The sequence below is a fragment of the Convolutriloba macropyga genome, chromosome 6 (genome assembly GCF_964194025.1).
Source record: "Convolutriloba macropyga chromosome 6, txConMacr16.3, whole genome shotgun sequence".
NCBI lineage: Eukaryota > Metazoa > Xenacoelomorpha > Acoela > Convolutidae > Convolutriloba > Convolutriloba macropyga.
In genome coordinates, this window is record NC_134473.1 from 38,840,451 (window position 1) to 38,984,629 (window position 144,179).

General features: G+C 34.8%; 3 protein-coding genes across 11 annotated transcripts in view; all 3 read right to left on the reverse strand.

Annotated features, from left to right (window-relative positions):
• LOC142341668 (uncharacterized) overlaps positions 1-1,342 on the reverse strand; it is a 19,502-nt gene extending 18,160 nt beyond the window's left edge. The window contains exon 1 of the mRNA XM_075392797.1: positions 605-1,342. Within this exon, the coding sequence (XP_075248912.1) occupies positions 605-1,340 (736 nt within the window). The 5' untranslated portion in view covers positions 1,341-1,342. The remainder of the gene's footprint in view (positions 1-604) is intronic.
• Positions 1,343-28,906: 27,564 nt separating this feature from the next.
• On the reverse strand, positions 28,907-92,529 carry LOC142341669 (cytosolic carboxypeptidase 1-like). 7 transcript variants are annotated; one of them, XR_012759119.1, is made up of 20 exons: positions 91,634-92,529; positions 91,111-91,241; positions 81,992-82,059; positions 81,395-81,599; positions 80,866-80,997; positions 80,528-80,548; positions 77,170-77,184; positions 76,401-76,754; positions 65,157-65,321; positions 63,236-64,840; positions 62,741-62,976; positions 60,994-61,243; positions 54,845-55,025; positions 54,514-54,637; positions 40,771-40,893; positions 40,166-40,342; positions 39,668-40,029; positions 39,205-39,241; positions 30,434-30,454; positions 30,071-30,169 (listed from the first exon to the last, which is right to left on the reverse strand). XR_012759119.1 is itself a non-coding variant. In XM_075392798.1 (19 exons), the coding sequence occupies exons 1-19, from the start codon at positions 91,669-91,671 to the stop codon at positions 29,335-29,337; spliced, it is 5,043 nt and encodes a 1,680-aa protein (XP_075248913.1). In that variant the 5' UTR covers positions 91,672-92,529; the 3' UTR covers positions 28,907-29,334. The 7 variants fall into 7 exon arrangements, 6 of the variants coding, with proteins under 6 accessions (XP_075248913.1, XP_075248917.1, XP_075248915.1 ...); XM_075392798.1 differs by lacking the exon at positions 39,205-39,241 and having other exon boundaries at positions 28,907-30,169; XM_075392804.1 differs by lacking the exon at positions 30,434-30,454 and having other exon boundaries at positions 30,030-30,169.
• Positions 92,530-106,016: 13,487 nt separating this feature from the next.
• On the reverse strand, positions 106,017-115,955 carry LOC142341670 (endoplasmic reticulum junction formation protein lunapark-B-like). 3 transcript variants are annotated; one of them, XM_075392805.1, is made up of 12 exons: positions 115,889-115,955; positions 115,601-115,827; positions 115,304-115,403; positions 115,151-115,237; positions 115,044-115,086; positions 114,434-114,448; positions 114,114-114,308; positions 111,927-111,953; positions 108,787-108,963; positions 107,286-107,567; positions 106,800-107,051; positions 106,017-106,368 (listed from the first exon to the last, which is right to left on the reverse strand). In XM_075392805.1, the coding sequence occupies exons 1-12, from the start codon at positions 115,913-115,915 to the stop codon at positions 106,118-106,120; spliced, it is 1,683 nt and encodes a 560-aa protein (XP_075248920.1). In that variant the 5' UTR covers positions 115,916-115,955; the 3' UTR covers positions 106,017-106,117. The 3 variants fall into 3 exon arrangements, with proteins under 3 accessions (XP_075248920.1, XP_075248921.1, XP_075248922.1); XM_075392806.1 differs by lacking the exon at positions 114,434-114,448; XM_075392807.1 differs by lacking the exon at positions 111,927-111,953.
• Between the last annotated feature and the right edge of the window lie 28,224 nt (positions 115,956-144,179).

Here is a 144,179-nt window from a genome sequence, read left to right on the forward strand (position 1 = left end):
TTTTGCTATCACTGTTTCAAAAATCAAAAAGCAGATCTCCTCAGGTGTGATATAATAGGAATACATTAGTACGTAGAGAAAAGTTTTTGAGAAAATTGAGAGGCAGGTTGGAACATTCTGTGCTACTCAGAGTCTCGAGTAAACGGTGGAATCAGGTGGTGGAGTTACAGTGTTACCGAGTTACAGGTTGAATGAAGTGAAGGCGGCGGTATGAGTATGTGTTTGGGGGGGGGGGTGTGGGGGTGGGGGGGGGGTCAAACTCAAAGAATCACACTTTACACAAGGAATTCAAGTCTCCTGAACAGTTTCCTTGAGAGACACTTAGAGACTAGTAAGATTTAAGGCTCTAAAAGCAACATAAACATATAAATTTGTTTGATATATTTTTAATATATGTATATTGTCTGAGAACTTGGAAAATTAACAGCCGAGGTTTTCAGCCTTTTCCGAAATCTCATCATAACCTGAAATTCGCGTTGAAAAGTTTGAAAAATTGACACCAGGCGTGCATAACAGAATTTCCTCGTCAATTTTGGTATTGAAAGGAGTTTGTTGGTATGACTTAGTAAATAGATGCTAGAACGATAATTTAGTTTATACAAACCATTTTGATCGACATGGCTTGAAAGCAAGTTCTGATTGTTGCAAAGGCAGTCCAAGAAGGATCCAGGCACCTTTGATAAAGTCAACCGGGTAGTTTTGAAGATACGCCCACCCACATTCAAATCTACCCAGTCACAGCTACATTGGCTTGGCTTCCTACTGCTATGACTGCTACCAGGATGATTGTTGGCTGTTTTTCTTAGCTCTCCATTCTCTGATACTCCATTAGACAAAATGGAACCATCTCCGTTAGCTTGCGAAGTACTCAAAGCTTGATGATTGCTGATTGGCCGATAGCTTTGAACAGTTAAACCCTCCGTAACTCTTCCATTGAGGTGATTGGGTGATGCTCTTGAGCAATGAGCACAAAAATTTAGCGAACATGGTGTTGTCGTGATCGCACTGTCTGCTATCGGACACGTGCCGTTTGAATTGGCACTCTGTGAAAGCATGAACGAGTTGATTAAATTTTGGGATCTCGCATTAACCCCATCGTATTCGGAATTGTTTGTTGTTCCATTTTGGCAATAGTTGCTTGGCGGGGTTTGAAGAAAGTATCCGTTGGTGCTTCTTGAATCTTGTGCGTGCCCGTTTTGAGTTGGAATTTCATGTTCGGTTTGATGACCATTTGTAGAAATATGACTGGAACTGGATGAAAGAGAACTGATATCAATGGGGACAGGACTGGAGGAGGAATCACATCCAGGTACCAGATCAGGCACAGAAGTCCCTGACATGAAACCCTGAAATTTCCACCAAAATTTTAAATCAAAATAATCGGATGTGATCCAGATGAATATGGAAATCTCTGCTAATAATAGTGTAATTACACAAAACAGCCACCACAGTTTATAGAAATTTCCACCGTCATGAAACGCTTGTTTGCCTGATTAAGCTTTAGAGTGACAGAACGATTTCTTGAAAAAACAAAACTGACATAATGTCGGACGAATTGCACTCCTACGACAGACAGGAGTTCAATTTTTTGTATCCGGGGAGGGGTGACAGCATCGGGGTAATAGGTTTACTAAGAGGTTGCTTCAAATAATGTTAGTAGAGTTTACATAACCCAACAGTTCGATTGAAAGTGAAAAAACCAATTCGTTCAATTTTAGCCATAAACGGCAGCCAATTGGGTTCAGCATTTCAAAATTGTGAAAGAGATAACAATTTAGATTGCACAAAAACCAAGATCGCAAAGTCAGAACGTTGACGCAAAAATTTTGCATAAAAAAGCACATAGCTACAATAATTGCTCACAACTTTGTTCGAGATAAAATGAAGTAAAGCAACAAAATGATATCTTAACAATCAACATTCGTCAAAAGACGAACTAATAGCTTCAAAGAAATTCGCGCACTAACGACCTACAACTAGAGTTTACTTGTCCCGAACTGTCACCTACGCTTCATTTCCAATGTGTTACATGAGCAACCATAAAAATCAGGCTAAATAATTCTCTACGCTTTTTTAGCAATGCGGTAAAAACAATAAGAAAACTGTCTAAAAATTTAGCAAAAATTGGACCAAATATTTAAAAGCACAGGCCCTGAAGTGAAATTCAACTTTTTGCAATCCAAAATTCAATCCGAAGAGGAAAGAAGAATCAAAAATCCAAACAAAAAATTTAAGCTGAAAAAGAGAAAAATGCCCTCAGATTATGTGGTCACTGATCATAGAAACCATTAGTAAGATTTACAGTGGAGTAAGAACAAAATTTTGTCGCCCGTTTTATTTGACATTAAGGAATTAACTGCGCTAAAGTTCAGCTGCTACTCAACAATTAAAAAATGGTCAAATGAAACTTTACATAAAAATTGTCTAAATGAGATGCTGCATACTTCTTTAGGGAGCAATTAAAAACGCAAAAACTTGGTGGTCCCTTAAGACCAGAGCCAAAACACTATAAAAAAGCAATACCCTTTTAATTCCATCAAAATTCTTTAAAATGGATTTTTAGCCAGCTAGCAGATACTTCATTTGAACTTTCAAACATAAACCGACTAACGTCGGACGAATTGCTCTCGAACGGCTGGCGGGGCAATTAATTTAGAAGAGGCCATAGACTGGAGAAACTCTCACGATGCAAAAACATCTAACTAGGGAGGGGTTCGGATGAGAGTCTTGGACAGTATCCACTATGCTGCACGGGCTATGAACTATCCTCTATCACGATCAGTTTTATACTGAACGGCAAAAGTAAGTTAGCACTCCCTATATTTTCACGAAGTAAAATTTCAATTTTTAGGCAATATTATTCCAACTTAAAATCAAATTTCGAAAACAATTTTTACACCATTGATCCCCTACACTAGTCTTCTCATCTGCCTTTGAAGTTCAGATAAAACGCAACGTTCGCATAAAAGAAATCCCAATGTAAAGTTGATGAACTGCATTTAAAGTTCACAATAAAAAGGAACTTGTTACAAAATCACAATTTATTCACATCATTTCTCTTTCTAATGTTTAATACAAGTGCAAACTTAGCATTACTTGAACAGACCCCAAAAATATCACATCTTGTTAAAACCACCTGATATCAAATTTGAGCAAAATCAGCGCATTCGAAGATATTTCATACTTATTAAAGAGACCCGTAGGAGCAGGGAGCCAAAAAAAGTTATCACGAAGGCGATCGCCATTTCATTCACTTTCTTAATCATGCTGCAATCTTTTTCTCGTGCGGCGAAGATAGTAAGATCAACATTGCAATTTTATTTGAGCTTCAACATCTTTTCAGGACATTTTAATCTAAACATCGTCGCATTTTGGAATATAAAACTCAACTGCTCATTCACTGTAGCTACACTGAAGGACGACAGTAGAGCCCAACTGGAGTAGAGCAGGAAAACGCCTACAGTACAGCGCAACGAAGGTCTCGCGAGAGGACGTAACCGGACATCACACCATAGATGATAACGACATGAGGACTGATTTGTTCGCCTTTTCTTACATTTGTTGTTCAACTTAAACCAATCCGATTGTTTGGTCAATCAAATTTACGCATCTCTCCGATTCTCATTTTTTTTTATTTGGCACTGCGCGCTTTCGGCTCTAATTCCTAGCTCCAACTACACCAAGTGCTGAAGGACACTCTGGTGACCTTGAGATGTGCAATGCGTGCATAACAAATCAATAAATTCCCTTGAGATATCATAAAAACCTCACAAGTGGTTTATCTATCACGCGTCAGTTGTGGAGTAAAAAGCAGCACACAAGATAACACTTGAAAGAACGAACAAATCCCTAACAATTTTCATCTATGTGTGGGTGAATTTTCACGCCAGATGCGAATTTAGAGCAGAAAAATTAGAAGAATGCAAACACAAATGAAGTCTTTTGATTTCCTTGCTTTTATAGCTCAGACGCCATTGCGGGCAACATTCCGGTTATGACAAAAATTGGCTGCTCCTCATTTTATCCCGTTTCTTTTTAACATCTATTTCCTTTTAAAACGTAACACGGGCGCCCTTATTTGCTTTCCGCCAACACTGGCGTTCCTTTTCAATCCACTTTCAACATACTTCCCCAGATCGCTTGAAAATAAAATGCTGTTACGTTGCGCGGGGGGGGGGGGGGGTAACAGTCGTCGTCTTGCTGAACTGTTAAACCAGCACTGGCTTAGTTTATTTAGCATTATGTATTACACAGTTTGCTTTGAAATAATAATTCCAGCATAATGGAATAAGAAAAGTCCACGCGTTTTATTCCAAATACAAACAGAGAATCTAACTCTTCAGTTCTAGCTGTTTCACTTGAGTGAGTTGTGTGCATAAAACAATTCCTGCGTTCAGTTTACGGTACTTTTCGATCAGCCTAGCTATCGTTCTATCTAGCCGCTAGTTCAGTTCAAATTCAGTACAGCAAAGAGAACACACGGCATACGTGGTAGTCTAAGAGCGGTCATTTGTTGGCACTATCGCTCGCTGTTGATGGACAAACATTTGAGAGAGAAACGTTCTTAGTAAAAGTCCTTTCACAATTCATTTGCAAACATCTGTTCTCAACTTTTATCGAAATTACAGCTAGTTGTTAGTCACCCATTTGATTGTAGAACGCAAACTACTACTACTAATCACTTTGACTTTGACCAATATCGGATTTAAACCTCTTTTATTCCTAACTATATTGAGGTGCTGCATTTACGACACTTCAAAATTCCAACTTGACAAATCTTAAACCCTCTTATATATCTTTTAAACTTTACATCATTAACAAATCAAACGACAAATTTATTGCATTATTTATATTCCCAATCAAATAGACAATTTCACAAGCAATCTTTTATAATGGGATGCGTTAGCAGCAAAGAAAAGGAGGGAGAAAAGTACGAAAAGAAAACCGAAGACGATGAACCCGCCGAGGACGAAACTTCCACCAAAGAAGAGGAAAAAGCAAAACCCGAAGATGACGAAGCTGCAAATTCCGACTCAAAAGCTACAACTCCCAAAAAAGCGAAGGACGACAAACCAACACATTATATCAAACAGTTTTACGACAATATCGATCCTCATTTTGACGATACCGACGGCGATTTTATTATCAATAGACCCAAAATCGACGACACGGCTGATGACGATAGTGTCCGGGCACTGATTCGTGTGAAACACGATGATAAAGACACGCCGTCCTACTTGAGCAAAACCGATCAGGCGGAGTTCACGCCGTTCACGGCTGAACAGAAGAAAGAGGTGACCGATTTCTTGAACGCTATAGAGAATCTTGCTGATGAACAAGGCATTTTCGGGGCATTGGGAAGGAAATAAATCTAACGGAATGTACATCAGATAAGGCTTTTTTCAAAACTCTCCGCGAAATCATTAAATGGGAAATCCCAAAAACTTTCAACAAATTTTTCATTGAGATAGGTTAAAATTCATATAATCAGGAGCGCGTTTTGACATCACTAGTGAAAACATCCTGTATAGGGATGACAGTCCATCAGCAGCGCAGGAATAAGTGAAGATCTTTGATAACTCATATTACATAGCTAATTTAGAAAAGGTTCTAAAGGTCTGTAAGCTGCTGATTACGCGCAATTACATGAGTCAAAACGCTAGTAAACAAAAAATCGCAGATCTTGCTCCTGCGATAGGTCAAACTTCCAATATGTTATTGATGCTTTCATTTATATTTTGCAATAAATTAAAAGTCTCATATTACAATTGTCTAGCATATGACACACTACTTTGAATCAATGTGATTGAAAGAAGAATTATTCTGAAACGATATCTATGCGGTTGTATAGTAAAAGTAAATTGTAAAAATAAAGCTGGAAAATTGCCAGAAAATAGCCGCCGTTCACGCGCTTGATGCACATCGGGATTGAAACAGAAAAAAAAGAGAAAACGGTATCAAGCACGGTCAGGTCATTAAGTTATAGTGCATTATGTTATCAAAGTTTATTGGAGCGATTGATAGCTGACATTAGTATTAGGCTTAATAGCTTTTAGTTAGTTTCGAAGCTGAATTAAATATAGTTTTGAAATCTAACTGAAACTGCACACTGGATTTAGAACACTTTTTCAAACTGTCAAATTGTTCAAATTATGCCAATTTCTAGTTCAGTGTGTAGTTTCAGTTAGATTCTAAAACTACACTTAATTCAGCTTCGAAACTGAAAGCTAACACGTTTAAAACTAATGTCCGCTATCAATCGCTCCAATGAACTTTGATAACCTAATGCACAACGAACGACTTGATGACCGGGCTTTATTCGGTTTCTTTCGATTTTGTTCTTTTGACGTTGACCGTATTCACTACATTATTTAATTCAATGCGTGAAAGAACTTAAAAGCCATTCAGTTGAAACAGTGAGCGAGCTAAGTCAGGTGTCAAAAATGAAAGCCGCGACTTATGTAAAACGAAAACCTGTAAAACAAAAATTTAAAATCTCTTCCAATCGCACCAAATTTTGAAGAATATATCCAGATCTCAAAAAAGCAGAAATGAAACGCAGCTAACTCACGGTAGAGAGAACCAAAATCAGAATCTTAAGCTCTAAGTTATCTTTCAAGTTTTAGATGCAATGCGACTATCCCACGAAAATCCTATAATTTACTATGAAACTGTTCCCTTAAAAAGACTGCCTAAAACAATGCAATCGCTTTCGATAAGTAGAAGCTAGTAAAACAAGTCTATAGTTGCTCCATGAAATATATGCTAGCTATTACTAACCGTGTACAACAATCATGGATGAAAGCATCACGTTAAATAAAATATAAATGTTTTATCATAAAAATGTGACGTTAATGCCTGCGAAATCAACCGCTAGTCAGAAAAACACAAATTAGATTTTCCAAAAGGATTTAACAGAATTTCGTTCAAGATTTTTTTAGTTATTGGATTTTCCTTAAAAGATGAACGCGGAATCATCTCTAACGATTAAAAATTACCGAACTGTTTACCATTTACTGTTTCTTTACAAAGTTTTCAATCAATCACCATTCGCGGGAAACACCAAAGCTGTTTTCGTTATTTCGTTTCAGTCAGTTGATCTTCTTTCATACAGAACAAAACAGAGCTACAGCTGAAGTCTTAGAAACTTCAGTTAAATCTTGATTTGTGCAACTGAACAAAACAAAAGGGTGATCAAAACAGTTTCCTAGCAGAGCCGTTGCTCACCAACAAGTTTGATTGTTAAATCTTGCTTTAGCTTGTTCAACATTGCTATGCGATGCGATCTCCAAACCCGCGAGTTGCTTTATAAAATTTGTTGCATCAATGAGTACTAAAAACAACAAGGAGTCTCGGTAATGTGCATTTGCACATAAAGTTCCGACCCCGCTCATCTACATTTTTCACTTAATTGTCTACCAAATGAGGAAGAGAAAAAAAATTAACATATCAACATATCGTTCAATAAACTACTAAAAGAACAAAACAATCTACTCTAGAGGGCCTGTGAGACCTGTGGCTACCATAATATGACAACCAGAAAGGACGGCAATAAAAATCAAATAGCTACAAATATTAATTACGATCAAAACTCCTTGTCCATTTTTTGAAAACCACTAACAACCAAATCAAAATGGCATCAGATAAAATTTATACTCAGAAGATTAACCGGCAATTTTTCGGAACACAATATGGGACTTTTCTGCAATGCGACTTGGCAACGTCGACTAGAAATAAGCAAAAGGTGCAAAGTTTAGTAAAACATTGCTTTTTTTAAAAAAAAAATAAAATTCGAACTGATTAGAAACATTACGCATCAAACGAAATCATTGAGAGAGTATTTTATACCTCAATAGAGAGCGACTGAGGCCATTCATTATCCAGGATACGTCATACGATTACATAAAAAAACGACAAGTACAGGCAAAAACTAAAAATTTGCACAAAAAATTATGCACGAAAACGATGTCCCCCAATCAATTAAATATTAAGCTGATCACTAAAAACAATAAAAATCTTCTTTTGCATTTTTTGAAGGTAACAAAATTTGTAAATCAAATGACGCCCAATACAAAAAAGTGGCAAATATGCAAAAATCACGAATATTGGTTTTATGAAAACTGGTTGTTCAAAGAAGAAAGACCATTTGAGGAAAAAAAACGTTATGAAGAGCAAAGTTTAATTCAATAGATAAATGATGTGAATTGATTATAGAGATGCTTAGCTACAATTTAACAGAAATAAAATTGGCAGATCTCAAAATCTAATAAAAAAAACTAAAAACAAATATTTTAAAAATTCATAGCCAACAAAAGCTTTCGACTAAAAGAGTAGACAGTTTGTCTTGCAACTACTCGGAAAATTAATTGGGACTGTTATTAATGAGACTAAATCATAAGACTATAAGATAACATTAAATACAAGCTGAACTAATAAGTTTAACAAACAACTTTACGAAACCACACTTTTGAAGCCTTAGATTTATAAGATATTAATCGCGAGAATTTAACATCTTCATTTCCCCATCATAACGTCTTTTTGTACAAAGAACTATTACAAAATGACAGCAAAAAGAACCACAAAAACTGAAAAGTATCTAAACTTCACAAAATTCTTCTGAAACAAATTGTATAAGCCCTGAAGACATCATTTAAAACGTTTAAACAATAGAAAAATTATTGTTTGATTCAACAAAACATTAAAAAGAGCTCTAAATCATGAGGCTGATTTACGAAAAAGATGCAACACTGCAAAATACGAAAGAAAACGCAAACCAGAACAAAAAAGGATAAGTTGAAGAATACTATTACCCTTTTTTTAGAAAAGGCAAAACAACCATTAGCGATTTACCGATATCAGTTATTAAGTTCATCTGTTTACCTACAGTTGGCCACTGAGACCTTTAATTACACAATAATTGGCATATGACAAGAATTAACAATAAATAAAGGCAAAAAAAAGCTCCATCAATTTCTCCAAGAGAACGGTGTCACAGCCCTTCAAACCATATGTTAAGAAAACAAAAAACATGTTTAGTTCCAAATGCTGTAAAGCTTTTTTCAGTTAGATTATTAGATAATGTTAAAATTTACAAAAGAAACAAAAACAACAAAAATGGGAAATTATGCACAAAAATCAGAAAATTTTGTATGAAAACTCGTAGTACCAAAAACAAGAAAACCTTCCGTTAAAACAATCGGCCACAAAAATAGTTTGTATTCTACACGGAGGAAAAATTGTACTGACTGACTAAAATAATAAAATAAATTGACAAGTTCAAAAAATCAATTCAGAAATTTCCTTAAAACAAATACATTCAATAACATAAGAGACATTAGGTAAAAACCGAATGAAACTAAAAGGTTCCCTTGCACCACTTGAGGAAGAAATTTAGATTTTTGAGTGATTAAAATTTAAAAATCAGACTGCCAAAAAAATAACAAGTGAAGGCAAAAGACAAGAATTCAGTTAAATTTTACTAAAACTCTTCCTCAAAGTCATAAAAACCCTTTGGTTCTCTGAAAACGAACTGTATCTACATTCGGCATCAAATTTACGTAAAATGGAGCTGTCATTAACGGAGCGTGAATAAAAAAAATTGTCAGTAATTAACATTAAATAAAACAAAAGCGAAATATTTTGAAAAAAGGCAGCAGCAAAAAAAACCAAAAAGTCTGATTCTAAGAGTCCATGATATTGTCAAAACTCTCCCTGATTTTGGTCTCGCGCCAGCAAACCGACCAAGTGTTCCAAGTGTTTGCGAAACAGACCAATTGTTGCGTGGAATTCTTCAAATATTAAAAAAAAGAACGATGCATTTTGTATAATTATCCAGTTAAATCTGCAAAAAACGGCAAAGTTTTAATTCCAGAAGACTTTCATACGGCACCTAATTGCAACTAGCATTATTTTTGAGATTAGGGAGTCTGTTTTAAGGTTCTTAGGTCACTAAGTCTGGCAAATTTTAACAAAGTGGACCAAAAAAGCATATTTTGTGCCATTTTTGTAAAAGTTTGAATTTTGAAAATTGTATCAAAAATTTTAGCCAAAAAAAACTTCAATCGAACAATTCAGCAACGCTCTTCTATATCTAACGGTAACAATAACACTCTGCCGTTAACAATTTTAACTTAATTTTAACTATATTAGCGAAATTGTGCCAAATTTTTAGCAAAAATTACTGAAAATGTGAACAAAAACAATCGAATGTTCACAAAACTTTAAACCTCGATAACTCCCTGTAAAAAACAAAAATCGAAAAAATCTTTTTAACTCCGTATTCTACGCTGGACGGGCTTTTCAATGATTACCACTCACCATTCTCCAATTCTCTACGATGAACATATCAATCGGCCAAAATTGACTGAACAAAAAAAACCCAGTTAAGTATATAGTTCCTCATCCCCACTAAAGTGGGAGTCGGAACAAATAGTTTAGACCAAAAGTACAACATTCAAGTTTCGACCAGAACTGGTGGTTTAAATAGAAGAATTTAAAAAAAACTACTAAAAAATATACAATTGAGAAGAACGGTTGATTAAAACGGAGAAAGAAACCGGGCCATGTCAACAGTTAGGTACCTAAAAACACTTGGAATTCATTTTGTTCACCTCTTACTGCAGATATGTTGGAGTTGGAATTGAGTCCATGTACCGTTTTTCTTAGCTTTTCTAGGTTTTATTTGGGCACATAAGAAAGAGAGCAATCAACTCTTAATCATTAATGAATTAAAGAATTATCTTAAGCAAAAAATTGTTAAACAAAAAACTTAAACGCTTTGCATTTATTTGTCTGCATTGAACAAATATTAAAACCAAACACTCTAAAAACACTAGCATTGAAATTAATGCCCTGCATACGAACTGAAAAGGTATTGCCATGTCTGTTTAAGTCTTCAAATCGTCTTCTTTAGTTTTGAAGACTTCAACTATTAAACTGTAAGAGAAATGTTTGTTTTCCAGAAATCTTACGTACATGATTTCTACCAAACAATGTCATTTACCAATGTAATTCAAATTTCCCATTAAAAAACAAATTAAGTAAGTACAGCATTCCGGTTCTGAACTGAAGTAGTGGTTTAAACAGAAGACTCTCAGAAAGTTTCTCTTGAGTAAAATCCAGGGTCACCGATCAAAAAACTTTCTTTGATTTATTACTAGGTGAAAAAATTTGAATGCCAAAAAACAAGAATTTTCAATTTCGAAAAAATTATTGGAAATCACACACGTTCAATTATGGTAGACAAAATATTCACTGATGCAGAAAATTCCCGTAGAACATAGAAAGAAGGCAAATAAATTTGATATGTCGCATCTCAAGTCCACAATGGACTATTTGGGAGCATTAAAACAAAAAAATCTGGTTCCATACGTATTTCAAAAAATGATTTTCAACTTAGATGCAAAAAGTTTTCTGCGCATTTTTTACATGAATGAGCATTTATAGGTATGAACTGGCTTCAGAGAATATGGAAACTTTAGCCATATAGATAGACTTGATCTTTCGTATACCACCCAGGGTTGCATTACTCATTGGACTGCAGGGGTTTTGGCGGATCAAAAAAAGATGCGCAGAATCACATAAGTGATGCCTCAACGATAAACAATAAAATAAAATCAAGAAAAACAGATGTACGATTCTTGTTATTCATATAAAGAGCATATGATTTCTTCAGCTTTGCACTAGGATCGTACCTAGAAGTCAAGTATGAAGTCAAGCATGACAGTAGAAATTCAAAAAAAGATCTTTGTTTGAAGTCGAAGGAACTTCAAACCTGGATACAGCAGTATCTGCAATTCTCACTGGATTTGAGACGAACGGTTGATTAGTTGAGAGTAAGCCAGAAAAGGAAACTGGACAATACCAACAGTAAGGTAAAAATACTTGGGAATGATTTTGTTCACCTCTTACTTCAGACATTTTGGAAGTGACTCCATGTACCGTTTTTCTTAGCTTTTCTAGATTTTATGTAGTCATATAAGAAAGACATCCAACAAGTGTTAATCACAAATGGATTAAAGATTGATAAGAAAAAAATATAAAATAAAAAATTTAAAGCTCTCATTGATTATCCTGCTTTGAACAAATAATATACCCAACCACTCTTCAAATACTAGCAAAAAAAGTAAAGCCCTAAATACAACTTGGATAAGTCTAGTAGGGTCAATTAAAGTCTTCAAATTGCTTTCTTCAGTTTTGAAGACTTCAATTATTAAATAGCATGAGATATTTGTTTTCCATAATATGTACGTACAAGTTTTCAACCAAAAAAATAAATGGAATTTACCAACGCAAATTAAACTTCCTATTAAAAAACAAATTAAGTAAGTACAGCATTCCGGTTATGACCAGACTTAGTGGCTTAAATAAGACTTTCAGAAAATCTCTGAGTAACATCCCGGGTCACCGATCATAAGACTTTCTTTCATTTAATACTCGGTGAAAAAAAAATGATGGCAGAAAACTAGAATATTCATTTTCCTTAAAAATTGAAAATAAATATTGGAAAACATAAAAGTTCCAATATGGTAAGTAAAACAAAGACTGATGCAAAAAATTCCCGTATAATATAGTCAGAGGGCGATTAAAATTAATATGTCCCAACTCCAGTCCACAATCGACTATATGGAAGCCCTAAACAAATAACGTTGGATTCAATACCTATTTTAAAAATGATTTAAAACTTGGATGCAAAAATTTTTTGCATTTTCTCATAAATGAGCATTTTTAGATATGGAATGGCTTCAGCGAAAATGAAAACTTTGGCCATAAAGATAGACTTGATCTTTCGCATACCACCCCAATTTTGCATTACGTGTTGCACTGCAGGATCTTTTGGCGGATCACAGAGTGATGCCGGGGTTTCACATAAGTGATGCCTCATCAGTAAACAAGAAAATATTAAATCAAGAATAAAAGATTTATTATTCTTGGTAATCATACAAGGATCATATATGATTTCTTGGGTTTCATGCCAGGATCGAAAGTAAGAACTCAAATGTGGACAGCATAAAATCAAAAAAGATTCTTGTATGAAGTCAAAGAAACTTCATCCCGGGATACAGCAGTATCTGTAATTCCAATTGCATTTGAAAAGAACGGGTGATTAGTTGAGAGTAAGACAGAAAAAGAAACCGGGTAATGTCAACAGTTATGTACTTGAAATTCATTAAAAATAACTTCGCTCACCTCTTAATGCAGACATTTTGGAACTGCTTCAAGGTATCGTTTTTCATAGCTTTTCTGGGTTTTACATGGGCATATAACAAAGACAGCAAACAACTGGTATTCACATATGGATTAAAGATTTATACTAAGCAAAATTGGTGAGAAAAAACTTTGTAGAAGCTTTGTATTGATTTGTCTGCATTGGACAAATAATACACCCAACCACTCCAAAACAATAATATTAAAGTAATGCCCTGCATACAATAAATTATTGTACCGTCAGTTTAAGACTTCAAATCGTCTTCATCAGTTTTGAAGACTTCAACTATTGAATTGAATGAGAAAATTATTTGTTTTCCAGAAAATGTACGTACATGTTTTCAACCAGAACAAATAAAGGGCATTTACCAACGCAAAAAAATTCCCATTAAGAAACAATTTAAGTTATTATAGCATTCCGGTTCTGACCATAAGGAATGGTTTAAATAACAGATTTTCAGAAAATCTCTTTAGTAAAACTTCAGGTCACCGATCAGACAACTTAATTTGATTTATCACCAGGTGAAAAAATTGAAGGCCAAAAAACTAGAATTTTCTTTGGGTAAATTTCGAGAAAAAAACGATTGGAAATCATACAAGTCCAAATATAGTAGATAAAATAATCATTGTTGCAGAAAGTTCGCGTATAATATAGTCCGAGGCCAATTAAATTTAATATTTCCCATCTACAGTCTACAACTGACAATTTGAAAGCGTTAACGCAATAACTTTGGACTCGTTTTTGAAAAGTGATTTAAAACGTAGATGCAAAAAGTTTTTTGCAATTTTCTAATGAAAGAGCACTTATCGGTATGAACTGGCTTCAGATAATGAAAATTTTAGCCAAAAAGAGAGATTTGATGTTTCGTATACCACCCAATTTTGGCGGAGCACAGAGTGATTACGGAGATTCAAATCAGTGATGCCTCATCAGTAAACATGAAAATATAAAATCAAGAAAAAAAAGTTTTATTAGTGTTGTTAATCATACAAAGGATCATATATGATTTCTTTGGCTTCATACTAGGATCATACTAAGAAATCAAGTATGGACAGTATAAAACCAAATGATCCTTGTAAGAAGTCAAAGAGACTTCATCCCGGGATACAGCAGTATCTGTAATTCCACTTGCATTTGAGAAGAACGGTTGATTAGTTGAGAGTAAGTAAGACGGGAAAAGAGATCGGGTCATACCAACAGTTTTGTACTTGAAATTACTTGGAAATCACTTTGTTGACTTTTTAATGCAGAAATTTTGGAACTGCTTCAATGTACCGTTTTTCATAGCTTTTCTGGGTTTTACATGGGCATATAACAAAGACAGCAAACAACTGGTATTCACATATGGATTAAAGATTTATACTAAGCAAAATTGGTGAGAAAAAACTTTGTAGAAGCTTTGTATTGATTTGTCTGCATTGGACAAATAATACACCCAACCACTCCAAAACAATAATATTAAAGTAATGCCCTGCATACAATAAATTATTGTACCGTCAGTTTAAGACTTCAAATCGTCTTCATCAGTTTTGAAGACTTCAACTATTGAATTGAATGAGAAAATTATTTGTTTTCCAGAAAATGTACGTACATGTTTTCAACCAGAACAAATAAAGGGCATTTACCAACGCAAAAAAATTCCCATTAAAAAACAATTTAAGTTATTATAGCATTCCGGTTCTGACCATAAGGAAAGGTTTAAATAACAGATTTTCAGAAAATCTCTTAAGTAAAACTTCAGGTCACCGATCAGACAACTTAATTTGATTTATCACCAGGTGAAAAAATTGAAGGCCAAAAAACTAGAATTTTCTTTGGGTAAATTTCGAGAAAAAAACGATTGGAAATCATACAAGTCCAAATATAGTAGATAAAATAATCATTGTTGCAGAAGGTTCGCGTATAATATAGTCAGAGGCCAATTAAATTTAATATGTCCCATCTACAGTCTACAACTGACAATTTGAAAGCGTTAACGCAATAACTTTGGACTCGTTTTTGAAAAGTGATTTAAAACGTAGATGCAAAAAGTTTTTCATATACCACCCAATTTTGGCGGAGCACAGTGATTACGGAGATTCAAATCAGTGATGCCTCATCAGTAAACATGAAAAAATCAAGAAAAAAAAAGTTTTATTAGTATTGTTAATCATACAAAGGATCATGTATGATTTCTTTGGCTTCATACTAGGATCATACTAAGAAATCAAGTATGGACAGTATAAAACCAAATGATCCTTGTAAGAAGTCAAAGAGACTTCATCCCGGGATACAGCAGTATCTGTAATTCCACTTGCATTTGAGAAGAACGGTTGATTAGTTGAGAGTAAGTAAGACGGGAAAAGAGATCGGGTCATACCAACAGTTTTGTACTTGAAATTACTTGGAAATCACTTTGTTGACTTTTTAATGCAGAAATTTTGGAACTGCTTCAATGTACCGTTTTTCAAAGCTTTTCTGGGTTTTACATGAGCATATAACAAAGACAGCAAACAACTAGTATTCACATATGGATTAAAGATTTATATTAAGCGAAAACGGTGGAAAAAGCTTTGTTTTGATTTGTCTGCAATGACCAAATAATACACCCAACCACTCAAAAAAACAACTCGCATTAAAACCAATGCCCTGCAGTTAAATTGAAAAAGTATTGCCGTCTTCGCTGAAGTCTTCAAACAGTTTTCTTAAGTTTTGAAGACTTCAACTATTAAATTGTAAGAGACAAATGTTTGTTTCAACCAAAAAATGTCATTTACCAATGTAATTCAAATTTTCCGTTGAAAAAACAAATTAAGTAAGTACAGCATTCCGGTTCTGAACTGAAGTAGTGGTTTAAATAGAAGGCCGATCATAGAACTTTCTTTGATTCAATACTAAATGAAAAATGAAGGCAGAAAACTAGAATTTTACTTTTCGGTACAATTTGAAAAACTATTGGAAATCATACAAGTTCAAATAAGGTTGATAAAACATTGACATATGCAATTCCCGTATAATAGAGTCAGACGGCGATTAAACATAATGTCCCAAATCCAGTCCACAATTGACTATATGGGAGCACTAAAACAATAACTTTGGACCCAATGCAGTTGAAAAATGATTCAAAGTTTAGATGCATTTTTGCATTTTCCTCATAAATGAGCATTTATAGGTATGAAATGGCTTCAGAGAATATGAAAACTTTAGCCTTATAGATAGACCTGATCTTTCGCATAGCATCCAATTTTGCATTACTCGCTGAACTGCAGGGGTTTTGGCGGATCAAAAAAGTGATGCCGCAGAATCACATAAGTGATGCCTCACCGGTAAACATACAATAAAATCAAGAAAAAAAGATTTACGATTCTTGTTAATCATACAACGAGCATATATGATTTCTTTGGGTTTCGCGCTAGAACCTTAACTAAAAATCAAGTATGAACAGTATGAAATGATGAAGGATCTTTGTATGAAGTCAGAGGAACTTCAAACCGGGATACAGCAGTATCAGCAGATCCCATTGCATTTTAGACAAAAAGTTGATTAATTAAGAGTAAGACGGAATAAGAAACCGAACAATAACAAGAGCTAGGTACTTAAAAATACTTGGGAAGAGATTTTTTTCACCTCTTACTTCAGACATTTTGGAAGTGAGTCCATGCACCCTTTTTCTTAGCTTTTCCAGGTTTTATGTGGTTATATAATCACAAATGGATTAAATATTGATATTCAGCAGAAAAAAACAGTAAAATAAAAAACTTGAAGCTTGCATTGATTTTTCTGCTTTGAACAAAGAATGAAAGTAATGTCCTAATAACAATTTGGATAAGTATTGCAGCGTAAATTTAAAGTCCTCAAATCGTATTCTTCAGTTTTGAATACTTCAACTATTAAATTGTATGATAAAATTATTTGTTTTCCAGAAAATGTACGTACATGTTTTCAATCAAAAAATAAAAGGCAATTACCAATTTAAATTAAATTTCCCATTAAAAAACAAATTCAGTAAGTATAGCATTCCGGTTCTGACCATAAGGAGTGGTTTAAATAACAGATTTTGAGAAAATCTCTTTAAAATTTTAGGTCACCGATCAGACAACTTAATTTGATTTATCATCAGTTGAAAAAATTCAAGGCCAAAAAACTAGAATTTTCTTTGGGTAAATTTCGAGAAAAAAATGATTGGAAATCATACAAGTCCAAATATAGTAGATATAAAAATCACTGGTTCAGAAAGTTCGCGTATAATATAGTCAGAGGCCAATTAAATTTAATATGTCCCATCTACAGTCTACAACTGACAATTTGAAAGCGTTAACGCAATAACTTTGGACTCATTACCTTTTTGAAGTGATTTAAAACGTAGATGCAAAGTTTTTTTTGCAATTTTCTAATGAAATAGCACTTATCGGTATGAACTGGCTTCAGATAATATGAAAATTTTAGCCATATAGATAGATTTGATGTTTCGTATACCACCCAATTTTGCATTACGTATTGCACTGCAGGTTTTTCTGGCGGACCACAGTGATTACGGAGATTCAAATAAGTGATGCCTCATCAGTAAACATGAAAATATAAAATCAAGAAAAAAAAATTCAATAGTCTTGGTAATCATACAAAGGATCATATATGATTTCTTTGGCTTCATACTAGGATCGTACTAAGAAATCAAATATGGACAGTATAAAACCAAAAATGATCCTTGTATGAAGTCAAAGAGACTTCATCCCGGGATACAGCAGTATCTGTAATTCCACTTGCATTTGAGAAGAACGGCTGATTAGTTGAGAGTAAGTAAGACGGGAAAAGAGATCGGGTCATGCCAACAGTTTTGTACTTGAAATTACTTGGAAATCACTTTGTTGACTTCTTAATGCAGAAATTTTGGAACTGCTTCAAGGTACCATTTTTCAAAGCTTTTCTGGGTTTTACATGAGCAGATAACAAAGACAGCAAACAACTAGTATTCACATATGGATTAAAGATTTATATTAAGCGAAAACGGTGGAAAAAGCTTTGTTTTGATTTGTCTGCAATGGACAAATAATACATCCAACCACTCCAAAAAACAACTCGCATTAAAACCAATGCCCTGCATTGAAATTGAAAAAGTATTGCCGTCTTCGCTGAAGTCTTCAAACAGTCTTCTTAAGTTTTGAAGACTTCAACTATTAAATTGTAAGAGACAAATGTTTGTTTCAACCAAAAAATGTCATTTACCAATGTAATTCAAATTTTCCGTTGAAAAAACAAATTAAGTAAGTACAGCATTCCGGTTCTGAACTGAAGTAGTGGTTTAAATAGAAGGCCGATCATAGAACTTTCTTTGATTCAATACTACATGAAAAAAATGAAGGCAGAAAACTAGAATTTTACTTTTCGGTACAATTTGAAAAACTATTGGAAATCATACAAGTTCAAATAAGGTTGATAAAACATTGACATATGCAATTCGCGTATAATAGAGTCAGACGGCGATTAAACATAATGTCCCAAATCCAGTCCACAATTGACTATATGGGAGCACTAAAACAATAACTTTGGACCCAATACAGTTGAAAAATGATTTAAAGTTTAGATGCATTTTTGCATTTTCCTCATAAATGAGCATTTATAGGTATGAAATGGCTTCAGAGAATATGAAAACTTTAGCCTTATAGATAGACCTGATCTTTCGCATAGCATCCAATTTTGCATTACTCGCTGAACTGCAGGGGTTTTGGCGGATCAAAAAAGTGATGCCGCAGAATCACATAAGTGATGCCTCACCGGTAAACATACAATAAAATCAAGAAAAAAAGATTTACGATTCTTGTTAATCATACAACGAGCATATATGATTTCTTTGGGTTTCGCGCTAGAACCTTAACTAAAAATCAAGTATGAACAGTATGAAATCATGAAGGATCTTTGTATGAAGTCAGAGGAACTTCAAACCGGGATACAGCAGTATCTGCAGATCCCATTGCATTTTAGACAAAAAGTTGATTAATTAAGAGTAAGACGTAATAAGAAACCGAACAATAACAAGAGCTAGGTACTTAAAAATACTTGGGAAAGATTTTTTTCACCTCTTACTTCAGACATTTTGGAAGTGACTCCATCTACCGTTTTTCTTAGCTTTTCTAGGTTTTATGTGGTCAGATAATCACAAATGGATTAAAAATTGATATTCAGCAGAAAAAAAACAGTAAAATAAAAAACTTAAAGCCTGCATTGATTTTTCTGCTTTGAACAAATAATATACCCAATCATTCTAACAATACTAGCAAGAAAGTAATGTCCTAATAACAATTTGGAAAAGTATTGTAGCGTCAATTTAAAGTCTTCAAATCGTATTCTTCAGTTTTGAATACTTCAACTATTAAATTGGATGATAAAATTATTTGTTTTCCAGAAAATGTATGTACATGTTTTCAAACAAAAAATAAAAGGCAATTACCAATTTAAATTAAATTTCACATTAAAAAACAAATGCAGTAAGTATAGCATTCCGGTTCTGACCATAAGGAGTGGTTTAAATAACAGATTTTGAGAAAACCTCTTTAAAATTTCAGGTCACCGATCAGACAACTTAATTTGATCTATCATCAGTTGAAAAAATTCAAGGCCAAAAAACTAGAATTTTCTTTGGGTAAATTTCGAGAAAAAAATGATTGGAAATCATACAAGTCCAAATATAGTAGATACAAAAATCACTGGTGCAGAAAGTTCGCGTATAATATAGTCAGAGGCCAATTAAATTTAATATGTCCCATCTACAGTCTACAACTGACAATTTGAAAGCGTTAACGCAATAACTTTGGACTCATTACCTTTTTGAAAAGTGATTTAAAACGTAGATACAACGTTTTTTTTTGCAATTTGCTAATGAAATAGCACTTATCGGTATGAACTGGCTTCAGATAATATGAAAAATTTAGCCATATAGATAGATTTGATCATTCGCATATCACCCATTTTTGTAAAATCCCGGGTCACCAATCATAACACTTTTTTTGATTTACTACTAGGTGAAAAAATTTGAAGGCCAAAAATCTAGAATTTCCATTTTCGGTAAATTTCGAAATGATTGGAAATCAAACAAGTTCAAATATGATAGATAAATGATTCACTGATACAGAAATTTTACCTATAATATAGTCAGAGGCCAATTAATTTTAATATGTCCCATCTCCAGTCCACAACTGACTATTTGAGAGCGCTAACACAATAACACATTACGTATTTGATAAGTGAGTTAAAACTTAGATGAAATTTTTTTTTGCAATTTTCTAAAGAAAGAGCACTTATCGGTATGAACTCTCTTCAGAGAATATGAAAACCTTAGCCATATAGATAGACTTGATCATCCGCATATCACCCATTTTTGTACTACCTATTGCACTTCAGGGTCTTTTGGCGGATCACAAAGTTTTACCGGGGAATCACGAGTGAAACCTCATCGATGAACATGCAAATATAAAATCAAAAAATGTATGTTTATTAGTTATAATACATGGACCAGATTTGATCTCCTGGTTTCGTACTAGGATCATACTAAGAAATCAAGTATGGACAGAGTTAAATCATAGTTAATCCGTGTATAAAGTCAAAGAACCTTCAACCCGAGATACAGCTGTATCTGTAATTCCAATATCATTTAGAGGAACGGTTGATTAGTTGAGACTAAGACGGATAAAGAAAACGGGTCATGTCAACATATAGGTACTTCAAAATGAAAAAAAAATAAAAAGCTTTGCATTGATTTTTTTGCTTTGAACAAATAATATACCCAACAACGCTATAAACACCAGCATTGAAAGTAATGGCCTGCAAACGAAGTAGGAAAATATTGTGTCAGTTAAAGTCTTCAAATCGTCGTCTTCAGTTCTGATGACTAATCAATAATTAAGTATCAATAATTAAGTTATAAGAGATAAATGTCTTTTCCAGAAAATGTACGTACCTTTATTCAACAAAAAATGGCATTTACTAACTTAAAATATATGTCCAATTGAAGCAGAATCTGGTTGCCTGCCTGCATGATTTAATTGAATAATTAACATATTTACGACCAGAAGACTTAAACTACTTTGCAGCAGTTACAACCCCCTTTTTACATTAAATATATTGTTAAATATCAAGTTGAGGTTATATACCTAATCGCATTACTTGCCGGTTTTTGATCAAGCTCAGCTCATTTAAGAAAAAAACTGAATTATTAATGTTTTATTTATCGACCCTGTCAATCTTGTCATATACTTCTAACGGTATGAGCAAACTGTTTGAATAACAGCTTTAACGCTTGGTTATAAAAAAAAACATAGCCGGCAGATTGCCGGACAAAAGTCGCAATAGACGCTTGTGGTCCATGGAGTTGACATACGCTCTATAAGGAAAAAGCCCTTAGAGCTTTTTCTAACCTAATATTCGAAATCAAAAGACGAGACTCTAATACTCAAGACCTAGGGCATATACATTCGGCACTATTTAGATGCACACCTTTCATCTTTAACTAGAAAATGTTTTAAAAAATTAAAGTTCATTAAGTGAGTTCAGAAGTCATTTTTTTGAGTAAGGTAAGTCACGCAAATGACCTAAAAGCAGAAAAAATGACGTCACGCACATAAATTTTACCTGCAAAGTAGCAGAAATTGAAAAAGTCATTGGTCGCAAAAACCATCGATGTAGAAGAGGAATTAAAAAAAAACACGATATCCAATTAAGGCAAACTTTCTCTTCGTCGCTATTAATAACATAACTTAATGCGCAAACGAAAATTACCGATCATCTTTGTTAATATTATGCGACCATTGAACGTATGTTAGCAACGATAAATAAAGCAGACAGACTTTCCAAAAAAAAAACAGAATTATTTCTTCTCTAGAGCCATAGAATCGGGGTCAAATCTTCATCATACCAAACTCAATTATTAAAATTCTCAAAACTGTGAAAATAAAATGAGTACTCACTTCTATGGGAAATTTCAAACTTTACAATACTTATATTATGGAAGCCTCTCATGGAGAGAGTTCAAATTCAGTTTACGTTAACATTTAATACAAAAAACATAACCGACTAAACGTCGGAAGAATTGCTCTCGAACAACTAGTGGGAGCTCTAATCAATAGCAGCCTGCTTCAGTCGCGGGGTAACGACTCCCATTCTTCATTCTTCGCCTAAATTGGACAAAGAAGCTCATTAGTGGCCTTCAAATAACCACAGAGGTTAACATATACCACTATTAAAATTTAAAGTGAAAAATGGCACCAGTTTCGGCGCAATTTTCATTTGAATTTTAGTATAAAATTGCCCCCATTTGAGTTCAGCTGCTTGAAATTGTGATTGAGAGAGAATTTTAGATCACGTGCAACCCAAAAAGTCAAGGGCGTGGAAGTCACTGGAAAAGTCAAAACCGTCAACCGAAAATTTCGCATAAAAAAAGACACACACGTTTACAATAATTGCCATAACTTCGTTCAAGAGCAATTATTTACCTCAATTGATACTATTTCCCCAACTCAGCGTACCTTTACCCTACATTTCTATTGGCATGATAACTATATCTGTGTTTGGAATTCAAGTGTTTTTTTTTAAATAAAGGATCCAAACAGAGGATCGCTAGTAAGCGTTTGCATATAATGTGCCGATTTCTGTCCTCAACCAAAATCTAATACGATGAAAGTCTTCAATTAACGTTTGAACATCGAAGATTGATAGGATAGAGATTTCAAACGGAAAATTTTTGAGGGAACTTCAAATCAACATAAAAGGATCAATGGAGAGTTCTTCCCAAATTGTTCAAAACATTTCAATATACGTTGAACGAAAATTTATAATGCGAATTAAAAGTTTTACATCATGATCGAACGTTTAAACAGCGAGAAATTGTTAGCACCTGAGAAAAATTACATCAATCCCTGGATTTTTAGTTGGATAATCCCTTTAATTGTCAGATATATTAGTCTTGATTATTAGCAAAAATAATAAAAAGAGCATGACAGCTCAAAATATATGATTTAAAAGTTGTGATCCGACGTCACGTCTCCATAAATTTAATGCTGATCTCGAAACCTCCAGATATAAAAATCCCAAACATTCGCTTCGCAAGTTAAATTTCAAATCAACAGTAAAGAAAAACAGAAAAATCAGACATTGAGAAAAAGTCGTAGACGCAACTCAAAACAAGACAAAAATGAATTACTAAAATAATCGAAAGAACCTAATTAATCACCGCACAATCGATTGCAAAAGTTTCAGAGATATATCCGTAAAAGCAATAATTTCAAAAGCAGTTAAGAACTGATGGCGTGTGAAAATTATTTCAGAAAATGCTAATGCACTGAAACACAGCAGCATTCATTAAAAGCCGCGTGCTCAAATCAGAAAAGCGTGCATTAGATAATTGCAGATTTATCAACAGCTGAAAATGGAGTTCCTCGCAAAAACCAGGACAGTAACAAGAACGAACAAATTCACAGCTATGCATTTGCAAGAAAATTATCCCATCGCTTTCCCAACTTCAATCTTTTATTTTCAATCGATCGTCTCATCTGTTATTTTAAGAACTCCCCTGGAATATCTTTAAAGCATCACATATAAATTAACCAAATACAGCATTATGATAATCTTCAATAAAATTTTAAATAACCAAATTTTAAAACCCATGACTAAACGAAAAACAAAAAATTCGGGTTTCGTTCAATTGAACCGCAGGCAGAGTCAAATCAATTCGTCTCCTCAGTACCCCATTGTACCAGAATAAGCCAATTATGATAACAAAGATAAACCAAAGCTCAGATTTTGGCAATTAAAATAACCAGTGGATTGCCGCAAAATAGCCGCCATTGATTCCCATAACACCGATTGGGACTGTAACAACAGAAAAAATGATTGATGAAAGAAAACTGCTAAGTGCGAACTATTTTGATTTCATTTTGTTGTTAGACGTACTCATATTACTTTATGAGGATACAGAAGCTATTATCAATACCAATAAGCATTAGAGTTAGTAACTGCAACTCAAAGAACAAACTTCAAGTAGCGGACATCTAAAATTGGGCTTTGTGGGTTTATCCTGCTTCTATTTTTGTCTTCGTTTTTTATGACTCCGTTCATTTTAGATTGCTTTGTTGAGCAACTGCTGCTTAAACGCACTTCGATTAAAATGAGTGCAGCTTCAAACTAGAAGAAAACAAAAAGAATCCACGCAAAATGTCAAAAAAAGCGACAAAATGAGGTAAAGCGAAAAAGACAAACACTTGAAAAAGTTTAAAAAATAGTAAAAAGTGGATATAATTCGTGATATTTATAACTTCGAAACGATTTCTTTTTCAATAGAAACTATCGAGTAACTCTTCTGTTAAATAGGTTCCAATCGCCTATATAAATCAGAAACTCCAAAAATTCTAATAGATTAAAAAACCAAAACAAAAATTTAAAAGACCGCATAAAAATTTGCAACAATTTCAAAAACAGCAAATATTTAAAACCGCAAAAATGAAAAAACCGCAAAAAAAAAACCGCAAAATTTAGTAAACCGCAAACAAAAGACCGAAAAAAAAACAAAAAACCACTACAACTTCGAAAATTTTTAAAAACCCGCAAACCGCAAAGTTTCGCTGGGGTTTAAAGATTTAAAAACTCAAAAAAATTTTTTTTCGAACTGAAAACCAAAATTCTTTCAAAAAAGTTCCGGTTTTCAGGTCTGAAGTCTCTAAAGATTATCGAGTTGACCATATTAAAGCCTAAAAAAGTCTAATTGACCCCTTTATATCAAAAATTACAAGAACCTTTACAAATTTGAAATTGGCGAGTTAATATGAAGTCGCTAAAAATACTGATATTGATATCCTCAAAACCATTTCGATGTCTTTAAAAACTATTCAGGAACTCATCGTCAATTCATGTAAAGTTTTCTTGACCCCCAAAAGATGGACAAAATAAAAAAAATGACAAAAAAGTTGCAAAAATCACCATCGTTTAGGGTGTTTAAGTTTCAATTACAAAAACATAGCACAAAAACCAACGAAGACCAATAAAATTAGAAAACTGCAAACAAAAACCCGAAAAAAACAATACCGCAAAAACTTCTAAAAAAAATAAAAACGAGAAAAGGATCGCTGGGGTTTAAAGATTAATATACTCAAAAAAAAAAGAGAATTTTTTTAAAAATTGACAACCGAAATATTTTTAAAAAAAGTTTCGTTCTAATATCTAAGGTCTCTCCAAATTATCGAATTACCCATAAAAAAGCCAAAAAGTCTAATTGACTCCTTTATATCGAAAAACTCAAACAATTACAAGAACCTGTACAAACTTGAAAAAATTTAACAAGTTATAATGAAAAGTCGCTAAAAACACTAATATTAATATCCTCAAAACCATTTCGATGTCTTTAAAAACTATTCAGTAACCCATCGTCATATTCATGTAAAGTTTTCGTTGACCCCCTAAAGATGGACAAACTAAAAAATGAGAAAAACTTCCCCATGTCAAAAATCAAAATCGTTTTGGGTGTTTAAGTTTCTATAATAAATACATATAGCACAAAAACCAACATAATAAGAGCTTATGGCTGGTAAAAGAACTTTATGAACTTTGAAACGCGTTATTACTATTGTCCTGCTAACCAAACAATTCAAAAATGACAAAAACCACTTTGTGAGTAAAAATTACAAAAAATGAATTTTTCTTCACCTTGAATTTCGCCCTTCAGAGCTGCTTCAACACTCCACCTGTTCAGCAAACTTTGTAAAAACATCTTACAAAAAAAGACAACAACCAATACAATACAAATTCTTTGGATAGTAAAAAAAGGATAGGAGCACAGTAATAGCCTGCTGAGAAGCTGAGAGCGGCTATTAGTAACAAAAGTGTTTTTGCAGCTGTTGTCTCAACTGCGCAGCGATTGCACATATCGAGATTATATGTGATAACAAATACGCGCAAACAACTCATGCAATACGGGGATCCAAACAACGGTTGACCCGTGGTAGGGGAGGAGGCATGTAGGAATGGGGGTGGTTCTGCAGTTTGAATAGAGAGGTGGGACTGAAGAAAAGAAAAAAGATCGAAATTGACAAGGTTTTCTAAAGTTTCGAACATTGTTCTAATTCAGTGTGCAGTTTCGGTGAGATTCTAAACCTACACTTACTTCAGCTTCTAAACTGAAGGGCATTAAGCTTAATACTTATATCAGCTAGCAATCGCTTTAATGAACTTTGATAACCTAATGCACAATGACTAAATGACCGGGCTTTATCGGTTTATTCCGGTTCTTTTGACTTTGCTCTTTTGACATTCACCGTGTTCACTACATTGCGTAATTTAATGCGTGAAAAAAATTAAAATCCATTCAGTTGAAACAGTGAGTGAGGTAAGTCAGAAGTCAAACGTAAAAATCTTTATTTAAGTAAAACGAAAAATGTGATCAAAAGGTGAAGCGAATTAAAAAAAAACATAGGACATGCCCTCACGTACAATACAACGAATTGTCATTAACTTAACAAAAATAAAAACAAGATCAATGTCAAAATGCCGCATGTGAAAACCAATAGCGAGAAAGAGAAATTTGTTTCAAACAGAGAAACTAGGCCTAGAATGAACTATGAATGGATTGAGAAAACTCTAAAAAAATCGGATCACAAAAATCGACAACAGAACCGACTAACTTAGGGTAAATTGCTCTCAAACGATGGGCGAGCGGTGGGCTTCGTCAGTAGCTAGACACAGTTTAGTGCTGCTAGCCTCAGCTTGATTCGCCTCTGCAACTTTTAGTTTTCTAGCCTTGTTATAAATAAATAAAATAAAGACCTGATATTTTAAAAAATTGCAGCATTTATAAAAGCTTCTAGATTTCGAAGAAAAATGTTCAAAACTATTTTTTTTGTCTCTGGAATTATGTCAAGTAACCATCTGCAAGACCTGACAAGCCTAGTTGGCCAGTAATGATCGTTAAACTCAGAAAAGGACAAAAATTTTGAAAACAATCGCAAATTTCATAAAAATCCTACTAAAACTCAGGATATAAAAACCTTCAAACCATTTTATTGTCTCAAGAAGATATCCAGTTTCCCTTTTTCTAGCTCCAAATACCTTCACTGGCTCATAAAGATCCGTAAACTTGGTACATGATAATAATTTTATAAAAATTTAAAAATTAAATTTTTTCAAAAAATTGCTTCAGCTGGAGTCATTAAGACAATGATAGCCATTCCAATAACTCTAGAAATTATAGGACAAATTATCATCAAGCCTTGGAGGAGGTCCCTAGGACCCTGGTGCGGGAAAAAATGTTGAAAAGTGAAAAAGATTCAAAAAACTTTAAAAAATTGAATTTTTAAAAAAAATTGCTGATATTAAATACTTGAAAAACACTCCATTACATCTAGAAGCTATTTAGTAACCTATAATCAAACCCTAGAGGAGGTTATGTAGCTCTTGAGGCTTGATAAACCTAAAAACAGACAAAAATTTTCAAAAAGTTGAAAAAATGCATTAAAAAAATTGCTAAAATTTGTCATATTAAAAATTGAAAGCAACTCCATGGCAAAAAAAGCATTTTTCAGTAACTTATTATCCAACCTTTAAGGACGCTTTCTGGCCCCTACTTCTGGAAAGACAGGAATAATGAAAACTAAAGGTCATAAAAACTGAGAAAATTGCACGTTTTGTCAAAAAGATGCTAAATTCGTGATGTTAAAATGTTGAAACCGTTCTACTACCACTAGAAACTATGCAGTGACTTATTATAAAACCCAAGGGGAGGTTCTTTGACACCTATGGTGCACCAGGTAGGGGGGTTGGCAACAGTGGGGGTGACGAACAACCGATCTTCAACCTCTAAGAACCGCCCTTCACACCAAAAGTATAAGTCACCAAAACAGTTCGAGCTGAAACAGAGCTGAAAGGCTCTAAGAGCACCCAGTGCCTGCTGGGCGCTACCTGTTTATCCCGTTTTTGAGGACGAAAAGTCAAAAAACCGTCTGACGAAAAATCGCATAACAAAAAGACCGACAGAGGACTAATATAATTGCTACAAACTTCGTTTGAGAGCAATTAAAAAGTAAAAAGCAAAGTGAAATTGCCGCATGTGAACAAAAAACCACTAGCGAATTTTTGTTACACCGTTTTCTCACTACTTCAAAATTAGAGCGAAAATATTTAACGCCGCAAAACCACTCGCTTTTTCGCTCCACTTTCTGTTTTGGCGTGACCAAAATCACTACTCCAATTTTACTTCAAAAATCATGAAAATGTGTGAACAGATCTTTAAAAAAAGACAGCGCCCCAGTACAATTCTAATTCTTCGAATTGTAAAAAAAAGGAGAGCTCCTAATTAATAGCCGTTTGAGAGACTGACGGCGGCTATTAATAAGCTACTAATAAGTTCCTTTCATGAGCGAACTTGCTTCAGCTTTAAAAGACCTATAGGACACCAACAATCCTCTATGACTTGTAAAAATAACGCAGGTGTAATATAATCGCTACAAATCGCTTTGTCTGAGAGCAATTAAAAAGCAGAATTATCCGACCATAAAAGCAAATTTTGTATGCAAAAGCATCTGCTGAAAGAAATTTAAAAAGCGGACAGTATCGGCACCAATTCCTTTCCCCGAAGGAGCATAGAAAGGGGCGAACAAAATTAGATCAAAATTCTCGGGCATATAGCTGCTCTCATCTCATAGGATATCCTGGTCGCGAAATACGTATAAACATCACAACTAGAAACAATACGAACAAAGCATTTATTTGAATTCTTTTTACGAAAATAGTTATTGCATATTTACATACGTAGGTTACTTGGGAAACTAAAGAACAACATCGAGGACAACTCAAAGTAAAATAATAAATCTATGGCAACTAAAACAACGAAATAGATTCTAAAATGGCACCAGCTTAGCTTGCGTTAATTAGCAACTTAATATCAGGAAAACATAACATTCATCAGTTTTGTTAAAAGTATATTTACAAATATACATTCAGAACTCAAAACATTGATAAAACTGCTTTAGTTTGGAACAAGAGAAAATTTTGAATGAGGAAAGATCACAGAGAGCTGAAACACTAATGTTAGAAAGGGGAAAGCACTTGCGCGTCAATTATACAAAAATAAACCATCCATTACATCTTTAACATCCGATTAGGATAGCGACAGATATTCACAGGTTAGTGGATTGACTTTTAATTGGAACCTTCACAACGTCCTCAACTCCATATGACTTTGCTTTCGCATTAGCTGGAACTATTTGGCTAGATTCAGATACGACTTTTGCTTTGTTTTCCGTTGCACCAGAAGCAGAATGAACCACGGTTTTTGAGACAGCTGTGCTATTTGAGTTAGTTGTATATTTGAACGTTGATTTCACAGCAATGCCGTTGGTGTAACACTGGCTCCCAGATGGCCTTGAGGCGCTTGCGGCTTGAGCTGAGTTATAACGTATGGCCGGTGGAATAGGCGAGCTATATTCCGGTGAAACTGCCTCTTCATAATTTAACTTCGTTATTAGACCTTCAGTTTGACCGCTTTGATTTCGTGATTTTGTTCCGGCAAAAACTCCATTTGCGTATGTTCTATGAGTGGAACCAGCGGTCCCACTATTTGCTAAATGAGGATAACTAGCATACGCTTTAATAAATGTCTTCGGTTCGTTTTCTCTATTCAAGGATGCCGGATATATAGAGCTGTTAGATGCCGCATCTGTGATATGTTTCTCAATGATAACAGTTTTCTCAACTGTTCTTTTGTTGTTATTGTTTGTTTGGAATGATTGTACTGATGTTGGTGACTCATCATCGTCTGAGTTTCCCGAAGAAGGTGAAGGTTTTCTAAGAGCGAATTTGAGACGTTCCAGATCCGATTCGAGTTTAATTTGACTGCTATTCTTTCTAGTCAACCTCTCTCTACTTAAAGACACCCTGTTGGTATTGATAGTGTTATGATGATGGTGACTAGAATTTACACGGCTGTTGTGATGACTTTGTAGTGATATCCCACTAAAACACACTCAAGTTTAGGATTAACGCATGATAATGAAGCTTTTACTTAATGTCAGCTATCTAAAAAACTAAAAAAGAAAGGCAGGCAAGAAATATTTTTTTCTCAAATCACTTTTTGTTAAAACGGCTTTGATTAATGTTTGTAACTCAAGTGCTTGGGGATCGAACATCTAGATCTAATAGCTTCTTATTGTCTATATACAATAATAGAGGTTTGAAAACTCATTAGTTCATTTAACAAAGGTTAAACAATAAACTTACAATTTAAGTACTCGGAGAGAACTGAAAAACAACTCCCTTGAACTCAATTGAACCCCGGCCGAAATTGGGATTAAACTATGTAGAGAACAAAAGAAATATTTGCCTACGTTTTTCTGAGCATCACAAAGTTTCTAATTTTGTCCGCAATAACTATGGACATTTCACCAAATGGTCGGAAACTAGTCGCCGTTAACCCCACTGCGGGTGTTGGGATTGAAAGAGTTGGAGCAAACAAAAAAAAAACAATTGACGCCAGCCTAATTTTTTCTGTGTCAAAAAGTTCTCTTTTCGTCCGCAGTTGTATTAGATTTGATAAATAGGGTGAATTCAGCCTCTTAAGTTAGAGGACAATAAGCTTAATACTAATGCCTGATAGACGTATACTCTAAGGAAATCTCGTAATGCATTAGGTCTTAGTGCCCTACTTTTATTGGTTCATCCCGTTATTGATTACATTTTTGACCTTGAACACAGGCGTAAAATTGCTGGATGAATTTTAAATTCCATTCATTTCAAAAAGTGGGGTACTTCAGAAATCAAACGTAAAACTCATGACATTTGTAAAACGAAGAAAACGTGATAGAAAGGTAAAACCGAATTAAAAATACATAGCAGGACAAATCATGAATTACAGTCGAGCAAAATAAAAACTCAATGCCCAAGCATCAATCCCATTAGAAAAACGGTCTTAAAAAATCAACAGAACAGATAGTCAACAGAGCACATACTAAAAGAAACATGAACAAAAAAGAAAATCACAATTCTCACTTTAAAGAAAAAAATTGTTAATGAAGTAACTAACATAGCAGGCTGATTGCCAGAAAATAGCCGCAATTTCTTCGTAGATCTGCAGTCTCAAAACAGACAAAACAAGAACAAAGTCTTTTCATTGAAGGCTGAAATGTTATATTTTGATTAAAAATCTGTATAAGTCATTGCTGCCTCTTAAAAAACCTTCATATAGAGTGACACATTCAAGTGACCTTATCTCTTTGAATTAAAGTAAATACGTCAATTTCAAAGTAAGGAAGTCATTTTTGAGAGTGAGGTAAGTCACGTGTGACCAAAAATTAAATCACGCAAAAAAATAAAAAAAACTTTGCTCCACAGAGAGCGAAAAATTACGTCACACGCGCTTCGAATAAAAAAACCAAGAGAAGACCAATAATAGCCACAGCTATCGCTGTGCTGTTATTAATAAACAATAATAGCATCTCTAGGAAGCTTTTACATACTGGGATATACGACAGTAAACACTACCTCCGCAGAATAGAATACAGAAACAAAGTAAAAAGGACAACAGATAAGAATTTGTCGAACTTCAGTGTCTCTGTAAAATTTTTCGAAGAACGTCAATTTCCAACATGGTCATTTTAACACATAATTAACAAATTTAAAGTTTATAATTTAATCAACAGAAAAAAGACAGACCAAAAAAATCTTCTTATTCAAGGCTGAGATGTTATATTTTCATTGAGAATCTGTTTAAGTTATTGCTGCCTCTTAAAAAACCTTCATTTTAGAGTGACACATTCAATTGACCTTATCTCTTTGAATAAAAGTAAATAAAAGTCTATTTCACAGTGAGGAAACCAATTTTGAGAGTGACATAAGCCACGTGTGACCTAAAAACTTAATCACGCGAACGAACAAAAAACCTTCGCACCACAAAGAGCGAAAAATTTTGTCACACGCGTTTCGATTGAAACTGCATGAATGAACAAAAAGGGATTGTGACGTCATATGGTCGTAACACACACACTTTGACGAAATAAGAAACCAAGATAAGGCCAATAATAGCCACAGCTATCGCTGTGCGGCTATAAAAAAAACAATTATAGTATCTCTAGTAAAATCTTAAACAACCTTGAATTAAAGTAAATAAAAGTCAAATTCACAGTGAGGAAACCATTTTTGAGCGTCACATAAGTCAGGTGTGACCGAAAATTTCATTACGCGAATGAACAAAAAAAACTTTGCTCCAAAAAGCGCAAGAAATTACGTCAAACACGCGCGTTTCACTTGAAATTGCATGAATGAAGGGACAAAAAGTGGCTGTGGCGTCATATGGTAGTAACAAAAATCTTGACGACGGAATAAAAAAAGAAAGCCAATAATAGCCCCAGCTTTCGCTGTGCGACTTTTAATAAACAATGATAGTATCTCTAGTACACTTTTACACAATGGGACCTCTGACAGTAAAAACTACCTCTGCAGAAAAGAATATATAAACAAAGTAAAAAGGACAACATATAACAATTTGTCGAACTTTGGTTTCTGTGAAACAAAGAGAACCACAAGAAGGGCAAAGCTCAAAGATGCACTAATATTTTATGGGAAAAAATTGTCTAAGTCATATAAACAGTTACCAGTCGAAAAATTAAAAAAAACCATTAGAATAATTTAGATAAAAACAGAAGTCAAATAGCCGCACATAAAAAAATCTCTTTAAAACCCGCAAACTTGTACAAACCCTTATTTGTCACTCCATTTTAAACGCAGTTAAAAAAAATTTCATAAATTAAAACTACCCGCTTTTTTGCTCCCTTTACGATTCCAGCAGCGCGATTAAAATCACCACTCTAATTTGACTTCATTCACAAAACGTCGAAAAAAGTGTGAACAGATCTAAAAACATAGCTAGCAGATTGCCAGAAAATAGCCGCAATATATTCGTAGATCGGCAGTCTAAAAAAACAGTAAAAAAGACAGACCAAAAAACTCGTCTTTTCGTTGAAGGCTGATCTGTTATATTTTGATTTAAAAATCTGTATAAGTTATTGCTGCCTCTATTAGCTGATCTCAAATAACTTTCATTTAGAGTGACACACACCCATTTGACCTTATCTCTTTGAATTAAAATAAAAGTCAATTTCAAAGTGAGGAAGTCATTTTTGAGAGTGAGGTAAGTCAAGTGTGACCAAAAATTTAATCACGCGCATGAACAAAAAAACTTGCTCCACTAAGAGCGAAAAATGACGTCACACATGCAATTCAGTTTAAATTGCATGAACGAATGAACAAAAAGTGGCTGTGACGTCATATGGTCGTAACAAAAATCATGACGACGAAATAAAAAAAACATAGCAGGACAAGTCCTGACGTACAATTCAAAGAATTTTCATTGACTAAACAGAAAAACAAGACCTAGAATGGAATACGAGTGAATTCAGAAAACCATTCTTAAAAAATCAGAAAAAATAAGAAAAAAACAGAAAATCAATATCGAAATGCCGCATGTGAACAAAAAAACCCCTAGCAAGAAATGAAAATTTAATTCAAACAAAAAACTAGGCCTAGAATGAGCTGTGAATGGATTGGGAAAACCAGTCAGAATAAAATCCGATACAAAAAATCGAAAAAACAGTAAAAATCAGAGTGAAATTGCCGCATGTGAACAAAAAACCACTACCGACAAGCCGAATTTTTGTTCCAACACCGTTTTCTCACTCTACTTTAAAATTGGAGCGAAAAAAATTCACGCCGCAAAACCACTCGCTTTTTCGCTCCATTTCCTGTTTCGGCGTGACCAAAATCACTACTCCAATTTTACTTCAAAAATCATGAAAATGTGTGAACAGATCTTTAAAAAAAGACAGCGCCCCAGTACAATTCTAATTCTTTGAATTGTAAAAAACCAAGATAAGGCCAATAATAGCCACAGCTCTCGCTGTGCGGCTATAAAAAAACAATTATAGTATCTCTAGTAAAATCTTAAACAACCTTGAATTAAAGTAAATAAAAGTCAATTTCACAGTGGGGAAACCATTTTTGAGAGTCACATAAGTCAAGTGTGACCAAAAATTTCATTAAGCGAATGAACAAAAACTTTGCTCCACAAAGCGCAAGAAATTACGTCAAACACGCGCGTTTCACTTGAAATTGCATGAATGAAGGGACAAAAAGTGGCTGTGGCGTCATATGGTAGTAACAAAAATCTTGACGACGGAATAAAAGAAGGCCAATAATAGCCCCAGCTTTCGCTGTGCGACTTTTAATAAACAATGATAGTATCTCTAGTACACTTTTACACAATGGGACCTCTGACAGTAAAAACTACCTCTGCAGAAAAGAATATATAAACAAAGTAAAAAGGACAACATATAACAATTTGTCGAACTTTGGTTTCTTTGAAACAAGGAGAACCACAAGAAGGGCAAAGCTCAAAGATGCACTAATATTTTATGGGAAAAAATTGTCTAAGTCATATAAACAGTTACCAGTCGAAAAATTAAAAAACCATTAGAATACAATTTAGATAAAAAAGAAGTCAAATAGCCGCACATAAAAAAATCTCTTTAAAACCCGAAAATTTGTACAAACCCTTATTTGTCACTCCATTTCAAACGCAGTTAAAACAAATTTCACAACTTAAAATTACCCGCTTTTTCAATCCCTTTACGATTCCAGCAGCGTGATTAAAATCACCACTCTAATTTGACTTCATTCACAAAACGTCGAAAAAAGTGTGAACAGATCTAAAAACATAGCTGGCAGATTGCCAGAAAATAGCCGCAATATATTCGCAGATCGGCAGTCTAAAAAAACAGTAAAAAAAGACAGACCAAAAAACTCGTCTTTTCATTGAAGGCTGATCTGTTTTATTTTGATTAAAAAATCTGTATAAGTTATTGCTGCCTCTATTAGCTGATCTCAAATAACTTTCATTTAGAGTGACACACACCCATTTGACCTTATCTCTTTGAATTAAAATAAAAGTCGATTTCAAAGTGAGGAAGTCATTTTTGAGAGTGAGGTAAGTCAAGTGTGACCAAAAATTTAATCACGCGCATGAACAAAAAACTTGCTCCACTAAGAGCGAAAAATGACGTCACACATGCAATTCAGTTTAAATTGCATGAACGAATGAACAAAAAGTGGCTGTGACGTCATATGGTCGTAACAAAAATCATGACGAAATAAAAACACATAGCAGGACAACTCCTGACGTACAATTCAAAGAATTTTCATTGACTAAACAGAAAAACAAGACCTAGAATGGATTATAAGTGAATTCAGAAAACAATTTTTTAAAAATCAGAACAAAAAATAAGAAAAAAACAGATCAATATCGAAATGCCGCATGTGAACAAAAAAAACCCCTAGCGAGAAATGAAAACTTAATTCAAACAAAAAACTAGGCCTAGAATGATCTGTGAATGGATTGGGAAAACCAGTCAGAATAAAATCCGATACAAAAAATCGAAAAAACAGTAAAAATCAGAGTGAAATTGCCGCATGTGAACAAAAAACAACTACCGAGAAATCGAATTTTTGTTCAAACACCATTTTCACTCTACTTTAAAATTAGAGCGAAAAAAATTCAGGCCGCAAAACCACTCGCTTTTTTGCTCCATTTCCTGTTTCGGCGTGACCAAAATCACTACTCAAATTTGACTTGAAAAATCATGAAAATGTGTGAACAGATCTTTAAAAAAAGACAGCGCCCCAATACAATTCAAATTCTTTGAATTGTAAAACATAAACGACTAAACGTCGAAAGAATTGCTCTTGAACGACTAGTGGGAGCTCTAATCAATTGCAGCCTGCTTCAGTTGGGGAGGGGGGGGGGAGGGGGGGGGTAGCCTAAATGGGACTAAGAAGTTCTATAGTGGGCTTCAAATAACCATATTAGAGGTTAACATATACCACTATTAAGATTTAAAGAAAAAAATGACACCAGTTTCGGCGCACTTTTTATTTGACTTTTAGTATTAAATTGCCGCCAATTGAGTTCAGCTGCTTGAAATTGTGATTGAGAGAGAATTTTAGATCACGCGAAATGCAAAAAGTCAAGGGCGTAAAAGTCACTCGAAAAGTCAAAACCGTCAAGCGAAAATTTTGCATAAAAAAGACACACACGTTTACAATAATTGCTATGAACTGCGTTCAAGAGCAATTAAAAACCAAGAGAAGGTCAATAATAGCCCCAGCTATCGCTGTGCGGCTATTAAAAAACAGCGCACCAAAACAATTCAAACTCTTTCAATGGTAGAAAAGAAGAGAGCGCCTAAATAACAACTTTTGACAGACGACTTTCCGACGGCTCTTGTGGTCACCAACTAATCTAGACCCAAAATGTTTACACCCAAATGCACGTAGAGGTCTCAGATGACCAATACTCGCCCCATTTTATCCCGTTCTGTTACTCGCCGATGAGAATCTTCATACCTTCAGTAGCCAACACTTCAACTGTTGCTTCAGCTGTTCTGGTGTATGCGAAAACCTTTATATATTTGGAGAAAAGATTAAAATATTTGGAACACTTGAGTCGCGACGGGTGTTCCCATATACATTTTCCAACAAGATTGACTTAAGACGCATGAGGACTTTTCTTACAAAGTTTCATCGGGGGAATTCAGTCATTTCCGCAATTTATATCACGTAGTACAAAAGTGAGCTTAAGCAAGGAAACAAGTATTAAAATATAATATCAACTTCGAAACACGCAAGACGACTACTTAAGAAAAACTACTTAAGCAAATCTTTATCTGTGTGTTTTTCATTTAAATTTTATGACCTTGAAAGTATGCAAAACATCGTTTAAATTTGTGAACTGAAATGAAAATCTATTCAAATGAAATAGCAAGTAAGGGTAGTCAAAAATTTAAAGTAAACATTGTGATTTTTCTGAAACAATAAAAACTGATCTCAGACTTCAGTCTCCTCAGTACGTTTTATTGAGCCACATACTAAGAGACTAGTGGATCTTTAGAGAGCCGCTATTTAGTAACTCGAAGCCATAGGGCTGAAAAAGTTTATCCCGTTTCTCAATACTAAAGTCACGCAAACTCGATGGTGAGACAAAAAATAGTTAGTACAAAAAAGGTATGTAAAAAAACCAAAAGAACTGAAAAAAAACCGACGAGCGTCGGATGAATTGCTCTCGAACGACAGGAGGGGGAGTGATGCGTAATTTGTGGCTGCAGCTTTTTGGTTGCAAAAAAAACGACCTGACAGGGGTTTGCCCGGGCAACCTCCCGAAAATCAGCCCGACATTTTACCACTAAGCCAAAACTGCGTTGTTACTCAACCGCTCACAACCACTTTTATAACATAGCCGCAGATTGCCGGACAATAGCCGCCGTTGACGCGCTTGATGCACATCGGGATTGAAACAGAAAAAGAAAAAAGACAAATTGACCGATTTTTTTTTCTGTTTTTTTTTTCAATGTCAAAAGTGTTCTAATTTGGCATGCAGGTTCAGTTAGATTCTAGGACTATACTTAATTCGGGCTTCTAAACTGAAAGCTAATAATATCAATACAAGGCATTCAGCTATCATACACTCAAATGAACTTAAATAACCTAATGCACTATGACTTAATGACCGGTCTTTATCGGTTTATCCCGTCTCTTTTGATTGTGATCTTTTGACATTGACCACATTCACCACATTGCTTAATTCAGTGCGTGAAAGAACTTAAAATCCATTCAATTGAAACAGTGATTGAAGTTAGTCAGAAGTCAAACGGGAAAATCGTGACTTATGTAAAACGAAAAACATGATCAAAAGGTAGAGCGGATTAAAGAAAAAGCACAGCGCCTAAATAATAGCCGTTGAGAGGCTGATAGCGGCTATAATTAGCAACAAATTTCATTTCAGAATGAGAGCGATTGGCATCACTCAAAATGAAGAAGTGAAGCGGAAAAATTCACTTCAGAAGTCACAGAATGTTCTAAAACAAAAACGATCAAGCAAAAATTTTACATAAAAAAGACCAACACGTTTACAACGATTGCTTCAAACATCGTTCGCGAGCAATTAAAAAATGCCATAAAAATCAGGTTAAGTGGGAGTTGGATCAACTTTCTTTCAGTGATAATTGGGAGTGAACATGCCAAACTGCGTATATATGTTTTATGACAACGACAGTTAATTAAAAATAACATGAGAACTACAGTTTGCAAGTTCTAACTGAAGAGCTACAGAAAGGCGCACAACGCCACCAAAATATAAGAACATAACTCAAAACCTTTTTGTACATGCAGAACAAGGCTAGAAACATAAGGAAATAACATAAACAGTGAAAAAAGTTTATAACGGACTAAAATTATAAATTTTGATGAGTACTGAGACTACATGTATTGAACTCAGTGCTCTAACTTTACTACGCAACCGCCAATCACCACTCACATAGATTCTTAAGAATCAGTTTGAAAAAAATTTGGATGGCACAACATAAATAGTTACTGGTCGGCAATTTTATTTACTAAGAAAACATCAGTGACCAATTTGAGTAATGAACCAAAAATTGACGACTCGAATAAAATGAACGATTCAAATAATTCTATGCGTGCTAGAGAATGTTGCCAATTTTAGCAGTGTACCAGTTCTGTATCTGATCAAAAAGTATTTGTCTACGGCCATGCAAATAAGTGACCACGTACCAAGCAACTCAAGTTATGTGCAATGATAGTGATCTTGAATTATATTATTACTAGAAATACTCAGAGGAATGTTTAAGAGGAGATCAAAAAATTTAAAAGGAGAAACTTGAAATCGCTAAGCCATGATAAACAGCTGGTCTGAGTTACAGCGGTCATTTAATCTCAAACATGTCGATATTAGGGAAACAATAAGTTCTGTTAAATGAATAGCGAATGCAGTTTTAAACATGATTTCAGGATTTGGTGAAAATTCAGAAGTGTTAGCTCCTTTTCATTCATTTAGGAACTGAATACACAAGTACAACTGTAATTTTTCGGTTCCATGACATGCTAGTTGCGTGCATTGTCGTCTAACTAATTTGATTTAATTGAAGACTTGCCTGGTCGATTGCTTGCTACTATGTTCGCATCAGCTGCCTTAAAAACACCATTTTAATGCAGAAAACCTTTAAGGCACACACAAGTAAGATCTCAGACAACTTCAGTTTTCGAAATTCAACTGTTATGGAAATAATAAAAGCAAATACGGGTAATTGTTATTTTGAGTGACGCCAACGTTCACCACCAAGGATATCATTATGCTAACTTTGCACAAAAGCTCTGATTTATTGGTCGTAATATGAGGTACAAAATCTTGAAGAGTAACAAATAATTTACAAAATTAGCATACTTGGCTTTCAAAATGTTTGTACGGATTTCAAAGCATTTATCTTTCACTTCCCAGTCTATCGAATTGCTACCCAAAACCGAAAGAAATTGAAAACAAGATACAAATGGAATTGAATTCCAACAAAACTAAATAATAACTGTTAAAAACGGAAGCTATAACGGAGGTAAACTCACTAATTGCCAAGGAACACACTTTCTCTCACTCCGATCTCATCACTGCTTCCCATACCCCTTCTGCTATCAGGGTGTATCAGCACATGCGATAACAAATGGGAGTTAGAGTCATTCACAACTCCATTCTGATCGGCACTTAAGACCTCGTTGTTCACAGCATCCACCAGATTCTCCTCTGAGAGTTGCATCATGAAGTTGCTCCGGTCAGTGGGCATGGAAGGAGTAGAATACAATGAAGCGAACAGGGGAATAGTTGGGATTCTAGGACACTTTGAGTCTCCTAATAGAAGTCGAATTTTAGTCAATGATTCGACGAATTTGGCACCCATTTCTTGCAGTTCTCTCGTTCCTATTTGAGTTCCCTGAAACAAGAACAGATAATTGAATCTTTTCAAAATGAAGCTATTGAAAAGATTAAAATTTAGGAAACTCATGGCAGATATTATCAGCAGTTTCTGCGAGTCAATTTCTGAAGAAGCCATCAGAGTTCTAACTCACTTTATATGGCCCCTGGTCAAATCCACTGAAAGTGCTCTCCATGGTGTAGCTCCTCAACACCTGCAAGTGTCTCCACACAACCACCCTCGCAGTGCTCTCCTTCACTTTCTCAACTGTGTTGCAGCAGTTGGTCAGAGAGAACGACGGAGTCGAGTAGGACAGCAATTTGGGCAGACACTAAAAATATCAAGATATTCAAAACCATTACTTCATTTAACGAGAGTACCATAACAAAAGATATCACTTAACATTTGAGTTCCACCAAATAATGATTTAAGTTGCTATGGGCATATTTCAAAGAGTAAAAACAACAAGCCCAAGTAAAAGGAAGATAACTCTGAAGACAACGTTTCATAAACTTATTATTCTGAACAAATTTGGCAAAGACCATTCTCGCTTATGACTTGAAATGCATGAATCAATACTTGACATCAGTTAAGACCAATAATATTCTATTTTTCAAATTTTAGCATTTTGTAGATAATTACCATGCCTCGTTTTACGTCATTTCAACTCTGAGTTTACCTCCAAAAATATATGAGACTTCGCTCAATTATGTAAATAATCAACAAAGACTACCGATCACAATTCTAAGCTATACTCACCTTGAAGCCTTGATCTTCGTTGGGTCCCTTGAGAATGTCAGGTCCATACCAGCTCAGGGCATTGCTGCACCCAAACATGAAGATGTTCTTGCGTCTTGAATGCCCGTGGTAGTCGCAATAGATCTAAAGCACAGCGAAAAAAGTCAACTGAGGACTACACATTTTAACTCAGACAAATCTTGATGCTGCCCCTGCCGTTTATGACTCCCAACTACATTACAATTCGTTGCAGTTGCTTATGCGTTGTTATATAGGCAACTACTATGTAAAAATTGGACATAAGCAATTAAGGGGTTATTATATTCAGTATTCCTGGTGGCCGAATGGGTCCAAAAATCGGCAGGCTTCATTTAACGATTTTAGAATTAATAACTGTCTTTGATGAGAGGAACCAAATTTTTCATCAGCAAATGAGTGGTCTCACAATGACGAAAAATTGAATATTAACAAAAATTTTCCAAGCGACAATCGTCTGCAAGCTGCCAAATAAGAGCTGCTATAGTTCTGCAGGCCATAGACACAACCCATAAAAAACATACCCGGCAGATTACCGGAAAATAGCCGCCGTTGATTCCAATAAGCATGATTGGGATTGAAAAAATAGAAGATATTGAAAAAAAAAGAGTTTTGTACAATTTTTAAAAACATTTTTTAAGTCGATTTATTTAGGTGGCATTTCGTAGTTGAACATATTTCTGTATCTTAGAGAGAGGCTACAGGGGCTACTATAAATACCAATAAGCAAATGCCAATAACCAATAAATAGAGATGGTAACTAAGACTTATAGGAACGAAGTTCAAATAGCGGGCATATAAAATTGGGCTTTATAGGTTTATCCAGTTTCTATTTCTAACTTCCAATTTTTTATACTGACTCTGTTCATTTTGAAACACTGTTAAATTTTGATGTTAAAGATCACTTTTAGCAGAATTAGAGAAGAGAGAAACTAGCCTAGAGAAGTCAAAAAGATTTCACGCAAAATGTTGAAAAAGCGGCAAAATGAGGTATGGCGAAACATTTTTTTGTTCGACGAAGTAAAAAAACATATCAGGACAAGTCCTGACTTACAATTCAAAGAATTTTCATTGACTAAACAAAAAAAAGACCTAGAGCTAGAACAGGCTATAAGTGAACTGGGAAAACCATCAGAAAAACGAAAAAACAGAAAATCAATGTCAAAAAGCCTTTGACGAGAACAAAAAACCACTAGCGAGAAATGTATATTTGATTCTAAAATAAACTAGGCCTAGAAAGAACTATTAACGGATTGAAAAACCATTTAGAAAAAAAAATCCGATCCCAAAACTTGAAAACAGTAAATACCGAAGTGAAATTGCCGCATGTGAACAAAAAACCACTAGCGAGAAAACGAAATTCTGTTCAAACACCATTTTCTCACTCTACTTATAAATTTGAGCGGAAAAATTTCACGCCGCAAAACCACTTGTTTTTCGCTCAATTTCCTGTTTCGGCGTGACCAAAATCACTACTCCAATTTGACTTCAAAAATCATGAAAATGTGTGAACAGATCTTAATAAAAAGACAGCGCCCCAACACAATTCGAATGCTCTGAATTGTAAAAAATAGGAGCGCTATAATAGCCGGCTGAGAAGATGAGGTCGGCTATTAACAATAACAAAGAATTGAACAACAGCAACATAGCTGGTAGATGGCCAGCAAATATCTGAGATAGCTTCGTAGACCTGCAGTCTCAAAGACAAAAAAAAAGAGGACCAAAGACGAGAAATTTAGTTTTAACTACTACTTGCCGCGATGCCATATTTCGATTTAGAAGTAATTGTAGAGCTTATTTGTTGTCTCTTTTAGGTGCACGTGCTTATGATTGAGTTGCTGAGTTGATGGAATCTTGAACTTGAAAACTGAAAATTCTTATTGAAAAACTTACACACCTTTGCTACAATCTATTTTTTTGTGGAGTGCAAGTGGAGTGCAGTTTATTTATATGGGTCTACGGGGGCTAACCGAAAAGCTCAATATCAGTTCTCCGGTGAGATCGTACCTATTCTTTGTTCAATTTTCCGGGGTGGTCTAACTGTGAAGGTTCAATCTCCCCCCCCCCCCCCCCCAAGTTTTCTGTGGCGGTTTGCCTGTGAAAACAATCGAAAACCATTCCCCAACGCCTATTTTTATGCACAAGACAGAAATGGGAAAACAGAAAGGCACAAAAACAAATAACAACGCCTCTGAATATTTTCCTTGTGGCTCCTGCAAATTAAATTGCAAAAATTACTGCATTAACTGCTTTAAATGCAATTCATGGTTTCACGTTGCATGTACAGATTTGTCGCATGAGAACTTTGTGGCATTGGACAAGATAAATGGTGCTTTTTGGGCCTGCGTAGCCTGTAGAGCAAACGTCATAGGTCACCAAAACAACGAAATAGAAAACTTGCAAAATAATTTTCAACAGAGCCTTGCTGGAATAAGAGACGACTTACAAAAAGAAGTTACTGAATTTAAAAGTGAAATGCTTAACAGCATAGAAGAAATTAAATTGACGCTTAAAAGTTCACGATATGAGAATGAACCTCAAAAGTTAACTGAGAACTTGAGAGCGAATGCTGATCTAACTAGTCAATCAGAGCGAGAAAACAAAATCATAGTTTTTGGAGTTTCAGAGAAAACGAGTGATACAATGATAACCGTATTGGACAGAATCAGTCATGACAAAAAATCAGTTGAAGAACTTGCTCGAAAAATTGGAATCCAGACATTAAATATCGAAGACAATTTTCGTCTGGTTAAATTTAACTCAACCCAAACTCGTCCGCGACCGCTGGTGGTGAAGCTCTCAAATACTTGAATTGCGGAATCATGCTGATGTCAAACGCAAAAATGAAGGCCGACAATATTTTTATAAAAAAGTTTTTATCGAAAAATGAGTGGGAAAAAGAAAAACAAGCTCTAGAGTATCGGTTTAAAATTGCTCAAACCTTGAATATCAACCGTTCAGACATTAAAATTAGATCAGCTAGGCTGTTTTTCAGGAACAAAACGATTGATATTAACTTATCTATAGACGAAAATAGTTGCCTACTAACGAACTCTCCTGAATTCAGTTGACTAAAATCAAGTAAAATTTTGCGTGTACTATCATTGAATTGTCGTTCACTATTAAGTATGGATAGACGAGTGATGTTGGATATCCTTCTGAAAACTATTAATCCCGATATTGTTTGCCTCACAGAAACCTGGTTGAACCCAATTATTGGAAACCAACAAGTCCTAATTAGTCAATCTTATTCAATCCAGTCGCGATCAGATAGAGAACTTGGACCGCATGGGGGTGTCCTAATTGCACACCGAAACACATTATCATGCAAAATGGAGGTTTTGCGAACATATTCAGATTTCATTTGTTGTTGCTTATACTTCTTCAAGGAGGTTACAATCGTTATTATCACCATTTATAATACCCCAGCTGACAGCAAATATAGACTCAGTGCAGATTTGTTCTGCAAAACCATTCAGGAGATTGTCAGAGATGTCCAAGAATATCAAAGATCCATTGAATCCTTTACTTTCTTTTTGAATGGTGACATTAACTTTACTCACACAGATTGGCTTACTTTAAGTAGTAATTGTTCATACGAAGAAGTAGTTTTGAACGAATTCAAAAAATTAAATATGTCATCACTGCAATCCCATGCAAGCTCGCTGGATATTTTTCTTAGTAACAATATTAACTTTTGTAGCGAAATATTAGAGGAGAAATCGTTCTCAGATCACAAGTATTTGTTAGCTGAAATTTCGATTGAATATGCTGAGCAAGAAGCCTTGCCTAAAATGAAACGTTTAAATATTGGCAAAGCTAATTGGGACGAATTTACGATCAATTTTACTTTTCCAATGTCTTCTTTTGACTCAATTGATAATATTGTCGACTCGTTTTACCATAAATTAGAACTAGCGTCTTCCATTGCAATTCCACTCAAAACCTCTAGAAGAACCAATGCGCCTGTTTACATGTCCTCTAACAGTATCCATTTAGAAAAAAAACTCAAAACAGCTTTGAAAAATACACAAAGCGCAGAGAAAATTTCACGACTTAGAGAAGAGTTATCCATTTCTCTAAATAATGACAAGAAACATTTCGTTGAAAAAAGCAAAGTCTGGTCAGCGAACGATGCATATAAATTAATGAGACAAATACCAAAACAGCCAGCTCTGCATGAGAAAATGGTGTACATGGAAAGAAAAGTTTTTGGGTACAAGAGCATTGCAGAATGTTTTAACAATTATTTTGCTTCTGTTTTTGTACAAGACGATTCTGAAGTTGTTATTCCATTGAATCAAAGTCCAGAAATATTTCTTGATGACAATCAGTTTAGCAAAGCGGCTCTGAGTGAGGAAATCAAATACATACGTAGTGGTGCTAACTCTTTTGATGGAATCAGCCCTAAGTTTCTGAAGTCTGCTTTACCGTACATTTCGAATCAACTTTTGTTTATCTTCAGTTGCTGAGTTAGCAAATGTGAGTTTCCCAGTTTGTGGAAAAAAGTGCATGTACGACCCCATTTCAAAAGCGGTAGCAAATTAGATATCAAGAACTACCGACCGATTGCCATGCTTAGCTCCTTGTCACTGCTATTTGAGCGTATGGTGTATAAACAGTTCTCGATCTTTCTGCAACAAAAGCTTTGCGTAGAGCAACATGGTTTTAGAAAAAAATCATTCAACCATCACTCAATTACTTCTCTACTGTAATAGGTTGTATGAGTTACTTGAAGCAAACAAAATTGCCTCTGATACCATCAATTATAAAATCATACTTTTAAAAATATGTAGAATGAGATTTGACAGTGTTTTCTTGAGGTTTTTCGCGTCATATTTAACTGATCGACAGCAGAGAGTTGTAATATCTTGCGGAAAATCGGACTTTCGACCAATCACCAGCGGTGGGCCTCAAGGGTCAATTTTTACAGTGTTTCTTTTTTCCGTTTATATAAATGACCTACCCGAAATAATTGTCAATGAGTGCTATTTATACGCGGATGACACAAAAATCGTCAGCACTGTAGACAATGGAATACAGCTGGAAAAAGATATTGAAAATGCTATTGTTTGGAGCAAGGAGAATCGGTTAAATTTCAATTTCGATAAGTTTAAAAACGTGCAATTTTCATTACGTAAAAACCAAAACGAGCAAATTTTGCGTCTTCCCAGCAATGAAGCCATCTCACAGGAAACACACCTCAAAGACTTGGGCATATATTTTTCAGAAAATTTATCATGGGATCATCACTTAAATTTTGTTCTACAAAAAGCAAACCAGAAGCTTGCTTATCTAAAAGAGAATAATTCCAAGTGAAACAAAATTGTTAGTCAAATGCAACCTAGTCAAAACTTACATAATATTGATCTTGTTTTATGGATCAGATGTTTGGTATGCCAGTAAAAACTGTCGTCAGGCAAATGGAAAGGCTTCAGAGAAAAAGTTTAAAATGGATACAATCAAACAGTCATTTTACTGATAAAGAATACAATGATTGTCTTCGATCAGTAAATTTACTTCCGATCACATATCAATTTGTCTTTTTGGATCTCGTAGTTTTAAACAGAATTTTGACCAGAAAACTTCCACTTGAGGCAGAGCAATTTTGGCAAATAAGGAATGGACATCCGAAAACACGATCAAACGAGAAAATATTTTTATACTCAAACGAATGTAATCGCCAGCGTTGCCGATCTAATTTTTTCTACCGAGTTACAAACTTCAACAATTCGATGTCACTGGCGCGTGATTTTCCCAACTATAACCCATATTCAAGTCCTCCCAAATTCAAAAGAGAAGTCAAAGAATATCTATTTGATTTAGCTAAGAAGAATTTTAATTACAAATCATACCCATATAGATGGACAGTGTTTGAGGGAAATCAAATTCAAGCCCCGTTAGGGACTTAATAAGCTTGGCAAAACCAATTTTAGCGAAATTCATTATTATTATTATTATTATTATAAGAGACTTCAATTAGAGTGATATACTCTCGGTTGACCTTACCTCCTTCGATTAAGGTAAGCGTCAAAGTCTCTAAGCCATGGGAAAGTCATTTATTTGAGTGATGTAAATCACATGTAAACAAACAATTATTGATTAAACACGCGATTGAACAAGAAAACTCGCGCTCCAATATGAATGAAAAATGACGTCACATACGCAATTCAGTCAAAATTGTATGAAAGAAAGAAAGAGCAGATTTGAAGTGAACGTGACGTCGAAACAAGAATCTTGCCAACAAAAAATTTGCAAAATACGATAGCGAATCACTCTATCAAATTACCTTTACTGTCAAACGAATCACAAGACCACTCCGGGCTACCATAACATTTTCTAACTCAAACATGTCCTTAAGAATATCATGCCACGGGGATCCAAAATGATTTAAAGAAAAATTTTCAGCAAAAACAGTTCAGAAGCTACGTCACATTCGATAATCAGCCGAGAACTGAAATATCATCTCAGAAGTTTCAGTGGAAGACTAATTCGAGGTTTCCGGGAACAACGGCAATTAGAATCAAAGTTTTTTTTGACAACGAATCAAAAACCAACACAAGCTTATTAAAACGCTCTGCTATTTGTATGACGAAGTGTCAAAAAATATTTCCAGAAAAACGTTGACAAAAAATGTTGCCAATAGTGTTATAGCCAAACTTCTTCAAACAATAAAAGTTTCAAAGATCTTCCAACTCTATTTTCCAAGGATTACGCAACGGCACGGTAGAATTGTCATGTATCCATAAGATCAAATATCCGAAAAAGGGGGAATCAACTCAAAAACAGCCGAGAAATTTAACTGTCACTTTAGTAACTAAAGCACGAGCAAGAATTGGAAACACCCGAGACAGTTGGAAACGCCCGAACTTGTTGCGATACACATGCCTCTATTCGTATAAAAACAAATATACAGAAGGCAAACGTGGCAGACATATTTTCAAAAAACAGAATGAAGACCTGCAACTAAATCATTTCCATCGATTGTTATTCCATTAACTGTTCCTAAAAACTGATATCAAATAAACATCAATTAGCAAGAAAGATTCTCTGCTGACCTAGACACATCCAACTAAAGTAGGCAAAAGTAATTACGAATAGGGAGGTCATGTGAGGCCAAAAAATCCACTCGAATGGACAAAAAGCTCACACCTAGAAAGGTAAAAATGGCGTCACTCACAAAAGTGGAACAATTCAATGAATGTATAAAAAGATTAACTAAAAAAACAAAAATCGATTATTGTAAAATTGATTAAAAACTATTTTAATGTCATTTCGTAGTAGAGATACTCCTATTTTCTAAGGTGATAAATTGGGATACCAATAAGCATTAGAGATGGTAACTTGCGGGCATCTAAAATTGGGCTTTATGAGTTTATCTTGTTTTAATTTTTGATTTCGTTTTTCAATACTGACTCTGTTGATTTTAGATTTTCTGCTGAGAAACTGCTGTTTAACAGCACTTTGCAGAGGATGAAAAAAGAGTGAAACTAGCCTAGAGAAGTTAAACATAGCCAGCAGATTGCCAGAATAGCTGCCAAAGAATAGACCTGCGTGCCATATAATAGAGATAGAAACAGATACAGATCTAAATTGAAAAAAAATCGACGCAGCTCAAAAAACTAGGCTAAAAAACATCCAGCGATAAGTTAAAAAAGCTTGCTAAAATTCATTCAACAGACGCCTCTTATTAGGAAACTTTACTGCACATAGGAGTTCCTTTGATCTTAAACAAATTCAAATTAAACTTAAGTTTCAAAGTGCAAAAAGTCATTTTTGTGAGTGAGTTAAGTCACGTATGATCAAAATCTAATCACGCAAATAACCTAAAAACTTTCGCTAACGCGAGTGAGAAATGACGTCACGCGCGAAAATGCCGTTAGTGAGAGGAAGAAGTCATTCAGAAAATTTGACTTTTTCAGCTTTGCTGTGTGAACAAATGTAAAACGAAAAAAGAGCGTCAGACGACGAAACAAAACCAAGAGCACCGCAATATAGCTACGCTCAGCTTACAGCTTCGCAGCTATAAACAGATTCCACGCAACATATTGAAAAAGCCGTGAACTAAGGTGAAACAACCCAGCAGATTGACAAAAATAGCCGCAATTGATTCCTGTAACTCCGATTGGGATTGAAAGAACAAAAGGAAAAATTGATTTTTGTACAAAAATATTTTTGAAGTGCGAACTTTCCGTGTTAAAAATACTCCTGTATGTCATTCCCTAGTTAGACATACTCCTGCTTTTTAATGAGGGGATACTGGGGCTAGTATCAATACCAATAAGCATTAGAGATGGTAACTAAGACTAATAGGAACGAAGTTCAGGTAGCGGGCAAATTTTTTGGATACTGATTCTGTTCATTTTAGTTTGCTACCGTGAACAACTGCTTTCTAAAAGCAGTTTTAGAAAATTGAGCGAAAACTAAAACTAGCATGGAGAAGTCAAAAAGATGTCACACAAAATGTTCAACAAACTGACTCACGGTACAGCGAATTGTTATTCGATGAAATAAACAACATGGGCGACAAACTCCGGAACTGACTCGAAGTAGATATTCATTTAGGCCCAACACAAAAGCTCACTACACAAAGATAACCTCTCACTTTATAACACTAATCATTTGGTAACAATAACAATTTTGGTAAAATTGACATGAGAAGAGCCAAATCTCATTACCAAAGCATTTAAAATAAAAACCCACAGATGTCGGAAGAATTGCTCTTGAACAACAGGTGAGGAAGTGTCTGTTAATTCAAGGGCTGAAACCTAGATCAATTTTTCTTGATGGGTGCAAAAAAACCTGTCCGCGGCCGGGATTCGAACCATTGACCTCCCGAACCGTGACCCCAAGCACTTCCAATTGCTCCATATCAGAACTTTTTTCTTGCTCTGCTGCAACCATTTATATTACCAACAAGCTTTACTTCGGAGTGAGAACAATAGCGATCACTCAAAATAAAGAACGAAAGCGTGAAAAAGTCACTTGAGAAGTCAAAGAATGTTCTAGAAGAAAAGCGCAAATTCTCCAGCGAAAAATCTGCATAAAAAAGACACGTTTACAATAATTGCTATTAACTTCGTTCAAGAGCAATTAAAAATATCTAAATTACTGTCTATACAAGCTAGGAACCTGAAACACCTATCGACAAAAGAATGTCCAAACATACCCGGCATATTGCCGAAAAAAGCCACCGTTGATTCCAATAAGCACGATTGGGATTGAAAGAGTAGAAGATATTCAAAAAAGAAGATTTTTGTACAAAAATATTTTTGAAGTCGGATTTATTTTGATGGCATTTCGTAGTTGAACATAACGTACTTCTTTTTCTCAGAGAGAGGCTACAGGGGCTACTATCGATACCAATAAGCATTAGAGATGGCAACTAAGACTTTTAGGAACGACGTTCAAATAGCGGGCATCTAAAATTGGGCTTTATATGTTTATCGTTTCTATTTCTGACTTCAATTTTCTACACTGACTCTGTTTAATTTAAATTGCTTTGCTGAGCAACTGATAATCAAAATTACTTTTAGCAGAATGAGAGAAGAGAGAAACTAGACTAGAGAAGTCAAAAAGATTTATTTGTTCGACGAATTAAAAAAAAATAGGAGCGCTATAAAAGCCGGCTGAGATGAAAGCGACTATTAATCAAAAAATAACCGGCAGATTGCCGGAAAATAGCCGCGATAGACGCTTATGGCCTTCCATGAATTGAAACAACTAAAGAAATAGGATAGACATTTGACCACCAGTCCTTTAGGAGACCACTAGACTTTTAGGGTTAGATTTGGACTTTCAATTCTATGACACATACTGTCTAAAACGAAAAAGCCCTAAAATAGCTTTTTCAAAATTAATATTCGAAAGCAAAAACTCAATCAAAAACTAATACAAGAATTAGGGCATATAAGTTTGGCACTACTTAGATGCACACTATTGATCTTTAACTAGTAAATGTTCATAAAATTTAAAGTTCCATAAGTGAGTTCAGAAGTCATTTTTTTGAGTGAGGTAAGTCACGCAATTGATATATAACCAGAACTGACGTCACGTACACAAATTTTATCTGCAAAGCAGTAGAAGTCACTGAATTCATTGAAAAAGTCAATTCAAAGAAGTCATCGATGGAGAGGCCGAATTAAAAAAAAACAGCCGGTAGAATACCGGAAACGACTCGAATCGTCGTGCATTATAATCTCTAACCTAACCTTATCAAAATCAGAACATCAAAATAGACAAGAGAAAAAAAATAAAAGTAGCCCAACAAACCACAGTAAAGTGTTTTAAAAATGCCGACAATTTTTTAGGTGCGGGGGGAGCTAGGTGGGTAAATAGGTTGGGGAGGTGGGTAGTGCTGGGGTAGTTGGGGGGGGGTAGCTAGGTGAAGGGAGGGGGTAGGGGTAGGTGGGGGATAAGTTGGGGGGGGGGGGGGTGCGGGGCGGTGGGGGGGTAGGTAGGTGTTGGGGGGGGGGGGGGGGTGTAGGTAGGTGTTGGGGGGGGGGGGGTATATAGGTGGTTGCGCGGTGTAGTTTAGATAATTAGGGATGACTTATAGAGGAACAAAAAATCTCAAAATGAACTCATCACCTTGAACATTACCAGCAGTTCTTAATTACTATACATTACAAATCAAGCTACTGTTAAAGTCCAAACCAAGCTAAATTCCAAACCAAGCTACACATTACAAAACCAAGCTAATGTTCGAAAACAGAAGTCAACAATCAAAAACGGAGGTAAATGCTCGAACAGAAAGAAGTCAAAATTCAAGTCATGAACAAACTTGCTTTCTGCTAAAAAAAAACCTGTAGAATCTCAATACTCCTCTTCGAGTCGTAAAAACCACGACGTCCCCAATAATAGCCGCTATCGCTTCGCGACTATTAATTAAAATGATTTTGTTTCAATCCAATTATCGAAAACCAACTGATAGAAAAAACCAAAGAAACGGTACATACAGAGAAAACCGAGGAAGGTGAAAGTGAAAAAATAAAAAAAATCACTAGAAAATGCTGACGCGGTACTTGACAACATTTGTTCTGGAAAAGACTTGAAAATACCTAGAAATAAGCTCTAGAAATTCTCCCTTAGTAATAAGCCCAATTCCTTACAGAGGTACACTTAATAACAACTAAAAAAAGCACTCCATAAAAATAAACAACGCCATTTATTTCAATGAAAACTGCCCCGTTTAACCTTGAAGTGTCCCTTCTGCGCAGTACCACCTGAAGAAAGGCTCTAGACTATTTAGCGAACGAGAAAAACGTTTGAAAGAAGATGTAGGCAAAAGAAACATGAGAACTGCCAAAACTCGACTGAAATTAGCCCATTCTCTTTAACAGTATACCTCTTTAAAAAGGCATCCAACGGGGGGACAAACGGCAAAAATAGCTTCAAATGATCAAAAATCCTGCCAAGAGTACTACCACTAGCTTAGATAAATTGGAGAAACACCTTTGGCTGAAAACTTTGGAGTTGAAACTAAAAAACCGCACCTGCTCATAAAATATTTCTTGCTTAGCGTACATTTTTTCACACACTTCTCGCTCATCTCAAAATGCTTAATAACAAAAAACCCATCCTAAATACACACTCTCTCTCTCTCTCTCTCTCTCTCTCTGACTGATATTTGTGAAGCAGATTGACCTAAACCGTTCTTTTCAGGTGTGACATTTAGACTTCCTCTAAAACTAAGCAATAGATTTAAAAAAAAACAGGGCGAAGACTTGAATCGAAGTAAAATTTAAGTTACACCGTAGCCAACAACTAACTAAAACTTTTATCAAATTCATTACACCATTCTATTTGAAATAATAAAAAGCAAACAAATTATCAGGGAAAACCAAATTATGAAAATTTATGGCAACTTTTCATAAGTAGCGATTCCAAACGCATTGCTTAAAATAGATAGTCCGGTAACATTTAATTGAGTTCAAACTTGAACATAAAAATATAACCAATGATACATCTAAAAAAGGACAAAGTGACCAAAAACATTTTTAAAAAAAATTTGAGGACAATCTAAGCAACTTTTAAATCAATATTCTCTAAAAATTGCGACGTCTCAACAACTTTCCTCAAGAAAATTTACAAAACTTCCTGTTTCTAATTGATCACCCACACGACACTTGAATTCACCGGAAAAACTTAAACAATGAGCAAAAGATATAAACAACAAAAGACTGCAGAACTGATTAATTTATTCTATGAAAATATGTGCAACAAAAATCTTTTAATATTTTCAACTGGTAACAAATCATCAACCTAATTGAGCTCGAAATACTATAATGAAACGCAGAAAAAAAAACAACAATTACGCAACAAACTTCAAAAACAGAAAAATATAGAAAAAATGTTTAAATTTAGTCTGTTTTTTACTAAGAAACTTGAATTTATAATAACAAAATCAAAAGGCCATGAAAACCATGACAAAATAGTTTCAACCACAACAATTATCACAGACATCAAACAAAGAAAATCAGTACAAAAAACTTCTAACACGGCCAAATCACGAAAGCAGCTCAAAATTGCATAGAAAACATCCAAAAAAATTATTGATCAAAAAAGACGCTCCACCAACACTTTTCTTCGAGTCGTAAAAACAGATCACCATTACTCCTCTTCGAGTAAAACAAAAAACGAAAATTATGGCCGCTATAATAGCCGGCTGAGAAGATGAGGGAGGGGGGCTATAAAAAATGAGAAACAATTATATTTTCTCACACAATTGTCTTAATAACTCATTAATATTTTTTCAATACGTCACGCACGTTGAAAAAGGGGCAACAACAAAAGCAACTACAACCTAAAGTTCGGAAGAACTGCTCTCCAACGACACGCCTGGGAGCATTTTGACAATTTTCACCTGAAACTTTTCGTGAAAAAGCAATGAGATAAACATAACCGACTAACGTCGGGCGAATTGCTCTCAAATGACCGGCGGGCGGTTGGCTTCGTCAGTAACTAGCCACGGTTTGGTGAGGCTAGCTTTAGCTTAATTTAAGGGTCGTGAGGTGAGCGCAGCGCGGGGGTGCACCAGGGGGAGGGGGGACTGATGCGAGGGGGCGGTGGGAGGGGGTCTTTGGCTGCACGGGGCCCTTACGGCCTCAACGATGTGCAGGGGTGGGGATTTTTTTTTGGGGGGGGGGGGGGTTGAAGTGAGTGGGGCTAATTTGGGGGGGGGGGGGGGTCAACCTCAAAGAACCGCCCTTCACACTATAAGTTTCGAAAACAGTTTCTGTTAATCGCATACTTGGAGACTAGTGAGCTGAAATGCTCTAAGAGAACTTAATGCCTGCTGGGCGCCACCTGTTTTTCCTATTTTTGAGGACGAAAAGGCAAATTGTTCAGACGAAAAATCGGTCAAGCGAAAAATCGCATTAAAAAAACCAACAGGACTAATATAATGGCTACAAACTTCGTTTGAGAGCAATTAAAACAACGACTCGCAACCACTTATCAGACTTATTTAGAGATTATGTAATTCTAAGCGTGAGCAAAAGACTGAGGGTTTGTTGTTTGCAAAAATTTCGTTTTGAAAATAAACTTTGACATTTCGCCAAGAGTTCATGAGAATTAATAACTTCTCGGTTATTAAAAACCAGTACTGCTCCTTTTCGGATTAAACAGCACCAAAAACGTGTCCCCCAAAAAACAGGCAAACAAAGGTACCAGTTTTGCTTCCCTAAATCGCTGATTTTTTAATGCACAGCATAGATGCGAGCTAACAAATGGTTTCCTGCCGGTGATTGAGAGGTAGTGAAGCAGTCCTTTAGTGTGGTAAATGGTCGGATGGAGCTCTGGAGATGGATTCAGCCACACTCTGTTCAAATCCTGTCCTGTGAGGGAAGACCTATGCAACAAAATCTTAAAATTACACTGCTTGATAGTCTGTGAGTCACACATTTCGATAACTCTGCTAAGATTATTGCTCACGAACATGCATCAGTTAGTCTCTTTGAAAAGTAGTCTTAAAAACCTATAGTCTATGTACAATCAAAAAGATTACAACTAATACTTTTCTCAGTGGTCAAATTATCTCGTGTGCTCATTATCAAACCTGTAGTTGCCATTAATAACGCCATCGGGGTTGAGCATTGGCACGATCTTGAAGACGTACATCTCTCTCAAAGGCCTTGCCTCTTCACTAAGGAGATAGTTGAGAGTACCAGCCATTACCCAACTAGAATTGCTCTCACCAGGATGCACTCGTGACGACAAAAACACCACTGGCATGTTACCTGCAAAAAATGAAGTTTAACAGGTGATATTAAACGCGAAAATTGATGTCTGATGATTGTTTTTGTTCTTTAGCACCAATTTTTCTTCATAAACATAACCAACTGATGTAGAACAAATAAATCTTGAAATAGAGGCTGGACTCGCGTAGGTAGCATCCTGCTTGCGGGAGGGGAGTGGATAAGATTCTAATATTTATTTCAAATTATACACCAAAAACCAATGAAACATCGTACAATAATCCTTTTTTATTTCAATTCATACCTGTAAATTGCACGAATAGAAATGAAGGTCGAACATTTACATGTTAAACGAAATCATTCAGATCACTTAGTATAATTTGCAAAATTAAAAGGATAATTCAGGTTTCATGTTTGACAATTCGTTTTTAAACGTAGAGTAAGACAAATTTCTGTTCAATTGAATATTTTCATGCTGCGTTCTCAAAAATTCTGTTAATCTAAGTAAATATCTCATTTTCGAAGCCGCCAATACGTGACATGGGAGTTTATTCCATCTTTGGGCGAAACAAAAGCAATTCATCACCATGTCCTTTTTGTTTTAGCGAAATAAGTTTTTGCTAGCGAGGTCAACTTTTTCTAGAAGTTATTGATGCTCCGCCATGCATCTAGTCTGTACGGAACTCGACTAAGGTAAATTTGTTATAATTATTTCAGCTGTCAAAACATCAGCTTTCATCAGAAGATCTCGACAGTGATGAGAACTCTGCGCATATAAACTTTTGTGTTCCAGTTTATTTGTCGATTTATACGCTGTAGATTATTAGCCGACGAATTTTGTTAGAAAATCCACTGAATGAGAGAGGGGAGAGAACGGATGACTTGAATATATTTAACGTGAGATCTTACAATGTACTACAAGGAGCGAAAAACTTTGGCCATATATACCGCAGAACAAAGTTCAAATGAGCTTCAAAAGTAAATTTGGAATCGAGGAGAACTAGATATCGACAGTTTTGAAAACATCAATGTTTTTAGTAATAAAAATCCGGTATTCGAACGACAGGCGGGATAACTTAATTTAGTAGGGGTGTTGCTTTGAAATTAATGGTCGCAAAAATAACGACCCGAGAGTGGTTACAACCCGCAACCTCAAGGAAAATAGTCCCACGTCGTACCCACTAGCGTAAAAAGAGAAGTTAAAAAGTCAAACTCAACAAAGTCAAGAAATGTTCTAGAACAAAAGCACAAAAACAGTCCAAAGTTAAAAACTCAACAAGTCAAAAAATGTTCTAGAACAAGAGCACAGACAGTCCAGCGACAATTTTGGACAAAAAAGACACGTTTACGATAATTGCCTCAAAAATAGTTCGCAAGCAATTAATAAAGCAGTTGTCTCATCGACATTTAATGTTAATTGACTTTCTTGCAAGCAAATGTCTGTTTTGTTTTCAAAAATATTTCATCTCTTTCAGATTCCAAAAAATTACGAGTATCGTCCACGAATTGAACATCAACGTCATTTTTTATTGTTTTTCGAAAAGTCATTAAACTATAAAAGAAAAATTAGAGTTCCCAAACTGTTCCCTGGGGAAAATAATAGTAGACACTAACGTTTCTCATAAAATTGTTACCAATTTTGAAGCCCTGTGATCTGTGTCAGCAACTGTGGAAATCGAAAAATTGGCATTCTGCTTTTTAGAGGAAATTTCTATTTGTAATGAAGTTGACTGCCTTTGCAAGATCAAAAATTATGGCTATATTGTTTTTCAAATTCGAAAATCCTATTTCTGTGAGATAAAGTACAGCATCTGTTGACAATTTTTTAAAAAAACTAAACTGTTCTCTGCTTAGCACTCTGTTTTAGCAATTGTGTTCCAATTGCATATGTTCCACCTTTTTCAGCCACAGTATTGACAAATGCTGGACCAGGTCGATTATGGTTGTCTAATTTATCGATTGCTTGACATAGTTACAGCTTTAAAATTTTGTTCTTCAAAATGAAGCTAATTTTTAAAAACCATGCCAATGTACTTAGAAAAAACATATCCACTGGCTCCATAGAGATGTTAAATAATTTCTAAGATCAACCAGTTATCTATGGTATCAGCATCTAGTTAACATTTGTTAAAAACAAGAGAGTGGGCTGGTAACAATTCGCGTTGTTTTTATGCATAGGATACAAAAATTTGTACGCTACAACTCTATACTATTTTATCTCGCAAAAAGGCTCATCTTGTGAATTGCGAAAGTTCGCTCCAGTCAAGTCCTAATCTGATTGGTACTTTCTGAAGCTTCATTTTTCATTTCTTCAAATGAATCCAAAATACCATTGCGAATGATGTAGAAAAAGTTTTGAGATTTTGAAAGCAAAGTCATTTTCGGAACCGAATCGAAGCGTCAGAACTTCACAAAAACCGTACTTGCCGCCAAAACCAATAACTTTCGACTTAAAACAGCATTATTTTTAATTCAACAGACTTGACCTCAACACTATTTGAGCATTCACATCATTGGAACGAAATAAAAACACAGCCAAAATTCATAGGATGGTCAAAACTTGATGCGCTAAAAAACAGAGAGCTAAATAATGTCATCAAACAAATCATGATACTAGTCTTAAAAAACGAGAACTCCACGATCATCTCTGCGCGACAAAAGACACATTGTGAAATCATAAGCCAGAAAAAAATTCTTAGAAAATGTATTTAATTGTTCAAGAATCAGGAGACTAAAACTTAGAAAAAGATTTTTTTCGATTCACAGCAATTAAAACAAAAAACTAGATATAATTCCCTTGTTGCAAACAACTCAAAATAAAAATCATCAAGGACAATTCAAACGAAACGGAATAAAACAAAGGCAAAAAATAGTTTAAGTAAAACTCAGTCTCCAAAAATTTTTGCAGAAAATGATAGTGAGTCATAACATTTAAACAGTAATCCAGCAAAATCTCAGAGCTGTAATATATAAAGTACATTGCAAACAAAAACATGCCCGGCAGATTGCTGGAAAATAGCCGCCGTATATTCCAATAAGCACAATTAGGATTGAAAGAATAGAAGATATTGAAAAAAAAAATTTTGTACAAAAACAATTTTTAAGTTCGATTTATTTTGATGGCATTTCGTAGTTGAACATACTTCTGTTTCTTAGAGAGAGGCTACAGGGGCTAATCTCAATACCAATAAGCATTAGAGATGGTAACTAATATTTATAAGAACGACGTTCAAATAGCGGGCTTCTAAAATTGGGCTTTATGTGTTAATCGTTTCTATTTCTGACTTCAATTTTCTACACTGACTCTGTTTAATTTAAATTGCTTTGCTGAGCAACTGATGTTCAAAATCACTTTTAGCAGAATGAGAGAATACGTTTTTTTATTTGGCATTCGATGCTTAAAAGCAGGATATAGTAAGTGAGGTGAGAGATGCTGAGAGATATTGATGATGTACAGATAAGAGAAACAAAAGAAGAGAAAACAATAGAAAGATTCGAAAAGCTGGAAGTAATTTGCGAAAAAAATTTATAAAAAACATTAAAAAGCCAAAAACGGATTAGCATAGGGTAAAATTTTATAAGAAAACTTTTCCATTTTAGAAGGGAGTTTTCAAGGGATGAAACATCAAAAGGAAGTTTGAGATTTTGAAAGCAAAGTCATTTTCCCAATCGAATCGAAACGTCAGAACTTCACAAAAACCGTACTTGCCACCAAAGACAATAACTTTCGAATTAAAACTTAATTTTTTTAATTCAACAGACTTGACCTCAACACTATTTGAGCATTCACATCATTGGAACGAAATAAAAAAATGACAAGATTTAAAACAGGAGATAATTTTGTCTCAAAAATCTTGATACCGCAAAGTTTCAAATGATGAAACATTTGGCAACGTTGCAACACAGCCAAAATTCATAGGATGGTCAAAACTTGATGCGCCAAAAAACAGAGGGCTAAATAATATCATCAAACAAATCATGATACTAGTCTTAAAAAAACGAGAACTCCACAATCATCTCTGCGCGACAAAAGACACATTGTGAAATTACAAGCCAGAAAAAAATTCTTAGAAAATGTATTTAATTGTTCAAGAATCAGGAGACTAAAACTTAGAAAAAGATTTTTTCGATTCGCAGCAATTAAAACAAAAAACTAGATATAATTCCCTTGTTGCAAACAACTCAAAATAAAAATCATCAAGGACAATTCAAACGAAACGGAATAAAACAAAGGCAAAAAATAGTTTAAGTAAAACTCAGTCTCCAAAAATTTAGGCAGAAAATGATAGTGAGTCATAACATTTAAACAGTAATCCAGCAAAATCTCAGAGCTGCAATATATAAAGTACATTGCAAACAAAAACATGCCCGGCAGATTGCTGGAAAATAGCCGCCGTATATTCCAATAAGCACAATTGGGATTGAAAGAATAGAAGACATTGAAAAAAAAATTTTGTACAAAAACAATTTTTAAGTTCGATTTATTTTGATGGCATTTCGTAGTTGAACATACTTCTGTTTCTTAGATAGAGGCTACAGGGGCTACTCTCAATACCAATAAGCATTACAGATGGTAACTAATACTTATAGGAACGACGTTCAAATAGCGGGCATCTAAAATTGGGCTTTATAGGTTTATCCCGTTTCTATTTCTGACTTCAATTTTTTACACTGACTCTGTTCATTTTGAATTGCTTTGCTGAGCAACTGATGTTCAAAATCACTTTTAGCAGAATGAGAGAATACATTTCTTTATTTGGCATTCGATGCTGAAAAGTAAGATATAGTAAGTGGGGTGAGAGATGCTGAGAGATTTTTGATGCTGTACAGATAAGAGCAACAAAAGAAGAGAAAACAATAAAGATTCGAAAAATTGGAAGTAATTTGCAAAAAACATTAAAAAGCCAAAAACGGATTAGCATATGGTAAAATTCTATAAGAAAACTTTTCCATTTTAGAAGGAAGTTTTGAAGGGATGAAACATCAAAAGGAAGTTGCCACATGTACAGACTTTCGAAAATAAGTCCTCTTAAAGATCCAAAACGAAGAAATCCATATAAGCCAAAAATTAACTGAAAACTTGAGCAATCTGTCCCCATTTTAGAAAGGAAATATATTGTTAGGCCCTAAAAAATACTGCGGTATAAATTTCAGTTACAAATTAAAACAGCATCGATTAAAAATCATCTCCGCAAAAACCGAATTACAAACAAAAGCGAATTGGAAGAAAGCTAAAAACCGTTATCTATATAATGGATTCTGTCAAAAACACTTTTCAAGGTCAAAAAGTCATTCATTGAATGTAGCGCATGATCAGAAAACTTCACTCGCTAAGCAAGAATCTGTTCACCATTACAGCTTTTCAAACTTTCGCTTTTAGATCAAAATGCCGCATGAACAAAACTACTTCCTGTAACAAAAAAACATCGATAAAAACCAATATTCCTCTTCGAGTCGTAAAAAAAGACAGCGCCCCCAATACAATTCAAATTCTTTGAACTGTAAAAACAGCAGGTCAAGTCCTGACCTACAATTCAAAGAACGTTCATTGACTAAAGAAATATTACACACAAAATAGACAGTGAATGGATTGCAAAAGAACACTCTAAATTCTCTCTCTGCTTTTGACTTTTGTTCAGCAGATTGACCTAAAGGCATTGTTTCACGTTCGGCATTTCAATTTTTCTAAAACACATCCCCTGAAAACAAAAGTCACTGACTTTGAAAAATAGATCACCATTACTTCTCTTTAATAATAACAAATTGTTTTCTGTAGTCAGCAATGTCACGAGTTAATCCCCCATTTACACAACACAATTATTTGACTACAAACAGATCACCAGTGGGCCAAAGACCCGTTCTCAAGTGTCTCTGATTCGAGTCGTAAAAAGACAGCGCTCCAATACATCTCAAATTAACACGAAAATATAGCTACGCTCAAGCTCACAGCTATGCTAAAATAGCGTCTTTTATTGTATCCCGTTTCATAGCAAAGAAAAGGACAACTCACTGTACACATTGGCTAAAGTATCATCGTCAATATTGGCAACGTTTGAATTCCCAATAGAGCTCCCTGATGCCGTACTCTGAATTATAGATCCACTCCCTCCGTTTCCAGTTGTTTGAGACTGTGGCGGGACGGCTGCTGTAATTGTGATGAGAGGACACTCGTTCCCACTTATAGTGTTACACAGATTCTGTCTTCTGAAGTAGATGTCCTCAGACATCTCAGCGTGTCGCTCTAGTTTTTCCAAGTGGACCTGGAAAAAGTGAACCCAGTCAAACACCGACCGATTCAAAACCGACCGTAACGTGCCTTAAGGTAAAACTACGACACCGACTGGGGATACCTCGACACTTAATTTGAAATTGTCGCATAGCCCTTCGATGAATGTGTTTATTGTACAGATCAAAATTGATTCAAAATTACACCTTGAGTTTTCGATAGCCAAAAGAAGGTTGGTCTATATCTTCGGGATAAACTCCGTTATAAATCTGAGTATTCATAAGATGAATACGTAGAACTGAGTATTCATAAGATGCCATTTATGGTTTTCAGCAACCATAAACAGATCCAATACAAGTCTCAATATTTTCTGCAAAAACATAAACATAGCTGGCAGATTGCCAGAAAATAGCCGCAATAGATTTGTAGATCGGCAGTCTAAAAAAACAGTAAAAAGGACAGACCAAAAAAATTCGTCTTTTCATTGAAGGCTGATCTGTTATATTTTGATTAAAAATCTGTATAGGTTTTTGCTGCCTCTATTAGCTGCTCTCAAATAACCTTCATTTAGAATGACAAACACCCATTTGACTTTATCTTTTTGAATTGAAGTAAATTAAAGTCAATTTCAAATTGAGGAAGTCATTTTTGAGAGTGAGGTAAGTCAAGTGTGACCAAAAATTTAATCACGCGCATGAGCAAAAAAACTCGCTCCACTAAGAGCGAAAAATGACGTCACACGTGCAATTCAGTTGAAATTGCATGAACGAATGAACAAAAAGTGGCTGTGACGTCATATGGTCGTAACAAAAATCATGACGACGAAATAAAAAAAACATAGCAGGACAAGTCCTGACGTACAATTCAAAGAATTTTCATTGACTAAACAGAAAACTAGACCTAGAACGGACTATGAATGGATTGGAAAAACCATTTAGAAAAAAATCCGATCTAAAAAATCGAAAAAACAGTAAAAATCAGAGTGAAATTGCCGCATGTGAACAAAAAACCACTACCGACAAGCCGAATTTTTGTTCCAACACCGTTTTCTCACTCTACTTTAAATTTGGAGCAAAAAAATTTCACGTCGCAAAATCACTCGCTTTTTCGCTCCACTTCCTGTTCCGGCGTGACCAAAATCACTACTCCAATTTGACTTCAAAAATCATGAAAATGTGTGAACAGATCTTAAAAAAAAAGACAGCGCCCCAATACAATTCAAATTCTTTGAATTGTAAAAAACCAAGAGAAGGCCAATAATAGCCCCAGCTATCGCTGTGCGGCTATTAAAAAGAAATATTTGAATCTTTGTGTTAGAGCTCATGTATTACACCATCACTCATGCGCAGATAAAGAAGCCGTTTACCCTGGACTACAAGCAAACACATCAAATTAATAAAGAAAACAGGAATTCATTTTATTAAATCGATTTCATCGAACAGGTGCATTCTAAAATTAATACCATTACCACGAGCAGCTTGCTAATAAATTTAAGTGCAACCAAACAGTCCAGTAGATCAACAAAACTGACCTGTAACATGGAGTAAGAGAACGGGTAGTGATAGGCCACATACACAATGTCATCAGTGTGAGTAAAGACAAGAGAAAAAGTCAACGTGTAATAAGTGCAGCCTTTCCTCCCTCCTGCAACGGAAGCATTTCTGATGAACTGGTTCTTGTAATAGCCGATGGAAAAACCAGACCGCTGCCACCGACCAACTCCGCTGTCCAACATGTCCTGCACTGAGTAGATCAAGGGCTGCATACCTAGAAGAAATACTACTTCACAGCTCTTTATAATGCATCCTATTGTAAACTGTTGTCGACATTAGACAAAACCAGAATTAAAGTACAAAATTTTAAAGTCGATGTGCACTTCAAATCCAATATTGATTATTTGTTTTTCAAACTCATTTTGCCAACACAAAAAAAGCCACATATAATAATGCTACGCATTTAGAAGATCCTCTAAAAATACATAATGAAATCTTAGATAACTTGATACTGTAATGAAAATTTTACAAACCAAAATTAAACTGGCTATTTGGCTTCTCCAAATTGACGATGTTGAACCTGTACTCCACATTTGCTTTCATATTCGAGACCTCAAAGTAAAACCACTGAGTGAATGCTCTAGAATTGGTGTCTGTATTCAGAACCAGGTCATACTCTCGCTCTCGCACTTGGGTGACTTTGCGCAGATTTCCACACTCAAAGATAGACGAGAACATCAGAGTCGGAATCTTGGTTGAATAGTTCATGTGAGCCCGCGCTCCAGCAGTAGAACCATTTTGTAGCAAGTCTTCAAGATCATAAACTGTGGCTTGTATCAAAGATTGAGGAAATAATACACGTTCGAAGTCCTCAAACATCTTATATCTCGCGATAACCGGTTTCTCTTCTTTATAGTGCTCTACTACATTAGACTTCAAATGTCCATACGCCTCTGGGATTGGAATTTTCTTAAATTGTACTGCACTTAAAGCCTTCCATGCAATGCTTGCATACTTATGGGGAGAGTCAAAAGGGGTAGGGTATTCAGCACTTTCAATTTTTGGCCTTGTTTCTTCCCGTTCAAATCGTGGCGAGTTACTGGCAGTATTTGATGAGCTTCTGTTTCCAGGGTACATGAATGGATTGAGCGAACTTGATGACGAGTTGTCGAGCGAAATTCGGTTGAAGTTTTCAACTGGGGCCATTGCGGATGTCTGCCTTGCCAATTGAGATCCAAACGAGGCCCCGTCAACACAAGATGTCGTTGATTTGGATTTTAGAAGCGTCTTTTTTGTCGATCTCATAAGTCGATCTCTCAGCGCCATTTGATGAGAATTGATTGGCAACTTTGGCAAGGACCGGGTTAAGAAAGAGGAAGATGAAAAACTAGTCGAGCTTGAATTACCCATGCTAGTCTGACTAGTTGAAGAAAGGCTGTTTCCAGTCGGAATGTTTCGTTTTTTACCCTGAGTTTTAGCAGTTCCCATTTCAGATTGACATCTATTGATCTTGTTTTTATTACCACCATTACTTCTATCCTGACTCTTATTGACGGGAAGGTTACTAATGACTTCAAACTCCTCATTGACGACTATATCGTCGTTGTTCAGAACAGAGAAGCTCGATACTAAGGTCGTGGACGGGATAGAGTTTCGGGCAAAAAGTGTTCGGAATGACCCGTTAGGGTTTTCAGGAGGTGGATTTGAGGTTTTCGATACGCTTCCGAACGACTCAGAAGTCCAATCAAAGCCCGAAGAGCGCTGGAACCCATTATTGGAGGCCTCATCGCGGACTTTCTTAAGCATCCAAGATGTGGCCTCTTCACAGAAATTAGCGTATGAATTCTCTAAATCTTCACGTGTACGTGTGAACACTTTATCACTAAAAAATTCGTCAGAGTCTTTCTCATCGTCTTCGTCGTCCAAGTCATTGTTGTTGGCTTGTGTTTCGGTACCAGAGGGGTTGGCACTTGCAACTGCAATTGATTCCGGTTCAATGGCGACCCCCGGAAACAGTTGGTCCGGGTTCTCATCATCTTCGAGTAGGAACAATTCCGGATCTATATCAGTTGCTGGCACGAATGAGATTGCATTCTCATCTTCCGTCAGATCCACCTCCTCATCATCGTCCTCAAAATCTAAAACAATTAACTAAGTTTCAGATCTACAATTTGCTACACGTTTGCGGCATAAATTTACAACAAAAAATCGTAATTCGGGAATTCTGAATCTATCATTGCAAATACCCGAATAAAAAGAATGCACATCGAATGAATTTTGCCAATTCCAGGCTAACTTTTTTTAAACCGTAGAACGCTGCACAATGCATTCTTTCGTAGATATTTCGCAATATAGCTCATTATAGTGCAGCCGCAAAACGTATGCCTGCTTTCTCCAGAACTACGTGAAATATTACGCTAAACAAAATCTATCCGAAATTAACAGAAACTGTACCTGTTTCCCTAGACGGTTCCTCGAGAGGCCTATTGCTCGAGTCAGTGTCAGTTGGCAGTTTGTAATGGTAGGCTGAGAACAAATTAGACAAGGGCAGGCTCTGTTTAGGCACACAGCGTCTAATTATGTGCAATGACAATTGAATTAACGGCTCCAGATCTGCATCTAGAATATAAAAAACGGCTACATTAACCCTTTAGCGGACATCATTCACAAGAACTAAATAGCTCTTCTCTCAAAAAGCGGTATGATGCAGCGAGTTAAAATTTTTTCAAACAGATCACAAATTTGACTTAACAATCAACTTTTTGTGTTGATCTTCACAAAATAGGGAACTTTTCCGTTTGTGCCCCCCGCCCCAGTACGTTATGCTCCCCCCAGTGACAGAGCACGTGTCATTACATAGTAAATCATTATGTAAAAATATTGCACGTGCGTCTGGGGGTTGCAAATAATATGCACCCACTAAGCTGGGGGGGCACAAACGGAAAAGATCCCAAAATAAATACTAGAAGAAAATTAGAAAAATCTTCAAAATCTGTAGAATGATTGAAATTTTTTTATGAATACAAAAAACAATTGATATTATTTTTCAAAAATCTTGGTAATTTCAAGCAATATCTATAGAGGTAACATTAAATTTTATTCCAAAAAATAAAGTTTCCCCAGAAGTTTCCCATTTTTAGATCAGAGAGCATAGCAATTAAAACAGTCAAAAACAAAAATCTTAATTAAAAATAGCAAAGCATTAATTATCTGAAAAAAGTTTGTTTGTTATTTATTCGGTTCTACTTCTTTTCACCCCTATTCATTTAACCCCCTATCATTTAACCCCGATTTTTCAAACCCTCTATCATTTAACCCCTCTATAATTTCACCCCTCTATCATTTCATCCCGCCAATTAGCAGTCGACATTAAAGGCATGTTTTGTCATAATTAAGTGGATAAATTAATCCCACGTTCGGTTGTGATAGTTTCATATCAAGTCCCACGGGCCGCTGAGGCATGGCCATGGCCCGCGAGGCATGGCCAAATGATTATATTGCTAATTTAATTATCCTTATTTTATAGAAAGATTAAAATCGGGGTGAAATGATAGAGGGGTTAAAAGATAGAGGGGTTAAATGATACAGGGGTGAATAAATCGGGGTTAACTGATAGGGGGTTAAATGAATAGGGGTGAAAAAGCGGGACACCATTTATTCTACCACCCAGGAATTTTGATTGGGTTAAACAATATCATCCAATATGTTGTGGGAATATTAAGGTTCAAAGTTTAATAAAAAACAACTTTATTATTAGTACGATAGCAATTACATAAGGTACAAAAGGGAGGAGAATTGATAAACCATAGCAAACGGATCAAAAGTTGAATTTCATTTTTTAAACAAACTTTGTTTCTCCAATTAAATCAAATTAACTTTCTTCTATTTTCTGAATATGTTGAGCAGAAGAATTGATTGCTACCGCAAATTGTTAAAAACATGAGTTTCAGAAAATTCGATATAACATAAGAGCATATGTAGATTAGAAAGATTTCCCATAAAATTAATAAATTTTTATGTGAATAATTCAGAAAACAATTCGGTTGAATTGCTCGTTTGTAGCTGCTCTAAGCCATTTGTATCAATTCTTGTATCAATACGAGAACATAAACCATTGCGAGTGCTTGGTTTTTTGAGGTTCAAATCAGAATACATAACAAATTTTATTAAAACAAATCAATATAGCCATGTATTGCAGCCAATTTTTGCAGTTTTTTCTAAATAATTTGATAACGTTGTTGTTTTCATATTGAGCATTTTCTTAAAAACTAATCACAACTTCTTCTCTACATCATAAAAACTAAATGACATATTTTAGTCTGGAAAACAGCTGAGATATTTACAATATAAGTTAGATTTTTCGAAGAAACAAGTTCATGATAATTTTATACTTCATTTCACTCTTTCACACTAAGTTTGAAAAATACTAGTAAGAAAAATACTACTAAGTTTGACAAATTTTAGTAAGAAAGTACCAGCGTAAGAAAGCAAGATTCAATGATAGGGTGTTGGATCAGTCAAAATCCAGCATGTGAATCAGTCAAAATCTATTAGCAACAGCTATCACTGTCACCCAACTTTAAATTTGAAAAAATTATACGTCGTAAAAATAATTGTCATTTTGTTCCTTTTCCTGTTTCGGCGTGACCAAAACCACTACTCCAATTTGAATTCAAAAATATCAAAATGTGTACAGATCTGGAAAAAAGCACAACCCAATTCGAGCTTTTTGAATAGTAAAATTGCAGAGCGTCTAATTATTATCCTTTGAGAGGCTAACAGTGACTATTAATTACCTAATAATGTTTTAAAAAATAAATGGCTACCATACGCATGTATAAGTTGTTTCTATTACAGAACGAGAACAAACTACACAATCTTTTCGAAAAAGGTTCAATTGTTGATCTGATAACCAAATCCATTTCACTGCAGCACAAATCATCTCGTTTTCGAGCACAGAATGTGAAAGGTCAGCCGGACAATTCACTCAAGCGTTAAATCCCAACATGGCTGTCACACTGTGGGAAAATAGCTGCGATGTCTTCGCAGATCTGTAGTCTCAAAATAACCGCCGAAACGAGTTGGACAGAAAAAACAGAAGATGTCCTTAGTCCCATTACACTTACATACTGTATAGCTGTCCGTAATAAAACTTCAAGAAAAGATAATCAGCTGGCAAAATATTTGAGAGTGGGTTAAATAATAAAACATAGCTGGCAGATTGCCAGAAAATAGCCGCAATAGATTCGTAGATCGGCAGTCTAAAAAAAACAGTAAAAAAGACAGACCAAAAAAATTCGTCTTTTCATTGCAGGCTGATCTGTTATAATTTGATTAAAAATCTGTATTAGTTATTGCTGCCTCTATTAGCTGATCTCAAATAACCTTCATTTAGAGTGACACACACCCATTTGACCTTATCTCTTTGAATTAAAGTAAATAAAAGTCAATTTCAAAGTGAGGAAGTCATTTTTGAGAGTGAGGTAAGTCAAGTGTGACCAAAAATTTAATCACGCGCATGAACAAAACAACTCGCTCCACTAAGAGCGAAAAATGACGTCACACATGCAATTCAGCTGAAATTGCATGAACGAATGAACAAAAAGTGGCTGTGACGTCATATGGTCGTAACAAAAATCATGACGACGAAATAAAAAAAACCAAGAGAAGGCCAATAATAGCCCCAGCTATCGCTGTGCGGCTATTAATAAAAAAAATTCGTTCTAATAAAAACATTGACTACCGCGAGTGTGAAAAATGACATCCCGCAAGCAATTGCTCAGAAAATTCCAAGACAACGCAAGAAAGGATTTCCAAGACAACGCAAGAGCGTGACGTCAAAGGTAATAACAATGAAGTCCGCGAAGTGAAAGAAAACATAGCCTGCAGATTGCCGGAATAGCTGTGAAAGAAAAGACCTGCGTGCCATATAATGAAGCAGATAGAGATCTAAATTGAAAAAAATCGACGCCGCTCAAGAAAACCAGGTACAAAACATTCAGCGATATATTAATAAAGCTTGTTAAAATACATCCCACAGAAGCCTCTTATCAGGGACCTTTACTGCACACGAGTTCCTTTGACCCTAAACAAATTCAAATTAAACCTAAGTTTTAAAGTGCAAAAATCATTTTATTGAGTGAGGTAAGTCACGTATGATCAAACTCTAATCACGCAAACGATCTCAAAACCTTTGCTAGAGTGAGAAACGACGTCACGTGTGCAAACGCCGTTAGTGAGAGGAAGAGGTCAATCAGAACACTTGACTTTTTCAGCTTTGCTGTGTGAACAAATGTAAAACGAAAAAGAGCGTCAGACGAAGAAACAAAAACATAGCCGAAAGAATTCCGGAAGCGACTCGAAGCGTCAAAACATCACAAAAAACCCCAATTGCAGCTGAAGCAATTATCTTTTGTATTAAACCATTAACTCATCACCTCTCCAGGTATGATCTTGAAATTGGTGAAATTTAAACCACTCACCAAGAGAAATAAAAAGCAGCAAAACCTTATATTATTGAAAAATTTTGGTAACGTTTAAAAAATCCGACATAATTAGGATGGTAAAAACACTGATAGGCTCAAACAGCAGACAGGACTATCCATTGCCCTAAAAAGTCATGATTCTACTATCTAAAAGATCGCGAAAGCAAACGGCAGATAAAAATCTTAGAAACTAAGTTAAATTTTTCAAAAAAAGAATGCTCAAAATTAAGAATCACAAAACGACAACAATTAGATTTCTAATCACTGCAATTCAGAGAAAAACAACACATACAGCTTCCTTGTTGCATATATGCTAGACATAATGACTTCATACTAATTCAAAAATCAAATTAATCATAGAAAAGTCCTAAGCAACAGAATAATATTCAAAGGCAAAAAACGTTTGGAAAGTGCCAAGGTCACAAGAAAATTGCTATAAAATTTAAGAAGTGGAAAATGTGGATAAGGCTGTCTAGCAAACTCTCAGTATTGCCTTATGTTGATTGAAATTAATTGTAAACCAAAGAAATGACGAAAATCTAAGAAAAAGTTGAAATCACTCAACAACTTAACAACTGAAAAATCAATATAACGAATAAAAATGTAGGTGCCAGGACAACGATAGAATGATGCAAACTAGAATGTGAGGAATATGGACAGAATGTAAGAAACACCGTAACAAAAAAATACATTCTTGATTTTTGAAAGTCAAATTAAAACAATCAAGAAAAACGAATACATTTCATTAATCAGTAATTGAGACATAAAAAGGACAACAAGTCATCAGAGACAAAAAACCATCTTGCTGAGCGGAACAAAAAAAAATAAAAACAGAATTCAAACATACGAAACATTGAAACATTTTTGAAATTTTTGAGACTGAATTTATATGTTGCGGAAAAGGACTACTTCAAGTAAAAACCAAAATACAAACAAACAACACAAAAATTGGGAAAAAACTACCAAAATCGGATTAGCATATGTACAACTTAACGAAACAAAATTTTTACAGAGGTAGAAAGAGGCCTTGAGGATATGAATTATCAAAGTAAAGTTGCCAGACTGCTTTTTTTTTTAAAAAAAGGCGGCTGAAAAAAACAAAAATGAATAAATTAATAGAAAAAAATAAAAACAATAAACATATGCCAATTTTGAACCTCAAACGCATTTTCAGGCTCTGCAAAACACCGTGGTTTTAATTTCCGAACTTCACATTTCGAAATAGCATTGAATAACAATTCTACAAAAACTAAATTACAAGAATAAAAAGGGCCAATTAGACGAAAAAACGGCTAAAATCGGTTATCTATGTGCCATTCAGTCAAAAACTACTTTTCAAAGGCAAGAAGTCACTCGCTAAACGCAGCGCATGATCACAAAACTTCTCTTGCTCAGGAGAAATTAAATCACACGGCAATTTTTCACTTTCGCGTTTAGGTCAAAACAGCGTCTGAACGAAAAAAAAACTTAAGAAAACCATAACCCCTCTTCGAGTCGTAAAAAACCAAGAACACCGCAAAACAGCTCTGCTCAGCTTAGAGGTTTGCAGCTATAATAAACTGACTAATGTCGGACAAATTGCTCTTGAACGACAGAAGTGGCAATGTAATTCCCAGGTGGCTGTACCCTAGATAGCTTTTATGGATTCAAATAATTCTGGACAAAGAGAGGTTCGAATGGCCGATCTCCGGCCAAATGAACATAAGCATTAAACACTCGGCAATCAGGGTCTCGTACTATCTTATTTTACCATTGCTTTCGCTTTACAAAATAATTAATTAAATTATTTTGTTAATCAAAATAATTAATTTCTAGTAAAAAAAAGCAAATTAGTTCAGGCAAAAATCAATAAGTCAATCGTGGAAAAGCTACCCAAGAAGTGAAACCGAAAGAATGTTAGAACAAAAAAGTCAGAAAAATCTTGCACAGGGAGAAAATATTTGCTTCAAACTTCGATCGAGAGCATTAAAAAAACATAGGCGGCAGATGGCCAGAAAATAGCCGCAATAGCTTCGTAGACCTGCAGTCTGAAAAAGATAGTAAAAGAAACAGATCAAAACTTCTTTAAACACTGAGATGTTCCATTTTGCTTCAGAATCTGTATATCTTACTGCTGCGTCTATTATCTGCCTCAAATACCCTTCAATCAGATTGACACGTCAATTTCAGAGTGAGGAAGCCATTTTTGAGAGAGGTAAGTCATGTGACCAAAAACTTGTGATCACGCAAATGAAAATAAAATTTTCCACTAAGAGTGAAAAAAGAGGTAAAGCAAGCAATTAAGTTGTAATTGCATGAACAAATGAACAAAAAGCAACTTTGAATTGGTTGTGACGTCATATGGTTGTAACAAAAATCTTGACGACGAAACAAAAAAACATAGGAAAAGTCCTGAAAAACTTTTCAAAGAACTGAATGAAAAACATAGAAGTACTCTACGTAACCCGCAGATCAGTTGAACAATGCCAGCCAAAACACAAAATCATCTCAACAAAATGAGAAACTAAAACAATAAAACAAACTAAACAAAAATATACTCATTGCTAAACTCTTGAAGCTTTTACAACTAAAGCAAAATTTGATTCCCTTAAATATACCTGTTTCAAAAAAATGTTCAGAACCAATTTTTGTTTCTGAGATTGGCCCCGTATTATATCTGCAAGACTGAAATAAAATCACTGAACCTTGAGATCGATTAACTAACCGAAATTAACTGACCGATTAACTGACAGCTCCTTATATTAATATCCTCAGAATCATTTCTGTGTCTCTAGAGGCTATCCAGTTGCTCAAATCCAAGCCTCAAAACAATCTTTGGTTCAAAGATCGATAGGCAATAATTTTTAGAAAATTCAAATTTCAAAAATAAAATTCGTTCTATTTAAATGTTTAAAACCATTCAATTGACCCCTAGCAGCTATTTGTTAACATACTATCAAACCCTGGAATAAAGATTAAATTGTTGAAAACGAATCCATTGAAGATAACAACCATGCAGAAACTTTTTTATCAGACCGTTGAATATTTCTTCTGACACTTAAGAATGGACAAACATCAAAAAGTGGCAAAAAAACTTTAGGAAACCTAAAATTGCAGATTTTATCCAAAAAATGCTAAAATTCGAGAATTTAAAATGTTGAAAATCAATCCATATTTACCAGAAACTATGCAGTGCTCTATTATTTAACCTTAAAGAAGATTCCCTGTACCCTGAAGCTGGAAAAACTCGAAAATTGTTAAAAACTATCCAAAAACTTGAAAATTGCAAAAATTAGTATCATTTTGCGTGTGTGTCTGTAGCACCAAAACATCTAGCTCATAAAATGGTCATAAAAGTATTTTTGTTTCGCAAAAGGCCTTTATCTACCTTTAAAACTTCAACCTAACACTAATCAAGCATAAAAAACTCCTACAAATGACCTTTTAACCTTAAAGTAAGGCCATCCCAGCAGCTGCACCACTCTAAACATTTGAAGGACTACTAAAGCCCACTTTGGGCCTTTAATGAAACTTAATGCGCGCTGGGCTTTACCTGTTTATACCGTTTTGAAAGATCAAAGTCATTGAAACATGTGTGAACACATCTTAAAAAAAACAGCGCTCCAATACAATTCAAATTCATTGAATGGTAAAAAACAATAAAAGGCCAATAACAGCCCCAGCTATCGCTGTGCGGCTATTAATAAGAAAAGGCAAACAATAGCTCCACTCAGCTATTTAAGACCAACAGGACAATGCATCGCAAAAACTTGTGACCAAAATTCCAATTGCTCGCACCATCGCTTGAGAGCAATTGAAGAAGCTTCAAACTAAATAAACATTCTCACTCTGCCTTTAAACAACCAATAATTAACAAAACGCCTCTAAAATTTTCCAAACCAATTCTGTAGGATTCAGTTTAAACAAAGCAATTGCTACGATTGTCGCACGTGAAATAAAATTTCTGTTGCCTCGGCAAAATTTCGCAAGTAAATTTTTCGCACTAGCTGTGAAAGAGGAAGTATGAATGTACTCCTTTCTCTCTTTTGCTGACTAGATTGAACTGCACGATTTTTTTTCACGCCATTTCTTGTTTCGAATACCCACCAACAAAACCATAGATAAAAAAGACACTACTCCAATACTCCTCATTAAGAAAATATGAGCGCAAAAATATTCTAAATAGCTGACGTGGCTAATCGACACGGCTTCTCGACTTTTTTCCTAGTAACTAGTACCGTGCTCCCTGTCACGAACAAGGAGGCTCGGTAATGTGCGTTCGCGCATAAAGTTCCGACCCTACTCATCCGCAATTGGCATAAATGTCTACCAAATGAGGAACAGATAGAAAACCCACAAAAATTCAAGTGATTTTCAAAAAACAAAAAGATTGTCTCCAACGCAGATAACTCAGCGGAGTAAAAAAAATGCCGCATTAGATTGATGAGATCAGCCATTATTAAGAAAGCAAGCCCTGACGAACAACAAAATCAAACAACAATAAAAACTAATTACATCCAAAACTTAATGTCCATTTTAAAAAAAACACATAAGCAAGGTCAAAATAGCATCAATAAAACTGAAACGAAACAAATCAATTTTTAGAAATGATATGGGACCACTCCGTAATAAGGCTCGGTAACAATTAGACAAAAAAGAAGTTAAAAAATGGGCTTAAATTTGTAAAAGCAATTAGTTTCGAAGTAATGAAAACTATTAGATAGCAATTGAAAACATCCAACATGTTTATGATCATATAAATTCCAATGGAGGATATTAGCACCTGTCTTCATTCAATTTCTTATGCGGTTACAAAGAACAACAAATAGACAAAAAAAATCAATCAAAACTTGCGAGAAAACGCTGTCGAAGCCGTAAAGGCATATTTTGCCCACAAAATATGTTCAGTTGAGCCTTCTTCGAACGCTAATAATGTGGTATGCGAGCTCTTTAATGAGAATAACTAATAAGTAGACAAAAAAGAAAGGCAAAATTAAGTAATAATTTTGTATTCTTCGAAATCAACTATTTTCAAAGTCATGAAAGCCATCAGCTATAAAATGAAATCATTAAATAGTTTCGTTCATTCGTGCAAAGGCAGCTCTTTAGACCTGTAATTATTCAGAATATGTCTTCGTCTACGAAGAGAGCGTGAAAATCAGACAAAAATTAAAAATTAGTACTTTTTTTGCAAAAAATCTGTGTCGAAGCCAGTAAATTCATAACTTAATCTTTAAAAACATTAACTTTCGTACAATTGCACCTTCTCGCGACGACAATAATGTAAATGTGGCTTGTGATAAAAGAGACTACGTAACAAATAGACCAAAACTTAGAAAAACGTTCTTTTTTTAATTTTGAAAACAATTGTTTTCAAAGTAATCAAAGCCATCAGCTACCTACTCAAATCAGAACATAGGCTCATTTATTCCTCCATGAAAAACTAATGAGAAAAACACGACAAAAAAGAAATAAAAGTACAAAGGACAGTGAAAGACAAATGTTCAAAAATAAAAATTGAATTAAATTCTTCGCCAGAGAAGGGGTGTCGAAGCCTTTAAAAACATAATCCCTGCCATTAAAGATTTCTAAATGTTCAATTATGCCTTATGTTGAACCCAAAAATGTACTATATGAAGTTTCAGTAAGGTGACAAAACGAGAAAAAAAAACCGTGAAAAATGGGTCAATGCCTAAAAATAAAAAAAAAGGTTAAGTCTAGTAGTATCAAGGCCAGAAAACCATAACTTAACGCGCAAAAAATATTTTATTTTTTTTTCGGTAGAAATAAGAGGAAGAAGAAGCATTCTTTCTTTGCTGACACTAAGCTACAAGTAGACCAAATTAAAAGAAAAAAGTGGCAAAACTCAAGCCATTAATTATTGAAAAATCAACTATTTTTAAAAGTCAAAACGACCAAAATAATTCAAGTAAAAAACTAGAAAAATTAATTTGGAACTGCTTAGGAAGCCAATTGGCCCTATCAGCACTGAGCTTTGGTTTGAATTGTTCTTTCTTTAATCAATATAATAAAGATCAAGTTTTTTTTTAAAAAAAAAGACCGGCTGATTACAATCCGAATTATTTTTGGATTGTAACAGTCCAAGACTGGACCAAACAGCCTTGCCATTGCTGTTTGTCCATTAGGAACACTCGATTGTTTCGAATGTTTTGATCTAGATAATTTGATCTAGAAAATAAATGCTACGTTTTTGATAATCAGAGAGTAGTTTTCAAGAAACGGCAAAACTTCTAGAATATTTTCAATAGGAGTGAAGTAGGACTAGTTCCTTTTGTAGTTTACAAAGATTGTGTTAGTTGTTTTTGGGTGTGTACATCAGGCAAACTTAATCATACTGGACTAGAGAAGCTTACTTCGGGCAATTTTTGATAAAAAAGGCTGAATTTTAAATCATTTAGCCAAAATTTTAGCATTAAAAAAAATCAAAATAGTCAATTATACTTTTTTACCTTTAAAAATAAAATCAACAGTACTATTGATAACAATTTTAACATATTTTAGCTAAATTGACGAAATTATATGCAAAAGTTTTGGAAAAAGTGAATAAAAATAACGCAAATCGGTCTAATATTCACAAAAATTTAAACCACAATATCTCGCTCTAGAAAAAAATTTAATTCAATATTCTACGCTTGACGGGCTTTATAATGATACCCCCCACAACTCTCTACGATGAATATATCGATCGGTCAAAATTGTCTGAACAAAAAAAACAGTTGAGTATATGGTTGCTCCCCCCTCAAGAGGGGTCGGAACAATAATTGTTGTTAAGTGAAACAAAAGTTGGTTCTATTAATCAGCTAAATCCTTAAGGCAAAAGGGTTCTACTAGTTCACGAGGTGGTAAATTGTAAAAAGAAACGGATTGATTAAAAGATTAACAGTACCCTATTTTTGGTTCCATAAGACGTATTTTTAAAGCTTTAAGATATTATAAAAAATTAATTTTCAAGCGCGGGAAATTGCTTTAGATGAGACAAGTCGAGCGACTGACACCCCTGAATGTTACCTATCATCCACTTTCACAAAGCTTGACTGGAAAAAATGTACAACTAAAGGAGCAAAAACGATGCATTTTCAGGACAAAAACCCGCCATTACTTATAGCCAATTTCGTGACCCTTACAACTCACCATTAAGGACTAAAACGAATGCCAAACTCCATAGATCCCTATAGCACGTTGCTGCTTTAAAATCATATAATAGCCCACTTACTTCCAAGAGAGGCAAATGAAGTTGCATAGAGAATCCTAAGACCATCAACATCTTGCAACACTTTCCTTCCGTTCTTGTGATTGGTCATTAACTTGAGCAAGTTGAGAGCTTGCTTCCTCAATGACAACTGTTTGTTCCTCACATCTGTGGAGTGCCACTCGGAGTGAATTGTGATCATAATTGGTACTCCACTGAACCCGATCATTCTGTTCACGTTAGCTCGAGTGCGTGCTAGGTTGGCAAGGATGTCCAAAGTGAGGCGTATGATGTAAGGGTGTTTTTTACCAGCAGATGCTGCCAGGCGGATGACGCAGCTTATAGCACCACTGCGACCCAGTTGTTGACAATTGATTGCTAAAAATGATTCCCCAACTTAACAGTAAAATTTACCGTATCAATTTCTAGCACAATTCATCTATACTCATGGTTTCCAATGTCAAACGTTTTTAATTGAACAATTAAGCACAAACATGGACAGCTATAAACAACCGTTATGCTATAAATAGTTTAGGAGGGTTTTTCATTTTCAGCACAAGGGGATAACATTGAAATGACGAAGTAAACAAACCTTTGATGTTTTCGCACACCAAGCGCTTGGCACTAGGGACAACATTTTTTTGATAACCAACAAACAGATCCATTTTCCAATAATAAGAAATGAATCACGATACACAAGTGGTTAGTAGCAACTTGAAGAGTTGATCGCATGAATTACGCAGTTTAATTACGGATGACTGGAACCAAACAATTTACTCAGCCATAAACAAACCTGTCTGTTCGTTATCTGCATGACATGAAACACGGTTATGACCATCTACAGACGAACTCGAGCGAGTTCTTTAGCAATCAGATCTATTGCTAATTTACTCATCAAAATAACAGTTTTCAGGAAACCATCAGTTGGTTAGAGAACATGAACGGATCTGTTTCCTTTTCGCCTTTGAGCAAAAATCTGAAGAAAAACAACTCCCTTCAATAATATCTAATTATCAAATGAAAAGCAATTAACATAACTGAACAGAATCTGGTACAGAAACGTCCCTAACCGAGGATGAGAAATTGATTGCCATAAACTAACCGCTAAAATACCCCTTGACGTCCGGTGATACAGCAACAATTCAAAACATAGCCGCCAAATTGCCGGAAAATAGCCGCCGTTGACACACTTGACGCGAATTGCGGTTGAAACAGAAAAAAAAATAAAGATAGAAATTGACAGAATTTATTTTATATATTTTATTCAAGTGTTTTATTTGGTGAGCAAATTCTGCATTTTCGGTTAGATTCTTAAATTACACTTAATTCAGCTTTTAAAATGAACGCTATTAATGCCAGCTAGCAATCGCTTTAATGAACTTGGATAACCTAATGCATTATGACTTAATGGTCGGGCTTTATATGCTTGTTTCGTTTGCCCCTTTTGAATTTGCTCTTTTGACTTTGACTGTACTCATTACATTGCATAATTCAATGCATGAAAGAATTTAAAATCCATTCAGTTGAAACAGTGAGTGAAGTAAGTCAGAAGTCAAGCGTGAAAATCGTGACTTATGTAAAACGAAAAATGTGATCAAAAGGTAAAGCGAATTAAAAAAACATAGCAGGACAAGTCCTGACGTACAATTCAAAGAATTTTCATTGAAAAAACAAAAAAACTAGACCTAGAATTGACTATGAGTGAAATGAGAAAACGATTTCTAGAAAAATGAGATAAAAATTAAAAACCAATGTCAAAACAAAATCAATGTCAAAATGCCACATGTGAACAAAAAAACCACTAGTCAGAAATGGAATTTTGGTTAACATAAAACTAAGCGTAGAATAAACTATGAATGGATTGGGAAAATCATTTAAATAATCCGATCCAAAAAAACGAAGGAGTAAAAATCAAAGTGAAATTGCCGCATGTGAACAAAAAACCACTAGCAAGAAATCGAATTTTTGTTCAAACACCGTTTTCTCACTTTACTTTAAATTTGGAGCAAAAAAATTTCACGCCGCAATATTACTCGCTTTTTCGCTCCACTTTTTGTTTCGGCGTGACCAAAATCACCACTCCACTTTGTCTTCAAAAATCATGAAAATGTGATAACAGATCATAAAAAAAGACAGCGCCCCAATATAAATCAAATTCTTTGAATTGTAAAAAAGGAGAGCGGCTAAATAATAGCCGTTAAAAAGCTGACGGCGGCTATTAAATATAGCCAGCAGATTGTTGCAATAGCCGCGAAATGGACTTGCGGGCCGTCGAATACAGATGGAAACCGACACAGACTTTTTCAAATGCAATCATCAAAAATCTCTATTCTTTATTAGGGACTTTAATTACACAAGTTTTATGCGCCCATTTTCTTGAGTGAGCTTAGCCAAGTAGGATCAAAATCCAATCACGCAAATGACCTAACAGCTCTTGCTAGGGATAGAGAAATGACGTCTCAATCGCAACAACCGCTAAAGAGAGGAAGAAGTATTATAAAAAATTTGACCTCTTTATCTTTGCTGTGTAAAAACTTAAAATGAAAAAGAGCGTCAGACAACTAAAAAACAAGGAACACCACAATTTAGCCACAGCTTCGGAAGATTACAGCTTCGGGACAATGAAAACATAAAGATAACAGTCTTCTATTTTAAGTGTCCAAAAAGTCTTGATTTGTTGCGGAGCCCGAATCGGATTACAGTTTATCTGGTTTCTTTCGAGGTTGCTCTATTAAGCTTGACTGTATTCGCAAAAATGCTTAAATGTGCGTGAAAGAATTCTAAAGTCCATTCAGTTGAAACAATGAGCAAAGCAAGTCAGTCAAGCGTGAAAATTGTGACTTTTGTAAAAACGAAAAAAGCCAACCAAATGAAAAGCACTATAATAAGCAAACAGTCTAAATATTAGCAAATATTAGCTATTAAGAAGAAACAGAAAGTGTTACGTGAAAAACATACAAAATCAAATGGCATGATCAATAATGATAGAATTTTTCAGTAAATATAGATCTGCCTCTTTATGGGAGGCTAAAACATTGATAACTTTAGATAAAGGGCAACCAAACTAGTCTTTATGAGTTGACCACACTTCTATTTTGATTTCGTTTTTCAATTTTTACATTGTCTCCTTAGAATCATTGCTGATTAACTGCTTCTTTGACGGGACCTAGATCAAGGTACCTAGATCAAGGATCGACAAAATGTTGCAGGAACAGGAAGACTGCTGAAACAATGGTTAGAATAATAGCAAGACAAACTTGGTCGGCTATGAAAAATCTCATGTCTACTTAACAAAACACTAGACACGAACTGCTCCCAAACGAAGGGCAAAGGATTTAACAGAAAAATCCATGAAAAACTCTTCACATGCCAAAGACAATAAAATACATCAAAAACTACTCTCTACAACATGAATTGATGCTTCTGATCAATTTCATTGCACCATGGACTTCGCTGAACCAAACAAAACAAATAATTGCCACATTCTTTGTGTGAGGTCAACAAAAATAAATTATATTGCGACAAAGAAACTGAAGCCTGCGCCAATTTCAATGCACCGTGTATTCCAAAAAATAGGAAAACTTTAGTCAATTTGGTTCCGGGAAAATGGCATAAAACCAAACAAAGCAAACAATTGCTACATTTTTCGCTTGAGAACAACTAAAAACTTATATTGAAATTTGTATTGCGACAACAAAGAAACTTGCCAAAATTGTAGAGAAAACAGGAAAGCAAGAATCTGAACAGAAATTGGCTCTTTTCGTTCTTGTCATGCTTTTGCACTGCTCAAAATACTCAAACGACAACGAATATTGATCATAGAATGATTAAAATGGAGCCTGGTAAGATCACGACACCCGACAATCGCTATTTGGTTGTACAGGAACTATAGGTCAGGATGGCAAAGGAAACAGACCCTGTTCAGGTGATGCAGAGTCATATATGAAATTACAGCATTTGTAGATATTCCCACAAAGATGCAACATATAAAACGTTCGAAAACTCCTGACAATCAAATGAACATCAAAATAGATGTTCATTTGATGTTCTGCTCGTTTTAAATTTAAACTTTGACCTTTGCAACGTTCGTGTTGCAGCTTTATGGGACTGACAATGAACTAGTAACATGCTGGGACAAAAACAATACACACCACTTTGTTTCTCATCTGATGCTGACAACAAAACAAACAACATACACGCAAACAGATAACAGGTGGATGACGGTAAGGCATAATCAATCATAGTAAATCAACAAGTAAATTACTCAGGAATGGCGAACTAATACGAAACTTTAAATGTAGGGTTGATGTTCTTTTTCCATGCTTAACAGAGATATGTACAATTCACTATCTTAGTTCGAGTAAAAAAACTCTGCTATGAACCGTCTTTTAATACAAAATCAGCAAGTAACACACTTTTTAAAAAGCCAACAGAGTATTTTATCCAAATTGAACATGCCATAATAAAAATGTCGGAAGTGCGGACTTACTGTTGGCCGATACGATTCGCAGTACAACCAGATAGGAGGACAGTTGACTTGAGTTGACAGAGCAGTTCCTAACCAGACTCAGGTTTACTCCAAGAGCACCGGATAGACGAAAGCGAGTGCCAAACTTCTTATCTAGAAAATAAATTAACATACATCCACTGAGCCAGAGGATCTTTAATGTATATTGGACGTCTACGTTTGATTCTCCATGTTCTAAGATGATAAGAATCAATTCTTTGCTATAAGCGGTATTCTGTCACTATTCCTTTGAAAAGGTTGATTTAATGAGACTTACCGTTGGAAAACTGTCAGTTTTTCCAACCTTTTTTCAGGTCCTTCGAAGAATGCAATACCTCGATTTAAAATTCTTAGAAGCCTAAGAGGAACTCATGGATCATGTTTTCTCGATGCAACTTGTTATGTTTGCATTAACTCTAGAAAATCATTTTTCATTTCAGAACAAATTTGCTCTGAGAAACGGCACAAATCTGAGAAACGACACGGCATACCTAAGAAATGCTTTTCAAACCTTTGGGTCCCAACTTGCTCAACAGTTCATGGATTGCAACCAGAAGTGACTGAGATGTAGTGTGGCTATTGAAAGTCCTGGTCAGACAGGAGAGCAGAGGTGGTATGATCCCAAGTGCCACTAAGTCCTTCCCCCTCTTAGGGTTGTTGGCCAATTCAGTCACACTCTTTACCAAATGCTCGCATACACCCTGATCGGTGCAGTTCTGAATAAATACAGCTGCTACAGTAAAAGATGCAAAAGACAACCATCATGAAATTTCGTTTTGGAATAAGATAGGAAAAAGCCAGCCATGCGACGAGGGCAAGTTGAAAAATGCATGAAGTGGCTGCGATAAATACGTGAAAACTAAATTTATGCCAGCCAACAAAAAATAGATTTCTTTGCAAAAGTTCTTTGCAAAATTTCACACGCGAAAGATAAGCAATGATATTGTTCTCGTAAGTTTAATTTCGCCACTTGACCAGGGCATGTGAACTAGAAGATCCATTTATGTTCTGAATTCGTTATACAACTTTTTATTGTCAATGCAGAGGGTAGCCGAAATAAACAATTACCTGAAAATTAAATACAAATTTAAACAGGCAACATAAATACCTGCAAAGTTTGTATGATAATGGCGACTCCACTAATTGCCTTCGACATGCAATCTTGCTTTGACTTCTCTAAAACAAACAATTGACATAACACTGCGAAGCACCACTCAAATGAAATGGATGTCTTCTGAGTCGGCATATAATCAGCTGAAAAAATCAAATAGCACGAGAAAGGAGTTGGCGCTAAACCTAACCTCTCAAAATTTGCAATCTTAGAAAAAATTTGACCGACCAAAAAACTTTGAAATAACAAAAATTCAGAACAGAGATCAGTTTTTTTTACATATTCCGCAAAAATTATACATAAACAGCAGTAGGTGGTTTCATCTTACGTCGTCAGAACAAATCAATCAAAGAAAAGTTACTTCAATTAGAGACCAACTTTTTGAAAAAAGGAGAATTCAGTAAAACCAGCCGACCCGATCAATTTTCCATAGGTAGTAGGTACATTGTTTCAGATACAAAACCGATTTCACGAAACTACAATCACACTTTCAATAAAGTGAAATCACAATTTTGTTCCGACCCCTCTTCAGGGGGGGGGGAACTATATACTCAAATGGGTTTTTTTGTTCAATCAATTTTGGCCGATCGATATATTCATCGTAGAGAGTTGAGACTGGTATCATTAGACAGCTTGTCCATCGTAGAAAATGGAAATAAAAAGATTTTTTTATTTTAGTTTGTTACAGGGAGATATCGAGGTTTGAACTTTCGAGAAAATAGTGAATTCCATTGATTTTATTCACCTTTTTTCGGAATTTTGACTAAAATTTCGCAAATTTTGCGAAAATTTAATAAAAATTTTCAAGAAAATGTTGATTTTATTTTTATTTGTTGTAAGACAAAATATATTGTCGGCTAAATTTATTGATTTTTTTGTCACAAATTCCGGCTAAATATTTCACAAAATTCAGACTTTTTCATCAAAAACAGCACGAAATAAGTTTCTTTAGTCCACTCTGATTAAATTTGCAGGAAGTGCAAACCCAAACACCACTAACACACTCTTTGTAGACTGAAAAGGGGGTTACACCTACTTCAACTTCCGTTGAGAGTGCTGTAATTAAAACTTTGCCGTTTTATGCTAACTTTATTCGTTGATTATCAAAAACGCAGCATTTATTTATTTTCTAACTAAAAAATATCTATATCTATACCATTCGAAAAATTAAGTGTTTTTAATGGACGAACAGCATCAGCAGAGCCAGTTCTGGACGACTCTTGGACTGTTACAACCGAAAAACAATTCGAATTGTAATCAGTCGGTCTTTTTTATTAAATAAAAGCACACTAGTGATAGGTCAAATTCGCTTCCACATTAACTCCAAATTATCGTATATAATTTATTACTTGAAAGCTTAGGGTCGTTTTGACTTTTGATGGCTTATTAAAGTTTGCCTCCATTTGTTTCTTAATTTGTTCAACTTGTAGCTTAGTGTCAGCAATGAAAGAATGCTTCTTCTTTCTACTGAATTCAATTTCAGACTTTATTGCTGTTTATCACCTTAAGTTTTCTGGCTTTGATACTAGTAGATTTCATTTTTTTAATTTTCAGGTAATTGCCCATTTTTCACGTTTTCTAGTTTTGTCACATTAACACGTTATAGACAGTTCATATATCACATTATTGGCGTTCAAAACAGCACAATTGATAATATTAAAAATCTTAAGGATAGACTTTGGTTTTAACGGCTTCGACAATACCTTCTCGAAGAATTTTATTGATTTTTTTTAAAGTTGTCTTTAACTGTCGTTTTTACTTCGTCTTTTTAGTCGTATCAAATTTCCTGTACAACAACCCGTTTTCATTGGCTTTTCATGGCAAAATAGATGGGCCGATATTCTGATAATAGTAGATGGCTTATGGCTTCTATGAATTGGAAACAATTTTTTTCCAAAATAAAAAAAACCACTTTTTAACGTCTCAATTTTGTTCCTTTTATTGTCTGTTTGTTACCTAGTCTCGTTAATCACAGACCAAATGTGACAATATTATTGTCAAGGGAAGGTGTCAAAAGGATTGGTGTTAAAAAATCTAATGTTTTTATAAAATGCGTTACAACTTTACTGGCTTCGACACGGGTTTTTCACAAAAAAAGTAAAATAAATTTTGATGTTTGTCATAATTTAACGTTCTTTTTGTAAACCAAAGATATATTCTGTTCTGGATAATTGCAGACCTCAAGGGCTTCCTTTGGAGGAATAAACGAACTTTTTTAATTACTACATTTTGTAATTAAAGGCTTTCATGTCTGTGGAAATATATTTTTTTCGAAAAATAGTTCAGGTCTATGACAATCGTAAAATCAAAATATTACAATAATATAATACAATCAGCACCAATCTTGGACCGTTACAATCCAAAAATAATTCGGATTGTCATCAGTCGGTTTTTATAAGAAATTCGATCATTTTATATTAATTAAATAACCGAACATTTCAAGTCAAAACTCACTAGTGATAGGTCCTATTGGCTTCCTAATAAGCTCCAAACTAATCTATCTAGTTGATTGCTTGAAAGCTTTTGGTCGTTTTGACTTTTAAAATACTCGAAAAATAGCTTATTGAACTTTGCCTCCAATTTTCTCTTAATTTGGCCAACTTGTAGCTGAGTGTCAGCAATCAAAGACTGCTCCTACTTTCTGCTGAATTCAAAATCTGTCTTTATTGCGGTTTTACGCCTTAAGTTATGGTCTTCTGGCTTTGATACTACTAGATTTCACAATTTTTTTTAATTTTTAGGTATTTGCCCATTTTTCATGTCTTCTAGTTTTGTCAAATTACCACGTTATTGGCAGTTCATATATCACATTATTCGCGTTCAAAGAAAGCACAATTGTTATTAACTAAAACCATAAAAATATAGATTGTGGTTCTTTACCGCTTCGACCATGTTTTCTCGAGGAATTTAATTGAATTTTTTAATTTTGTCCTTAACTGTAGTTTTTACATTGTCTTTTCAGTCGTATTTAAATTCCTGTACAATGACCCGGTTTGATTGTCTTTTCATGGAGGCGTAGATGAGCCGATGTTCTGATATTAGAAGATAGATGATGGCTTTCATGACTTTGAAAACAATTGTTTTCAAAAATGAAAAAAAAAACACTAACTTCGCAATTTTGTTCCTTTTATTGTCTGTTAATTGGTCTCGTTAATTAAAGGTTAAAGATGACATTATTTTTGTCAAGGGAAGGTGTTAAAGGGATTGCTGTCACAAAATCTAATGTTTTTAAAGAATTCGTTATGACTTTACTGGCTTCGACAGGGGTTTTTCACAAAAAAAAACTAAATTAATTTTTGATTTTTGTCATATTTGACGTTCTTTTTGTAGACGTAACACATGTTCTGAATAATTGCAGGTCTCAAGGGCTTCCTTTGAAAAAATAAACTAACCTATTCAATTTTTTCATTTTGTAATAAATGGCTTTCATGTCTTTGGAAATATTTTTTTTTTTCGAAAAAAACAAGTATTACATAATCTTGCCTTTTTTCTTTTTTGTCTAATTGGTACCTAGTTTCATTAATGAGAGGTCACATGATACATTTGATGGTAAGGTGTCAAAAGGGATTGGTGTCGCAAAATCTAATGTCTTTAATGAATTCGTTATGACTTTACTGGCTTACACACGGATTTTTCACAAAAAAGGCTTTCACACGGATTTTTCACAAAAAAAAAGTAAATGAGTTTTAGATTTTTGTCATATTTGACGCTCTTTTTTGTTGACGTAAGACATATTCTGGATAATTGCAGGTCTCAAGGGCTTCCTTTGGAAGAATGGACAATCCTATTCAAATTTTTCATTTTGTAATTAATGGCTTTCATGTCTTTGGAACCAATTTTTTTTTCAAAAAAACAAGTACTACATAATTCTGAATTTTTTTTTCTTTTTTGTCTAAATGTTACCTAGTTTCATTAATGAGCGGTCGCAATACAGTATCGGTTTTCGACGAAGGTGCAATCGAACAAGTTTTGAGGGCCAAAGTATGGCTTTACGGCTTCGAAAGCAATTTCTGGCTAGTTTTAATTGATTTTTTGTTTATTGTCTATTTGTTGTTCTTTTTGTAACTGCAAAAAAAATGAATACCGACAGTTCTTAATTCCCTTCCATAGAAGCATTGGTAAATTTAAACCTATGGGAAACTTTAATTGATTCCTAATGGTTTTCATTACTTTGAAATTGTTTTTCAAAAAAAAATCAGCGAATTTTCTATCTATAAAGTTTCTGTTCTTTTTTGTCTAATTGTTACCAAGACTTTTTATTAATTGGTAAATAACCATTTCTTTGGTATATTGCAAGTTATTTTATTTAGTTTCAGTTTTATCTGACGCTGTTTTGACTTTGTTATCAAATTTGTTTTTTAAAACAGACAAATTTTTTGATGTAATTAATGTTTGTTGTTGTTGTTTGATTTTGCCGTTCGTCTTCGCTCGCTTTCTTAATATCGGCATATCTCATCGATCTAATGCATCATTTTTTACTCCACTGAGTTACTTGCTTTGGAGGCTAGCTTTTCGTTCATAAACCAATTTTTTTAAAACACTTGAATTTTTGTGTTTCTCATTTGGTAGACAATTATGCCAAAATTGTGGATGAGCGGGATCGGAACCTTATGTGCAATCGCACATTACCGAGCCTCCTTGTGCAATGAAGAATTACTGGACGAAACGAATTTAATTTTCTTGTGAAAAACACTATTTTAAAAAAATATCAGTTAAAAAAATAAGTCAAATCGTGATAACTCGAGCGGGATTACCAAAAACGAACTAAACTATTAATCTGAACATTTATGTTAACATTTCCTGGCAAACCACTGTCCTTACACAGTGGAAGCTACGCTCAGAAATGTAATCGCCGATAGAATCAAGGCTCTACAATTTAGCAAAAAACAGTGAGAAGCATTTTCCACGAGTTTCGACAAAAATCAAAAAACTCCTTCATACTTTGCGAATGAGAAATGGAACATCTTGGCTTAACTAACTTTAACAGCTGTCTGATTTCTCAAAAAAAGTAGCTGGGCTTACGATATGCAGGCAACCAAGCCAGCTCCACGTCTCTATGACTATTGTCTACTAATCATGTTAACACGAACAAGATACGTGGTAAAATTGTGCTGTCAGCTTTCCCAAAAACGGTTAAAAAACACGAAAAACTGAGGATCACTAGACCAGACAAGAGCATGTTATTCACACTATTAGAACAACTGAAAAACGCCATATGCAAATCCTTACTACGCCTAAAATATATCTAAACAGTTCAATGCCTTAACACAACGCGGCAAACCCAGACCTCAATCATCATATTATCAAGACTGCCATCTCTTCACAAAACGGCATCAGAATATCAGACCACCCCGCCAATGATTGGCGTTAATATCCTGTCGTCTCTTCATAGGAAGGCCACAAACAAAGAAGTCCCCTTGCAACGTACAGTGTTGCCATTTTCTCCTGCAAAACGACGATATTGAATGAAAACAAATGTCATGATGAAAATAGAGCATAGATGGAGCTCGAAACCGCACTACTCAAACTAGTATGACACGTCGAATCCTTGGTAAATCAAGCGCAACGCCAAATTAGCGGCAATTACCCTTCTCATGAAAATAAGGAAATCTGCGTGAAAATCGCTAAATGCCAGGCAAGTTATAACATCAAAAGCTGCCCAAACTTTGAAAACAAGTGAGCAGAAAATAAGGTAAAATTAATAACAGAACTTGCGGAATCTTCCCCCACCAGACCTTTTGCTTCAACAAGAAGCGTTCAACAAAACAACGTACTCAAAAGCTAATATCATGAATTAAAACAAAAATCCTGAATGAAAACTGTATAGAGCAGCGGAAACTAGAAACAAAAGCGTCTCAATTTTGTACCCAAAAATATTACATTTTTCAGCTGGCAGCAAAAAATGCTTCTAATCCAGCTGGCTCCACGCAATAACAGAACATTTAAAAATAAGCAAGAAACAACGGAAATTCGGGATGGCCTGCATCTTATATAGTGCTGCAGGGTTAACGAGATAACACTCGACTATTGTTGAAAAAAGATACACCCTCAAATGCAAACGCGAAGTTGTTATAATTTTTGATTGCATGAGATCAAACATTAGATCAAAAAAATAAAATAGCAAGAACTATCTGCTTGGGTTTTCAAAATATTATATGGGACATAACTGACTATTTCCAGGAAACTGTTCAGTTTTCGCTTGTAACATAATTAGAAACAGTCTTCAGCAAAATGAAGTGCCAATTTTTTTCAAATCGAAAGAAAAACTTGCAGATTTTCACAGCATCCATGTTGCAGTTTTTCGTTCCGTAAAAAAACTTAAAGCCTCGAATTCATTGCAAGCTCTCAACTCTTATGTAGGTCTTTACTAGCGCCAGTTTTCTCACAGATTTTTCACACCTTACTTGATTTAACAGCTAATCAAGATAACAAAACATAACTTAAAAAATTTTGAAACAATTGCGTTTCTTCAAATATGAAAAAATACCTTAGCGAGAACCAATTTCATATATTGACTCTGTCTCCTAAAGTCGAGGACAAATCAGAACCAACGAATCAGATAGAATTTGGGATACCCAGATCCATATCCTGAGAAAAATGGTGAAGGGCATTAGATGCTTATTCAACTTCAGATTATGTTCCCAAGAAAACCTTTCCTCTTCTAATCAACTTCTTAGTGTTCAAAACTTTTCACTACCCCACTGCTCTGTTGAACACCATAGGGTAAAAATTGTAATGTTTCTTCAGACAAAAAATTATATGGGCTGTTAAAACTTGAAAGATCTTTAAACAAAAAAGTGAAGTAAAAATTTTTTTACCAGTTCGTCTCCTTTAACTGCAGAAAGTCATGCAACATTTTTCTAGTTGTACCTGATCAGATTCCTGCGTTCAGGTTATCCAACCGCTTGTGTTTGCCAAGTAGCAATTTATCAGCAAAAACTGGAAAACTTTTATTAGACCATCATTTAAGAAACTCTAAGAAAAGCATCATCAGAAAAGGACTCTCCTTAACAGTCTACTAGGGATTTCACATCTCATGCGTTTAGCTACTCGTCTCTCAAGAAAAAAATAACTTATTATGTAAATAATTCATTGCATATAATCGCTTAATTAATGACAAGACACTTTTTTTATTTTTGCTGGTAGCTCACTATTACAAAATATTCAGTTGCTAAATTGAAATGGCAAACAGTTCAGTTTAAGCCAAAAGAAAAACTAAGTTAGCACCCACTTTGCAACGTTATTTTAATAACTTTTAAGTAAAATATCGAAGATAAAATCAATGTTCCGATAAAACAGCTGTTCTTCCATTTTTCATCGAAAATATGGACCGTGTTGTGGCTTCTGGTCACTATTGGGACTTCGTTGGATGAACAAAAACTGACAGTAGAGGAGAGAAATAAATGACAGACGATATATTAGTGAACGCACTTTTGAAACCGCTGAAGAGCTTTTTTAGGAGAGAAGGAGAGCTATCAGCGATGATTTTTAATATAGAGATCATTTTTAAAGCTGTTCATTCCTTAATCAATTCCTAATGCCATTTGGATGCCAAAATTAAACATTTGGATCCAAAAATATTTGGATGCCATCTTAATGACAAAATACATTGAAATCGCACGAGGTAAAGAATGTTGAAAAAAATTCAGCCTGCTTATTACTCCAGAAACTAAAAAATGGAAAAGATTTCCTCAACAATCGTTTCAGTTTTTAACAAATACCACCTCTGTATCTCTCCGCAATTGATATTAATTGGCTAAAATTATGGCTAACAAAAAGCAGTGCTGTTATAAAGTTCATAACCACAAAATAATTTTGGAGGGTTGCAACAATTATTTGTGAAGAGGATGATTTAAAGAGAGGATCACGAGATAAGGTTAAATAACGAGCACAAACACCTTTTAATTTAGATGAAAAGTTATTTAAACCACGAAACTTTTAAAAACACAACTATAATAAAAATTAGGCTGGAAAGAAGTTCCTAAACGCATTACATTGCGGGTTGGAACAAAAACCATTTCAAATTAGATGGAGGTCAAAATACAGTTGCAACGGACGCAGATCAGCAAAACCTCTCTTGCTTAGCAAAAAATTCCAAAGCAATTCTCGCACATCAGCATTTCTAGCAATTTTTTCTCACAACTCGAGGAATGAGAATAATGATCGCTTTGCGAACAAGATGGAATTCACTTTCTGTCTATGCAGCAATTCCTTTTTTATAAACACACCATCATATGATCACATAAAACCATAACATCGTCTCAATCGCCACAAACTATCAAAAAATAGCCTCCGCATAAATGTCATTTTCCGAACTTTAGTAAATAAGCTGTGGGAACAATTGATTAATAAAATGACAAATAGTGACATGTGTTCAAGTATAACCTAACCTTCAACCAAAAGTTTAGGACAGTATATTATACTTGAAATTCAATTTATCGCACATTGCTTGATCAGCTGAGAATCCAGCCAATTGGTAAAATGGCGAACAGGATGAAACACTAAGAACGTTCCAGCAACAGCTAATCTTCAAGCACAAGATTTTAAATTATTCTTGATTTATCGCTAAATCCCACTAAATAAAATTAGATGAGAAATCAGCAAATTAGCAAGAAGACGAACAGTATCAAAATTTTGATCAGTGTTCAAGCAAAAACTAGCTTTCAAGCATATTACAAAAAGGCTGATTTTGCTATGAGAGTAATTTATCGTACATTGCTTTATCAACTGGCAAACCAGTCGATTGGTAATATGACGAACAGAATTTAAAAAATGAAGCTTGTTCAAGTAAAAAGCAAGTCTTCAATCAAAAATAGAAGACTGTAGATTATGCTTTAAATGATAGTTATCGCACACTGGGTCTCCATCGGCCGATTGGTTTTCAGATCACCGAACAGTACCAATTTAATTAAGTAAAAAGGCGTTATCGTTCGCTAAACAATTTTCAAAAAACTCCGCCCTTGAAAACTTCATATTTCAATATTTCTAAAAACCTACTTGAGAGTTTAGTAACAAGTTGCCTTGCGCAATCTAATGCAATATCTGAAATACTAAGCAAGACAGTTCCATAGGTGCTACATGTGTCTAATAAAGAGAGGAATGAACGCAGCACTAACCATTGGTACAGACAAGGTGATGAATCTTGGCAGCCAGCACTTTGATCTGCTCTAAATTCTCGTCACTGTTAGCCGCTTTCACACTCAAACTCAACTTCTCCATATTCGCCAAATGCATTCCCACTTTCGAACTGAAATTACAATAATTTATTAAAAACATCCTTATTAAATTACAACCCAAAATTTTTTGCCCTGCAACATTTTTAAAAAGGGTCTATTTGACCAAAAGGTTCAAAAATGAAATAACTTATTTTTTCTCCACTTTTATTATGAAGCCTGAGATGCCTGTCCGCCGAATATTTTGACACTTTAAGATTAGGTTCTGTTTGTAAGATTTTCAATTCATCACATTTTTTGATGTCACCAGAAAACTGCCCAGATGTTCAATGACAACTATTCAATCAAGTAAATAAACTTAACGGGCAAATTTTGAACTCAGAAACTTGAACTTCCAGTCATATCTATCCTTTGTGTATACCCTTTGTGAAATCTTTGATATAAACTGAGGTCAAGTCAGACTTACTTGAAGATAAGCGTCTTGTCAATCTTCTTGTTCCCCATGGCAACAACCTTGCAAGGAAGCTTCCCAATTTGGGCGGAAAATGTCAGGCAGCAAAATATCGCTTTGACAAGGTAACAACGCACACACGGCAAGCCAGGTAACTGCAAACTGTGAAATATTTCCTTTTTATAGCGCAATTGCCAATTTGGCCAACACTTTTGTGCCCCGGTAAGTACACCAACCAACACAAGGGAGGTGGGCGAAATAAGTTAGTGAAAGGATTTCATCTTGAGCCCCGCTTGGTTCACTTTCTCAGCAGGACACCACACAAACTGGGCAAAATTAATACGTGTCGATTTAAAAATACTAGGGTTGCATTCGCAGTTACCGTTTGTAGTTCTTGTGATAGAAGAATTAAGAGAACCCCTTCTGTTCAGATTCTTTATTCTGTTGCGGGGGTGGAAACGTGATATGTTAGAGATAACACAGTAGTGCGTACTGATTGATAACAGGAGATTTGCCTGATGCGTTTTATAACCCAAATTTCTTTTCCAAATTCACAACCGCCATCGCCAACCACACTAAAAAAGGCGGAAGCACCTTTGATATTTTCCTCTAAACCGGTGGTAACTTAAAGTAACTCAAAAGGAACAGAAATTACAGGTAATAAGTAAAGCTTCCACACCATTTGTTGTCAACCACAATAGAAGCACAGGAATATATGAAAGCTACAATACTGATTATGTGACCATAATGTTTGACGCGCTAGTAGCTCATCATTACTGGAATTATGAAAGGAGATATAGGAGTAGATATGTCAAATATAAATAGGATAAATACGCTCTGATAGAAACTAGCTGCCTGTAACCGCCACCTTGCCGAGCACCATGAGCAATCTAAAAATAACATCAATTAGAAACAACCTCAATAGACGGTAGAGGTTCTTTGCTTACGTCAGCAAATTTTAGGGTATATAAAACCATGATCCATCACACAGGTAACAGCTCAACAAAGGCCCAACCGTTCCTCTCAATAGGTCGTAAAAATACAAAAAGTGAAACAAGTGCATATTTTACGATAATATTAGCGTTAAAAAATTCTACGCAAACGTCTCCTTTCCAAAACTTAAAATCCAACTCAATTAATTTATAAATATCGCCAGAAACGTGGCCAACAAAAATACGAATAATAGGTGCGATAGCCCTTCTACTGCTTGAGAAAATGAACTTTGAAATAAGAAACAAAATTTCGTCCCCGTCTTTTCTGTGCTATCTTGGACCAGCCAAAATCAATTGTTGGAAAATTTTGCCCTCTTTTTAGTCTCTAAGCAAACAGCAAATATTTCTTCAATCGAAAATTCAACCAGTGAATAATTCGTCACCTTAAAATGACCGTTTGAAAGGTCGCTAAAATATATGCAAAAAAGCAGGTAGAAGAAAAATCACTAAACCACGAATATATTACCACACATTTGATATCGTCATCGAGGGGCTATCAAACGCCGAGGCCAAGCTAAGTAGACGAAGAGCCTTGATAGAGCAAAAACAATCTGAAAAAATCTATATTCGACTCCTTTTGCGACATCAATTGCATTACATTCGCCACTGCTTTGCCCATTAAACTACGAATTAGTGCCACTCTTTTTAGCGGAACTGTTGTTGCGTAAAACAGTTGCATAAACGTTTGGTCTAATCCCGAAGCAATGCTAAACCTCTAAGTTTCTTTCTAAGTTTCAGATCATTGGGGCAATAACGTCAAGCTGCGTACTCAGCTGCTTTATCACACAGAACAAGGCTAGGAACATAAGGAAATAACAAACACGAAAGAAGTTCATAACAGACAAAAATTATAAATTTTGATAAATATTGAAACTACATTCATCGAAATCCTGAAGCTCATACTTTAACTAAGCAACCTCGAATCAGTTGTTAACAGTCGCCAAATCACCACTCACATAGCTTATCAATTAGTTATGTTCCTGAAGTAAATTATTCCGGAATAAAATTTGTTATAAAAAAATTTGGGTTCCGATAAATTTTGGGAACAAAGCGCAGAAATCTAAAATAAAAGCAGAAAATGCGCACCAGTCATAAGTTACGGAAAATTGAATTTTTGAAAAATGAATCAGGTAATTTGAATCAAAATTGCATTTCAACTACAATGCGTTCTCTCAAACTGAGTGCTGAAGTAAGAAAGTCTGTTTGTTTAGTGGAGTAAGCCAATTCAGATTTAAAAAATCCGCAGAAAACTTCCGCTCCAAGTTAGCACATGAAAATGAACAAAAAAAATTGTCGGAGGATAGAAAGATGAGCAGACAACTAAGCTATCATTTGAAAGCTTAAGAACAACAAAAAAACTCGAGAATAAAGCGTGGCTCACTAACGCAAGCTCATTTTTTAAACCTCATGCACAAGGATACTCTCTTAAAATGATGAAAAATAGTACTTAACATGTATTGTGACCCGTTAATAAATCGATGTTTATAATATCACAATCGATTATTATCTTCCTATTCATTTATTTAATAAATGAAAACACAGTTGGAGCACTTTTACTGACACTATCACGCGGAACCAACAGGCCTCATACTTTTCAGACAGCAATTAATGAAACAGCATTCCTAATGACAATGTGGTAAAATGGTTATTTTAACATCAAAACTGTTGCAGTCAGGGAAATTGAAAATTGCTACCGCAGCATGTCAACATCTTTGCTCCTCGAGAAATGTTGTAACAAAAATAAAACGCTAGTTTAACATTTCATAGTCCTATTCACTACAAATTTACAAGCAGGCTAGGCAATGTGCGTTGGTACAAAATGATCTGACTTTTTTAATTAACTTTTTCTAATTCACTTTTTTCTCTTAATTGTCTGTCTGAATTCCACCTGAAAAAGAGATAAACTTTCAAATATTCAACTTTTGAATTAAACTAATTGGTGTAAGAACTAAATTACTTTAAAATAAAACCACTGAAAGAATCTATAAAATGCCGCATTAGAGGGCCGATGAGAACTCTCATTAACGCGACTGAGAAACAAGATGAGCAAAAAAATCAAACAACATCATTAAATACGACCAAAGCTCAATGTCATTTTCCTAAAAATTTTAAACAACTCGGTCAAAAAAGCATCACAGAAAATCTAATTTAAAAAAAAATGGAAATTTATTTCAGTAGAAAAGGTGGGTCTTAATGAGACTTGGTAACAGAGGGACAAAAAAGAAAAGGCCAAAAGTTAAAAATAAAATCTGTTTAAATTTTGTGAAAACAATTAATTTGGCAAACATGAAAACTAAAAATTATGAACTGAAATCATTAAAGAGGTTATGTATGACTCTAATGAGACCTGTCCTTATGCAGAAAATGTCATACGGTTACAAACAAAACAACAAAAACAGAAAATTCAGGAAGTCAATTAAAAATGAAGAGAAAACGGCGTTGAAACAGTTAAAACCATAACCTATTCATTAAAACATTAGATTTGCTCAATTGCGCGTTCTTTCAAGATCATTAATAATGTGACCTGTCATTAACGCGATAAGACTACAAAAAAGAACCCCAACTAAAAAATATGAAGACTCGTATCAAAGCAATAAAACCAGCAGGTAAACATAACAACTGCAAAGATAAAAATTTGATAGAAAGCGAATCCAACCACTCTGAACTGAGACTAGGCTGCAAGTCTTCCGAAATAAGATAGACATAAAGTGCCACAGCTAAAATAACCACTGTTTTTCAAAAGAATACAACAAACGTAAGCTTTTAACCGAAACATACCAAAATCAATCAACTGTAACTCATTAGGAAGCTATTTCATTTGGAGCTGTTACAGGTGATACGAAGTGATATCGCTAGAAAACAACGAAAACAGGAAGAACTAAGTTTGGCAAACAATTTTACGCACACAGGGTTTTAGCCAAAAACAACCTGAGCATAACCCTTTGGTAGTAAAATAGGTTCAATGAGACTCCAAATAAACCACCATTTGACAAAAGTCATTAAAACAAACATATGAATTGCAGATAACAACGATTTAAATTAGCGAATAACCGGCAAAATTTAAACGAGCCGAAAACGCTCCAACGAAGCTAAAGTAAAACTATCCCTCTTTGTGATTTGAGAATATGCCAAAACTGTTTAGGTTTGTAATTCCGCCTAAGGAAAACAAAGCGAGCTAAAGAAGAACATTTTGTGCGATTCTCGACAAAGGCTGAATTCTAAAAAATTAGCTAAAAGTGTGACAAAAATATTGAACATAAGCTCAAAAATCCTCTGTCGTTCAAAATAAAAGCCATTAACACAGTCATTAACAATTTATTATTTCAAGCAATTTGCAAAAACTTGAGCCGAAAAGGAAAATGTGACCAAAATAATAAAAATTAACAAAACTTCAAACATTGATAACTCCTTGAAAAAAAGATTTTCAAAACACTTTTTTTAAAGACTAATTCTGCGCTGGAGGAATTTTTATTGATTACACCCACAACTCTACGACGGGTATTTGGATAGTGGGATTTGGTATTCAGTCAATTATGAACTATCAAAATAATCATCGTTGAGTTGCGGGAAGCATCAATAGAAAGTCCTCTAGCGTAGATCAGGAAATTTAAATGGTTGTTTTGCATGTTGCCGTTTCCAAGGAGTTATTGAGGTTTGAAGTTTTGACAAATAAATGACTCTTGATAACAAAGTACAGAAAAAGAGCGAAAAGTTGGAAATATTTATTTAAAATTTTTTAAAACAATAAACTTGGTAGTCATGAAAATAAAAAATTATGAACTGAAATCAATTAACAAGTTATGTAGGACTCGATTGAGACCTGTCCTTATACAGAAGATGTCATACGATTACAAACAGAAAGACAAAAAAAGGGAAAATTTAGAAAGTCAATTGAATTTTAAGAGAAAACGTCGCTGATACCGTTAAAACCAGAATCTGTTCATTAAAACATCAGATATGCTCAATTGCACATTCTTTCAAGGCCATTTATAAAACATGTGACCTGTCATTAACGTGACAAGACAATAAAATGGAACATCAAAAATGAGCAAATGTCAAACTAAAAAATATGAAGAATCGTATCAAAGCAATAAAACCAGAAGGTAAACATAACAACTGCAATGATGAAACTTTGATAGAAAGCGAATCCAAACTCTCTCAAACGAGACTAGGCAACAAGTCTACCGAAATAAGATAGATAAAGTGCCACAGCTAAAAACACCCCCATTGTTTTGTTTAAATATTTTAAAAATAAATAACAAAAAAAAGCTTTAAACTCAAACATACTAAAATGAATGAATTGCAGATCCTTAGGAAACTGTTTCATTGAGAGCTGTTATAAGTGATACGAAGTCAGATTGCTAGAAAACTACGAAAACAGGCAGAACTAAGTTTTGTTAACAATTTTACGCACAGTGTTTTAGCCAAAACATATCTGAGCATAACACTTTGTATATTAGTTGTATGGGCCTCATTTGAACGTAATTGGAAATTGGCCCTCTTTGTGTTTTGAGAAGATTATGCCACAGATATTTAGGTTTAACATTCCGTCTAAGGTAAACAAAGTGAGTTAAAGAAGAATATCCTGTGCGATTCTCGATTATAAAGGCTGAATTCTAAAAAAAATTAGCTAACACTCTAGCATAAATATCGAACATAAGTTCAACAACCCTCTTTCGTTCAAAATTAAAGCCAATAACACAGTCATTGACAATTTTATTTTTCAGCACAATTTGCAAAAAGTTGAGCAAAAAAGAAAATGTAAACAAAAACCAAGAATAATAAATGTAAACAAAACTTTAAACCTTGATAACACCTTGGAGAAAAACGATTTTCAAAACAATTTTTCAAGTACTAGTTATGCGCCAAGGCTTTTCTATTGATAATACCCACCACTATACGGCCGATATTTGGATAGTGGGGTTTGTTATTCAGTCGATTTTAGACTATCGAAACATTCATTGTTGACTTGTGGGTAGCATCAATAGAAAGCCCTAAATGGGGGTTTTGCATATCGTCTTTTCCCCGGAGTTATTCAGATTTAAAATTTTGAGAAATTTATTGACACTTGGTAGTAAAAGAACCAAAAAAGAAAAGGCGAAAAATTAAAAAATCTATTTACATTTTTTGAAAACAATTACTTTAGTAATCATGCAAAAAAAATTATGAACTGAAATCATTAAAGAGGTTATTTATGACTCTATTGAGACTAGTCCCTATACAGAAAATGTCATATGATTATAAACAGCACAACAAAAACTGGCAACACTCAGACAGTCAATAAAAGTTTAAGAGGAAACGGTGTTAAGAGAAAACATTAGATATGCTCAATTGCGAGTTCTCTCAAGGCCATTTATAAAACCTGTGACTTGACGTGACAAGACAACCAAAAAGAACATCAAAAATGAGCAAAAACAGCCACAATTCTACGATGGATATTTGGATGGGGGGATTTGCTATTCAGTCAATTTTGGACTATCAAAATAATCATCGTAGAGTTGTGGGTGGCATCAATAGAAAGCACTCTAGCGTATAATAAGAAATTTAAATGTTTGTTTTGCATATCATTTTTTCCCCGGAGTTATTGAGGTGTAAGGTTTTGAGAAAGTTTGATTTTCGTGTTTTTCGTTCACATTCTTGCTCAAGTTTTTGTCATGTGGGCTTAAAAAAATGTTGAAACTGTTAATAATAATGTCATTGATTTTAACTTTGACGACAGAGGCGTATTGCTGAACTGTTTGATTCGACTGTTTGATTTAAAAAATGGCAAAATATTCTTTTTTAGCCCACTTTTAAAGGGTTTATTATTCTGTCAATTTTGGACTAAGGTGGCTCAGACTAAAAATCCGTTTTTCCTAAAATTTAGAAAATTCTGGGAAAGTATACATTATCGTCGTTGAATCAATTATTAATTCTGTACAGTTAAAACCGTATTAAGTCAAAACTTGAATGTTTTTGCTTACGAAACAATATTTCAAAGTTAGGAGCATAACAAGCGTGGCACAATATGACCCAATATATCCCGAAAAACCAAAGAAACAAACTAATAAAACCGACAGGTTGTCGTAATAGCTGCGAAAGAGACTACCAGGCCATAGACTCAAGATAACAAAAATAAGTTGACAAATTTATCGAACCCGCTTAAGAATTGTTAAAAACCTTCAGAGATGAACTAAAACGGCTAGTTCGAATTCAATCAGCAAAGATGGAAGGGCCTTTTATGAGGGACCTAAAAATAGTACGCGGCGTTAATCGCCACGTTTGGGCCTCTAGAGCATGAAGATCGTATTCCAAGACGGTTTCTGCATTCGGTACAATCGTGAAGCAAAAAACACCTATCGAGTCCTTGTGGGGGGAACAATTCACACTAACAATTCCACTAACAACGAAATTAGTGACACGTTTGCAAAGATGATGCATGACGTATGCTGACACCGAAGTTTAACCTGCTCAGATACTAGAAGGCAAAAGCTTTTACCGCAGATCTACTAGTAGTGATGATAACGCTCGACTTGACATCAAAACATATGGCTTGCGGGGGGTCTAGATTCAGCTTAGACTTTTGCTGAATTTTTTAATCCATCGACCACGTCCTGCCCCAAAGAAGCCAACGAAGCCTGAAAACATCAAGGTAATTGAAAACTATCAACACAATTTAGAAACTGAAGTAGTTATCTTCCACTCGATATGTCCTGTAAGGGGACACACGGCAGTCTGCAACACGCAATAGCACTATAAAGCAACCAGCCAACAAAATTTCCGAAAGAACGACGACACATACTCCGACGCAATAACATACATTCGAACGAAGATAAAATTCGCACTCCGCTGTCTCAGGGGCTGCCTTGGCACAAAACGGGTAACTGAGGTTGATAACACCTTCAGTGTTGTTGGGAGAGAGCGCTAGACCTCTGTCTAAGCGGCTCTTGCTGACGAGAGATTTGACAATAATCAAACATAGCTGGAAGATTGCCAGAAAATAGCCGCAATATATTCCTAGATCGGCAGTCTAAAAAAAACAGTAAAAAAGACAGACCAAAAAAATTCGTCTTTTCATTGAGGTCTGATATGTTATATTCTGAATTAAAATCTGCATAAGTTATTGCTGCCTCTATTAGCTGATCTCAAACAACCTTCATTTAGAGTGACACACACCCATTTGACCTTATCTCTTTGAATTAAAGTAAATAAAAGTCAATTTCAAAGTGAGGAAGTCAATTTTGAGAGTGAGGTAAGTCAAGTGTGACCAAAAATTTAATCAAGCGCATGAACAAAAAAACTAAGAGCGAAAAATGACGTCACACATGCAATTCAGTTGAAATTGCATGAACGAATGAACAAAAAGTGGCTGTGACGTCATATGGTCGTAACAAAAATCATGACGACGAAATAAAAAAACATAGCCGGAAGAATTGCGGAAGCGACTCGAAGCGTCAGAACTTCACTTACAAAACCGTAATTGCAACGGAAGCCACTACCTTTTGTATTAAACCATTAACTCACTACCTCTCCAGGTCTGCTCTAAAAATTGGTGAAACTTAAACCACTGTCAACAAGAGAAACAAAACGCAGCAAAATTTTATATCATTGAAAACGTTTGGTAACGTTAAAAAATCCAAAATAATTAAGGTGTTCAAAAACCTGATAGTCTGAAAAAGCTGACAAGGTTATCAATAGCCCTCAAATAATTCATGATTCTGATCTGAAAAAGATCGCGAAAGCAAACGGCAGATAATAGTCTTAGAAACTAAGTTAAAACTTTTCAAAAAAGAAAGATCAAAATTAAGAATCAGAGAACACCTATAATTACACTTCTAATCACTGCGATTAAGACAAAAACAACACACACCTGCTCCTTGCTGTACATAAGCTAGACAACATGATTTCATACCAAATCAAAAATAAAACTGATCATAGAAAAGACATAAGCAGCACAAGAATATTCAAAGGCAAAAAATCTTTTAAATTAATACCAAGGACAGAAGGAAGCTGTAGTAATTAGTCATAATTGGAAATTTTGGGAAAAGATTGCTATCAAACTCTCAGTACTGCCTTATGTTGAATGAAATTAACTGCAAACCAAAGAAATGACGGAAATCTAAGAAAAAGCTGAAATCATTCATTTTTACAACTGAAAAAATCAATATACCCAAAAAAAATGTAGGTGCCAGGACAAAGCTAGAATGATACTAACTAGCATGTAAATATGCGCACAATGTAAGGACCACCGTAAGAAAAAAGACATTCTTGATTTTTGAAAGTTAAAAATCAATTTAAAAAATTCAAGAAAAAAGAATACATTTCATTCTTCAGCATTCAAGACATAGAAAAGATAATTAGTCATCCGATACAAAGATCTATCCTCCTCAAGAGAACAAAAAAAAGGAAAAAGCAGAATTCATAAATACGAAACATTGAAAAAATTTGCAAAAAATGGTCAAAGAACTTTCAAGTTAAGACTGCATTTATGAAAGTTTTAAAAGTTTTTTTTCAAAACTTAACGCCAAAAAATATTTGAATTTTTATTGAAACGAAATTAAAGTCCCTCATGTTGCACAAAAAAACTATTTCTAGCAATTACAACGGAAATACAAACGAAAAACTGACGAAAATCGGAAAAAAAACTACCAAAATCGGATTAGCATATATACAATTTTATGAAACAAAATTACATCGAGGTAGAAAGAGGCGTTCAGTATAGGAATTATCAAAGAGAAGTTGCCACATTAAATGATTTTTGACAAAAAGATGGTTAAAAGATCCAAAAATGAAGAAATTAATATCAAAAAAGCCAAAAATTAACCAAAAAATCAATCATTATGTGCCAATTTTCAACTTGAAACGCATTTTCAGGCTCTGCAAAACACTGTGGTATCAATTTCCGAGGTTGACATTTCAATATAGTATCGAATAAAATTTATTTCTACAAGAAACCAAATTAAAAGCAAAAAAAAACTGGGCCACTTAGACGAAAAAACGGCTAAAAACGGTTATCTATATGTGCAATTCAGTCAAAAACTACTTTTCAAAGTCAAAAAGTCATTCATTAAACGCAGCGCATGATCAAAGAACTTCTCTCGTTTAGCGAAAATCTGTTCACCAAGACAGCTTTTCTCACTTTTGCTTTTAGGTCAAAATGCCGCTTGAACAAATCTACTTCCTGTAAAAATAGCCGGAAGAATTCCGGAAGCGACTCGAAGCGTCAGAACTTCACTTACAAAACCGTAATTGCAACGGAAGCCACTACCTTTTGTATTAAACCATTAACTCACTACCTCTCCAGGTCCGCTCTAAAAATTGGCGAAACTTAAACCACTGTCAACAAGAGAAACAAAACGCAGCAAAATTTTATATCATTGAAAACGTTTGGTAACGTTAAAAATCCAAAATACTTAAGGTGTTCAAAAACCTGATAGTCTGAAAAAGCTGACAAGGTTATCAACAGCCCTCAAATAATTCATGATTCTGATCTGAAAAAGATCGCGAAAGCAAACGGCAGATAATAATCTTAGAAACTAAGTTAAAACTTTTCAAAAAAGAAAGATCAAAATTAAGAATCAGAGAACACCTATAATTACACTTCTAATCACTGCAATTAGGACAAAAACAACACACACCTGCTCCTTGTGGTACATAAGCTAGACAACATGATTTCATACCAAATAAAAAATAAAACTGATCATAGAAAAGACATAAGCAGCACAAGAATATTCAAAGGCAAAAAATCTTTTAAATTAATACCAAGGACAGAAAGAAGCTGTAGTAATTAGTCATAATTGGAAATTTTGGGAAAAGATTGCTATCAAACTCTCAGTACTGCCTTATGTTGAACGAAATTAACTGCAAACCAAAGAAATGACGAAAATCTAAAAAAAAAGCTGAAATCATCCATTTTTACAACTTAAAAAAATCAATATACCCAAAAAAAATGTAGGTGCCAGGACAAAGCTAGAATGATACTAACTAGCATGTAAATATGCGCACAATGTAAGGACCACCGTAACAAAAAAGACATTCTTGATTTTTTAAAGTTAAAAATCAATTTAAAAAATTCAAGAAAAACGAATGCATTTCATTCTTCAGCATTCAAGACATAGAAAAGATAATAAGTCATCCGATACAAAGATCTATCCTCCTCAAGAGAACAAAAAATAGGAAAAAGCAGAATTCATAAATACGAAACATTGAAAAAATTTGCAAAAAATGGTCAAAGAACTTTCAAGTTAAGACTGCATTTATGAAAGTTTCAACTGTTTTTTTCAAAACTTAACGCCAAAAAATAATTGAATTTTTATTGAAACGAAATTAAAGTCCCTCCTGTTGCACAAAAAAAACTACTTCTAGCAATTACAACGAAAATACCAACGAAAAACTGACGAAAATCGGAAAAAAAACTACCAAAATCGGATTAGCATATATACAATTTTATGAAACAAAATTACATCGAGGTAGAAAGAGGCGTTCAGTATAGGAATTATCAAAGAGAAGTTGCCACATTAAATGATTTTTGACAAAAAGATGGTTAAAAGATCCAAAAATGAAGAAATTAATATAAAAAAAGCCAAAAATTAACTAAAAAATCAATAATTATGTGCCAATTTTCAACTTGAAACGCATTTTCAGGCTCTGCAAAACACTGTGGTATCAATTTCCGAGGTTGACATTTCAATATAGTATCGAAAAAAATTTATTTCTACAAGAAACCAAATTAAAAGCAAAAAAACTGGGCCACTTAGACGAAAAAACGGCTAAAAACGGTTATCTATATGTGCAATTCAGTCAAAAACTACTTTCAAAGTCAAAAAGTCATTCATTAAACGCAGCGCATGATCAAAGAACTTCTCTCGTTTAGCGAAAAACTGTTCACCAAGACAGCTTTTCTCACTTTTGCTTTTAGGTCAAAATGCCGCTTGAACAAATCTACTTCCTGTAAAAAAAAATAGCCGTAAGAATTCCGGAACCGACTCGAAGCGTCAAAACCTCAGATGCAAAACGTAATTGCAGCGGAAGCCATTACCTTTTGTATTAAACCATTAACTCATTACCTCCCGAGGTCTGATCTAAACATTGGTGAAACTTAAACCACTGTTACCAAGAAACAAAACGCAGCAAACTTTTATAAAATTGCAAACGCTTGGTAACGTTAAAAAAATCCGATACAATTAAGATGGTCCAAGTTCTGATAGGTTGAAAATGCTGACAAGGCTATCAATTGCCCCCAAATAATTCACGATTCTAATCTCAAAGATCGGGAAACCAAACCCCAGATAATAATATTAGAAACTAAGTTCAATACTAAAATTACATTTCTAATCACAACAATTAAGACCAAAAACAGCACATACTTCTTCTTTGTTGTACATATGCTAGACAACATGATTTCATACTAATTCAAAAATTAAATTGATTATAGAAGACTTAAGCAGCAGAAGAATATTCAGACAAAAAATCTTTTAAATTAATACCAAGGCCGGAAGAAAGTTGCAGTAATAGTAATAAAGGAACATTTTGGAAAAGGCTTGCTAGCAAGCTCTCAGTACTGCCATATGTTGAGTGAAATCAACTGCAAATCAAAGAAATGACGAAAATCTAAGAAAAGGCTGAAATCATTCAATTTTTTAACAACTGAAAAAAATTAATATAACGAAAAAAAAGTATGTGCCACAACAAAGCTAGAAAGTTACTAACTAGAATGTGAAGAATATGGGCACAATGTAAGGAACACCGTAACAGAAAGACATAATTGATTTTTGAAAGTTAAAAATCAAATTAAAAAAATCAAGAAAAAGGAATACATTTCATTGTTCAGCATTCGAGACATAGAAAAGATAACTAGTCATCCGATACAAAGATCTATCCTCCTGAAGAAAACAAAAAAATAGGAGAAAGCACAATTCAAACATACGAAACATGAATTTGCAAAAAAAATGGTCAAAAAAACTTTTAGGACTGCATTTATGAAAAAGCTTTAACTGTTTTTCAAAAACTTAACGCCAATAAATGATTGAACTTTTACTGAAACGAAATTGAAACCCCTTGTCTTGCACAAAAAGACGGTTTCTAGTAAGTAAAACCAAATTAGAAGCCGAAAAACTGACAAAAATCGGAGAAAACTACCAAAATCGGATTAGCATATGTACAATTTTATAAAACAAAATTCTATCGAGGTAGAAAGAGGCGTTGAGTATATGAATTTTCAAAAAGAAGTTGCCATATTAACTGATTTTTGACAAACAGACGGTTAAAAGATCCAAAATGGCAAAATTAATAGAAAAAAAACAAAAATTTACTAAAAAATCAAGAAATATGTGCCAATTTTGAACTTGAAACGCAATCTTCAGGCTCCACAAAACACATTGGTATCAATCTCCGAGGTTGATAATTCAATTTAGCATCGAATAAAAATAATTTCTACAAAAAACCAAATTACAAGCAAAAACAATTGGGCCATTTAGACGAAAAAACGGCTAAAAACGGTTATAGGTGCCATTCAGTCAAAAACTACTTTTCAAAGTCAAAAACTCATTCACTAAACGCAGCGCATGATCAAAAAACTTTTCTCGCTCAGAAAAAAAGTAGTTCAGACGGCAATTTTACTCACTTACGCTTTTAGGTCAAAACAGCGTCTGAACGAATAGTACTTCCGGTAGAAAAAAAAACTGAAGAAAACCAATACTCCTCTTCGAGTCTTAAAAAACCGAGAGAAAACCAATTCTCCTCTTCGAGTCGTAAAAAACCAAGAGAAGGCCAATAATAGCCCCAGCCATCGCTGTGCGGCTATTAATAAGAACAGCAAAATAGACACTACGCATCCTTAGAGAGAGTACACAATACAACATGTGGAAATTAAATCAATGCCAGACAAGGTAAAAGGGGCCAAGTAAGAATGTTAGAAAAACAATGGCGTAGAAGTGCGAAAAAATAGAAAACTAAATCCTGAAAACTTTAACTATCATAAAAACAAAAAATAAAGCCAGGATTCAAAAATTGACAAAAACCTAAATGCCTAAAAACCTAAATGGTATCTAAGTCAAATGACGCGACAGCGAAAAACGGAAGCTTATAAATTAACAATTAGGCCGACAATAGACAAAGTACCATAATATCAAAAACAGCCAAGAGCTATCTTTTCGCGGCTAGTTATATGTAAAAACTTACAATATTCGTTTAAAACAATTTATATCATCTATTTATAAAGTAAACGCTTTAAACCAACGGCTGAATTGGATCGCAGCAAATTAAGCAGTCTGTTCAATGCGCAAGCTAAACTAAAATCCTTTGGATGTGAATTAAAAATGTAACGATAATTGACATCTTTACTAACGAATTCCAAGACGAAAGATTTCACGTATAGTGAAGATTTATATTCAGTACCAAAGGTCTGCCTAACGGCTGCCTCAGAAAAATTTTTCTAAAAAACAGTAAATTCTAATTCAAATTAAAATAGTCATCAAATGCACATTGAACCGGAAACATAACACTAACGCATACCAATCAATTAAATATTTCACTGAAGCAAGTCGGGCAAGCTTGACTCTGCACTTATTGCCTTCTGACCAAGATTTGTTGAACCCGGAGGATTCAGATTTGCCCCATTGAGAGCAATCGAATCGACGCTTCCTTCGCTACTGCTTCCTTCTTCCTTAGGAAGATCGCTTCCGAATATCCCGCTGTCGGAGACATCTACATTACTCCCGGTCTCAACACTCGATTGCAACTTGTTATTATCACCATCTTCAGTTTCCCTCGTATCTAAGTCTAAACAAACAACCAACCATTTCCGTTAGGGATATGGAATTTTTGACATCTGAAATTAACAACTTTTTTGAATTAATTATGAACTATACAGCATTATGACGCAAAGAGCGTTTTATTGCCCTTGATTCGAAAGCTATTCTGAAGAGTAACTGAAAACTAATCGAAAACTCCCTTCAAATACAAACGTCTAGACAGCTCTGTAGCAGCTATTGCACAGCCCTATAGCAGCTATTGCTGTTTAGAAATTCAAATACGCTGTTATAGTTGTGACTTAAATCGAGTCTCGGATGGTCACCTTTATCGAATGCTTGAAATTGGACCTATCTGCAAGATGATAAACCGAGCAGCATCAAATCAACTTTTTATTTTAAAATATTATCATAGTACGATGAGGTAGGTAATCATTATAAAACCCTAAATAACAAATTTACCTTCCTTGTTCAAAATTTCCATATCTGCTATCAAACTTTCATCGCCTTCATCACTCCCCATTTCTTTTCTATCCTCTCTTATCGCATCTTTGACACCATTCGGCCCGTTGTCAGTAATCGAAGTTTCCATCGGTTCCAGACTGTTGTCAAGAGTTTTATCTACAGATTCATTGCAATCGTTATCGTCAGTTTCAAGACCACTTGTTTCTGCATTCTCCGATTTTTCATCCTGGCCAGCATTTGATTTTGAAACTGGACAAAAAACTCAATTTACAGTTCAAGTAGAAATTCAGCTATTTGTAGATAGCATAAGAATATTAAAAAAATCGAACTAAGCAAGAATTTGATGTCACTCCATGCATCCATACAATTTCATAATAGCATAGTATGCGTTATTAACTGCTTATTAACTATTTATCTTTCCAAACAGCTGAAAAGGGGAACTTTGAATACGAAGGTTGATGATATTTGTCCTTAAATATTAACCTTTGGCGTTCTTGCTAGACTCCTCATCTGACTCCCCACCAGTGACGGGAGTTCGATCTCCGTCATCTTCTTTCTCTGATTCTCCTGTAGATGACGTCGTGGCTATTTGATTAGCGTTCTGAGAAGTAGCCGAGGCACTGCTGGAAGTTGAGACTGACTGCTGTTTTGGTTGTTGTAATTGAGGTGATGGGGTAGGAGGTAGAACACTGATTGGTACTTTGGGTGCAACTGGTCGTCCCTTCTTAGCTGGGTTTGACATGCCACAATACGCACAGCGAAAAGCTGCAACAAAAAAGTTCATGTCTCAGTCTTTGAATAAGGAATCGCAATGTTAATCAATGTTAATAGAGCTTAGTATACCTAGTCATCGTTGCCAAACGTTGCTCTCAACTTTGGGTTAAAATTCCAAGCCAATTCAACAAAAACAAAAACATTATCTTTACGAAAAAAACATTACTTCATGTTGAAGTCCAACTCAGTTCAAGACGAATAAAATGAGATGATCTAAACTCTGAAAAAATTATAACCGAAAACATGGGGATACAAAACGAAAAATCTGTCAAAAAGGCACACATAGCAAGCCTAAATAATTGCTGTAAACATTGTAAGAGAATCAATCGCAAATTAAATGTCTTTACAGCTGACACATCACCGTATGAAAAAAAGAGTTTCCAGGTGCATAAAAGTTCTAAGTACAGGCTCGGCTATAGACAATAATATAACTGCCATAGCTGCCAAATACATTTGAGTGCTGTCGAATGCAGATAGAAAACAAAGAGAAATGAGGCGATGAAGTTATTAACGCCGCTTAAAATTTAGCGAAATATTTTAGGTAAGATAAATTGATACGGCTTGTTCACTTTCATGCCGCAGAAGACTTTTTATAGGTGAATTTCGTTATACAAATTTGCCTCTTTGACCTAAACTAATTCGAACTAAACTTAAATCATTTTGTTGAGTGAAGTAAGTCACGTATGATCAAAATTTAGTCATGCAAATGAATTAAAAAAACTCTCTGGAGAGTGAGAAATGACGTCACGCGCGCAAATGCCATTGTTGTGAGCCAAAATGATGGTACTACAGTTTATACACAATTAGGATTTTAAGTTTGAAAATGAAACAACTTTTGGGGCACTTTTCTATTTGACTTTAAGTAAACTGCTGGCAATTCAGTTTAGCAGCCTAAAATTGTGAATAAGAGAACAAATTAAATCACGCAAAACTCAAAAAGTCAAAGACATAACAGTCAAAAGCGATCAGAAAATTTTACAGTAATTGCCCCAAACTTCGTTCAAGAGCAATTAAACCTACTGATAACCTAATTTAATTTCTCCATATAAAATTTGTATGAAAGAACTTTCAGCAATTTTATGTAGTAGTTTGTATTTTACCTAGAAATCTACAATTTCCATAAGCATGGGCAGATAAATTTTCCTTCAGCTGTGCTACTTTCAAGCTCCATTTCAGGTAACGACGATAGTCAATTTGATTGAGAACTCACCGACATATTCGAACTCCTCCTTGAGAGCCATTCCATTGTGGTTAAGACAGTGTGAACAGATAAGAGCATACTTGTTCTCAGGTCCATCTCCCACGATGTACTCCATCATACGATCAAATGTACTCTTCCCCGCCGCACTTCTGCTTCTAGCTGATGCGGGTGGAGGGATGGGACGAGCTAAAAAATAGTCAGAATAGAACTCGTTCTCATAGTAGTAAAGCAATGAGGATTTATGGTCATTGAACTACTTTTGTTCATTTGAATTTGAGCCAACCCAACAGAGATCAGCCCACCATCAATGAACTGCGCAACCAATTTCAGAGCACTAAGGATGACCAAAATTTCAAAACGCATTTGATCTTTTCCATGCGCTGAATGGCTTCAGTATAAGCATAGAAAAAGAAAAGACAAAGTGGGCTTTTTCAGTGTCTAGCTGGGGCTTATTGAGGCTATCTTAGGCTTAACAGAGGGGGAGAAAGGAGCAGAGAAAGAGCGTGCAATATGGAACTTAATTGAATGGGACGTACAGTGAAGTGACAGGGAAGTAAACCGCCAAAAATCTGCGTTGGTCTACTGAGATGACGGAGGCTATTCAAGAGCTACACGATCCCAAACGAAGAAGCAGAGCAGTAGTTAAAATACAAATTTAACATACATCGTTACCATATATGCTTTCAAAATAGGGTCTGAAGGATACGTCCTCAAATTTTATTCACCGGCTAATCACATCGAGTTATCTTTTTAAATATCACGATTGAGAGCTAAAAATTGAGAGCTAAACATTTTTTCAGACGAGAACTTAAACATAGCCCGCTAGAACTTTAACATAACTTTCATCTAGCCGCGAAATAGAATTGCGTGCCATTGATATATACAGAAAGAAACTATCGAGGCTGCTAAGACAACTATAAAAACTTCAAGCGATAAAATTATATTGCTTGTTGAATTTTCGACAGAAAAATCTTGGTCGGGGAACTTCTTTACAATACTGGTATTTTTAACCTTCAATTATTTTCAATCGAATTTTATGGAGCGAAAATCATTATTGAGTGATGTGAGTCACGTATGATCAAAATGAAATCCCGCAAGTGACCTAAACGGTATTGGAAGACGAAAAATGACGACACGCGCGCAAATGCCGTTAATAAAAAGAGAAGTTTCAAAATATTTGACTTGTGCAAGAGGTCTGTGTGAACAGATGCAAAACGAATAAGATCTTCTCACTACCTAACAAATTTCGTACGACCTACTTTTATACCCCAAGAAAAACCTTATGGGAATCCGGATTAAAATTATCATGCACAAAAAATTTCAACTCCATTGAAAATATTGAACCTTGAAATACACGTTTGCTCAGAAAATAATAGTCTTCATTATAGGCATACCTCAGTGAACTTCAATTCCTGTGTTCAATTCCTGCGTAAATCAACTTTCGTCCACAACGGAAGTTGATTTACTGTGAAAAAAAATAGAAGGAAAGATACATCGGAGCTTCATCGTTAAGGAATAAAAACCATTGTCCATTCAGAAAAGGCATGACCAAATGCTGCTTTTTTGCAGCTAATTCCAGCTGTATTGATTTGCAAATAGGTTTTAAAAGGTAGCTTTTGGTAGTACAGACAAACGTTTTTACAATTACATTCCTGCTTACCGTTTACCATTAAGCAATAGCATTTGATATCGCGCTCAAAAAAGAAATCCCCGCACTCGTTAAAATTCCAATTATTAAACACGTCGAAACCTTTTTTGTGTCGAATTTTTTGCTTGACGTTGTGGATACAAAAGAAGTCGTTCAGTGATTTTCCCCTCGATTATTTTTATTAGGCAGAAAACGAAACGCACCTCTTCTAGGATAATCGGCAAGCGATGGAGGTTAGGATTGGTTGGGAGGGCTGCACGAGATGGAGGTCCGAATCACCAGATGACGGAGGGTAGGCAGGGGAAGCATTGGCGGAAGTTGAGAGGAGAGGCTTGGGGGGTCACATTTAAGATTAAGAACCTCCATTCACACCATGAAATTGTCTCCTCAAAACAGTTTTGGCGAATCGCATAGTCAGAGACTAGTAAGGCGTACGCCTCTAAGAGGACTGCTTTGCCATGTAATGCCCTCAGGCTTTACCTGTAAATCTACTTTTGTTTTTGAGGACGAAAACGTGACAGGATCAGACGAAAATTTGGTCAAGCCAAAAATTGCTTAAAAGACCAGACGACTAATATAATGACTACAAACTTCGTGTTAGAGCAATTCCACACAATCCGACTAACGTGGGATGAACTGCTCTCGAACAACAGGCGGGCCGATTTAATGTAGAGGGGGTGTCGCTTAGAATAATTAATGGGTGAAAAAAACGACCCCATAGGGTTTCGAACCACTGACCTCCACTTAGGCGTCTGACATCTTGCTGAATCACCTACAATGGCTCTAATTTCCCTTCGCTCACAATCGGTTTTACAAAGGACTTTCATTTCAGAACGCTGAAAATGAAGAACTAAAGTGTGAAAAAGTCACTCAAGAAGTCAAAGAATGTTCTGGAACAAAAAATTGCTTCAAACTGCGTTCGAGAGCATGTCAAATTAATTTTGGCGTCAAATCAGCTAAGTTCGTTTAAAATATGAATGATAGCAAAATAATATGGAAAAAAGGAAGTCAGGCATGAAAGTCATTTGGAAAGCGGTCAGATGAAAAAAGGCCAGCAGGACAAAAATAATGACTAAAAGCTTCATTTGAGAGCGATTAATTAGAATAACCATTTTAAAGCAAATAAAAAATTTGGCAAAGTCCGTCATCATTGGACTACATATCTGGAAAAAGTAACATTTTGAGCAGCAGTTCAAACCGCTATTAAATGTCTTGCTTTCGAAAAGGTCACCAACATTCAGAAATGGATACGAATTCGATCTGTTAAGCACTTCAGCTTTCATGAACGCAATACAGCGCCGTCCTCTTACCAGACTCATTCAGGCTACTAGAAAAATGAACACGTAACAGGACTATTTATTAAGTCGTCTAGATAGCAGTGTTCTAAAATGCACGCCCCGCACAGGAAAGTCTAAGCTTTTAAGGCCATTTTGCAAATCGACAGGAAGCAAAGCACAATTTTTGAAAATTAACAAAGAAAAGAGTACAATAGAATACGAACCAAACATTTCATCATGAACACCTAGCTCTAAAACAACAGTGGATTTTACACAAGGACAGCAATCTGTTGTAAAACCTTAGAGAAGTTGCAACATACAAATGTTACAACGGTTGCAGCATGTTACTGGTAGAACTATCGAAGTAATAAGAAGTAGCATTAAACACATAGCTGGCAGATTGCCAGAAAATAGCCGCACTAGCTTCGTAGATCTGCAGTCTCAAAAAAACAGTAAAAAGACAGACCAAAAAAATCGTCTTTTCATTAAAGGCTGATATATGTTATATTTCGATTACAAAAATCTGTGTAAGTTTTTGCTGCCTCTATTAGCTGCTCTTAAATAACCTTCATTTAGAGTGACACACACCCATTTGACTTTATCTCTTTGAATAAAAGTAAATAAAAGTCAATTTCAAAGTGAGGAAACCATTTTAGAGAGTGAGCTAAGTCAAGCGTGACCAAAAATTTAATCACGCGAACGAAAAATGACGTCACGCACGCACTCTAGTTGAAATTGCATGAACGAATGAACAAAAAGCAGATTTTAAGTGATGTGACGTCATATCGTCGTAACAAAAATCGCGACGACGAAATAAAAAACATAGCAGGACACGTCCTGACGTACAATTCTAAGAATTTTCATTGACTAAACAGAAAACCAGACCTAGAACGGACTATGAATGGATATGAAAAACCATTTAGAAAAAAATCCGATCGAAAAAATTGAAAAAACAGCAAAGATCAAAGTGAAATTGCCACATGTGAACAAAAACCCACTAGCGAAAGCGAATTTTTGTTCGAACACCGTTTTCTCACTCTACTTTAAATTTGGAGGAAAAAAATTTCACGTCGCAAAACCACTCGCTTTTTCGCTCCACTTCATGTTTCGGCGTGACCAAAATCACTACTCCAATTTGACTTCAAAACTCATGAAAAGTGTGAACATATCTTAAAAAAACGTAGCCCGAAGAATTCCGGAACCGACTCGAAGTGAAAATCCAATTAAACGCCATCCAACTACTTATCCAACTAAACATGCCTAAACTTACTTATCATTATCTTGAAACAGAACCATAAAACAAAAAAGTAGAAACAGGAAAATCAAATCTGTTAAAAATGATTAAAAAACCTGACCAAATTCGTCATAAATTGAGATCCCAAAATAACTATTTCTGCCCAAATTGCTTCTGCCCAAATTGCTTCTGCCCAAATTGCCCAAGACAACTAGTACCTACTGAAACCACTTATAAGAATTCTTTAAAAATACTTGAAGACAAATCATGAAAAAATAAGCTCTTACAACTTGAACTAAAAACTTGAAAAAGTTATAAATTTTTTAAATATTACAAAAGCACAAAAATCCAAAGAAAAAATCCGTTCAGCCAATAGAGCATCTAGATGCTCTCAAAACAATAAGCAACTCAAAATAGGCCTGGAAATTCGTCTAGAAAACGTGAAAAATAAACGAAAAACTCCCAAAAAAGTGAGAAAAATAGATTCAGTTTTTGCCATTTTTTGTCATATTTCTCAACAAAAAAAATGATTCTTACCCTCAAAACTGTAACCAATTGTTATCAAAAAATTGCTCAAGTATAAGGGGTTTCTTCAATAACCATTTGAGCCAGTAAAATAAAATAATCGTAAAAAAAAACGCAAAAATTAGCCCCAAAAATCAGCAAAATACATGAAAAACCTCCGAATTAGCAGAAAACTCATATGAATTTCCAGAAACGTTCAAACACAAACCACTGCCAAATCCACCCTAAAATTCAAACAAAATCATAACAAAACCTCTTAACCAAAAAAAGAAGAAAAACTGCTTTAAAATGCCGCACGTGAACAAAAAATTTCGCTCGCTTAGAATTTTTTTTCACACCTCAAATTCTCGCTCTCTAAAAAACAGCGATATGAACAAAAACCACTCTCTTTTCGCTCCGCTTTCCACTTTTGTTTAGCACCAAAATCACTCCAAATTTTTCACGCGTTTCATTTGCCGCTTCAAAAATCACTCCAATAAAATTGATTGAAAAAAAAGGACTTCTCCAATACTCCTCTTCGAGTCGTAAAAAGACAGCGCCCCATTACAATTCAAATTCTTTGAAATGTAAAATTCTGTGCGGCTATTAATAACGAAATCAAATGTTAAAAAACGTCTAAATTAATCCTGCAACCAAAAATGGTGTATGGAACCTGGTAATCTTTGAGGCGTCATCATGGGAGAGCCTGGAGCTGTATTTGGCACTCTCTGCATCATAGCAGACATATTTGGCTGCTGAGGAGTCGCGAATTGTCCAGCAGCTCCTCGCGGCATAGATTGCATCGGAGTAGCCGTCAAGTTAGCATTCGGCGAGGCGTTAGCAGGTAACTGTCGCTTTCGAACTTCACCTGAATAAATCCCTTTTGAATGAGATTGTCTATAGAAAAATCAAGCATTTTTAAATGCAGACACCTTGCAGGAACCCTTAACCATTGCCTACGACAGCAAATTAGAAGTTTAAAAGGCAACTCACTTTCGGGGATAAAAGCTGAAAAAAGATAGCGCGCCGATCAAACACAAACTTAATTTTTTAATAGTTTAATGCGACTTCAGTCTCACTGTGTTTCAAGATGTCATCTCCAACTAAATTCAATCTATGCTTTGAAGAAAAAGAGGTTTGCTTCAAGAGCAAAAAAAACACCCATTAAACGGTACAGTGAGACAGTTCCGCAAATATTTAAAATTACGAGATAAAGTTATCCACGAGCTTAAACTCAAATAACGAGAATCGAATCGTGTGTTAATTTATGAAGAAATACTAAATGAACCGGAGGACACCGGTAGAGCCGAACAAGCGATGCCATAAAATGAAATTTAAAGCCGAATATTTCGCATGCTCTGATGGTTGAAACTCATTACTTCAGCGGCAATTTTTTTGAGAAAAAATAGTTGCAAAATAGCGTAACCCGGCAGCACACCATAGATAAGCAAGAGACGGCAACTAATGATTTCGCTGTTTCTTACATTTATTGTACTTCAATTAAAACCAATCAGATTATTTGTGCAATCAAATTTAATTTCGTCCGTTCAGCTCTAATTCCTAGCTCGAAATCAACCGCAAGATGACCAATTTAGCTACGTACTATTTGCAGATTGTGATCTGAGACGCTGCAGTTCTTCGGCCATCTAAATAATCAAATTTTGTTCGAAATTATTTTCAACGTCCTTTCACCAACTGCATTTAACTCACATTTTTCATTTTGATAACCTCTGGGTCATACTTTTCCAAAATCTCTTTGCCCTTCTTGTAGCTCTCTTTTTCCCGAACAGCATCTAGCTGAAATTTATCAACTTATGAGACATTATTATGTTCTTCTCGAATAAAAGTCGGAATATTACATACCAATGTTTTCTTTTTCTCAACTAAACCACGTAGGGTCTCATCGGAGCTCTTGAGTCGTGTTGAGAAATACATCATCACGATGCGTCGCAATAAATACGCCCTAAAAAACAACTATTGCCGCAGGAATTGCTCTAAGAACAAGCGTTATTGTAAGATTTTTAGATTGATTAAATAGTAGGGCTATATCTTAGCCAGGCAGCCCACAATTCAGTTCACTATTAATCAGCTTGACTTCGTTTAAGAGCAACTAATAAATTAACAATAAAACAAAGTAAGAACATTTAAGGTTATACGTACAGAAAAGGTCCAAAACAGAGCGGTAGAGCGTATAATATACGTAGTTTCCATGAGGGTGGAAAGTAGAAAGCCAAAAATGATGCAGCAATTAGCGTGTAGAGCAATAAAGACCATAAGGTAACAGATGCGACAAGACGTTTCTGTCGCTGCTGGCTTTGGTATCTATTCTTTCGAACAGCATTGATTGAGTTTTCAACTTCCTCCAGCTGCTCACTTAGTGACCGCCTCTGAAATATTCGAATTTAACATCGAACAGATCATTTTTTTTTCAAGCAATTTCCTTCTTACCTGAAAAAGAGAAAAGAAGCTTCCCATTGCAACTCGGTGTAACTGCAAATTGTTCACATATTAACCTGAAAGCAATATCAGTTCAAGACACAGCGATTGTGAAGAACTTGCGTCGTCTCATTTTACATCCCCGCTAGTCGGCACACACACCTCTGTCCTACATTTCTGCAGTTATCAAAACAGCATGTATCTCAATCACGGCCAATACTTATTGGATTACTAAACCAATACAAGCTCCGTTAGTGCAGTAGGCAAATCCATGCCTGGCTCTGCTCAAGGGGTTTCTGATCTTTCTTTACAGCTTTTGATTGGCTCCCTACCCACCCTTTCAATGGAAAGTTGGTCAGTTCCCAATAATAGTTCTCAATTCCAATACCTCTTTTACAGAGAGATCAGATGGCGAGAAATATTTTTTGAAAGAATTGAACTTACAGTTTAAAAGCGTTTAAGAGAATCAAACAGGAAATTTAAACACATTAGAAGGATCCACATAAGAGTTTATAGAGGCGCGGGATTTCCTGATCGAAGTTAGCGTGAAAATACAGAGTCCAGTGACATAAAGCTCATATATACTGGATACAGTACAAACCTTAATTAGATTTTCACAAGGAAAAGATTTCCTGTTGAAATAGAAACCTTGGGCTCTTTCTGCAATTCCAAAATTGATAGAAGCTTGTTTTTACTAAACTACAATATATAAAATCCGTAAAAGAAGGATGGTTTTAGGTGTTAATTGTACTTCATGGTATTTCAATGCAATATCTTTGTGTATGAATTGAAGTAAGATAACTCTTACAGATATATGCCTCGCAAGTTTTCTGAGAACTGCAGCGACGCGATTGTCATAACGAAGTTTTCGGTCAATATGTACACCCAAATAATTAGCAGATGCGCAGGTAAGTAGTTCAAATCTAGAACATTCGGGTACGGTTTAATAGATTGTTGTTCAAATCTGATTCTTTTGGCAGTTTAAGCAAGAGATTCCATTGTTGTCGGTCCGAATCCAAACTTTTTATCATAGAATAGCAGCTTTTTTAAAATCGGAGGTTTTTTTTTGTCAGTAAAATAACCCGATCAAAAGCTACATTTATGAATTTGGTAATGTACGGTAAAATTACAGGGCATGCAACTCGATTATTTTTATCGATAAATTATCGATCCCCGCAGATTTCGTTTTGATGCTCGCAAATATTACTCTTTCTGACTCAGTGACATCTCGAAGAAACATCGATTCGGCTTTCATACATGACAGGATACATTGTCCGTTTGAAGGTTTCTGAAGGTACGTTTGACGGATCGTTGGAATTTTTTTACCCATGTTAACACCAAAATTATAGAAAATTCTTTTACTTCAGCCATGGATTGAAATAGAGTGCAGTCTTCACGAATTAGTTCCATTGTTTAAAGGTTTTTTATATCGTCTTTTGACCAGAAGTCGAAAACTAAACACTTATTCTGCTGTTTTAATACATTTAGCCAATGGAAAAATTTGTTCTTCGCATTTCCTGGGAGACACGAGAGAAATTGCAAAACATACTCCTCATTTTAACTTTTACGAATTTACGTATCAATTGTGACTAGGCTTAAATATTTTTGTATTAGTTATACATATGCAGAGTAAGGATTAGTTAGAGTACTTTTGATAACTCAAGTAAATTAAGAAATGCCCCTCCCCAACACAGGGTTAATATTGGCTGGTTCGGAGCCCTCCCAGCACTACGTCTTCATAAAGCATTAAATCTATCAAAAAATGATATATGTAAACATCAGCTGAGAAAGTAAAACAAAAGACAGACAGCATTAGAAAACAAACAACTAATGACGAAAGTAAATGAGTCACACTAGCAGCCTTCGTCAACCACAGCTCCCATCAAAGCATTAACAATTTCGCGCCGCCAAAGCTTCCTTGGCCCGCGAATGGAGAGGAGGGAACTCCTAGGAGAGCAAAGCTGATTTTTGTCCTTAGATATGATATATCAGCGTAGCTGTCCTCTTTTTGCGCAGAGAGCTTTGATGCCAGTTGTTTCAGCGCTTTTGAAGCTGATGGGCCAGCTCCACCAGTGCATGCGAAGACAAGCGGACAAATCTTGCTTTCTCAACCTCAGTTATTCTTTGTTCATACTTGTTCTTTTTAATAGATTCATGGGATCTTTTCCGTTTGTGCCCCCCAGTACGTTATGCGCCCCCCAGTTACAGAACACGTGCCATTACATAGTATATCATTATGTAAAATATTACACGTGTGTCTTGGGGGGGCAAACAATATGCGCCCACTAAGCTGGGGGGGGGGCACAAACGGAAAAGATCCGATTCATGATACTTGTAGGCTTCGCTACTGCTTTGATGGCAACTTTTTGCCAGCGGGTTGAAAATGCTGACATTAAAATAGGTTATCTTGAACCTCGATTCCTTTGGCCTTAATATCTAATCTTGCATCATCATCAGTAGTCGTTGTTTAGAGAGCAAAGATATACCATTGTAACAGCTGAGGTTGAGGCTCGTTCTCGACATCAAGACAGACAACACTCAACAAGATCGCAAGGGAATTGCGGAGTTCATTATGTCTCATTTGCGTGTATCCTCCTTTCGAACAGCGGATGGGATGTGCCACAGTGAAGTTTCTATTGCATGCGCATAGTGATGGCATCCTCACTGGGTCCCAGCCCTAGCGAAGGGCAAAGCCATCATGAAACTCGCTTTTCCTTAGGTCAAAATGATATCGTCTCAATGGCATAGCGTTCAACCAGCTTGATGCTCCCGTTTCACCAGCTGAGTCAAGAGAAATAAACAATTTTTGTCAATATTCGGTTTAATAGCAAGCTCTTTCTCCTGTTTACTTCTTGTGTGATTTGTTGTTGCCTTAATTCGGCTTTGGGCAGAGATAGGAATAATGGAATTGTCAGTTGAACTGACAGTTCATTTTTCTTAAAGCGATCCTCGTGTTTATAGATGTTCAGGCCACCCTCCTTTATCGGCAACGAGAGGATTTTCCTGTATTTTTGATTGTAGGCGGCATTTTTTAATAGATTAGGTAATAGCTCATTGTTGATTGTTTTCTCACATTCTTTCAACAGATCTTCACTACTGCGTGTTGTATGGGCGAAGAACGTCAATCTGAGTTGAGACCACTACTCTTTACGTGCTGATAGGCTGCACATGAGTAACACCCAACCCCTCCAACCCCTCCCAACATTAAGTAACGGGTGAAGCATTCAAACATGTAGGTTAAATAACACACAAACATTCACTTACCATACAAAAAGAAATGTATGCCATCATTACAGAAGTGATTAAAAGGTGATTAAAGTGATTGAAGTGATTATATTCACTTTAATCATTTTACAGAAGTGAATAAAGTGAACATAATTTAATTGTATGGATGAGTAAAAGTACTAATTAATTTATATAGAGCATAATTTAGATTATCAATTTTATCGTTTATAAAACGATTAATTGTGTAGACTAAAACTTATTTATGACAAAGATGAAGCAAGGATGAAAGCTTATTATTGTGTTTATTGATTTTTGCGCTTAAAAAGTCATTTGTTTATTAATTTTTGCGCTTGAAAAGTCATTCGCGCTTGAGTCGTGTTCATTAAAACCAGCAATTACATCTACAGTGTGTAGTTTTTTTGGTCTATACTGTTGAAGAATTGTGGTCAAATCCTCAAGGGTAGCACCTCTGAAGGAGTGCATCGTCGCCTTTGTCTGCGTAGGGTCCAGGTACTTCGATGGTCATTTTCCAATGACCAATCTGCTTGAAAAGCTTGGAATTCTCTTCGGCTTGAAGCGCTGAATCAACATTTACCTACGAAAGACATTTGCAGTAAATGGAGAACGAATCATCAATTGGATTATTTGAATATATATTATGAAACAATTGAAAAGGTTGATATGAGAAAAAACCTGGTGATGCTGACGATTGACGGCTGTCTGAGGATGTGTTCGGTCACGTGTCCCCGCACTGAATAGCCAAAGCAAGATCTATTTAAAAGGGTTATCACAACAATAAGGCTAATGATATCTTTGATAACTCAAGGTTATAGTAGACGAGACAACCATAAAATTGGTCTTGTTTTTGATTATATATATATACAGATAAATATAATATATATATATATATATATATATATATATATATATATATATATATATACATATAAAGTCTAAGAAAGTTCACTCCTTTTGGGAAAATGTAAGCTCATTTGATAGATTGGTGTGTGGGATTGATGAATTAAGTAGAGTGCCAGTCACAGTGTCTTGTTTGTCCACTTTTCCAGTCGACCCTAAGAACTTGCTGAGAGATCATCGCAAGTCATCGCAGTCATCACAAGTCAGCAGACTGAGTTCTTCAAATTTCTCTGGTTTGTAGCTGTCCCATAGACAACAATAGAAGAAGTAATGTGTCCAGATTTCCTCAGCTGTGCCTCACATACACAAGAGTGACGCACACTGACTCGGTTTCCATTTGAATTCTGCAAAAAGAGCGCTCTTTCAAAAACCAGCATAAATTTTTTGTTGGCTAAGTGAGGATTTCAAAGGATCAGGGGGTTCTTGCTGTGGCAGTCTGGCATTGTATTTCTGAACATTCTCAGGACATCAAAGTTACCAGGTGAAGACCATCTTCTCAGCCACAGTTCAGAAATGAAAGCACTGACTGACTAAGTATTATAACCTGGAGCAGAATAGCTACTCGTGATTTTTATAAATTGTCTCAGACAGTTTTCGAGGAGGTGCCCTGTTAATTGCACGTGATCAAATGCGTTGAATTGAGCTTCAGCCACTATTTCCGCTTGATTCCGTTTTAATTTTGTCAGAAACTTTGCCCTAATGCTCTGGAACAGAATATTAAGTGGGGTGAATCCAAGCAAGACTTCACAGGCAGACATTGGCGTAGATATGTAGTTTTGAAAATCGATCTTTAGATGCAATTCTGTTGCACTTGCAGCTTTTTCAAGTGAAAACGTGATCAAATTGAGGAAGCATATGTGAGTTGCAGTTAGATAACGGATTTGAAAAGGACCGACTGAGTGTTAACCGTGAGACCCCGTCGCATCAAGCATTTCCGTTGGATCGTGTTTCAACTTTTCTGTCCTTTACTGATACCCTTGTCGCGATGATTATTGTATGTCAGTTTCTTGTCGATGATTAATCCTAGTGACTTTGTGATTTCCTTCGTTTTCCATGATTGACTGTTAAGATAAATTATAGATGGTATAGGTTCATAAGTATGGAGTGGCATTATTTCTGTTTTTGATCTGTTCACTTTCATCTTCCAGTTGAAGCACCAACTTTTTATCGTACTGCACAGATTTCCGAGCTGGTCTGTCAGGTTAGCTGGTAAATCCACATGAACCAGTACTAATGTATCGTCTGCATATTTGAAAACTTTGTATGGGCTGATCAAAAAATCGTTTATAAACAAAATGAATAGAATCGTCTACAAAACGCTTCCCTGAGGCAGAACAATTTGTATTTCGGATTCGTCAGAGCAAAAAGAATTGATCTGAAGGTAAACATTTCTGTTTTGCAAGAATGTTGCTTTGAGCTTCAGAAGATTACGCCTGAATCTGAATATAGCCTTTGAGTTTATACAGCAGACCGTTGGTCAAAACACTATCAAACGCTTTTTCCTTGTCGATATTTAAAAGGGCGCTAGAGTTGCTATTTTTCAGCTTCTCTGGTTCTGCGAGATCTCAAGCCTTCCTGTTGTTCTTCAAGTAAATTATATCTATCGACTTGTCGTCTTAGTCTGTGCTCAATCATTCGCTCAAAAATCTTTCCAGTGTTTGAAGAGATCGATAATGACCAAAAACTGGTAGGGACATCGTTTGATTTTTGTCAGTTTTTTTATTATACATCACTCTAGAGATGTTCCAGGGCCAAACACTTCTCTTGAGGCACATATTAAAGAGTCTTAGGAGGATCTCTATAAATCTTTTGCCAATTTTCAGCAGCATTTTAGGATGTATCTGATCTTTGTCGAAAGAAGAGGAGCGAGAGCAGTTTTAAAGAGCGGACAATTTCACCTTCGGAGAAGTTTTCGGAGAATGGATCGCTTTCCGTAGCATCAGAGAAATTGGTAGAGGCGGCTGCTGCATTGACATGAGCTTCGTGATCTCCATTGAACGTTATTGAAGGTGCCTAGCTTCGCAAAACGTTTTCCTGAATATCCCAGAGTTTTTTGGTGAGTCGAATATATTTTGAGCAGCCTTGAGTTTGAAGAATCGGTTATATGGCCGCCAAAAGTCTATACCTTTTTTTGCGCGCGAGTTCCATGAGAATAACCGAAAACCACTTCGAGGAGTGTTTGCTAAGGAACCTCTTGAAGTTTTCTCTTGCTATATTGAGCTTAGACCCGTTACTTGTGTTAGAGTGGTACATGGACTTTTTTTAAGGCCTCGGAGGTTATGTCTGGCAATGGTGAGTTTGTCGTTCCAGAACAGTTTGCTGTATTTGCTGGTGATCTTAAAGGATATGGAAATATCGGTCTCTTCATGCACAGTTTTTACCAATTATAGACAGAGAGCGGTGGGATCATGTATGTTTTCTAGTTTGCTTTCGATAATTTCACGCCATTCTTCCCAGTTGACTTTGTCAATCCATGGTTTTTGTTGAGAGTGGAAGGACGGCTCCCAACAACTGAGACGGGTGTATGCCCCCTGTTGGGAGCCCCGGCGAAGAGCTCACCATATTCACGTGTAGCTAGAGTTAAGGTTTGATTGGTAATTTTTCTCGATATCAAGCATAGGTCATTGATGCTGATACCGTAGCACGCTATAAATGTGGGCTCACCATTGTTGAGGGTTTTGGGCTCACCATTCACAATTGGGTCAGTTTTTGTCTAGTACAACACCATGGGGGTTAGATGTGGAATCCTTCCAGTTAGTATGTCACCTAGGAAGAGAAGCTCTTCCAGCTTATGGGCCACCTCATACTCTTGTGTTCTTCTGAGCTGAGGCAACCATATTTTTAACAGCGTTACTGAGTTGGGGGAATATACGACGTTGTGGCAAGCTAACGTTTATCAAGACGGTGATCCAAACACTATCAATCTCAGACATTTCCAATTCTACATTCCGAGTGCATGTGATATTCTCCAACAACAAAATAGTAATATCTCTATTATCGTAGGATAATTCCGCAATGTAATTGTCAAGAGGATCTTTTTCAACAGAAAATATCGTTCGCTGTATCTGAATAATTGGGAGCAAACAGTTATACTGACACTGTTAAAGCGTTTCAGGCATAAATGACTGTTTTTTGAGACATAAATTTTCATGTGACCACTACAAAGCCGGTTGATTCTTCTGAAATGTTTTGAGGTCATTCAGAAACAGTTTAGTTCCCTAGAAGAAGGATTTTTTAAATAGGCAACTCTTACGGATTGTTTAGGTAGTTGCATTTTTCTGCCCGAAGTCAAGTGAAAGCAAACTTGGACCATTTCAGTTTGTACCCCCTCAGCGTAGTGGGTGCATATTACTTGAACCCTCCCAACGCACCTGCCAAATTTTTACACAATGACTTACCATGTAGTGATACGTGCTCTGTAACTGAGGGAGGATAACGCACTGGGGAGGGGGCGCAGCCAGATTTTTCGCTTGATCGAATAAATTCCTGATACCGTCTTTAATACCCGATCCACTATCTTTAATTGACAAACTGGAAAATGATAAAACAAATTATTGTATTTATAATTGAGAATTAACTTCTCGCTATAGAAATGAAAAAAGTTGGTTATCCTAATAGCAGATGATAAAAATGGCTGGTAGAGGAAAATTTGGGCAACACAATGACCATACGAGATGCTGAAATTAAACATTATTTAAAACACCGTAAACAGCAAATTATTTTCCTCGATTTGTTATAAAGTACAGCATTTGGTTAATCAAATGCTGCCTCGAGCCTATGCAAACAAAGAATTTTTTCATAAAAAAGAAATTGATTATAATTTCTCAATTAGATTCTGTCTTTTCTTCCGGTTCGTCAATACCACGAAATATCAATTTGTTACCTGTCTTATGCACATTGAAACAAATCATTGCTTAGGCCTATTGATGAATATAGCAAGTGATGTATATAGCTGTCAAGTGGCCAGAAAAAAGCCATGTTGGATCCGACGTTAAAAAATAGCAGTCTTGAGAAAAAGTCTGCTTTTAAAATTAATGCGATGTTTTGTTCTGATTACGAATCTGTTTAAATTATTGCTGCTTCTATCAGCTGCTCTCAAAAGAACTTCATTTAGATTGACAAACATTCAGTAGAATTTATACATTCGAAGTGAGAAAAAATTATGCTGAGAGAAAGTAGAGCAATTATTGAGATTAGGAGATTATGGTAAGAAGCGAGCGTCCAAAAACTTAATCACCTGATTGAACAAATTGGAGCTTTTGAGCATTTTTTTTCAAAAATTTTACTCATTAGTGCCTGTCATTAATGGGTGAACAAAGATAACTCAACAATTTTCAGGAAAACGCGTAGTTCCAGATTTGTACATGCGCGCAACACGAACAAATTTGAACCAGTCAATAAAAGAAGCCGATCAAAAGATACATTTATGAATTCAGTATTGTACGGTAGAAGTACAGGGTATCCAACTTGATTATTTTTATTTATCAACAAATAATCGATCCCCCAAGATTTCGTTTTTATGCTTGCAAAAATTACTCTTTCCGACCTAGTGACATCTCAAAGAAACATCGATTCGGCTTTCATACATATGACAGGAAATGCATTGTTCGTTTGAAGGTTTCTGAAGGTACTTTTGAAGTATCGTTGGAATTTTTTACCTATATTATCACAAAAATTATTGAAAATTTCTTTACTTTAGTCATGGATTAAAATAGACTGCAGTCTTCGACTCCATCTCGAAGAAACATCAATTCGGCAATCATACATATGAGAGTATAATATCAGTGCGCTTCATCTTGATACAGTTTCGATTGGGGGATTTTCTAAGTACTTTAGTTCACGGGTGTAGGCTGAAGAAAACGTTCAAAGTCAAAGCTTTTGTTTAAATTACGAACTAGAAATATTAAGCGACTGTTAGAGAGTTGAATCAAGGTAAGTTTTAAAGAAAAAATTTGAAAGGAGGAAAGGAGAGTTGTTACAGAAAAAAAATTGCAAAAGTTTTATTGCTTAAGGGGAAGGCAGCTGTTGTCTATGAGTTGAGGTTTATATTTATGGTCGTTGGTTATGGTCATATCGATAGTTAATTTATCGTGGGTTTTTGTACCATTTTCTCTAATCAGTTTGGCATTTTTCCATGGTTATTCTCACCCGGGTGGTTCCCTGTTTGTTAAACTAACAAATAACTGGTTTTTCTGCTTGACGAATCCCGTCAAAAACAAACATTCTTTGAAGTATCCCGTCAATATCGAAAGTCGTCATTTTTCCAATCATAATTTAGGATGCTTATCTTTTTATCCGGTTAAAATGTGGTTTACTATTGATTACAATCTGTTTCTGTTGCTAATATTAATTATAAAATATTTGAATGGTGCCTGTATTTTGTAATTTACAAGCATGACATACGTTCTGATCTTAGGGGTTACTACACGAACCCTCTTAAAACTTAACAAATGTGTGTTCCGACAACTGAGAAGCTTTTTTATGGGTCCATGTTTGAGTTCGACTAGTCTCCTGTTTTTATTCCATCTTTATCATAAATGCTCGGGTCCTTCTCTTTGTCCATATTGTTCTTTGCCTGCAAAATAATCTTAAAAAAGTCCTTCCGACCACCTTTGTCCGGATGACACAGCAACAATAATGTTTCGAAGTGTTTCAGAATTGTGGTGGTTGTTGCCCTCTGAAGACGCAACAGATGCTCATAGATTGGAGGACGACTGAAAGCTCTCTGTGAATATATTGCTTTCAGCCCCCTGGGGATGAGCTTTCTTGAGCTCTGTTCCGTTTTAACTCTACTTCTAATTTTTCTGATATCTTCCTCGGCGTTCTCCAGCTCCCGAACTAAACACTCCCGCTCATCTACAGGACCGACATATTCCTTGATTTGCATTCTACTTGGTTTTCCGCCTCTTCCAACGCCCTGTGTTTTCAAGATTTCCACCCGCCTCCTGTAGGATTTCCGCAGATTCTAAGCGTTTAGTAGTATTCTTTTGGTCTCTAGAAATTGCTCATGTAAATTTTGACATTCTAGCGTTAACTGCCAAAGCTCCTCTGCAAACTGAGCCTCAACAGTTATCAATATTTTGCTGTTGTTTATGTTTCTCTGCTGCTCTTCCATTTTCCCATGCAACTCATTCAGCTCCATCACACTGATTGGAGCTTTGCCACAATGTTGGGGGGCTGAAGCTGCTTCAATGGTACTACATATCTTTTATTGGAAGTCACTCCAACAATTCATAAAACCTGGTTCCTGACGATGGATTTCACTTCGTAGAGATTGGGAAGACAATAACAAAAGGCGTCAAGTTTTGTTTCTGCCATTCTTACGTTTCACAAAATACAACTAATCCAGTGTATCAACTTCATTTTTGGTTTTTTGGGGAACAGACTAAGCTCTTTTTTGCTTAAGCAACAACAATGTTTGTATCAACGTTACTCATTTCAAAAGCGGCCCTTTTTCTCGTCAAATGATGTTTGCTCTAAATGTTTTTTGAGATAACGAAAATAAACAAACTCCCCCATTGCATTAATGGGTTGCAGTGGAAGGACAGGATTGTTGCCACTGCGTAGCATATCGATTGTAGGGAACACACGCATGACACAAATAATGAATTTTAAGCCGAAAAAAATTTTCCTTGAATTTTTTGTGACTTCCTTGCCACAAGCCTGATTTGTTTCACTTTAATACCAAGGTAACTAAAAATTCAGAGGTCGTGCCACTGGGGCCCGTACTTGAAGTCCGGGTTGTAATACTCTAAGGCCTCAATTTCATATTAGCCCCCTTGTCAGAGGGAAAACTCTCTTCTTGTTATTGTTTTTCTCGAGTGCCTTAACCTTTGGGCTGTGTTTCTACGCTCAATTCATCTTCATTGGAAAGCCCTTCCATTGGTGTGGTACTTGACCAATTCGTTTTTGTAAAATTAGTCTTTCAATTTTTGTGGTCTTGTAATTCCCGACGCACTTCTTGTTTGATATCGTTGCTAGCCAGCATTCTGTGAAGTAGAAGCCGTGCCTCTAATTGGAAAGTCTTCGCTCTCACTTTTTTCGGCAGTTTTCGCCATGCTATTCTGCTTCTGCCATGTGACTACTTTTGGCACAGGTATCTTTGGTCTTCTGCTCTTGTATTTTGCGATAGTTAATTTTGGTTCTGTTTTACTCCCACCCCTTGGTGTTTCCAAAAGTTTCTCCTTGATTGTCCCATTTTGAGTTTCAGTATTAAGGTTAATTTGACTAATATTCCCTTCAAAACTAATTTTTTCTTCTCTGTGTTAATCAATTTTGCAGTGACAACTCTAATTTCCACATAATCTTTGTCCTCCGTTAAGTCATTTTATGGTATTCTTGGTTCAGTATTGACCTTGGTACTTCTTTTATTAGCAAGGGTAGAACCTCTACTGTTGAACCGTTTGAATCATTTGGTTTTTTTTGTTTTCACATCCACAATAACAAAGTTAAGGTTATTGATTATTTCACGTATTTTTTGTGGTCCACTGTAAGATGTCTTAAATTTATTTTTCTGGTCTGTTTTCGTGTTGGGCTTGAACACCAATACTAAATCACAGTAGGTTTTTTGTTTTTCTTGCTCCTCGTCAATGCTTTCCCATACAAGTTCATGGCACCTTTGTAGGTCATCTTTTGAGCAACTAACATAATCACACAAAATGAGTAGGTTTTGGTTTGTATTGTTTGATAGATGCAATCAATTGGCAGAGCATGATTGTCCAAAAAGGAGGTAAAAAGGGCTGTACTTGGTCAATAATTGATAATCTGTCCGCCATCGTTTTAGCAGAAGGAAATCGCTGCAGGTGTTGTGATGTTCACACATATATTTTGCAAAACTCTCTTCAATTGTGCGATTATTACGACCTATTATTGCGTTTGTTTGAGGATGAAAAGCTGTTGTTGATGTCCTGTTATTTTCCAGCTATTTACACATGTTTTTGAAGAGATTCCACAGAAAGTTACTGCCCTTGTCACTATGAAGATTTGCCGGACAACCGAATCTTGAGACCCATACATTTACACAGGCCATAGCTACCGTTGAAGCTTTTTGGTTGCTCTCGGGAATTGCTTCATACCATTTTGTGAAATGATCTACAATTAACAGAATGTATTTGTTTCCACTTGACTCGGGTACAAGTCCTATAATGTCCAAGGCAACTGGGCAAAAAAGTGATTTGGTTTCCAAGTTGTATGTGTTTCTGGTGTGGCGACTTTTTTGACAGCATACTTCGCAAGAACTCACCACTCGTGAAGATCTTTTCACATACCGGGCCAGTAGAATCGTTATCGAATCCAACCACATGTCTTAGTCATGCCAAAACGTCCAAAATTTTCATGAAATAAAGAGAGAGTTTCATTTGAAACGGATACTTGAACAATTAGTTGTGTTAAGTTGTTAAACTCGTCAAATGTTTGGTTCTCATAATTAGATCATTTTCTATTTGCGAATTTCTGAGATCAGTCCAAAGTTTCCTTAATGCCCTGGAAGCTCCTGCCATGTCTTCTCTTTGAGGGCGTTTTCCAATCTCACTTCAATTTGTTTCTCAGTATAATAAGTTTGGCTACATTTTTCTGATGTTCAACTAATTGTTGCTCACATTTCCCTAGTCAAATTGACCAGGTATTTTCGTCTTTCGTATTTACTTCGTTCACTTGATCGGAATTCTTGTCTTCTCCGTCAGTGAAAAAAACTATGGTAAAAAATTCTCTTCTAATCGCAGAGTAGTTTTTTTGACTTTTGCTGAGCGTTCTGCTCGAGTATGCACTAACTCTTTTTTCCCCAATGTTGTCTGTGGGAAGTAAATGCGCCAACGAGAAACAAAGAGGCGTCGGTGGTTAACGTATGAGAGTCCTTGTCATTTTGATCACCGGTTAAAATTGGTGCTTTCTGTAGTGCTTGTTTTAACTGTTCAACTGCTGATTCACTTTCTTTGCTCCGAGAAAAACGATTTTTGTTTAAAATTTTATTGAGCAGTTCTGTAATTTTTCCAAACTTTTGTATGAATCTTCTGTAAGACCAGCTACTAAAAAAGCTCTCATTTTTTACTGTTTGTTGGCTTTGCCTTTAATTGACTGCCTTTATTTTCTCCGGATCCACTTCTACGCCTTAATTCGATACAATATGTCCCAGGAGATCAAATTTTTCCTTAATAAAAACTTAAACTTTGAGCCATTTACTTTCAAACCAGTGCCTTTAAGTCGTCCAAAGACGAGATATAGACGGTTGAGATGCTCCTCAAAGGATCTTCCGAAGATGATTTTGGTGTCCAGGTATACTCAAATCACCACATAGGCATGATCAGATCCATTAAATTTTGGAAAGCTCCGGGCGCAGACGTCAAACCCAAGGGCAGTCTCTTCCACTTGTAGAGCTGCATTTGAGTTACAAAATCTTTCACGTTCTGCGACTTTTCATCTTGCGGAATTTGAAAATATCCCGATGTCATATTGATATTGGAAAACTAACAATTTCCATCTAGAGACTCAAATAACGTCATTTATTTTTGATGGCTGCCAACTGGTCTTTTAGATTTCTTTAATCAACCTCTCTAATCTACAACTAGTCTGTAGCTGCCATTTTCTGTTTTCATCAATATTGATAGTGCTGCCCAAAACAAAAACGTTTGGTTTTTTTTAGCTTTGCATCTTCTAGATCTTCGACAATTTCTTTCATTGGTTTTTTTTCAAAGCTCATACAGCAGTAAGTAACTTCTTCTGAACGGCTCTGCATCTTTTTTGAGTTTAGTTTTGTGTTTAATGTTGTGACAATATCCTAAGTTACTCGATTTTCGGGAGAATACTTGTTGATATCTCATGGACAATTGCTGTACTTCCTTTTTCTCATCAGATATTTGTTTTCTTTCTGTATATGAGTATTTTCTCCATCAATTGCCAAAACCTGAACAACTTGTGTTTTTTGTGGTAGGCGGCATTAATATTTTAACCTGACTGCAAGATAACTATTTTTCTTGTATATTCAATACATAATAATTGGTTTTCAGGAAGTCAATTCCCAGCAGAAATTCAAATTTTTTTGCCGCTATCACAGATTCTCGTTCAACCTCCGATAGTCTTGGCTGTAATTGTACCAACACCGTTACTCATTTATTCCCAAGAAGTTTGAATTCTCTTTTTAGACATTTAATTGTATTTGTGGAACAAATTCTAAATAAATTACAGTTAAAAATGGTTTTCTTTTTGAAAAGGCAGTTTTGTTTCAATTTGGGAAACTCCACATAGGAAACAATTTTGAAAATACCTCGATATTTGTCTGACTTGTCTACAGGTTCTGCACTTGAACCCCTGTCTATCGTTTCTCCCAGACGGTTCATCTCTTCCGAAAGTTCTGTCTCTGTGGCTAGGTTGTGGCTTTGGAAAACGCCGGCTATCGCTGTACCCGCGGCACTGTTGTTGTCCTCTGTCACGTCTGTTGTTAACCTACCGTCATTGAGAAATGATTCGATCCCTCGTTTGATTTTGACGGTTTTCACTCTATTTGTCTTCTACTGACAACTGGTTCACCGGCTTGGTGACAGTTTTCTCTTAATCCTTCGTCTCATCCTGTCTAATTACCGTAAGTTTTAGTGTTTGCACTTCCTCTTCTATTCTGGTAACAGCTTGCGGATGCAACGCTTGCTCCAAATCTGCTTAGGTTTTGATATGTTTAAAAAAATTGATCAATTATTGTTTTTTATTTAAAAAACAAATTAAATAATATGTCATAATATTGATGACAAGCCCGCCTAGGTTTTTATAAATTTCGGTCTGCTTTCAAGTAAAACCCACTTGTATTTTTTAAATATATTTTTTTTCTATTTTTTGCTATAATTACTTCAAGAACAAACCGAGGTGTGTATATTTTCCATTTTCATTCCCCTTTTTTGATTTCTGGCGATTTAAACAACTTTAATTTTACTTTGCAGCAGAATATTCCTGCTTTTTAAAGGTTTTTGTTGTTTTTGTTTGCCATTCGTAATCAACAACTCAAAATAACAACTAGGATTGCAATAAAATTTTTGGCCAAAACTAAAAATATGATTTGAGTGGTGCGAATCATAAGTTATCAAAAACAACAACAACAACAACTGTGTATAATTGTTTTCTCTACTCACTTGATATCTTGTACTCTTTCTCCTCATTCTAGTTCTCTTTTACACAAACGAGTAATAAATAGCTCTCACACGAGTATATTCTCACTAGAGGTTCCGATGGAAAATGGGGAATCGTAGAAATATGGTACTAGTAACGTATCCAAGAACAATGAAGAGCTGACTCAAATTCTGATTTGTTATCCCACATCTTGTTGTTTTTCAAATTTTATTCCGATTCCCGAGTATCCTTTTTCCAATTAAAGTGCTTTTCTCGTATTTGTTCTTACCCACTTTTCTCTAAGTTTTTGAAATAATTAGTTGATTTTAAATTTCTGTCGCCAGTACAATTTTCGTGTACTTTTTGCTGATACGGTTTTGATTAGGGGTTTCCTAAACACTTTATTTCTCGGGTGTAAGCAGGAAAAAAATACAAAGACAAAGCCTTAATTTAAATTACGGACTGGAAATCTTGAGCGAATGTTACAGACATGAATGAAATTTACTTTTACAGAAAAAGTTTATAAGAAGAATTGTTACAGAAGCGAAGATGTAGTCTTATCGCTTAAGAGAATGTCAACTGCTATTTATGAATTGAGGTCCTAATTATTGTCGTTGGTTATGGTCACGTCAACGGTTAATTTATCTTGGTTTTTTAATCACTTTTTCTCTAATGGGTTTGGGATTTTCTCATTGTCATTCTTACCCGCATGGGTGCTATTAGCTAAACTAACAGCAGGTTTACTTGCTTGACGAATCTTGTCATGAACAATAATTCCCTGTCGCATCCCGTCAATGTCGAAATCCGTGATGATTCCCATCATAGTTTATGATGATTTTCCTTTTGTTCTGTTCAAATTCGGTTCATTACTTGAATTGTACTCTTTTTAAGACTTTTTTGTTGTTTAAAAGATTAGATTTTCTAAATTTTCTAGAAAGTCGAATTTCACCAAAAATATGTTCTCTCTTTTTGTTTTTGAAGATTTACATTAAATGACTTAATTTTTTTGTTTAAAAAATTGATCAATTATTGTTTTTTATTTAAAAAACAAATTAAATAATATGTCATAATTTTGATGACAAGCCCGCCTAGGTTTTTATAAATTTCGATCTGCTTTCAAGTAAAACCCACTTGTGTTTTTTAAATATATTTTTTTTCTATTTTTTGCTATAATTACTTCAAGAACAAACAGAGCTGTGTATATTTTCCATTTTCATTCCCCTTTTTTGATTTCTGGCGATTTAAACAACTTTAATTTTACTTTGCAGCAGAATGTCCTGCTTTTTTACGGTTTTTGTTGTTTTTGTTTGCCATTCGTAATCAACAACTCACAATAACAACTAGGATTGCAACAAAATTTTTGGCCAAAACTAAAAAAATGGTTTGAGTGGTGCGAATTATAAGTTATCAAAAACAACAACAACAACAAATGTGTATAATTGTTTTCTCTACTCACTTGATATCTTGTACTCTTTCTCCACATTCTAGTTCTCTTTTACGCAAACGAGTAATAAATAGCTCCCACACGAGTATATTCTCACTAGAGGTTCCGATGGAAAATGGGGAATCGTAGAAATATGGTACTAGTAACGTATCCAAGAACAATGAAGAGCTGACTCAAATTCTGATTTGTTATCCCACATCTTGTTGTTTTTCAAATTTTATTCCGATTCCCGAGTATCCTTTTTCCAATTAAAGTGCTTTTCTCGTATTTGTTCTTACCCAGTTTTCTCTAAGTTTTTGAAATAATTAGTTGATTTTAAATTTCTGTCGCCAGTACAATTTTCGTGTACTTTTTGCTGATACGGTTTTGATTAGGGGTTTCCTAAACACTTTATTTCTCGGGTGTAAGCAGGAAAAAAATACAAAGACAAAGCCTTAATTTAAATTACGGACTGGAAATCTTGAGCGAATGTTACAGACATGAATGAAATTTACTTTTACAGAAAAAGTTTATAAGAAGAATTGTTACAGAAGCGAAGATGTAGTCTTATCGCTTAAGAGAATGTCAACTGCTATTTATGAATTGAGGTCCTAATTATTGTCGTTGGTTATGGTCACGTCAACGGTTAATTTATCTTGGTTTTTTAATCACTTTTTCTCTAATGGGTTTGGGATTTTCTCATTGTCATTCTTACCCGCATGGGTGCTATTAGCTAAACTAACAGCAGGTTTACTTGCTTGACGAATCTTGTCATGAACAATAATTCCCTGTCGCATCCCGTCAATGTCGAAATCCGTGATGATTCCCATCATAGTTTATGATGATTTTCCTTTTGTTCTGTTCAAATTCGGTTCATTACTTGAATTGTACTCTTTTTAAGACTTTTTTGTTGTTTAAAAGATTAGATTTTCTAAATTTTTTAGAAAGTCGAATTTCACCAAAAATATGTTCTCTCTTTTTGTTTTTGAAGATTTACATTAAATGACTTAATTTTTTTGTTTAAAAAATTGATCAATTATTGTTTTTTATTTAAAAAACAAATTAAATAATGTGTCATAATTTTGATGACAAGCCCGCCTAGGTTTTTATAAATTTCGATCTGCTTTCAAGTAAAACCCACTTGTGTTTTTTAAATATATTTTTTTTCTATTTTTTGCTATAATTACTTCAAGAACAAACAGAGCTGTGTATATTTTCCATTTTCATTCCCCTTTTTTGATTTCTGGCGATTTAAACAACTTTATTTTTACTTTGCAGCAGAATGTCCTGCTTTTTTACGGTTTTTGTTGTTTTTGTTTGCCATTCGTAATCAACAACTCACAATAACAACTAGGATTGCAACAAAATTTTTGGCCAAAACTAAAAAAATGGTTTGAGTGGTGCGAATTATAAGTTATCAAAAACAACAACAACAACAAATGTGTATAATTGTTTTCTCTACTCACTTGATATCTTGTACTCTTTCTCCACATTCTAGTTCTCTTTTACGCAAACGAGTAATAAATAGCTCCCACACGAGTATATTCTCACTAGAGGTTCCGATGGAAAATGGGGAATCGTAGAAATATGGTACTAGTAACGTATCCAAGAACACTGAAGAGCTGACTCAAATTCTGATTTGTTATCCCAAATCTTGTTGTTTTTCAAATTTTATTCCGATTCCCGAGTATCCTTTTTCCAATTAAAGTGCTAATCTCGTATTTGTTCTTACCCAGTTTTCTTGAAGTATTTGAAATAATTAGTTGATTTTAAATTTCTGTCGCCAGTACAATTTTCGTGTATTTTTGCTGATACGGTTTTGATTGGGGATTTCCTAAACACTTTATTTCTCGGGTGTAAGCTGGAAAAAATACAAAGACAAAGCTTTAATTTAAATTACGGACTGGAAACCTTGAGCGAATGTTACAGACATGAATGAAATATATTGTCATGAACAAAAATTTCCTGGCGCATCCCGTCAATGTCGAAATCCGTGATGATTCCCATCTTAGTTTATGATGAGTTTCCTTTTGTTCTGTTCAAATTCGGTTCATTCTTGATTACAGTCTGTTTCTGTTGCAAATATTAAGTTTGAAGTATCCGAATGATGTCTGTATTTTGTAATTTACAAGCTTGTCATACGTTCTGTTATTATGAGTTTCTACCAGAAGAATTGCATTGTTCGTTTGACGGTTTCTAAAGGTAAGTTTGAGGGTTGTTGGAATTTTCTTCATTTTATTAACGCAAAATTTATCAAAAATCTTGTGCAGTCGTCACCAATTAGTTCCTTTTTTTAAAAGGTTTTTATATCGTTCTTTGACCAGAAGTCCAAAACTAAACACCTATTCTGCAATTTTAATACAGTTATCCAGTGAAAAAAGTTGTTCTTCACATTTCCTGGGAGACACAAAACATATTTCTCATTTTTTAAGCTCTCATGAATTTACACATCAATTGTGATTAGGTTGAATTATTTTGTGTTAGTTATACATGTGCGGAGTAAGGATCAGTCATATTACTTTTGATAACTTACGGTTACAGTAGACAAGACTGTCGTAAAATTGATCGTGCTTCTAATTAATTGGGAGCAAACAATAATACTGACACTGTTAAGGCATTCCATGCAAAATTGACTCTTTTTTGAGACAAAAATATTCATGTAAACACTACAAATTCGGTTGATTCTTAAGAAATGGTTTTGAGGTCATTCAAAAACAGGTTAGTTTCCCAGAGAATTTTGTCAATAGGCAACTGTTAAGGATTGTTTAGGCAGTTACATTTTCCTGCCCGAAGTCAAGTAAAAACAAACTTGGATCTTTTCAATTTGCCCCCCCCCCCCGCGTAGTCGGTGCGCACCTCTCTAATCTAAAACTAGTCTGTAGCTGCCATTTTCCCTTTTCATAGATATTGATGGTGCTGCCCAAAACAAAAGCGTTGGTTCTTTTAGCTTTGCATCATCTAGATCTTCGACAATTTCTTTCATTGCTTTTCTTTTGTCAAAGCTCATACTGCAGTAAGTAACTTCTTCTGAACGACTCTGCATCTTTGTTGAGTTTAGTTTTGCGTTTAAGATTCTGACAATATCCTAAGTCACTCGGTTTTCGGGAGAATATTTGTTGGTATCTCAGGGACAATTGCTGTAATTTCTCTTTCTCATCAGATTGTCGTTTTCCTTCTGTATATGAGTATTTTCTCCTTCAATTGCAAAAACTTGAACAACTTGAGTTTTTTGTGGTAGGCGGCATTAAAATTTTAAACTGACTGCTAGATAATTCTTTTTCTTGTATGTTCAATACATAGTTATTGGTTTTCAGGAAGTCAATTTCCAGCAGAAATTAAAATTTTTTTTGTCGCTATCACAAATTCTCGTTCGACTTCCTGTAGTCTTGGCTGTAATTGTACCAACAGCGTTACTCATTTGTTCCGAAGAAGTTTGAATTCTCTTTTTAGACATTTAATTGTATTTGTCGAACAAATTCTAAAGAACTTACAGTTCTGAATGGTTTTCTTTTTGAAAAAGCAGTTTCGTTTCAATTTTGGAAATTCCACATAGGCAACAATTTTGAAAATACCTCGATATGTTTCTCACTTGTCTACAGGTTCTGCACTTGAACCCCTGTCTATCGTTTCTCCTAGATGGTTCATCTTATCCGAAAGTTTTGTCTCTGTGGCTAGAACCTGGCTTTGGAAAACGCCGGCTATCCCTGAAACCGCGACACTGTTGTTGTCCTCTATCACGTCTGACGTCTGTTGTTATTCTACCGTCCTTGAGAAGTGATTCGTTCCCTCGTTTGGTTTTGACGGTTTTTACGCTATTTGTCTTCTACTGAAAACTAGTTCACCGGCTTGGTGACAGTTTTCTCTAAATCTTTCGTTTCATCCTGTCTAATTACCGTAAATTACCGTGTTTGCACTTCCTTTTCTATTCTGGTATCAGCTTGCAGATGCAACGCTCGCTCCGAAACTGCTTCGATTTTTATTATCCGTGTTGCGGATTTGTTTTCTAAGTTCTAGCCGCACCTGATTATGATTAATTTTTTTCCGGAATCCTTTCAAAACCAGATGGTCTTTGATATCTTCCGACTCCGTTGGATAAAACTCCAAAACCTACTCTCTCCTAAGAAATCTGTCATTTTTTCTCTTGTTACTGTTCGCGGTGAGCTAGTCGCCCCGTAAAACGACCAGTTCTTTGCTATAAGGTGCTCATAAAGTTCTAATGCACTCATCATAGTTTTCATTTGTAGCTTGCAGTGAAGTGCGATTGAACTCTACGGTAGATTTCTGTAGCCTAAGTGCAAAGCAATGTGGCCGTTCACCAACGTGGCGAGCTTGATCTCCTTCTGTTTGTTTTCCAATTTTGTAATTCCGCTTTAGCTCAAACTGCGTTACGTAGCTCTGCAAGTCGCTTGAATTGGTGAACGCTTCGGGTAATCACATTCTTGATGTCGATACCGTTGCCAATTTACCGTTGCCTTACTTGAATTGTACTCTTTTTAAGACTTTTTGTTGTTTAAAAGACAATATTTTCCAAAATTTTTAGAGAGTCGAATTTCACCAAAATATGTTCTCTCCTTTTGTTTTTGAAAATTTATATAAATTGATTTAAGTTTTTTGTTTAAAAATTAGTCAATTATTGTTTTTTTATTTAAAAAACAATTTTAATGATATGTCTTAATATTGACGACACCTAGGTTTTTATAAATTTCGATCTGCTTTCAAGTAAAACCAACTTGTATTTTTTAAATATATTTTTTTTCTATTTTTTTGCTATAATTACTTTAAGAACAAACCGAGGTGTGTATATTTTCCATTTTCATTCCCGTTTTTGATTTCTGGCGATTTAAACAACTTTAATTTTACTTTGCAGCAGAATTTCCTGCTTTTTTAAGGTTTTTGTTGTTTTTGTTTGCCGTTCGTTATCAACAACTCTCAAAAACAACTAGGATTGCAACAAACGAAGATGCGGGTTTACCTGCTTGACGAATCATCTTGTCATGAACAAAAATTCCCTGGCGCATCCCGTCAATGTCGAAATCCGTGATGATTTCCATCATAGTTTATGATTACTTTCCTTTTGTTCTGTTCAAGTCTGGTCATTCTTGATTAGAATCTGTTTCTGTTGCTAAAATTAATTTTGAAATGTTCGAATAATGTTTGTATTTTTGTAATTTACACGCATGTCAAACGTTCTGTTGTAAGGAGTTTCTACCAGAAGAATTGCATTGTTCGTTTGACCGTTTCTAAAGGTACGTTTGAGGGTTGTTGGAAATTTTTTTAACATACCTTAACACAAAATTTATCAAAAATCTTGTGCAGTCATCACCAGTTAGTTCCCTTTTACTTAAGGGTTCTTATATCGTCCTTTGACCAGAAGTCGAAAACTAAACACCTATGCTGCAATTTTAATACATTTATCTAGTGAAAAAAGTTGTTCCTCACATTTCCTGGGAGACACAAAATTTATTTCTCATTTTAACTCTCATGAAATTACATATCAATTGTGATTAGGTTCAATTATTTTGTATTAGTTATATAATAACATAGAGGAGTTTATTGTTTTATTACCAAAGACATAGAAGTTTAAATATTATAATGCCAAGGAGAGAGGAGTAAAGAGATAGAATAGGGCTAAACATTAAGAATATTATAATGCGTTAATCGTATTGAAGAAAAAATTGAAACTGAAAATGGAACACAAAAAATACCTGAAGCTTTGGTTATAGTTGATACAATTGAAAAAATAAAATAACCTTGCTGATAAAAAATCTTAGTTTAATAATATTAACCGCTATCTTCCATAAGTATCTAATCAAAAAAGATTCAACAAGTAAAATTAATAGGGTGTCAACGGAAATCTCAACAAGATCGAAATATATTTATTGAGAATATTCGAAAGTTGATGATGATATTCGATTGTTTATGATGATCATGAACTAATTTTTTGCTGCTATAATTGAATATAATGATTTTTCAAAATACAATGGATAAAAACTAAAAACAATTATAGAACCAAATTGATTAGAAAAAATAGATGAGCAGAAAAACAAAGAAAACAAGATTATTTTGGTAAAACAGAAGAGTTACTTTGTCCTATAACTAAAACTATTTATACTAATAATGAAAAAAACTTATAATTGGGCAAACAAATACTAAACACAATAAATTTGCAAAACAACAGCAATACAAAAGACTGAGGCCATCAGTAGAAACTTACCGCAGATCGGTGGAACCGTTTCAAGGATAGAGAGTAATAACTGAGCGCTAAAGGAACTAGAAATTCACCCAACAACTAAGTTAGAAATCACTGATTTTAAAAGAAATAAAATTACAGTTTATAATGATACTCCCAACATCATCCATTTAATGGGGTCTCAATCTAATCCTAAATAACGTTTATATCTCAGGGATATAGTTAAACGGAAGTATGTACAGATTGGTGTTGATATAACTCCAGAGCAGGATGTTTTTTTAGTTGGAGATAATATCTATGCCTTTTCGAATGCCTTCATCGATTTTCTTACTAATCCGGATTTAAACTTAACGGAAATCATTGACGAAGATGACGAAAAAAGTAATTGAGGTAGATTAGATATGATATGGAAAAAGTGACAAGGAAAGCAAAGAAGAAATAAGTAATAAAACGCTTGTATGAGATGAGAAGGAAAACTGTTTTTGGTAGAGGTCTCTTCGACCCCAACACTTTAGTTGAAAGAATAGAACTACTTATTCTGGAAAAGAAAGGTTAGCAAGATGCATTGTATGATGACAAGTTTAAGATATTGAATAAACTAAAATCTATGAAACTTATTACTCGAGAGCAACTGGATAATTTTGGTTTAATTATGGTATGTAGCCTACACCCCAATCAAATTGATTGATTATGACAAAATGAAGACAAAAAGAACAACTGTTCGTTGAAGTTGTATCTGACCCTCAAATATCAAAACTTAAAAAAGAACTGACAATAACTTTATGCAAAGATGAAAAATGACCACTTGTTTGGATTGAAAAGTCGTCTTTAAATAGTATTGATATGTTATCGCTGCTAAAACAATATATACCAAAAAAGCCTGAGTTTTACCTTTCATGAACAAATCTGTTATATCTATAACAAATGGCTTTGGAATAATCTTATAAGAAAATAGAAAATCAGAAAAGTTATTGGTTGATAGAGGTAGTGAGTTTTACAATAAGACATCTCAATCTTTACTTAAAGAAAGTAGGCCAAAAATGTACTCTAAATATAGTGATTTTAAAGCCGTTTTTATATTTAATAGAGAGATTTATTAGAACATTTTTTTATATAAGAAACAAACCAAGGTTTGAAAATGGTGATGGCAGTTGAGAAAATATAATAGAAGATGCAATAATAGCATATAAAAATAGCAATAAAAAACGCTCATCAATAACTATGACACCCGTTCATGCTTCAAGCAATACTGAAAAACTATAAGCTTCATTGGTGTAAGTAAACATAAACCCACTCTCAAAGGTGTTGATTATGTTAGGAGTAATGTTAAACGTAATACATTCTCTAAAAGACATACATCTAATAGGAAAATAGAATTACCCAAAGTTAATCAGATACTAAAACGACAACCGCCAATGGTTAAATACTCAAGGATAAATACTATGAACAGGATTAAAATTTGATTTTTATAATAAGGTCTTAGAATCATCTAATACAATTTTTAAAGTAAACAATTACAAAGATGACAAGAAAAAGACTCAAGCAAGCACAACAGAGTCTATCAACAAGTAAGGTCCACCAAATATTCTTAGGAGATAATGATAACATTGACATCAAATGCTTATGAAAATAAGATCTTACACCTTCCCACAGATATACAAGATGCTATTAATAAAATAAATTGTGATAACAACTTATTTTTCTCTTCAATGAAAAAAATTTTTTAGGTAAAAGCATAAAAAAATTAAGAAAGAGTCGATTTTGATAAAATCACAACTGTCACAACAAATGGATTTAAATACACCGTTTTCTTTGCAAAAAAGTTGCTAGTGACACAATCAGAAAATAAATATTCAACTATGATAAGATTTTGAAAATAAAAATGAGGATAATATTTTCATTAACGGTCTACATGAATTTAAAGCAGATAATAGATCTCTTACAAAATTTAATTATTTAATAGCAATATTATTAGAAAGCAAACTATTTGATAATAAAGAAAAAGCAAGGCTAGAACAGCATTATGAATTTAATTAGGAAGATATAATGAAAAAAATTGCAGGTTATTTTGTTTAAGAAATTGGATGGAAATAGACCCAGAGCAGCCTTACTTTACCCAAACCTCGCTAATGATAAATAATTGGAGTAAATAAATTTTTTTAAATATAGCTGAGGTAACTGAAATGGCATTATCATCTATAGCAACAACAGCAACAACAACAAGCGTCAGTTGCATTGACTGGAAATGGAAAAAACCTTATTCTATACCAGCAGCTGTCGCTACTGCTACTATTTTTGGCTCACCATCATAAACATTCAAAAATTAATACTAAAAAAAAATAAAACTATTAGATTTTCTGAAATGTATGTTTCATCCAAACAGTTTAAGGTAAATTTAAAAAACTTTACATTAAGTCAATGAAAGATAATAAGATAAAAATAATACAATAAAAATATAAAAAATAAAATAAAGTACATGAGATTATGAGAAAAATAAGAAATTAAGTTATATGTTTCTTTAAACTATAGATAGTAGTGTTTAGTAATAATGTATATAAAAATATAATGAAAATTATAATAAAACTTAGTTTTAATAAAATTAGTTTTAATCCGAGAAGGTAAAGCTAAAGCTAAAGCTACGGCTAAAGCCATAGTCGTAGTCTTTGTTCAGACTAAAGCTTAAGCTGATACTCAATTGAGACCATGATCGTAGCCATAGTTAAGACTAAAGCTAAAGTCATAGCCATGGGCATATACAATTCTAAGCTAAAGTAAAAAGTCATAGTCATTGTCATAATTATAGTTAAAGCTAAGATAAAGCTAAAGCTTTAGTTTAATAATATTTCAACCTTGCTCCTCAATATAAACCTCTTCTTTTTTGTGCTACTTCTTTTCAAGTTGTATCGTCTATAGTATCGTCTATAACCATAACTAAAGCATTGACTATAATCAAACGCATAATTATAGTATTGGCCAATACTGTAACACTGGGTCTTCGACCATGTTTCCATATAGCATTGGTTATAACAATTATTATAATAATAGCTTTGACTATAAGAATAATCATAACTAAAAACTATAATAATTAACCATGACCATAATTATAGTTAGAAAATTAGCTATAATATTAATATTTACATTAACCATAATTATAACTATAAACTATGGTATTACCAATGACTACAACCATAACCATAACAGTAACATTAACCATAGCAATAACCATAACAATACATCTAGGACACCATAACCATCTTACTACCGTTGCTAATAAGGATTATGATCTTTCTAGGTAGCACTAATGCATGACATACAATATCGGCAACAGTACGAGCAAATTCATTTTTGACTTCTTTTGGATGCGGCACTATATGATCTCTTTGATATGTATTATCTAGATCTGTATTTGTATATATATATATATATATATATATATATATATATATATATATATATATATATATATATATATATATATATATATATATTTTTATATATAAATATATATATATATATATATTGTAAAACTACTTTTTGATGTTCCATGACTTATACGCATTTTAATATTATCTAGTAATCCTTTATAGATTCTATTAAAGCTTAAAATATCCTCATATGCTGCATTATAATTATTAGTACCGTAACTAATATTCAATCTGTCTTCAGGATAGGACACACAACCAATCTTACAACAACATTCAGTAAAATCCAATTCATTAAATATACTCGAATCAATAGTTCGTCCGTGTTCACTATTATTTTCTAAACTTACAACAATAAATTGAGCTCCTGCAAACCACCATCAACACCTAAGTCAAACAAAAACTGCAACTGGCACATTCTTTAAAAAAATCTTTCTTTCATAAAAACTAAATTCGGTATTAATCTTTTTACTTAAATTTTTCTGTACAATTATTCTGTTATCATGAATAAGATCAATACACGGCACGCACACCAAATTGTATCTTTAATTTCTTTTTTACAATCATTAGCTACTGCACCAGACCTGCATTAACTCTAAAAAACGTTCTGTCGTTATCATTTCTCTTTCTTATTAAATTATTGCGTATGCCATATATGATCTTTTCTAAGTCAATTATAAAAACAAATCAATCGATCATTCAATTTAATCATCATTTTCATATAGCTTCTTTGTTGAGCTTCGTGATGATCTTTTCATTTTTTTCTGTTTGCGATCTAACAAAACCACTTGCAGATCGCTGTCAGTGCTAGCTATTAGTTCACACTTTAATAGATTAGGATCTCAATGATCTATATATTCGATAGTTTTTAATTTAATAGTTTCTACTCTAATAGAACTAAACAGTTTTGAAACACCAAAAACATTATCACCACTAACTACTATTGCGTCGACATCATCTACAACTATAAAAGCTATCTCTAAAAATTAATCACGCAAATTTAAATGTTTTTGTTCTCTACTAATTTATTTATTAATATTTTATTAAGCATTTTCATTGTTGCTAGATTTTTTGGTTTATAACATAGTATTATGTTATTGTGTATGTCACTCTTATACTTGTATTTACTATCTATTACGAAATGCATTCCTATGCTACAAAATATTAATTCTAATATATTGCATTGGTTTTGGCATTGGTTATTACATTGGTTATTGTATTGGTTATTGCATTGGTTATTACTTTGATTATTAATTTGACCATTAATCAACTAACAAAAATGACTGATAACTTGATTTTATATGAACTACAAAAAGTTCATAAAGCACTATTTAAAACAAAAGAAGAACATACATTTAATTTTAGAATTATAAAATCAACAGAAAAATTAAACTTAAGCGAGTCTATACTTAACAGAGCAAAATTAGGGTTAATTATATTATCATTTTTTTAATCATTGTTTAATGTTAGGAAATAATCAATATTTATATGAAAGCAAATAATCAATATTTGTATGCTAGAGTGGATTTAGGTGTTGGTGTTAGATCACCATCGAAGGCTTCTAAAACAGATACTAAAACAACAATCTATTCAACTATTGTACCCGGAGCATAGAATTGGCTGATATAGTAGAAATAATAAATAAAGAAACTGAAGGTAAAGTTATAATTGAAAAGAAGATAAAAATACAATGAAATGTAAATGAGAACAAAACGGGGTACAATCCATTTTGATGTAAAAACTCAATAGCATCATTACTAAGACTTAGATAATTAATATTCAGACCGGATAAATATAAATCTAAACAATTTATTGAAATTTTGGTCTTCAATTCTTCTAAAATTCACTCTAATGTAATATCTGGTGTTAAAGATAACGGTAATGATATAGACATTATATAAACTTTTATTCTACTAGAACCTCAAGGTTATAATACTAATATTATACCAATTAATGTACTACATCAAATTAATACTAAGAAAAAATTAGGTATACTGTGATTTAGCTATAATCGTAGATTTAGCCATAGACTTAGTC

Bases quoted from the DNA above. Each gene is read 5' to 3' on its own strand.
- LOC142341670 (XM_075392805.1), bottom strand. From the start codon at position 115,915: ATGGGAAGCTTCTTTTCTCTTTTTCAG. The intron at 111,954-114,113 runs GTTCCATACACC...CTGTTGTTTTAG, and splicing joins GACGCCTCAAAGATTACCAG to AGCTAGGTGTTCATGATGAA. The intron at 108,964-111,926 runs GTTCGTATTCTA...ACTATTTTTTAG, and splicing joins TGTTCATGATGAAATGTTTG to CTCGTCCCATCCCTCCACCC.
- LOC142341669 (XM_075392798.1), bottom strand. From the start codon at position 91,671: ATGGGGAACAAGAAGATTGACAAGACGCTTATCTTCAA. The intron at 91,242-91,633 runs GTAAGTCTGACT...TTGTAATTTCAG, and splicing joins GACAAGACGCTTATCTTCAA to TTCGAAAGTGGGAATGCATT. The intron at 30,455-39,667 runs GTGAGTTTACCT...GTTGTTTTTCAG, and splicing joins AGTGTGTTCCTTGGCAATTA to TTCTCTCCGAGTACTTAAAT.